This window comes from Neolamprologus multifasciatus, chromosome 13, assembly GCF_963576455.1.
Source record: "Neolamprologus multifasciatus chromosome 13, fNeoMul1.2, whole genome shotgun sequence".
Classification (NCBI taxonomy): domain Eukaryota; kingdom Metazoa; phylum Chordata; class Actinopteri; order Cichliformes; family Cichlidae; genus Neolamprologus; species Neolamprologus multifasciatus.
Genome location: NC_140451.1, coordinates 14,077,432 through 14,218,432, shown reverse-complemented (window position 1 = coordinate 14,218,432; position 141,001 = coordinate 14,077,432). Strand labels below are relative to the sequence as shown.

At 40.7% G+C, this 141,001-nt stretch overlaps 6 protein-coding genes across 9 annotated transcripts; 4 read left to right on the top strand and 2 right to left on the bottom strand.

The window, feature by feature from the left end:
- Positions 1 to 20,893: 20,893 nt before the first annotated feature.
- On the top strand, positions 20,894 to 43,727 carry golga4 (golgin A4). 2 transcript variants are annotated; one of them, XM_085181791.1, is made up of 25 exons: positions 20,894 to 21,128; positions 22,234 to 22,308; positions 23,749 to 23,850; positions 26,769 to 26,837; positions 26,949 to 27,275; positions 27,365 to 27,412; positions 27,520 to 27,576; positions 27,674 to 27,772; positions 28,297 to 28,447; positions 28,558 to 28,748; positions 30,110 to 30,193; positions 30,535 to 30,682; positions 30,773 to 30,951; positions 32,614 to 32,712; positions 32,816 to 32,971; positions 33,471 to 37,243; positions 37,345 to 37,466; positions 37,822 to 37,952; positions 38,232 to 38,318; positions 39,748 to 39,774; positions 39,895 to 39,963; positions 40,315 to 40,390; positions 42,093 to 42,190; positions 42,995 to 43,081; positions 43,171 to 43,727. In XM_085181791.1, the coding sequence occupies exons 1-25, from the start codon at positions 21,051 to 21,053 to the stop codon at positions 43,183 to 43,185; spliced, it is 6,348 nt and encodes a 2,115-aa protein (XP_085037917.1). In that variant the 5' UTR covers positions 20,894 to 21,050; the 3' UTR covers positions 43,186 to 43,727. The 2 variants fall into 2 exon arrangements, with proteins under 2 accessions (XP_085037917.1, XP_085037918.1); XM_085181792.1 differs by lacking the exon at positions 23,749 to 23,850.
- Positions 43,728 to 44,291: 564 nt separating this feature from the next.
- itga9 (integrin, alpha 9) lies at positions 44,292 to 94,328 on the top strand. The gene is made up of 28 exons (XM_085181801.1): positions 44,292 to 45,123; positions 45,400 to 45,527; positions 47,599 to 47,705; positions 49,860 to 49,983; positions 51,848 to 51,915; positions 54,805 to 54,934; positions 55,021 to 55,106; positions 55,189 to 55,251; positions 55,678 to 55,815; positions 56,137 to 56,242; positions 57,538 to 57,632; positions 58,013 to 58,103; positions 58,407 to 58,452; positions 58,587 to 58,741; positions 62,432 to 62,592; positions 78,226 to 78,378; positions 79,442 to 79,518; positions 79,927 to 80,074; positions 83,609 to 83,695; positions 83,882 to 83,961; positions 84,057 to 84,140; positions 84,594 to 84,702; positions 84,796 to 84,903; positions 85,960 to 86,085; positions 86,247 to 86,366; positions 86,453 to 86,548; positions 89,448 to 89,567; positions 91,651 to 94,328. The coding sequence occupies exons 1-28, from the start codon at positions 44,936 to 44,938 to the stop codon at positions 91,747 to 91,749; spliced, it is 3,093 nt and encodes a 1,030-aa protein (XP_085037927.1). The 5' UTR covers positions 44,292 to 44,935; the 3' UTR covers positions 91,750 to 94,328.
- A 151-nt stretch (positions 94,329 to 94,479) lies between these two features.
- LOC146505218 (uncharacterized) lies at positions 94,480 to 103,006 on the top strand. The gene is given in 7 exon segments (XM_085181815.1): positions 94,480 to 95,424; positions 97,342 to 97,540; positions 98,283 to 101,564; positions 101,649 to 101,857; positions 101,859 to 102,086; positions 102,171 to 102,288; positions 102,412 to 103,006. Coding segments are annotated over 7 exon segments (4,416 nt in total). The 5' UTR covers positions 94,480 to 95,230; the 3' UTR covers positions 102,598 to 103,006.
- zc3h6 (zinc finger CCCH-type containing 6) lies at positions 102,775 to 112,327 on the bottom strand. The gene is made up of 12 exons (XM_085181800.1): positions 112,199 to 112,327; positions 109,953 to 110,166; positions 109,691 to 109,813; positions 109,378 to 109,606; positions 109,123 to 109,265; positions 108,908 to 109,036; positions 108,669 to 108,783; positions 108,464 to 108,573; positions 108,160 to 108,383; positions 107,655 to 108,070; positions 107,358 to 107,546; positions 102,775 to 105,637 (listed from the first exon to the last, which is right to left on the bottom strand). Exons 1-12 carry the CDS (start codon positions 112,282 to 112,284, stop codon positions 104,142 to 104,144), a joined length of 3,474 nt encoding a protein of 1,157 aa, XP_085037926.1. The 5' UTR covers positions 112,285 to 112,327; the 3' UTR covers positions 102,775 to 104,141.
- A 242-nt stretch (positions 112,328 to 112,569) lies between these two features.
- fbln7 (fibulin 7) lies at positions 112,570 to 129,771 on the top strand. Of its 2 annotated transcripts, none has more exons than XM_085181810.1 (8): positions 112,570 to 112,749; positions 114,921 to 115,083; positions 117,955 to 118,131; positions 119,892 to 120,017; positions 120,132 to 120,269; positions 120,737 to 120,874; positions 121,274 to 121,412; positions 124,892 to 129,771. In XM_085181810.1, exons 1-8 carry the CDS (start codon positions 112,570 to 112,572, stop codon positions 125,262 to 125,264), a joined length of 1,434 nt encoding a protein of 477 aa, XP_085037936.1. In that variant the 3' UTR covers positions 125,265 to 129,771. The 2 variants fall into 2 exon arrangements, with proteins under 2 accessions (XP_085037936.1, XP_085037937.1); XM_085181811.1 differs by lacking the exon at positions 112,570 to 112,749 and adding an exon at positions 113,352 to 113,728.
- tmem87b (transmembrane protein 87B) lies at positions 129,028 to 140,182 on the bottom strand. 2 transcript variants are annotated; one of them, XM_085181809.1, is made up of 19 exons: positions 139,991 to 140,182; positions 139,086 to 139,146; positions 138,903 to 138,994; positions 137,976 to 138,110; positions 137,844 to 137,882; positions 137,582 to 137,753; positions 136,649 to 136,710; positions 136,129 to 136,312; positions 135,938 to 136,037; positions 135,731 to 135,824; positions 135,074 to 135,145; positions 133,440 to 133,548; positions 133,273 to 133,331; positions 133,064 to 133,167; positions 132,905 to 132,978; positions 132,720 to 132,790; positions 131,235 to 131,287; positions 131,116 to 131,146; positions 129,028 to 130,831 (listed from the first exon to the last, which is right to left on the bottom strand). In XM_085181809.1, exons 1-19 carry the CDS (start codon positions 140,138 to 140,140, stop codon positions 130,790 to 130,792), a joined length of 1,704 nt encoding a protein of 567 aa, XP_085037935.1. In that variant the 5' UTR covers positions 140,141 to 140,182; the 3' UTR covers positions 129,028 to 130,789. The 2 variants fall into 2 exon arrangements, with proteins under 2 accessions (XP_085037935.1, XP_085037934.1); XM_085181808.1 differs by lacking the exon at positions 135,074 to 135,145 and adding an exon at positions 135,406 to 135,488 and having other exon boundaries at positions 129,029 to 130,831; positions 133,440 to 133,537.
- Positions 140,183 to 141,001: the final 819 nt, after the last annotated feature.

Below are 141,001 nucleotides of genomic sequence, written 5' to 3'. Positions count from 1 at the left end.
AGACATCAGTGAAATATTGTGTCTTTGGCACTGGCAGGAGTCACATCCAATCATAACTCTTTGTGATATAAAAATATGTTGTCAGAAATACCAAGGTAAAAAAAACCAAACTAAAACACTGTGTAGTGGTGAGTAGCAACAACAGGAAAATACAGGAATATGGTGAGGGGAAAAAACAAGAAGCAGCATGCTTACTTTTGGATGTTATTCCTATTCTCCACCCACCAGTTTCTTTTTAGGGTCACAGGAGGGGCTGTAGACTATCCCTGCACTGACTGCTTAGAAGGCAAGGAAATCAATACAGGCATTCAGACATACAGTACAGAAGCTCATTCATACCTGCGGGTCATTTCGAGTCCCTGTCCCCCCCCCCCCCCCCCCCCCCCCCCCCCCCCCCCCCCACTGTGGGTGGAAAGAAGCACCTGGGTCACTTTGTAGGCAACAATAATATTAACTTTTGAGATACAATATGAATCATTTAGCTGATGATACTTTGTTTGAGCCCTGGCATTTAGAAGCAGTAAGCACAGGCTAAAAATATATTCACAAAAGGAGCATTCATGTAGTTCATCTCCATTTCAGATGGTGCAGTATTAAAAGTTAAAGACTAACTGACGGTTAGCAAACACACACACACACACACACACACACACACACACACACACACACACACACACACATATATATATATATATATATATATATATATATATATATATATATGATGGTGATAGTGACGGCTAACCCACCGGACATAGTAGTGGACAAGCAGAAGAAGATGGTCGTAGTGATAGGTGTAGCAATACCGAATGACAGCAATATCAGGAAGAAGGAACAGCAGTGGCTTGAGAAGTACCAAGGGCTCAGACTACAGCTCGAGAAGATGTGGAGCGTGAAGATAACAGTGGTCCCAGTGGTAATCGGAGCACTCGGTGCAGTGACACCCAAGCTAGGCGAGTGGCTCCAGCAGATTCCAGGAACAACATCCAAGATCTCTGTCCAGAAGAACACAGTCCTAGGAATATCTGGGATACTGCACAACTTGTGTAGATCATTCACAAGTGGCGTTTCCACGCGCCATGACCTCACTCTTCTCGTACATGTCCTGTACCACCCTCACATATTTCCTGGCCACTCCTGACTCTCTCATGCAGTACCACAATTCCTCTCTTGGCACCCTATTTTATGCTTCCTCTAGATCCACAAAGACACAGTGCAACTCCTGCTTTCTCTGTACTTCTCCATCAACACTCTCAAAGCAAATGTCGCGTGTGTAATGTTGTTTCTCAGCATAAAGCCATTCTGCTGCTCACTGAGCATCACCTCTTTTTTCAGACTTGTTTCAACAACTCTTTCCCATACCTTCATGACATGGCTCATCAGCTTTATCCCCTGTAGTCACTACAGCTTGTCACCCTTGTTCTTGAAAATCTGTAACAGTACATTTCTTCTCCATTTCTCAGGCATATCTTCCGTCCTTACTTGTGAGACTACAACTTCAATGCTGCAGCTATTTTACAAGGAAACCACACTGCAAAAAAGAATCCATCCAGCCAGCCAGTCAGCTGTTATTGATAAGCAATAACATCTGTAAATCATGTCTGACACTAATTCTTTATTGTAACTCTGGGAAGTTACCGGGGCAAAGAGTTGTATAGCAATGCTAAATAAGTGTTACCTACTTTCTTTTAGTGGTTTTTAGCTGTTAAATTTGACTACTCATTACCCAAAGCACAGGGCAGAATAAATATCTGAAAACGGAAACTCTTTTACATCAATTAACTGAGTCGATTCTTTAGGTTAGTGTTTTCACTGTGCGTGTGAAAAGGTAAATGTCCTCCAGCTCAGGCTCACATACCTTAAGTGGCCTATTAGAGGAATTACAGAGGGCATGTGGGGAAGACAGAGGAGAGACAATCCTTTAGAGTGCAGCAACGAGGGGCCCCGCAGTGAATAAAGATGAGGAGACAAGGGAGGACACACATCCCTTTACAGTAACAAATGAAATAGGGAGCGCAGCGACTGAGGGATTTCCTCTTACCCTGCCATGCAAGGTTTCCTCCTGAGAACTGAAAAAGTACAAAGAATTTGTCATTTAAAAAAATATTTCAAGTATTTTATTCAGTTTTTTAAACCCTTTCTTTAAAGTTTATACAGAATGCACGTGTGCATGTATTTGTCAGTTACCATGCGACTATCTGTTCTGTTTGTTTTTGCTATTTGCTTTGTTGTTTTTTGGTCATTATTTTATGCCATTACAGTGTGTTCGCTCTTTTGAACTTTAAAAGAATACAGCAGCACACAGAGGTCCCTTTAATGGGTAAATGTGGTTTGATGCATGCCACAGGTTCCAGCAAGTAATTTGACTGGAGAGAGGTAAAAATGTGTGCATGATAATAGTGCTGAAAGCAGAGTGGGTATATTGATTTAGATCTAGCTTGACAAATCCAATTTTCCCATGCACACCCCACTGAGATTTGAGACAAACCCTTCAGAAACCTCATTTATCACAGGGGCTTTAGAGAGATTTAATGTGATTACATGCTCCTTCAGTAGCACGTACAGTTACATTTTTGTCCATGGTCACTTTCTTTCACAGGAATAATCCAAAATAAGAGCAAACCCATTAAAAAAGCTGAGAAGATGAAAATCTAATTATTAGCCTGTACATATAGTGCTGCTCTCATGCACGTATGAGTCCAATCTGCATGCAAAATGTAGGATACATGTGGGCTTGATCATTCACATCATGAATCAGGGCTTGTTTTTTGACTACTATTGTCGTCTCTGACGAGTCAACCAGTCGGTTCCACAGCTTTAATCCACTTCTTTTTGTGCTTGTGTGTGTTTTTTGTGTCTGTACACGTTTGCGTGCATTCATTTTACATGAAAACCATTTCCCCACTTATCCCACTCAGGAGAATTTGCCATCAAGAATCCAATTAGATTCACAGTCTAGCAACAATAGTTCTCCAGGAAAATCCTGAAAAGGTAAATTATTTGGAGGGAAGGTACGGCAGATTTGTGGTGGCTCACTGGGTTGCGGATCCTGAATTTCATTTTCATAAGGAAACTCACCCGCTTGGCTTCTGGGGTTCTGAACGGCTGATTGCAGTGCATCCTGTCCGACAATGCATAATTTTCCACCCTGCAGGTTTCCTGCTGCCCACACACCTCTTTTTCTTTTTAAATGTAAAGCTGTTTTGGTGTTGATACAGCTGAGAATGACTCTACAGAATTAAGACAACAAAGAAAGTTCTGTTTGTACAAAGTTTGTACTTTGATGGAAAACAGTGAAGATTATAACTGATAGCCTCACGTTTTGCCACATCCATAATCTGGCATGTTTATCCATTTGTGTCCTTCTTCACTTTAGTGCTTTTATGCAACATATTCATTGTAATCACTTGGCAGAACATGACAGCCTCTTTGCATGTCCTCTTAAATACCTCCAAGAGGAGCTTTTCTAGCGTATTTCTCTTGGTGAGACACTCGTGACAACAGTCCAGTCAGAACCTGGAGGCGGTCTGTTGTAAGTGCTCTGGGCTGTTGTACTTTGCCGCAGTTCTGCATTGTTATACCTCTCAAATCCACTCACCTTCAGAACAGCGCAGAGAGCTCAAGGGCAGCCAAAGGAGTGAAATTACAAAAAAACATATTGTAACTTTTCAACAAGATAAATGGTACAGGAGGAAGAAAGTAGACTTTGGGGATTTTTAGCCAAACACGTTGCTTTTGTTTTTTTTCCAGAAAGTACTTACTAATAGAGAAAGTGACTATGCATCTCTCAGATGACGGACCTGCTTTGCAGGCTTATCTCTTTAAAACATAATCTTGTTTGCAGCCAGTCAGCTGCAGTCTCCACTTTTTATATTCAACATATGCGTGTTTAATTTTCCATTATTTGTTTATAAATCAAGCAAAATTAATTATATCCTTTGAATGCCTGAAGGAGAACCACGAGCCATTACAGAGTTTTTCTTCTCAAATTGACTTTATTCCTTAAAGACCACAAACAAATCAACAGCAGGAAGAGATGCTGCAGTGGTTTGTTAATTGCTGGGAAAAAGCTGATTTGACAGCTTCACATCCCGCGAGCTGCATCCCCATTAGCTGCAAATCCCTTGAAGCAGCAAATGTCACGGGCAAGTAGTTTTTCCCGTAAACCCAGGGCTCTGGGGTAAAATCCAGTATCTCAGAAAAATAGCCACAATCCAGATTTTTTACTGTAGTCTCAATATCTTCAATAAAAACGAGGAAGTTGGAAAGTAAGAATACACAATGCTGCGTTTATGATGAAGGATAAGCTACAGAAAAAAAATCTTCGGATGATATCAATTCCTGGTAAGGGTACACTTTTTCTCTAGACTTGACTCATTTAAGGGCCATTGAGAGTTTGAACAGGACAGTGAAAGAAATCTCTCCCCTCAACTCATTAATCACACAGACAGCTTCCTATAGGCTCTGAGTCTCACCGTATGTTCTCTTTTCTGTCCAATTACTCCATTTGAAGTAACGCTCTTCCTTTTGGTCTTAATCTGTTGAGGGTTTTTGTGTTTGTTTGTTTTTTATTGAGTAGTTTGTGAAATGTCTCATGGGGAATGGCCTCACAGCTCAAATGTATTCTCATCACAAACTGAATGCAACTACCAGTTAGGCACAGAAAGAGGAGCCAAAAACACAACTCGGGAGACCAGCTAACAATTTACAAACTTGTTCTTCACTGAAGAGTAGAGAGGCTTGGTACGCAGGTGATCGGTCCATTCAGGCCAACAAAACCAGAAGGAACAGGCAAAAGACAAAACAACCCACTAAGCAAGGCCAAACACACGGGAAGCCTGAAACGAAGGAAACGCTGCTGGAATGCTTGAGAGACAACTAGATTACCTGGATTAAGGTGTAGGGGAGGGAAGCGTTTATATAGAAGGGAAAGAAAATTAGATACAGGTGCAGAACACTAGGATAGAGGAAGGTAAGAGCAAATAATGCAAAAGGAAAAAACAGAGCTTATGGATACGGACGAGCTTTTACACCACATCAGCAGAAGTGCTGAGGGAACTTTATGTCCTGGTGGGTCGGAGGACTGCGAGGAAGAAAAGTGCTGCTGCAGTAGTCCATTCTGAACCCGATTTGATAAGGTGTATCAGCAGATTATTAAAAGTCAGTGCACCCTCGTGGTGCCGTTTATAGAAATAGCTGCAAAACCTTCTGAGAGTTTTTTTTTATTATTAAGCTGCGCGTCATGATCCTATAGGTCGTCGCCCAGCGATGTGTGACATCTCACGCCCACATGCATCAAAATAAATGTTGCTCGCACAGGTATATCCCTTTGAGACAGGAAATAAATACCTGCATTATGTTGCCACAATACACTTCATAACAGCATGAACCATCATTGTCAAACACACAAATAATTATGCTTTAGTTCTCACGCAGTACTGAGTTAAAATGGGCTATAAAACAAAAACGCCTGAAGAGTCATCAGAAAGTAAACAGAAATAATGGCAATATGAAAACTTTACTGTTATTTTCATCCCATTGTTCTCTCTGGTGATGTTAAAGCTCACATGGTAGTTGATATATACTACAAAGTAGTCCGATCTTATGGGAAAATGCAAAAAAAAAAAGAAAAAAAAAAGATCAGATCCTTCAAAAGTGCACGTACTGTAAAACGTCTAAACCAGAAGAGCTACAGAAACCTAAATCGACACACCTGAAATCTATTTAAAGCCTTTAGCACCCCGCTGTTGTAATATTTTTTTTTATCTAATTTGACTGAATTTACTGGTTTATTAAAAATTGATCTGTAAATAGTGTGCAGTTCTTCTACACTAAGTCAGATGTGCACTGGGGCATTGCAGCAAAACTGGCAACAATTTTAAACAGACTACACACGCTCTAAATTATTATCAATAATTGTAGGATCATCTTGGATCTCCTCATGCCCACATTTTAAAGGCCTGCAGTCAGAGAGCTAAACCATGTGTTCTTCTGCAGTCAGGTGAGTATCTTGTGTCTGCATCATGAAGATGACTAAAAACCGCATAGATATCATCTGGTGAACACAGAAAGAATGGGAAATTTATGTTCGCTCCGAGGCAGAAGCTTTAGATTATGGCACAGTTGACTGATGCAGCATTTGCCCCTATTGGACATGATCAAATTACTTTTTCTCTCTTCGGATCCCCTCCTCCGAAGAGGGAGGGGGCGGCGGGTGGGGTGAAACCATCGGAGTTAGCATATCATTGCCTTTATGCTCCACCACAAAGCAACATTTTATTACCACTGGCATCAGCAATGATACAGATAACTAATCTTTCATACAGGGAACAATTTTTTCCTGCTGCTGCTGCAAAGTGAGACAAAACTGCAACTTGGCTTTTGTCAAACCACGGTCAAGGTTTTGTGTCGACAGTGAGAACACGCTGGAGACAGTTTAATGGGCAAAACTGATGTCTAATCCCAGAGTCAGCCAATCAGCCATTGTCTGTGCTGACAGATGCCTTGTTGTACTCAAAAAACATAAAAGTGTATCTGATTTGACACACATGCAAATCAGTGGAAACACTAATTAGATCTGAGCTGATGGGATACATGGGCATAAGTGACAATTCTCAGCTCAGCTTTATGATACCGCCATGACATTATGCTGCGACACTTCCTCCAGGCTGATCTCCATACACAGCAGTTTCCCATTATGTCTGCATTATAAAGTTGTAAAACATTTCAGGCTGGAGTCTGATTTTAAAAACAATGAGGTTGTGTGTCTAGAAGCTTTTATTACCCCACAATCACCATCACCACCACCAGATAATCTTTAATATATTTTGATTGTTTAATTTTTTTTTAAATAAATTGACACGTGAACGCCATTTTATGTAATTTATGATTACTGAAGGTGCAGTCTTTGAGACCTCAGTTCTCAAAAAACTTTGAAAGTAAGAAACTTTGGTAAACACTTGTTGAGCAGCTGCTTTAAAAAAATGTCTGAAATGTGAAATATTGATGTTTTCAGATAAATCAAATTAATTCAATATTGTTTTAGTAAAGAAACCAGACTTTATCCTCCTTCTCATTCAGCTTCACCTTTGCAAGAATTCCAGTTATCCAATATCCACATGGATGGACTGGTTCCTATACAGCAGCTTTCTACTCTAATACAGCAAGCCTTAGTCATCCATTCACAAACATTCATGCAAGCATATGTAAGGGTACCTTTTAGTTCTTGTAGCATTTTTACTTAAAGAAATTAAAGTATTTGCAGTATCATCCCCAAGAAACTTTGGTATGCAGACTGTAGCAGCCAAGACAAACCGTCCAATTAGAAGATGACCTGGTCCTCCTCCTGAGCTACAGCCACATAAATGTTTGCAACATTTAGTTTATTGTAACACCTTTAATACAGAGTTATTAGAAACAGCAGATGTATTAGATTATGTTAGATTGAACTTCACTTAATAAAGTGGACACTACATAGGTGTACATATTATAGCAACTGCTGAAGTATAAAAACGGATTCTGAGTGACGAAAACATTCAGAATATAAACTAAGAGATAGAAATTCTCATAATGAGAAAATATCCAGCCTATTAATTTCTTTGATCTAACATTATTCAGTATATTTTTTTGTTTCACACCAAAAACAAAGAAACCAAATGCTGAAAATCCACAAAGTGATCCACTTCATTTTAGATACTAAGTATAGAGTCCACACTGGTTTTCAGCACCTCCTAGTTGCTAAAAAACTAAGCATGTAGTCTGAGTTAAATTAGAGCAGGATATAAAAATACAGCATGCGTGCTACAGGACATGATGTAGGCTGTACATTTCAAGATTTTTACACCTTCATGAACAAATACCTGGAAGTAAATACTAATGAACTTTACAGATGAGAGAAGGACACGATAAATATACTGCTTTATCCACCGGTGTATTCATACACAGTAGTTCTGATCAGACGTATGAAATATAACCACTTGAAAGATTAAATTACTGGGACCAGTGTTTCCATCTGTAAATATTGCCCTTGTTCCATAAACATGTTCATCCAGGTGGACTCTTCTCCCCTCAGGATTTCTGTAATAAATGTAACTAAACAACGAACCCCTGAGGTTGAAATAATTACCAGAACACATTTAAACAACCCCAGACATCCATCTGCCCCCCATTTTCACTGCAACCCACTGTTTAATGACGTCCAATGTTTGCTTTTCTTGTTTATTATTTCTGTGTTTCATCGAGGGAGTCAATGCACCCAAAGAGCAAGTTTCATTTTCCCGTTCTTCCCACAGAAATTACAGACAAAGCAGTGATGTACTAACTGATGAAACAAAAAATAATTATGTCCTCCGGGGAATGTGTAGCTTTGTGTGACTCCCTGACTGTGGGGAACATCTTCTAATGGCTTGTGTTTCGCAGGGAGACTGCAATTTAGCCTAACATTCGATATTTGGGACTGGTGTTCATCACAATGACACAAAAACAAAAATTTACTGGAATGGGGTCAAAAAAGCAAAAAACTTACCAACACAGTGAAACTTGCAGCAGATTCTGATTGTCACATGTTGCATTAAATAAACTGAACTGGTTAGTTGAAAGTAGTAATTATAACTGAAAAAAGGTATTATTATATTTTCTTGTCATTCTTATATTTAAACAACCAGTTATTTGACAGAGAGTTGTTTATTGTAAAGACTGTATGTAAAAGATGGACATGGCCACCATGACATCACACTCGGCTGGATTTAGATTGGCTGACGTTCACACCATAAACAAATGCCACTGCAGCTCATTAGAAATCAGACCGAGACCACCTCTTCCAAATCTCCTCCAACCACCTTGGTACAGTTTTGCTCTGCACCAGAGTACGATTATTGTGTTCACACTTGCACTAGTGAACGGCACTGAGCAAGAAAATGAGTTTGATTTAAAACGGCCTAAACATCGCATGTGTGAAAACACCCCAACAGTTCAAGAACCAAAGGTCTTGCACCCTCCTGTCCATTTGAAAGAATATAACCTTGAGTACTTAATTTTTCACACTTGGGAGTTCATTCACACCTGATTATGTGGTAGTTGCAAATGCCAATTTATACAATTTACAGATAAACTCTGGATTAAATGTAAAAGTTGTTAAAAAAACAACAACAACAGGGTAATCCTGCTCATGATATTGCAGCCAGTGTAGGGTGTTACTGAATGTGGCATCACCTCATTATTTGGTAGCACTATGGCGCACTTGGACAGCTTTTCTAGGAGTTATTTGTCTTTTTTAAATCTGTTGGGATTGCATATGACAACACTCACCAGATCAAAAGATTTGTGACACTTCGTCCTGAGTGGACAGACATGCACATGGACATCTGCCTACAACACAGAGGAGTCATTATTCTTATATTATTCTACAGGTTAAAGTGAGTCCACCTGGAGGACAAGACTAGTGCCCATTAGTAAAGGCAATGTAACATCTGCTTGGACAGATCCACACAGCCTCAACAAACTGAAGGGATTCAGAATTTCCACAGCCTTGTGCTTACCCTGAGTTGAACCTAAGTAGATGCTAGCATACTCACAAATAGCCGCACTCAATCTACAGCAGGCGGTGCTGGACCAAGGCCAGGAAGATCATGAAGGACCTCAGCCATCCCAACAACGGACTGTTCTCTCTGTTGAGGTCAGGAAAGCGATTCTGCTCCCTGAAGACCAACACAGAGAGACTGAGGAGGAGCTTCTTCCCGCAGGCGATACGGTCTCTCAATCACACCACCACACAGTACTGACCCACACATATGGTTCGTACACACACACTGGACTTTCTGGACATTGTTTTCACTTCATCACTTAAATCACTTTAAGCATATTTGCACTGCACAAGACACTTACAAATGTGGATTGCACAACACTGGACATTATATTCTTCATTTCCAGTTAATACTCGTACAGCTGCTGTTATTGTGTATATATATATATTTATATTTCTTCATACATTCTTATATATTTCTATACTGTGTATTGTGTATTTTGTTGTACAGTTATTTTATTTTCAACTTTAATTTATATATTTTATCTTATTCTTTCCCAGTTAAATTTACCCTTCATTCTAATTTGTGCTGTACAGTTATTTCATTTTTAACTTTAATTTTTATATTTTATTTTATTTTATTCCTTCCTAGTTAAATTTACCCCTTTTTAATTTTCATATTTATTTCCTATCTTATTCATAGCCTTTTCTTTTTTTTCTTTAGGTCACGAGCAGTTGTCTAAGCATTTCACTGCATATCGTACTGTGTATGGCTGTGTATGTGACAAATAAAATTTGAATTTGAATTTGAAATAGGTATTTGTAAAACTTGGATACGACTTTCAAATGAAGGATGATACATTTGTAGTCAGTTAGAAGTTGGAAGTTGACTTCCAAGGGAAATTATACAAGCAATTGATAAAATGCAGCTTTGAAAGATACATACATCACTGGAAGTGTTTCAATGACGCATTCCCAAGCATTTTGTAGTATGTGGACACGATACTGTAATGGTCTCCAGACAAGTTTGTGTATATAAAAAAACCCATATATATCATATTATATCATTTGTATGTATCATGATTTAAGCAGGTGGAACAAAGCACTGCTTTTAATTGAATTTACCAGATCACAAGTGTGGCTGGGTTTTAGCAAAATGCTAAAAAAGCACATTTTCAAAAACTACAGATTTTAACTTGGAAAGTTCTCTCAGACATGATTTTTGGACCTAGTGTACCAAATATACAAAAATCCATAGCAATATACTGTAAACCTAACCCTACCCAAAACCATAAATGGGTTAGGTGATCTGGTAAGTGTTAGCAGGTGATTCCTTTCCTTTTAAAAACTCCAGGTTTCATAAAAATGTAATTATTGCATGAATCACTGAATGCCCTGTGAATGCTCAAATATTACAAAATCATTTTTAACACACAAATGGCCCAACAGGCTGTTTGGTGGTCTCTGAGGGTCAACAAACTACCTTACATTTCTTGTTACATTTGGTGGCAAATGTTGCAACCCCCTCTACATTAACAAACTATTAGCACATTATAATCATTTACCAATTTCACCTTTAGTCCCATTATATGTAATTTAGGACATTATTATTTTGTAAAAGCTTCTACCAAATTTGACAGCACTTAAGGATTTAGGATACAGTCACTCAAAACTGGAAAGAGAAACTCTGTGATACAGAGTATGTATGTGCGACATCTCAAAAGGTATTAAAATACATGTCTGTTTGGGTTCTTAGTTAAAACATATATTTATAGGTAATTCAGAAAGTAATTAGCCTATAAAAATAGCTCAGAAATAAAAATATCACATATCTGATAGATTAAATAATAATAATAATTTTAATTCCTCACAAAATAACCTAATTTTTAAATGCTGAATCCAACATTTATGTAGTGAAATGTTAACCTTTCACATAAACGATTTCCGTTAGTTGATGGGTTTGACGGTGAAAAGCAAAAATTTTCCTGAGGAAACTTTTTCTCTGTTTTGTCGCTCAAACCTGAAAACTGAAACAGTTTCTCACAAAAATAATCTGAGTGCAAGTTATTGTGAATCCTGAGTCTGGCACATAAAAACGCATTCCTTTTCATATTTATGTTGACTGTACTGTAATAAAAACAGTTAATCAAAATATAATTGGTACTTTAAAATAAATTCAGAAAAACTGCAGAGTTCCAACTCTTAATGACCTCCCTTCAAACTGACTGCGAGTGGATGTTGTGGGTGTCAGACAGAGCTGGATAAATGTCATAAAGTTGTTTTTGTGACAGCTCTCTTCTTTGGAAAAATGAATCCAGATTGACAGAGCAAAAAGTTTGCTCAGTGGATTGTATCACAGCTTTAGTGTTTGCACAGTAGATCATGACCACAGCTCATGTGTCATAAAACCTAATCTTAACCTTTTTGGATCATTCATTTTCCCCAAAATTTCCAAGCATCCACAGAAACCCAAGGAAAATCAAGGATACTGTCATGGTGCTGGGTCGTTGACCCAGCGTTTTGTGTTTTATGATTATTTTCCTCTGTTCTAGTTATTCTGTGTCCTCCCCCCTTGTGTCCGGTTCGGGTTGTAGATTTCCTGTTTTGTTCTGAAGATCTGTGTCTGTTGTCATTGTGTTCAGCTTGTCTCCTCCGGTCCTCATGTGTATTGGGTTCAGCTGTTCTTCCCTCCTGTGTGTGATTACCTGATTACCTTGTGTGTGTGTATTTAGTGGGTGTCGGTCTGTGTTCGTTGTCGGCTCGTCTGCGTTCTATGGTGTTCCGTTCCTGTCTCTGCGTCTCTCTGCTCCACACCCCTTTTGTATGCTCTCAGGTTTGTCATTTAGTTTCTTTCAGTTTAGGTTTCCGTTAGTAACTTCTCACGCTTCATTGCCTGTTTCTGCCACTGCCACCTTGTAAATAAACTCTCACTCATATCATCAGTCGGCTGTATGCATTTTGGGTCCTTCTTTTCCTCCACACCACACGGCTCACCCCGCCAGCCATGACAGTTACAGTTCTCTCTGTGCTGTACTGCGTTTCTCCAAAGACACCCGTGTTAGATTAAATGTTAAATCTAACTTGCATGTCTTTGTGGTTAGAGTGCTATAAATGTGGTAGAGTGCTTTGAGTGGTCAGTAAGTGCTATAATACTTGATGTATAATGCATTGGTGGTATCACATCCAGTAACAGCCATCTCTTCACATTGATTGAGAAGGTAATTTTTGTAATCTAACATTTAAAAATCATAACTTGTGGTTTATTCGATTTATTCAGGTTTAGATGTAGCCTGCTCAGATTCTGTGCCACAGCCAGTTAATGACACAACAGCTTAAATCCCCTGTGCTGTAAATCTCATATCCTTCAGTGATTAACTTAAAAATACACCATGACAGGTACTGATATTTTATTTATAGCTATGTTGTCGGTGTTTTGACAATGGCGGGACTCCCTGATCTTTCGGTGTACCCTTGAAACTCTTGTGGACGTTTTGATCTCATATCATATCGCCGTGTTTGGTACTTTCTGATGTTTGGTGGCTTTTTAAGATGACTGTTTGACTGTTTGAACTGATGTATTATGAATAAAACTGGGCTGAATTTAATTCCACTGATAACTTTACCCCAAGTTTCACCATGGGGGTACCGCAGGCTCCAGCTCCCCATCGACTAATAATCAAACTGCTCAGTAATCGTTGGTGATCAAAGCCGTGGCTCTGAACTCAACTGTGAACCTCCACACAGTTCAGATGTGTTTAAATCAGAAAATGATGTTTGATATCTGTGCAAGTGCTGAAATCACACAGGGCCAGTGGGAAGAACAGGACTTTTGTGAAGCAGTCAAAAATAGCAGCCACAACAGTTCTGATATCTTGAAGATGATGTGGATGGGGAGATCAGCAAAACTGAAAGCATATTAAAAAAGGAAAGTTTCTTTTTTTTATTTTTATGGGCAAGCCAAAGGTCTCCAGATGTTTGAATTCGTGATAAGCATGCTCAAACTGAGATGGTCATCTGGGATTTTTAGAGGTGTAATAAACAAAATGGGCAGTCGGAAGCAAATTCATCCATATCTATTTTACTGGATCAATAGAAACTCATATACTAATAAATCACTGAGAATTGTTTTCCCAGCACACTCTTTTAGTATGCAGACTTGACTCTCTTGAATGTTACATTTGATGGAAAATGGTTATTTGTTTGTATTTGTAGGTGATTTCTGAAACTGGAGCCCTAAATTTTTACACCAACCACTTACTTTCCTGTCTTCCTTCTCTCACCCCAACCGGTCGCAGCAGATGGCCGCCCCTCCCTGAGCCTGGTTCTGCCGGAGGTTTCTTCCTGTTAAAAGGGAGTTTTTCCTTCCCACTGTTGCCAAAGTGCTTGCTCATAGGGGGTCATATGATTGTTGGGTTTTTCTCTGTATCTATGAAGCGCCTTGAGGCGACTTTTGTTGTGATTTGGCGCTATATAAATAAAATTGAATTGAATTGAATTACAAATATTGTGAATACCCTGGGGTTTAAAAGCTTGAGACTAGAAGCTAAACTTCTATCCCTGACCGCCTTTATATATAGCTGAACAGACCTACTGTTCTCATCTGAAGGGGGTTTCCAATGCTAGACACATTGCAGCCATTGTCTTGCCTATGCTGTGTTATGCAAGCTTTGATTAAAGGAAGGAAAACTGAGGATGGTGGCATGTATTGTAGCTTTTGAATCAATGTTTTCACACTTAAATTTAATCAAAGATTCAACTGATTTCCGGTCTAGTTGAAAATACACGTACTCATGTAAAAGACACAGAAGACCAAAACCAACAGCACAGAGAAGGCAGAGAGACCAAAATTCAAAACTCTTTTATCCAGGCAGAGCTCATGCATGAGGGAGCTGTCAATGAGAGCAAATAGTCAAAAAGGCAAAGTTCAAACTACAGCAAAAGGTCATACATGAGGAACAAACAACTGGAGAAAAGGGAAAAGAAATCAAATGAAAGATTCGAAGCTGATGAAGAACAAGTCTGCAGCCACACATACTTGCCTATTTCTTAAAATGGGGGTTTATCACTTTTCTCTTCACGGGCGTTCTGTTCTGTTTTGAAAAATATTTGCCACCACATGAATATACAAACTAAATATCGATGATCCCGTAAAGAGCATGCCAAGGCAACAGGTGTTGTTATAGCCTTAACTGTGTGGAAATGTGAGCCAACCAAGCCTGAGAATAACAATAACATACAATGTCAATGAAAAAAAAGAGAACGATGCATACCTTTGACAGTGCTACAGACAACCTTTGTTTTATTTGTTTACACATAAACACAAAAATGGAGTTTTTGAAACTCTTCAGCCTCAAAGTTTTTCAAAAGCTCAATTTTTTAGTGCCTCAAAATATCTTTCATGTGGGGATAAAGGGCCAAAGCACTGATTTTTCTGTGTTTTCTATTACCTTTCTAAGAAAACCCCACCAAAACAAACACACACATGTGTAGCACAATATATTTGACATTAATTATTAGCCATAAAGCATTTCTGTGGTCTTTGGGGGGATTACCTTAATTATTAACCACCTTGCAAAAAACCGAAAGCATTCATTTTGAAAACAATCTGAATTATTGAACACGTACAACCCATCAAACTGTTGAGAAGTATTGGCCTTTTTTAGCAGCAATTTTGAAGTGAAGAGTGTGTCAGCAGTATTGGTCAGACTGCGTGAGTCCTATATAAAAGAGTCAAGTCACATTGATTTTGATGGCACAACAAACGCTGACTGAAGTGCTTCACAACAATCAATAAAACAATTAGGAAAAATGAAATTACAAAACAGTGAGATAACAAAATGAGAAAAACATAAAGCATAATTAAAAGCAAAATGAAAACATAGTTATAAAAACAACCAATGCTGTTCAAAGAATAACACTAAACTGAAAAGGCTAAAGAGGAAATATGTTTTAAGACAGATTTGAGATTTGATAACTGTTATTAAAGCAGAAAACCTGATCTGCTATTCGATGTTATTCAAAGGGTTCAGAGCTGTGACTGCAAAGGACCAACTGGCAGTAGAGGACAGTCTGGTGCTTGGCACTATTAACAGCTGCTGATAAGCTGACCCAGCTATTCGACATGAAGTATGATGCTATAACATCTCTAACAGATACTTAAGGGCAAGCCCACGTAAATCTAAAACCGCACAGACGGGCAAACTTGTTCCTCATGAAACAGTCAAGACAGTTTCCTGCTGTTTAGCCACAGCAAGGCTCTAGTTTTAATGACACAACAAATTATTCAGTTCAATTTTATCTTATTTATATAGTGTCATTTTATTCATACAGTCGCCTCAAGGTGCTTTATTGTAAGGAAATAACACAAAAATACAGAGAAAATCCTACTCAGATGACTCCCTATAAGCAAGCAGTTGGCGACAGTGGGAAGGAAAAACTCCCTTTTTACAAGAAGAAACCTACAAAACACACACTGTGGGAGAAAACCAGAGAAAGGTGCGTGAATTACAATTATTCCAGCACAGTAGAGGAAAGCACATCTATCACCTGGGCTTTTTCTTTTTCACAATGTCTGCTGTGAAAACTGTTCAACTTATAGCAGTGACATCACTCTTCAGCTCGGTGGAACAGAGCTACATGGTATGATAAGTCACATTCAGCTTTTAGTGACTGCAAGGTGACATTAATTTATAAACAAATATGAACATCTGCTGTTTTAAGAGATGATGCAAATTAAAAATATCTGATTAACATAAATACCCACTCCCAACACAAATTTGCCAGCATTTACTTTACTAAAAGGGAACAGAAATGCACATCCTTAATTAGCTAATAATATGTTGTTAAGTGATCTGACTGCATTCCACTGAAATATATGAAATTTGGTTAAATAAATTGAATACCAGCCTCTTTCACTGAGCACACACTCAGACAGATGGGTGACAGCAGCTGGTAAGTCAGTAAGCATGCAAGAGTACAATAAATACTCTGTTTTAGGCTTTTTTAAATTGATGTGGTATAGTGTCACTTTTCTAAAAGTGAGGCTCTGTGTCATTTTAGCGCACTCTGTTATTGTTCGCTCCCAGGACAGTTAATAAGCCGTCTTTTCAGACTCCAGTTAATAATCATGGGCTGTCCAATAAGACTGACAGAGCTGCAGTGTCTCTCACTATTCTTCCCACACAAAACCTTGTTCTGCGCTAGGAAAGGTGGGTGTGTTGCCATGCAGGGGTAGCTCCATCTTGTGGATCCAACCTTCGCTAAAGCAAAACTAATACAATGAAGAAAACTGAGGGATCCCTTCTCAGAATTCCCATTCACATACTCACAATCAAGTCTATGCATGTGTATAAATGGGATCATTATTATAACGTGAATAAATATATGCACTATGTCCGTGTAGAATGTTTAAATGCATATAATTGTAGAACACTCACAAAATAAGAGCTTTTTAATATGTTTTAGGTTATTAGTGCTGATTTTGGTGCCTGCCTTTAACACACCTTTATTGGGTCAACATCTCATGAAAAGGTTTGCAGATTTTCATGCATTGTTGGTGAACTGGGCATGAAAACTGATGACTGTGTAATGCTTATCTTCATGCCAGTGACATGCACATGCCCAGAAACTGCTTTTGGAAAAGTCTCTCAAAGCTGGGACGCCTCCCTGCAACGTGAATCATGGACACTAAACAGTCAGGTGATGACACCACGGGAGATGGAGTTGGTTGGTTAGAGCTGCTTAGTGTAGCAACCCTCAATCATCAGTCAGTGCATAGAAAACAGTTTTAACTCAACCTTTAATGAAAGGACTGATTATTTTAAAGCTAGAATTAGAATATAAATAAACCATCTTCGCACTCAGTTACATATACACAAGTGATTCTATCATTGTTTGACTAAAACAGTCATCATTATCTACTTCTTCTTGTAAATTTGTTTGTTTCTGTAAACGGAAATTGTCAAACAACAGTTTTTACACACAAACTCTGAGAAACAAGTCATGTGGCACTGGATTTGATGTATTTTAACACACCCGTAGCCTGATTTTTACCCCTTGCAGAGCAAAGCAGTGGTTTTAATTTTCTACTTGGTGGATTTGTTTTGTTGTCGTTAAAAAAGAGAAGTGATGAGGAAAATATCAGAGTGGCATCAGAATCAGAGACGACATCAGCGTGTCAAAAAAAACCTTGTACTGCTGGGATTTGGTGTGAATTGTGAAGATGTATATTTGGGTGGGAGGTAGGAGGTGTTACAAGCATCAGAGGTGAACTGTATTAATTCTTAATCAGTGTTGATCCCTCCAGAGAAATAAATATGTCTATGTGTAAGTCTGAGGAAAGTTTGGGCCCATGTACATTTACATTTGAGCACAACTTTTTTACAGTCGTCTGCATTGTGAAAGCATGCCAGCTTCTAAAACTTTTAAACTTATGCCATGACAAAATATATTCTCATGCTATAACCTTGTACCTCTACCATCTCTTGGAAGTTTACATTAGAGTTATAAAGCTCATAATGCTACTCTTACAGATTTTCAAGCACTAAGTCTGCTCAGCGTTTCTGTAAAATCACGGTGATTCTCATTGTTCACCAGCGCTGCCTGAAGCTTACGTTTTTTATTGGATGCTGTAACTCCACAGGGGATTTTTAGTATTCCTCTACTCATAAATCTTTTTTCTAAGGCCACTGTGTCATCTGCAGTGAATCTAAGGCGTGCCCTCTTCCCCTACAGGCCTTGCATGGCTTTAGTTCCAGCTAAAAGGTGATATTCTTATAAAATGTGTCTGTAACCATTTCCATTTTATCACCTCCTCTTATTTTCAGATATAAATGTTTTTTATTGTTTTGGAAGATTTATATGATAAGAGCATGTTAAATGTCAGATCATCTCTGGAGCCCATCAAAAAGAAATTTCTCCCTTAAACATGACTTTATTTAAACAGCTTTTTAAAGTCAAAGGGGATAAAATTGTACATTAAATCAGCAGAGATCATCTTTTTCCCCTATAGCTTTCAGGTAAATGTTACACTGTTGCCCTACACTTATCAACAGTCATAGCACCGAGGAGCTGACATTTAACCAAAGGGTAAAATTTGTAGTTTTTTGTCACAGCCTTGTAGAAGAGTTTTCTTTTTCCCTTAAGCTATTCTAGAAATGCAAACATGTGGTCCAAATCAAAATTGCTAGCAGATCTGCAACAGCCAGTCTTCTTGTTTTGAGTTCATGTGCTCTCTGCCGCACGCCTCGGGGTAAAGCATTAACCACCACATGGAACAGAGGGGCTGCATCTCTGTCTTAACCACCCACCGTTCTACTCACTCGTCGTAGATCAAAAGCCCCGCCGAGTCGTAAGCATTAGAGTAAGAATGCAGAAAAAATGCAAATCACAGCCACATTTTCATTTGAAAGTCTTTTGGATCTTAAACAACATGAATTCCATTTTTTCTCCAGCAGACAGCAAAGTCTGACTCAGAAATGCTTTTTTTTTTCTTCAGGTATTTGCACAAGGCCGGTTCCCAACAGACGGAAAACGCCAGACATTTAAACCATGACTCACGCCTATGGTGAGACTTTTTTCTAGCAGGTTCAGTGTCTGTTACAGTTTACATTACCCAAGACATTATGACTCAGATTAAGAGCAAACATACAGTGTCTTTTTTAGATATGCATAGTTTTAAGATTAATACCAACCCCAGAAGAAGTGTGACCTAATCAGAGAATCATATAAATAATAAATTTGAGCTGTTGTTCATCTGTTTGTGTTGCTCACTGTATGCCTCTCGAGTGCCTTGTTCCAACTGGGAAGACAGATAGCCTGCAGGCTATTAGTTGTAAATCATGGTGATCTTAGAATGGGTTTATATAAAATAAATACTTTAAATTTTATAAATTTAAAACACTGGTAGCATTTTGAGGGTGTCATGTTTGTCTGTGTTATTGAAGGCATTTAATTTTGAAAAGACTGCTACAGAAAACTCATTTCAGCTCAGCGCCGCTGCCACACCGACAAAAGAACCGCTGTGTTAGAGGTCATCCTCTGGCAATTGTACGGACCTCTGTGCTCGGTTCAGCAGCACTGCACTGGTAAAACTGGCTCTGCTTCAGTGGCTGCAGCACAAAGACATTAATTACAACACAAGAAGCTGCTAAGTTGGCAACAGTGTGTAACGCTCCAGCTTTCCCCCGCTGTAACATTCACTTTTAGGTATGCTGCCAAAGATTAAAGGGAAAGTAATTAAACTTCTCCTAGCAGAGACAAAATACTACCAGCCGGAAAACCTGATAGAACATACAGGACAAAATCTTATGTAAGTCTTGTTAGTTGTGTTTTCAACTGGCCTGAAGGAAAATCACAGTAAAACACGCTTAAAGAGTGCCCTCTTGAGTCCAAACTGTGATTTTGTATTTATCTGCACCTTTTGACAGGTTACAGCTTTTTAGATAGTAATCTTAAAAATAGCCAGCGTGTCTCTGCCCTGAACCCAAACTGCTTCTGCTTTCACAGAAGAGGAGCCTGATAGCAGAAGACACTGTCTCCCATTGGAAATTTCAGGACCCACAACTAAACCTGCAAACTTGGAGTGAAGAGTAGGACATGCAATGAGGTCTATGAGATATTTAAACCAAGGACCATGCATGTGAGGAGAAGGTTTTTTAATTTAAGTCTAGATTTAACCTGGAGCTCAAGAAGAGACTTAGGAAAATAGATTTCACTTGCTACATTTTGTTAATACTTCATCCATCCGTCCTTTCTCTTGCGCTTGGTTGTGGGGTGGCTGAAGCCTATCCCTGCTGTCATAGAGTGAGAGGCAGGGTACACCCTGGACAAATCACCAGTCTATCATTAAAAAAAGAAATTCAGATAAAGATGTTTCCCATCTGTTTTCCTCACACAAAGATCTTTAAATTCTTTCATGCATATTTTTCATTCAGTGTTTTCAGGAAGTGATGCAAAATACCACATCCACAAATGCAAATTTGGTGTTCCTGAATTTTATTTTCTGTTTTTAAGAATGAGTTAGTAAATATATGAGTACTATAAAATACTTATTAGGCTTAAAGTTATTGTTCCTTTTTGACATTGCATTTGACATTGCAGGACTGAGTTTAGTGCATCTATCTTGGAATGTAATTTTTAAAATACGGCTTTATTTGTTTGTTTTTATCCCTCTTTGTGAGGATTCCTTGTGTTGTGTTTTTGTTGTTGTTGTTTGTGCTTCTGTATACCACATGTGTTAAACTGTCTTCTCATTTCAACTGTCTTAATAAATAGGCTGTAATATATCCCAAACACGCTGCTATCTAAGGGGGGCGCTGTAGCTAACTGAGCCCAGACTGGCCCTTTAAGTCTGACGTTTCAGCTTTCCTCCACGTTGGCCGCACATGCGCAGATAGGCCTACCACCTGCAGAAAATTAGAAGCGGACAAGGAAGTCTGCCCCTGAGTACTGGATGATAGGCTGAATAAAAACAAAAACCTCTCCGCCGGAAAGTCGATACTTGGTCACCAATTTATATCGGCTTGACAAGATGTTTAAAAAACTCAAGCAGAAGCTAAACGAGGAGCAGTCTCCGCAGAGGAATGCGCAGTCACCTCAGCAGGCCCAGGTTAGTTGTTGTGGTGCTCGGAGCTAACTAGCTAAGTTAACGTCTGTTTATACTGCAAAGACTTCACGGTTTGGAAGTGGTTGTCTAGTTATTTCTCATTAAGATAACTCAAGCTGACAGCCTAATGAGCTAACTTGAATTGTCAGTTCGTCCCTTTACTGTGTCGCAAACATTAGCACCGTGCTAAGTCCTTAAGTTAGCAGCTTAACTTAGCTGTCAGCGGTTGGAACAGCTGGAACTGGTAATTCCCGTTGTCCGAGTAGAAGAAAAGTCTCACTTCATACAGCTAATCATCAATTTGTTTGTAGCCAAAATGCCAGCCCGCATTTTTATACTCGCCAGTGACAACATGGGCGTGTCTGAGTTAATGCTTCTTGCATTGGCTGCCAGTGGATGTCAGCTGGAAGCTATATTTGACCCTTGCAAATCCTACTACTCCCAGGCGCCCCTATTAAAAACAATACAGAAGTAGCACACAGATTTCAAGTTGGAAGTTTGTCATTGGAAAAGTGCTAGAAACCTCATCAGATCCCTTGCTTTCCTCTTCTGTTAAAAAATGCGAATTGTTCTTTGAAATATGAAACTGCAAGTTTCTTTAAGCTCTCCTAAATATATGTGAAGGACTGAAGGTATGTGTCATAGTTTGGAGGTCCGTCATAGTTCAGTTCCAAGTTAATGTAGATATTTTCGCTGCATTTCTCTGTTTGCCTTACATGCAAAAGATCCCCAGTTCAGACCTGGGAGGAGATCCAAATCCAGCCTCGGGGGCTCACAAGCTAGGGCTTGTTCCCTTTCCAGATAAATGAGAGGGCTGCATCTGGCATACAATATGCAGATCCAGCAACCCTTTGGAAGATGGATAGATAAATTACCTTGTTTGAATTGGTTTGGTTCTTATGCAGATTGGCTGTTTTTGAGGGACAAATTTGAAGGCATACAAAAGGTGAAATCCAGTAACAAGAGAACTTACACCCAGCAAGCATCTGTATTAAAGTTTGATTTACTGCCAGGCAACAAAATCAATATTATTGTTATGACTGTTTTTTCAATTAATTTATTACTATTATTATTACTTCTTTTTCCTTATTACTTATTTGTTTTACAGATCAGCAGTGGAGACCGACGTAACAGCCAAACTCCCCCATTTAGTGATGGCACACCTTCTCCCAGTGACAGAGAGGTGAGCATGGTGTCAGCCTGTGATTCATATTTTTATTTATATATGTATACTTGTGTTCAGACCACAGCCTGCAGAGGTTTCCAAGTCCCTCCCCAGCTTACATTCTAATGATTGTTTCTCTTAGGCTTTAAAAATGTGCTTTGTATGCTTTGTTTATGCATAATGTCTGCTTTATAACATACAAGTCTCTTTTTGATTGCTGTGTTAATTGAAAGGGAACACTTAGTGATGTTGGTTTTCAGAGTTTTCTGGTTGTCACTAGCAAACTTCTTTGATCCAATTATTTAAAATAATCCAACAATCTAGACATATTGAACCCTGGACTCATGAACATATTGCAGTGCATACAATAGCCAACACCAGATGGGAACATATGAGCCAGACTTACACTGTGGTCATTAATGTTGCAAAGCAGTCAGCACTTGGATTCCATTCGTATGGTATTTTAAGTGTCTGAAGTCACTTATTATTATTGTTATTATCATTATTATTATTGTTACATTTTTAAAAGACCCTGTACCACCAAACGAGCAGCTCCTTCTTTAGAGACAATGGAAAGGGCGTTTTAGTGGTGTAGAGCAGACAGTGTTTCAGCATGTCTATGAATAATTGATGTATCCTCCTCAGTGTTTTTTGTGTCTCCTGTGACTAGTTGCCATATTTTGCCTCAATAGATACTGACAAGTCAATTCAATGCAGGACTATGCTCCATTAGAAAGAGGTAGATAAGCATAGGTTTAATGGCAGTGACTCTACAACTGATGATGCAACATGTTGTTATTACATCTGTTGAGATTAGATATGGATGTTTACAGTCTTCGTTGTTTTTCAGATTAAAAAAAAATATATATCTTAATCACTTTTTCCTTCATTTCAACACTGCAGAACGCTCACTGGAGTAGTGGCACCGTCCCTTTTGGTCAGGTTTCTATGCACTGCTCTCCCCACTTGTGCCTTTGGAAGCACACATGTGTTGCTGTTATGTGGCTCGGCAGCCTCAGCGTAGAAGCTTCGTGTAGCATCACAGCATCTTTTCTTCACCTCACGAATCATTAACACTTTGACATCTCTGAAAGCATTTGTTACATGACTGAAGGCAGATTTAGCCCTTGGTTAAAATTGTGAAGATTACATGAGGAGATGTGAAACTGTTACTCATAACATTACTGTTGATTGAGTGCTTGACTTTTCAGTTTTTCTGATTTTTTTTTTCTTTTTTTCCCAGCTTATGTAGTATCTCTCCCTATGTTTCACTGTCTGCTTTCTCTTTTTTATTCATCTCAGTCGTTCTCTCTCTCTCTCCGCCAGCCTCCTCTCATCAGGCTGGTCAGCCACTCCCTTCAGGGCTTTTTCACACTCATGCTGTTGTTTTTCTCATTGCTCTCTGTGTTCCTCTTCTTTCCCCACCTTTCATCCCGTTACTGCACTGATGGGGGTCAGGTGCTGGCCGGGATGATAGCAGAGCCCGCTTTTCTCTCTGAGTATACTATCTTTGCTCTGGACCATTCAAAACGACCCCAAACGGCCCAGGTAGCCAGTGTGGTGAGTTTGTCCTCACTTCCTGCCTCTTTCATCTTTCTTCTTCTCCTCCTCCTCTTGCCCCGTTCCTTCCTCCCGTCTTCCACGCCTTTGGGGAATCGGTAGAGGACTGTTGCCCAAGTAGGGACAGCTTGTTCCCTGCTCTCCGTCTCCTGTTTGCTTTGGATTTAGTAGCAAGAAGGCATCTCATATGTAGGTTAATTTTGCATCTACTAGGTTGTGGTTTACACTGTAGGATAGAAGCTTCTGTGCGTTCTGCCCCGTGTTTGTTTGTTGTCCCTTCTTTCAGTTTGTGAGCTGTCAAAGAAATGAACAGTGCCCATTTGTCTTTAGGTGATCTTTGCTGCTTGCTCTAGAGACCCTTGTAGACCCTTAAATCCTGTTATGTTGCCTGATCGCCTTTGTCCCGTCTCCCCTAAAGTCTGTGTATTTGGAGAGTTGAGATTTTTCTTTATGGGACAAGTTTTTAACAAATTAAAATTGAAAATTTTGTCTAACTCTCTAAGTAAACAAACACATCCAAATAGCTGTTTCTTTATTTAAGATATATTTGATGTGACAAATGAAAGTTGGTATTGCCTGTAACTGCTTATTAATTACTGTTATTAAAGTTAAGGTCTATTTTTTTGACATTGTCAGTAGATACTAAGCACCAATTGTGAGGAACATATGGGTCGTCCGTATTCAGATACATACATTTGTACACACAGCTCTTCAAAACATTTTCTAGACTGCACAAGTCTGCTTTGTAACTATGTTTGTAGCAGGTAAATGGAGCTCAGTATGAGGGTCATGTGTCAGTAAAATTGAGAGACATTGTTTAATTGTCTCTTAACTCTGCTTGCTCATTTTAAATGCCAACATAGCCCAATACGCACCCCAGCTGCTGTCATTAACCAGGATTTGTGTGGATATTGTGAGATAATGTAGTGATTATAAAACAAGGACTTTATTACTTCAGCACAGCTGCTTCAGAATAACTGCCAGTCAACTTGTAGTGTTATTGTGCCAGTTATCAGAGAACAAAATGAAAAATATGCAAATGAAAGCAACTGTTTGATGAATTCAACTGCAATAAAATACGAACCTCAAGAGACTGAACTGAGATGGTATCAGTCAGCAGTCTGGCTGTGTTTAAGTGGATCCATGAATATTTAGAATTTATTAACAATGTCTTGACCGTCTCATAATGATTTATTTGGTTGATCTGTCTGGTTCACCTCTTGCCAGATGCTGCTTATGATCTGTAGTTTGGAAAGAGGGGAAGCCTTAAATTCTGCTGCCTCTTCATTATGTGTATGGTTAATGACACTGATTAAGATGCAGTTACTCTTTGACCTTTTCATCGTTCTTTTATGTAACCGTTGCTTTGATATTTGCATGATATGTAATTTAAAAGTCTAAGTCTAAAGGGATCATTAGATTCCTGGTATAGAGTCGTAGGAGTGTTGATGTGCTAAAGCCACAGATACAAATGTCCATCACAGTCACTTTCACATGTTAGCAATGTGACATAATCTTGATTTTTGGATCTCATTATATTTACATTTACCCATGAAATCATTTCATAGATTTTTTTTTTTTTTATATTTGTTTTTTGTTGTTGTTGTTGTTTTTACTTGTTCTGCTAGCGATGTTTGTCTGTTGACTGGAGGCTTCTGTCTTAATTTTTCTTTATATTTTTAATGGTACTTTGTGGAGTTGGTGATAGTAACTCTTCTGAGTCACAACGTTTTGTGGTCTGTGATCTGTTTTGAATTTGGTTTCTGATTTGTGCCTGTGAGAATTATGTTTGATCTTGTGGTCCTGAAATAGAGGCACTAAAGTGCCCTGGTTTGGTAGGTTTACATTTGGTGTACCGTTCTGAAGTAATTATCCGTGAGTCATTGTCCATTTTTTTTAATATGACTGAAAATAAGCAGACATGAAGGGCATAATAGTGAAAGGCAATGCTATAAATACTCCATTTTAACCTCCAGCAAAACCAGTCGAGCGGCCATCTGGGGATGATGGGAAATAACAGAGAAATAAGAGCACAGGGACACAGGACGAAATATAAAGGCGCTAATGGAGTTGTCTTGCAAACAAACAAGTTCCTTTTTATTGCTAATCACTCAGACACCTTGCATGTCATTGAAGTCTTGACAGTAAAACTTTAGCAAAGGTCACATTTCTTAAAAGATTGAGGCCTGCTGTGTTTGTTCACATGCTGACATTCTTTTTTTTTTTTCACTACTTTTGCTGACTCTTTGCTTTATACCCAAATTCTTCTTGTTCTTCACACACATGTACAATAACTAAATAGATCCACTTTAAAAAAAATGTCTAGTGGTAGTGGTCACTGGGGTCTTGATCATAATCACGAAGCTCTTGACAGGCTTGGTTGAAAGCAAGCGTTCACATGACTAGCTGTGCAAACGAAGCGGAAACAAGTAATCCACAGGAAGGAGTAGCTTGGAGCTGGACAAGGGAGGAGAAGAGTTGCTCACTTTGATGCTGCTTCTAACAAATCAACTAAACCAACTAAGCTGCTAAATGTTCCCTCACATCAGTTGTGACGTTGTCCTCCTGTAATGCAGCTGCACACAGCACTGCCAAGCATCTTTAATTCAAACGCAGCTCTCCTACTTGACTTTTAACTATTTGTTCTGACCTCATGGCTGTTTGTAGTTTTGTCTTAACCCCTTTTTGTTTATTCTACAGTAGAGATGCCTTCTTTTGTGTATTTAACCCCTCTGTTTTTTCCAAGTTGCATGAGGGTACCCATTGCCCCTGCATTGCTCCCAGCAATACTAATATTGCTCCCTCCAGAGTAATCAGGGAGAGCCACGCTGGGTGTGGATGACTAACTGGCCCAGGACAAGTTTGCTGATACAGCTGCCCTTTTCCTCATAATCTCATCTTTATTTTTTGGTCTTTAGAGTGCCTCTAAAGGTGCATTGAGGTCTCCCAGAGGCAGCATCAATGGGGATGGAAGTACTTCTCCTCATGTAAGAGTATTACCAAGCCACCTCTTTAATCTCTTCAATGTGATATTACAGTGTTTTTGCGCATTCATTAATGAGTTTGAGATCTTTATTTTTTGTTTTGGTTTGTAACAGAAAGAGGAGCCACAGTCATTTGCCCAGAAACTACAGCTGAAAGTGCCCTCAATGGAGTCATTGATTCGTAGCGGAGCCAGTCGGGCGGAAAATCTGTTTCGCTCTCCATCTAAAGACAACCTGGTCCGAACTTCATCACGCGAATCCCTGACTCCTTTGGGAGAAAACGAGTCCCCCAGTGCCCCAGCATATGATCCACCCTCGGACATTGAGAGTGAGGCCGAGGAGCAACCAGGAAGTGTAGAGTCTCTGTCCAAAGAGCAGTTGTTACACCGAATGCTCAGAGTAGAGAGGAGCCTGGGGAAGTACAGGGGGAAGTATTCGGAGGTAAGAAACAGACAGGATGCTTGAAGAGTAAAGTGTAAAGTCTGTAGATGAATATAACTCCTGCTCATCTTTACATTTTTGTCATGCAGCTGGTTACTGCGTACCGTACCGTACAACGAGAAAAAGAAAAAACGCAGGTACATTTTACATCTTTTTTTTTTCTCAGTATTTTTCTCATGTGATGTTTTTTGGAAAAAGAGAATAACATCTGAACTGATCCAACGTACATTTTTGTTCTCCCCAGGCCATCCTCAGTCAGAGTCAAGATAAAGCACTGCGCAGGATAGGGGAACTACGAGAGGTATGACTATATGCTATGGATGTTTTTGTGTCTTTAGATTAAAATCATTTTTTAATTAATATAAACTGCACAAATGAATGAATAATTTACTGTATAGGAGCTTCAGATGGACCAACAGGCCAAGAAACACCTGCAAGATGAGTTTGATGCTGCGCTGGAGGAGAAAGACCAGATGATCACTGTGCTACAAACACAGGTGTGTGGATGGTGGTGGGAAAATTAGCCAAAGCTTTTCTGCTGTTTAGGATTACAACTTTATAAGTATGGCTTATTTTAAACACCGTACAAACCGTATAAACAGTGTTTAAATGTAACTTTAAAAAAGATTTTCTTTAAAAACTTCTTTAATGATAATTTCACATTAATCCTTTCAGTTTAAGCATGATAAGCACTGCAGGTATAAATGGTTCTTAAGTTTTGAATAAATGTGACGTTATTTAAAATCAGAGACAAATGAAGTGCAGAGGTTTTGAATTTAAAAGTTTCTCAGACCAAACAGGAATGCTTCACTTGTTTGAGACTGCATATCTACATCATGCAAATTTGTCCATACAATTTTAGTCGCCCTGCTAACGAACAGCCAAATGGAGAAAACCCCCATAGCAGGAGTAATGAATCTGTATAACTATAACTCTGAGTTCAGTTGCAGGGAACAATAACAGATCTATCTCAAGTTGCCAAAGGGACTGTGATTCATTTATTGAAATTTGTTCCTCTAAGGTTGCTCTGTTGAAGAAACGGCTCCAAGTGGGCCCCGATGGCTCGCTGCCCCCTGAAGGAGAGGTTCCTCAGTCTGAAGCTGCTGAAGTCTCTGCTTCTCCCACACAGAGTCCTTTGAAGGAGAACGAAGTAGAGCCTGAAGTCACTGAGGGTAAGTGTATTTATTAAAATATATGGTTATTTAGTTGCCTCTAGTAAGGAGTCACGCTGTGTGAGCACTTTTTTTTTTTTTCTAAGCAGTGAATTTTAATTTCTGGACAGGAGAGGGCAACAGTGATCCAACTAAACTCATGGAGGCTCTGCAGAAGAGAGTGAAGAGGCAAGAAAACTTGCTGCAGAAGTGCAAGGAAGTCATGCGTACACACAAGGAGCGAAGCGCCCAGCTTAGCAGTGAGAATGAAACTCTGCAGGAGCAGCTGCAGGAGCGACTGCATGAGTTGGAGAAGATGAAGGTGGTTACCCTGTGTTTTTCAGAAATGATAGAAGAGTTGGAGTGTAGTTATACTGTAATATTAGGATGCTTTCAGTCAAACAAAACTATAAATTTTGGATTAAATATACACAGAATTACAGCAACAATAAGTTAAAGTGCCCAGATATTTTAAACTGATTTCCCAGAGATGAGCGCTTGCTATAAACCAAGTAGTAAACTATAATTATAAAGAGGTTTGATTAAAGTGGGGATGGACGGTAAGGACTGAGCAGTGTGTTTAGAGGAATTAATATTGTGCCGCAAACTGTCTGCCAGAGTCTTTATGGTCCGCTGAGTATGTGACTCCATTATCTCGTGACACAGCAGATCGCTGTGGTTCTCAGAGTCCGAACATCCAAATACTCTGGCTGAGCTCCAGAGTGAGGGTTCATGTCATGTCAGCGTGACATGACTGAGCCATTGTTTTCATTGATTTCAAAACATTTTGCTGCAGTGGTATGATCGGCTCATGTAGCTTGTCCTTAGTCGCTATGATGTTTTGCAGCGCATGATAACAAGTGGTTGTTGTAACAAAGCCATTGAAATAATAGACAGCTTGTATGTGCCGTCACTTGATTGACTTGCTTTCATTTATTGCCATAATTTTTTTTTTTTTTTTTTTTTTTGGGGGGGGGGGGGTGTTGTTTTTTTGTATGAATCCACAGCTTGTTTGGGAATGGAGGCCTGTCCTTTGTCAGGGAAAGCAGAGGTTAACAGGCATTTAGCCCTCCTAAAACAGCATGAAGGGATCCTGGAACTGCTGGGCTGTCCTTCTCCTTTGCTTCAGACAAATATCCCATAAAGCAGAACATCTGTCTACTTTTCCAGACCCTAACATCAACTATTTTTGAATTCATGTTTTAACTGTGTGTTGCCGTCCTTGAGTGTTGTATGCTAGTTGGTCTTTCTTTGTCTCTTTGTTTATTCATATGATACGTTTTGACATTATAAAAACATTCTGTTAATCACCGTGCTGCATACATACTCATGCCGTTGGCACACTTGTGTCAAACAACAGAGAAACATAGCCCAGCATTTCCTGTTCAGTAACTGCTTGTTAAAGTGCGGTGCCACAGAGACATGGCTACTACATGCCACGGTTGCAAGAGTGAGCTGTAATTTGGGTTGACTTGTTGGTTTAGTTGGCCATGTATACACACTGGTTGTTTGGCTTGTGGGTGAGGCATCCTGGGTGGTACAGAAAGCATCTGATTGGGAAGTTATCAGAGCAAACACATATACAGGATGTAGGAAGCGGTGCATTGTGAAGTGGCATTCATGCCATTAGGACACGTGTGACTTTTTTTATTTTTAATTCTGTCGATTGTTTTGTCTTTAAAGGAACTACACACAACAGAGAAGACTAAGCTGATCACTCAGCTGCGTGATGCCAAGAATCTCATTGAACAGCTGGAGCAGGACAAGGTTAGTGAGGAGCTTTGAGATCTGGATTGAAGGTTCTTCCGTTTCAGTTATGTGTGTATGTGTGTGGCCGCGTGTGTGTTTTTATTCTGCTGTTGAGTAGCTTCAGACTCATATTGTTTAGCTTAAACTTTGACCCCAGCACTGCAGGATGGATAGCAGTTCTGCGAGGAATGCTAAAAGCTCTTAAAGCCGTAACACAATTAATAGCACAGGGCTGAGTTTTACAGCCCTCGTTCATGGAGAGCAGATCAACATAAGCTTTAGTGTTGATTCCTGTGCTCAGGGTGTACAGGTAAAGGGATGATTTTTCTTTCATGGGGTACTGGTTTTTTGTTTTTCAGGGAATGGTCATTGCTGAGACCAAACGGCAGATGCACGAGACGCTGGAAATGAAAGAAGAGGAGATTGCACAGCTGCGCTCCAGGCTCCAGCAAGCTATAGCCCAGAAAGAAGAAGTACAGGAACAGAAAGAAAAGGCTGAGAAATCGGGTACGTGCTGTCCATGTCAGGTAATGTACAGAAAAGTTCCCTTTTTTTTTAGATATGTTTGTGATTTTTTATTTTTTTCCCCTCCAATAGCTTTTGAGGAACTTGAACGAGCACTGGGTGTAGCTCAGAGGGCAGAGGAGGCTCGAAAACAGCTGCAGGTTCAGCTGGAGGAGCAAGTGAAAGAAATCGAAAGGGCCAGTGAGGAAGAGAGGAAGAGCCTGCAGCAGGAACTCACACGAGTCAAACAGGAGGTTGTCACCATCATGAAGGTCAGGAAAGGACTTCTCCTGAATATTTGTTTATTGATCGAATAAGAATGAAGTCGAGAGGTGACCGGGCCTTTGCATCCATGGCACCTAGACTCTGGAATAGGGATGGGTATCGTTTAGGTTTTATCCGATACCGGTGCCAAACCGGTACTTTTGAAACGGTGCCGGTGCTTAAACGGTGCTCAAACCGGTGCTTAAAGAATGGAGAACACAAAATTGGTCCAAAAACCTCTCATGTTCAGCTGGGTTTTTTTTTGTAAAAAGATAACAATGTTAGCCTTTTCTGCAGCTATATGGCATATATGGTATCACTCTTGGCGGGAAGCAGTGCTTAAACAATGGAAAAAACACAAACTTTGTCCAAAAACCTCTCATGTTTTCCACTTTTTCTTTGGTCATTTTAGCCTTTTTGGTCAGGGTGAAGGGAGTATCTGCCATCAAACAAGAAGACAGATGCATGTAACTATGACGGTGTTTGCTAGTTCACCTTACATGCATTAACGTAATAACGTGGTTAGCCTACTCAACGTAAATTACACACGAACAACATTAAGCTACTCACGCAGAGAAGAATGGCTGCTGCTGCCATCATCATCCGTCATCATTTCTGCTACACTGGCAGGGCTAGGGGCCAGGACTCTACTCTTCGGGTTTTTGGGGATGTTGCTAACTCCGGGTCCGATAACAGGCACCACACCTGCAGTAGATGTGCTCGGTGTGAGGTCTCGCAGCAAACTATCAAATACGGCACATTTTTCGGCTTTAAAAAAAACCTGCTATGCGTCGCCAGGTGTTTCATCGGATTTGAGGTGTTACCTCCTTTGACAGTATCACAGTATCAGCTTAAAGCACTTGCTGCAGGCTGCTGAGTTTGCATATTTTTCTGTGAAGTACAGCCAGACTTTTGACCGCTTCGCCTTGGGCATTTTTAATCTGTAGCTCTGCTCTAAAAGAACGTACGTACCTGGACCCGCCTACTATCCTCGGAAACGTAAAATGATTGGCTAGAATTCAAAGTGTGTGACATCTCAGGAAAAAAAAGCACCGAAATAAAGCACCGAAATGTGCGCTGCTTTTCGGTCTGGTTACTACCGTTTATGTCAGAACCGGTGCCATCACGGCACCGGATACCGGTACCCATCCCTACTCTGGAATAACCTCCCTGTTCATATTCGTATTGCCGAGTCTATCCAGTCTTTTAAATCACGTCTTAAAACTTATTTTTTGACTTTGGCTTTTGATTCTGTCTAGTTGGCTGGTCTAGCTTGTTGTGTTGTTACCTATTGTTTGTTGTCCTCTTTTATTGTTTGTTTTAACTGTCTCATGCTTTTACTGACTGTGAAGCACTATGGTCAACACTGTTGTTTTAATATGTGCTATATAAATAAATTTTGATTTGATTTGAATAAGTAATTAGCTGCAGTCATATTTCTAGATTTATCCAAAGAATTGGCTTCTTTGGTAGTTTCTTTGAAAATGATGTATAGTAGCCACAGAAGTACCAACATTGACTCAGTAGTGTAAGCATTTACATTAAAAAGAATTTAGTGTGTATAAAATGTTCCACTGCTGTCATGGAGAGCAGTAATATCACTTTGTTTCACGAGCTATGATCCTCTGTATTTATATTTACCAGTCATATTTTTTTTTAACCAATATTAGAAATCATCAGAGGAAACTGTGGCCAACATGGAAAAGCTCCACAGTGAAGCTTTGGCAGCTAAAGAAGAAGAGATGAAAGAGAAAATCAACAAAGCTGTGGTTGGTGCAAAATGTTTTCCCTTATTCAGTTTAGCAACAAAACCACTGTATCAAATAAGAAAAATATAACTTTAATATTTGTATTTTTTTAAATGCTGTTTAGGAGCAGTGCAAAGAGGAGTTTGCACAGCTGGCTAAGGAACGGGAACAGCAGGCCGCTCTGGCGCTGGAGGATGCAGAGTTACAGAAGACGGCTTTAAGGACAGAAGCTGATAATAAGGTTAAGGAGATCCAGCTGGAGCTCGAAGCTGCAAGGACTGTGAGTTTGTTTGTTTATTTGGTTTTTTGGTTTATTTTTAATATTGAGAAAAGCAACAGCTGGCACACTGCAGAGCTTCGTTTTTACCTGTTTATTACATCTTTGTGGATGTAACTTGTGCTTTCATATTGAATCTGCTAATCACTGACCGATTGCTTTGAGGTTCAGAACTTATTTTTATTTAATTAATTGGCAAAATAACTTGAGTATGCTTGTGTTCATTTGGTTCTGCAGTAACACGCCACACACACAGAAGTGAGCAATTTTCAATGTGTAAATATTTTCACAGTCTACATTTAATATGTAATGCTGTCAAGCATGAAATCCTTATGTACTTGAAGCTTTTACAAAGTTGGTAGTAATTGAACTGTGTCACAGCTTTATTGTTAAAATATCTTAATAACCGTCAATGTGTTTTTATAGCTGTGTCAGTTCTGTGAATGATTAACTGTAGCAGCTTAGCAGAAGAATCTAACCACCTCCATGTATGTGATTGCAGCGGATATTGGAACTGGAGAGCTCTGTGAACAAGATCTCACAAGAAGAAGCGGGTCTCTCCCATGAACTTTCCAGTCAGCTGGAGGAACTGAAGAATGAACACAAAGAGCAAATCTCTGCATTAGAGGAAAATCACCACGAGCAGCTGGAAAAGCACAAGGGCACCCTAACCCAGCAGCATAATGCTGCCCTTGAGGAGCTCAAGGAAAGACACAGGGCCGAAATGGAAACCCTTCTGAAAGACAAGGAGCTGCAGTTCCAAGCACATGTCGAAGAGATGAATCAGAAAACTCTAGAGAAGCTGGATGCAAAGCAGGCAGAGTTAGAGGCGCTGTCTGCTGAGCTTTCAGAGGTGCTGAAAAGTAAACAGCTTTTGGAGGAGAAGCTGTCGGCTGCTGAAGATGCTCATAGTTTAGTGCTACAGGAACACGAGACGAGGTTTCAAGATCAGGTGTCAAAGCACAGCGAAGAGCTTGAAAATGTCAAACGTGAGCATGATCAGTCGCTTGGCGGAATAGAGAAAACTCTGAAGGAGGAACTTAATGCATTGAAAATTGTTCTGAATGAAAAGGAGAAGGAAAGTGAACAATATGTGCTTAAAGAAAAAACACTACAGGAGGAATCACATTCCACTGCACAAGACCTAGAAAGCAAGATTAAAGAATTGGAAGCACTGCAGCAAACTTTATCAGAATCCCAGCTGGAAATTGAGAGTTTAAAGGAATCTAATGCACAGTTAAAGAAGATAACAGAAGATCTTGATAAGTGCAAGAAAGAACTGACAGATGTGGAGCATCAGTTGGAAGCTGCAAAGAATGAATGCCAACAAAAAGAGAAATCCCTTCAAGAAACTGAGCATCAGTTAGAAGAGAGCAGGAAGGAGCTCTTGGAGAAAGAAAAGTCATTTACATCAGAACTGAACACTAAGCTGGAAGAACAAACACGCCTCAAGAAACAGCTAGATGACGAAAAAGCTGCCAATGAAGCAAAGCTGAAAAACACTATAACTGATATGGAAGGTAAACTGAAATCACAGGAAACCAAAATGGAAAAATTCAAACAGAAGGCAAAAGAAATGCAAGAGAAATATAAGAAAAAGCTTCAGCAGAATGAAGAAAACATGAAGAAGGAGCTTGCAAAGAAGGAAGAGGAGCTTCAGCAGAAAGAACAACAAGTTCAGGAGAAAATCGTAGAGATGGCCCAGAAAAGTTCCCAAGGCCTCAGCAATGCAGTGACAGAGCTGCAGGATAACCATAAGGAGGAAGTGGAGAAACTACATGCCACTCATAAGCATGATATTATAGACCTGGAGCGCCGTTGGCAGGAGCGGTTAGGACAGCAGGAGGAAGAATCAATGGAGAAACATTCAGTCATACTGCAGGAGAAAGTCCAGGAGCTGGAAGAAGTGTCTCAGCAGCTTAGCAGAAGCAGAGCGGAGAATGAGCAAGTAATGGGTGAAATAAGGGGTTTAAAGGAGGACCTGGCGATCCGAGAAACCACTGTGCAGAAGCTGCAAGAAGAGCTTAACGAAGCAGCGCTTAAACTTGAAAGTTTGGCAAAGAGTGAAGCGTTGCTAAAAGAACAAATAGAGTCAGTGGAAAGGAACCTTAACCAGGCACTCGGTGAGAGAAACGCCCTCCAAGACAAGCTGAACGAGACAGAGGAAGAGGGCAGAGAGAAGCTGAAGGCTTGGTCAGATAAGTTGAATGAAGCGGAAAAACAGCTTGAAGCGCTGGAAGGTGCCAGATTTAAGGAAAGTGCAGACTTGCAGAGTAAATTTGAGGAAACTTCCATCCAACTGAATGCCAAGGAAGCAGAGTTACAGCAGCAAATGATTAAGATGAGCAACCAAATGAACCATTACTGTAAGGAGGTTCAGTTGAAAGTTGAGTGTGGATCTAATGAACTTCAGCAAAACGTGGAGAGTAGGTTGAAAGAGCTGGAAGATAAACTGCTCTCTGGTCAGAAAAAGGCGGGACATCTTAAAAACATTATCCTTACTAAAGCAGATCAAATTTGCACTTTAGAAGAGAGTGTTCGCCAGCACACCGAGGAGAATAAAAATCTATGCATTTCATTAGAACAGATGACTGCTCAGGTAAATGCTCATATGGAGCACATCAAAGCCTTAACACATGAGGGAGAGACTCATTCTCAGTCCATTAGTGAACATGTACAGAAGATTGAGGAGCTCAGCGAAGCAAACAAAGTCATATCAGAAACTTTGAAAGCAAATGAGCTGCATATCAGTAGCTTGGAAAGCGTCGTCGGTGACTTAAAACATCAGCTAGCAAGTAACATAAAAGAGAAGGAGGAAGCCATAAATCAGCTGACGCAGCAGTATGAAGAAGAGAGGCAAAAGGCCGCTGCTCAAATGGAGAGACTGGATCAGGAGAAACAGTCTGCTTTAGAGCAGGCGGATACAGTCAGGACCAGTCTGTCTGAGTTAGAGATGAAATTCACACAGAGCGACAACACTACTGGATCTCTGCAGGCCCGGCTTGAAGAGCTGGAGCGAGAGATCGCCGAAAAGAATGAAGCTTTGCAGCGGCTGACAGCAACAATTGACAATCAGTCCGTCAGCAAGTCTGAGATGGACCAACTGTTGAGTGAGAAGGAGCAAAAAGTCAGTGGGCTTACCGTAGAGCTTGAGAGCTCCATCAGTCGACTTAGTGAGCTTCAAGAGCAGTTAGACCTAAAGACAAAAGAGTGCGAACAGCTCACTTCTGACCTCAAACAGCAACACAGCATCATTGAGAATGAGAAGCGTGAGTTGCTGCAGCTGCAGATGCAGTGCACCCAGAAAGGTAATTTAGAGCAAGACATGGCCGAAAAACTTCAGGCCCTCAAGGAAAGCAACCAGCAGTATAAACAAAAGCTTGAAAGTCAAAGGGAGGAATTTGAAAGGTTGAAAAACGAGATTATCAAGAGCAAGGACGAGAGTCTGAAGGAAACTGAGGAGAGGTTGTCTGAGAGCACTCGGAAAACGTCTGAGCTGAAAAAGAAAGCTGAGCAGAGAATCAGCCAAGTTACAAAACAGTTAACGTCACAGCTTGAGGAAAAAGAGCAGACGATTACAACTCTTCAGACTAGCCTGGATGAACTTAAGAACAATGAAATTTCTGTGCAAAAACACACAGAAACATTAGAAGAGAAAACAAAATCGCTGGAGGATGCTCTCGTCAAGCTTAAGGAAGAGCAGGCCAAACACCTTGAACAAGTTCTGCATAACGAGAGGCTTGAGAAAGAAAAGTCTTTAGAGGAGTTGAAAGTCATGTATGAAGATAAGCTGACCTCACTTCAGAGTGACGCAGTGCAACAGGGGCAGCTCAAAGACACTGAATCAGCATTACACGAAATCGAGGCAAAGCTAAAAGAAGCAGAGGAACGGAACGGAAACCTTCTCGCAGAAATAAATCGCCTGAGAGGAGAAATTGGCGAGAAGGATGCCCAATTGGAGCAATATCAGGCGACTGCTAGGGAGGTCCAGAATCCATCAGAAACTGAGGTAAAGGTGGAATGCAGCAGCATGCAGCAAACCAAGAGTGTGATGGAAAACGAGCTGGAAAACCATGCTCCTGCTCAAGAGGTGCACGATGAGGACTCTTTACAGTCTCTGAAGAACAAACTGAGCCAGGTGAAGAACGAGAAGGAGAAAATCCACAAGGACTTCGTCAGGCTGCAGAAAGATATGCGGTCACTGAGGAAGGAGCATGAACACGACCTAGAATACATGAAGAAGGAGCTGTTGGAGGAGAATGAGAAAAAGCTAAAGTAAGGCTTAAAAATGATAGTGAAAAATCCCTTGTCTGTATAATATTAGATTTTTTGTTGATAGTTACTAATTACATTTACTTTGCTCTCTGTTCTAATAGGCTGGAATTAGAAGATTTGGAAATGAAGCACAACTCTGCAATGAAGCAGATAATGAGGGAGTTCAACGCACAGATGTCTTTGAAAGAGAAGGAGCTCAACACAGCAGTGAAGGAGGCCATCGGTGAGGCAAAGGAGAATAATGCTCAACCAAATTAAACCAACAAGATTTACAAGCAAAGGAAACGAGCGGTCGAAATTGTTCACTTTTGCTGTGGTCAGAATGTTTCAGTACTGCACTTTGATTATGTTTTAAACAAACGACTGGCTTAAACTAGACGATCAAAGTAAATATGACTCACGTTCTTGATCAACAGTAAGATGGGACGACTGTGTTGTGACATGGGAGCATTAAGGGATTACTGCTTGTGGAAGAAATGTTTCCTTCATGTTAAAATCCAGTCCAAAATTAGAGGCAAGTGAACATATAAGTTGTGTTTTTATGCACTTGGCTTCTTTTCTTTTTTTTCTTGATTCAGCAAAAGCTCAGAGTGTTGAAGAAGAGCTCATCAGTAGCCATCGTGATGAAGCGAGCCAGCTGAGGAAGGTGATTTCCCAGAAAGAGGATGACTTGCACAAAACTGTTCAGAAATATGAACAGGTTATACAGGTACTATTAAAAACTCATCCTATTTGTTTTAATGGGGTTATATTATAGGGTGCACTCCTTTGTAGACACCACCCATCGACTGTTACTGTTTGGATTTATATGTAATATCTCTCTGGCTGCCTTTAAAGCATAATTAAATTGCAAAGAGGATCTGAGGTCTGAAACAGCGCAGTGCCCTCACTGAGTGATTTGCAGCATACTTGAGTTGTGATGCTGAGATGATACATGGGAAATGACTCAGTCGTTGTTCCTTTTTATTTATTTGTTTGTTTTTTTCAGAGTCGAGAAGAGGAGATGGGAGACAGAGTGTGGCAAGTTCAGAAACAACTGGAGGAGTTGCAAGCAAGAACGCAGGACACTTCGGAGGTACAAATAATGTTGACCCACTGTTCTTCACTGGCCAAACATCTGTTATAGCTGTCACAACTGGCTGTACTTTGGATGTTTTTGCTTGTAGAAAATCATGCCTGTAACTGTATGTAGTCCATTTTGAAATGGAGGGAGGGGTGTGGAGTAAATTTATGTAGTGATTCTGTTGGAGTCATATGTCACTTCACTCTAGCTGTATGAAATCACAGCATTTCGGCTTCCTTCTGGGAAAAGTCTGGAGTTTAAGGGAAGCAGTTCTAGCTCTGAATGAGCCTAATCCAGATGCATTTTTGTGTCTGTATAAACATTTTCAAATGGTCTAGTACAAAGTTCACATCCAGGTTGACAGACTAGGCAGTTATCGTTCATCTTTTTCTTTGGGTTGCTTCATAATTGAAGATATCCGTCTAGGAGCTCAGGGACAGTTTTCCTACATAGTGTTCTCTGATCAGTCTCTCGCTCTGGTCGTGTGGCCTCTCTCCAAAGCGCGCCGGATGCTGCGAAGCTCGTTTGAATCACTCAGGAATGTTCTCCGGAGAAAATGGAGATTGTCAGGCAGCGGCCAGCGTCAGTCCCTGTTCTCAATTAATATCATGCGAGGTGATTGTAGACATTAGATTTATTCTGCAGCGATACTGTCATGCAACATGTGCATAGTGGAATGGAGCCAGATGAGACGAAAGCACTCCGGGGAGACATTTTAGCCAGGTGTTGAGGTGCCATGAGACCCCTGCAGTGATTCTTCTACCTTTTGCGCACATGTCTGCATGCACACAAAGACAAAGAATTATGCTGCTCTCTCTGCTGCATTTTTCCCAGGTGAGGTAATAACTTTATGGGTGGATTGTATGGCGTTCAGCTCACGGAGGCCTCACAGTGGGTCAGTGTGTCCCTCCACAGAGAGAGGAGACTAAATACAAGCACACTTTAGTTTGTAGACTACAGTGTGTTTAAACAATGCTCTTAGTCCATCTTTTAAAACCTTCTGACTTGTGTCTGTGGCTCTTAACTCCAAGCACATTTATTTCTAGTGGAGACATCAGTCTGTGAAACTGGTTGTCCATGAGTGCATTATATATACATGTAATTTCTCAGCGCTTTAGCTTTAGAAAATGTTATTCAAACAATTCTAAATTGTTCGGGAACTATTTTCAGCAGCGGATAAATACACATTTGAGTTATGTTGATGTCAGTAAATGCAATTCTGTGCTTTTAGAAGACGGTGGAGCTTCTCAGCACAGAGGTCTGAGATAATATGGATACAGGGGTGGCACTAAATGTGTCATTACTGTAGTTTTCACATCCTTTTTTTTAAATCAGGTTGAAATGTTGATTTAATTAAGGTTTGGTTCTAACACACAGTGTCTTCTTTCTCTCTTCCTCTCGTTTTTTTGTTTGTTTTTTTTGTTTTGCTTTTTCATTTTAGGAACAGATGACCCCAGAAGAACTAAAGGTATACTTGTTCATTATATGCTGGTTTTACTGTTCCTAGCGTACAATTAAATTTACTAACATGCCAAAAATATAACGTACACATTTCATATTTTCTGATTCCTGTCCCTCTCGATCTCAGGCTCAGCTCGCTGAAAAAACGACGTTGCTGAGCGAGGCTCGACTGAGAGAGCAGCAGTTTGTTGAAAGAGTGAGTATCGGACCCCCTTGGTGGCTCTTTCTGAGGACACCAAATCCATCGCAGTGTATTCCCAGGATTCTGTGGCCTCCAGCAAGAGCAGCTACTGCTCTCCTGCTGCATCAACTTAATTACACAGCACATCTGTTTACATTTGGTTTAACCCCATAAACAATCAGAACAACGCCTCCAACAGCTTTTCTCACACACACCATCGTTCTCACAAGCATCCTGCCCTCCTCTGAGGATGGCCACCAAAATGCTTATGTCCTATTTAGCAATTACTCTAATGCATAGAATTAACCCAGTGGGTTAAAGAGTTTTTAAATAATCTGTGCATGCTTGTTTGTTTCTCCACGCTAGATTCACTCGCTCGAGGACAAGATTAAATGTTTCCACCGAAACACTGTTGTAACCCATCTCGGGAGCACATTTAAAGGTAACACCATGAATCACTTAGTTCTGCTTCTTGATCCAATTTCCTTATAGATTTTCACAGCAGAGATGACATGCGTAACGCTTGAGCACAGCCCAGTCTCATGGGAAAGCGTAACGTATGCTGTGTGGTCTCTGTAGGGGCGGAAAAAGGGCCACCTAACCTTTTTTAGTGTAATAAAGGATTTTAAAGACAGACCATGTGATTATATTTTGTGTCAACACGTGAAAGTTACAGTAAAAGTGTAGCTGCTCTTTAAGATCTCAGTTGGTGTTTTGACACTGCCTAATCTGACAGTTAACACATTGCTCCAGAGATCAGGCAGGAGGTGCAGGTCCTCAGCGGTGTGTGCCGGACTGCTTTAGCTATGCTTTTGATTATGGTTTAGCTAGCAAAGCAGGATTTTTAGGCTTGCTGGTAAAGATAAGAGCTGGGGTTATAATTAAAGCTAGACTACGGGTTGAGGGTGTATATGTATACGTCGTGGTTTAGGCTGAGGGAAACCTCTGGAGGTTGACCGTAAGTCAGTGCAGTCTCCAAGTATACCACAACCCAACTGCGTTTCATCTGTGTGAGAGTATTTGGAGAGATTGAGTGAGTCCTCTCGGACCTTCTCTGGTGCTGTAATAAAGAGAATCTGCTGTCAGAAGCGGGGGGGGGGGGGGGGGGGTGAAGAAGCCATGCTTAGATTTAATGGATTTTGCAGATTGTGGCCTAAACGTTTCCAATGCGGGACACTGCAGCACGCAGATTTCTCGAACCTTTCTTATCCAGTACATATATATTGCTCATATTCATATTTAAAGCCGGTGATGACTCAGTTGAGCTTACGTAAACCACCTTGAGTTGTATTTTTAGGTAGGAAATTGATCAGAAAGCTGTTGAAATCTGCTTTCCTGTGTGGTTGATGTGAAAGTTGTCCTAGGTGGGGCAACACAGGGTCAGGGGGACAAAGGGCATGGGATTTATTGGTGACCCATTACTCCTCACCAGAGATCAAAGACTTGTTTGCACTGCTCTATCACCTTTTCCTGTACTCTAATCGCACAGTCCTTCTGGGCACATTCAGGCACATTTGAGGATGTTTGAGTGATTATTTCCAATAGGCACAAAGCGACTGGATGTTGTTCCATAATAAAGCTCTTTTCTTCAGTCATGAAAGTGTTAGCAGCCCTGTCCAAGTTGTAACTCAGTCATTTCCATTCATAGCTTTTAGTGGGATAATTGTGTTATAGCTTTGGGTGCAGACCTAAAAACTCGTGTGATATTAAAGTGCTCATGCTGAGTCTCACCATTCTTTCCTGTACTCAGCTTTAGTGCATAATTTAAACTGTGCAAAAGGTGGTTTTGAATTTGCTTGCCAACATAAACCTGATGCTGTTAGTTGGCGGGGTTTTGTGTGCATTTTCCAGGATTGTTGTACTTTAAAACTACATAAAAACGGCCTACATACACTAACATGCAGCTCTCACAGCTGTGTTTTAGTTTTTTTGTGGTAACTGTATTGAGGTTGGATTTTTCTCCTTCTCGAAGGAAATATAAGCAAAGTGGTAACCTAGAGTAGCTGATGTGTAGACATATTTAATACATTTGAGGTCATTACAGATGTTGAAGTAATGGGATTTGAAAGACATTAAGAAAGAGAAGTTTGACAGTTGTGGTCATCATTAAATATTTGATTTGTTGTTTTTGCTTGTTGTTACAGATCCTGGACTCAACATTTCCGACGCCTTCTCAGAACCCACAGAGATGGAGTACCTGAGGAAGGTGCTGTTTGAATATATGATGGGACGGGAAACAAAAGTATGTTCTGATTTTTATTTTTTATAAAAAGATTCTACAGGAAGAAAAAAACCAATAGTTTTTATAATTAATCTTTTTCTCATTTTTATGTCTCCATCTTAGTTGGCTGAGAAAACATTAGCAGCTGCTTTGATGGTCTATTAGATGAGATGTTTCAAAACCACCATATAAAAAAAAGTTGCTGATAATTTTTATTTTTAAAGCTGGTGACCTCCATCTGCTACTCATTTAGGAAGCTATATAAAACTCATGTTGTGTCCAGTCTTGTTGGATATAATTAACAGCGATCTCCCTAATTATCAGTGCTGTTGACATGGTCCTAAAGTCAGCGGGAGTTTCCCAGCTCCTCAACAAACACTCTTTATAACAACATGGCAGACCTCCCCTGTGCGGAGGATGTCCGGCAGGCTGCCCGCGAGCTCATACATCTTGCATGACGCAGATTTGCCATTTAAAGGCATGCTGGCCTTGTTTAGTGTTAGCTGAGTAGTTGGGTTTCCTACACAGCCCAGGAGCCCTGTTTCTGATTATCCTCTGTGTTTATAGGGAAATGCATGCTCCCTGGCAGATAGGCCTGGAGTTGATTATGCAGATAATTTTCATTCTTGTTCAGCCTTTTCTTGCGCTTCAGTTGTCTCAGAACAAGCTTGATTTTGATTGGATGATGGTGTCAAAGGCAGAGGTTAGCTGGGGGAAAAACAGAGATTATTCTAACACCACAGATGACTCCTGCCTTGAAAGTAAACTGACTTAAAAAGATGACGATCGGGGTGTCAGTCAGAAAAATTCCCCTTTTTTCCACAGACAATGGCCAAAGTGATTACCTCCATGCTCAAGTTTCCTCCTGACCAAGCTCAAAAGGTTTTGGACAAAGAAGACTCGAAACCAATTGTAAGAATCTTTTTACAACTTGGGGATATTTAAATGAGGTCAAATGTGTGTCAGGATTTGAACTAATTTTATATCCGTCTCTTCCACAGCCTTGGTTACGATGAGTGTTTGAATGATTCGAGTACTTCTGGATCTGCTGCTACTGCTGCTGAAGGGGGAAGACTGCCATTATCTGTTTGCATTTCTTGTCATTTTATTCATGTGTGTGTTTGAGAAAGAGAAAGCGTGTGTGTGTGTTATGTGTGAATGCTCAACAGGTATGAGGGAATAAGAGAATTTGACAGAAACACCTTTTTTTCCATAAACCATGTTTTTCTTTGAAGTTAAGTTTAATTTATAAGTTTTAGATGAGAGTAAATGGGTTTCCTTTTATTTTAGAATGTGTTTATAAAGATTGGCTTGTGCAATAAATTATATTATCATCACATGGATGCCGACGGTCAGTTGATTTATAGATCTCTGTGTTGTGCTGTTGTCTGAATCACTTCCTCTGTAAAACTGTAAACGACCCTTTAACTGTGCACTCGCACCACATTAAGATACAGGCCCCTGGACCTCTTTAACACAGCTTTTCTATGCTTTATATTTTGACACAGATAGAAACAAAACTGTAAATTGTATTATGATAATAAAAACTGTACTATAAGGCACTATATGACTTGCTATACAGTTTTCTTTTTCAGAGTAACATTAAATCCTATTTACAGAACAACTTTTGTCACTCCTTTATCCTCATCACAATACAGATTTTTGTTTTGTAGCTTATCTAATTACCTGTCTTTGCATTACTCCCAGTGTCTGACTGAGGACTGTTAACACCTGGTTAAAAAGACACACTGAATGAAGACAACAAATCTGGGTTTACAGATCGCCTGACCTTTATTCTTTTTCTCCACATTAGAAGTACAGACAACACACAAGTATATTAGACCGCTGACGCTTTCATTTAATGAGAATCGGAAAGAAATTTGCTGTTGATTCTGTATATGGACACATTTAAGGATCTGCCTGTTACTTATATGTATACATTTACAGACATTAAATTAAATGTGGCATGAGCAAATGTCCTAAATCACTTTTAGAAATGTGTTTAAAGATTCCTTACTTTTAACTTCAATTAAAAAACGGCATATCACCAACTCCAAATGTATGTTGCAAATTGAATTGGCTACTCATAAATGACATGCTGTATGTTTAAAGTCAGAATAAGATTGAAATGAAACCTGTAACTTTTAAAAATGATGAAGCTGTCACTGTTCATCGTGACTGGAAAACGTCAGGGGGCAGCAGTGCGCCCTCATCCCTCGGTTTTGGAGAATCCAAAGCCCCCCAGAGCCCACGGGTGAAATGTGATGCTTTCTAAACCCTTCTCTTTTCTCCGTGACCACGTTACCAGCGTCCCTGGACCACAGTAAGAAAAAAAAAACTCATTCCGGCTGCTCCTTTCACGCTAAAACCTAGACTTTTCTTCTAACGTCAGAACGGTGATTAAACCAAACAGCGATGCTCTTATTTTAAGTAGAACTTCCCTTACTTCCAGGAAATCTCTCGCTAACTTGACAGCTGACTGCATTTATCTCAGCGACAGCCAGCCTGCGAGCGAGAACCTCCTCAGATTGACACAGAATGGAGAGAAGCTGACGCACCGTTATTTACCGGAACGTTAACTTTTCCGTTGCGACTCTTTCCTCATGCCATCACAGTCTACATGCTCAGCAAGACCCGGAAAATACTTGAAAGATAGCTTATAACAGTTTGCCCACTGAAGAGCTCACTACTCCTTATTGGCTTTTTCTTTGCCTCACTTTTATTGTTATTTTTATTTTTGGGGAAACTACTGCGTTATTACGCACGATGCGCAAAGGGATGGCTCCTCCGCGGAGATACAGGACGGGAGTACGAAATGTTTTTTATGTTTATCTCTCCATTTCAATGGCTTATTCTTACAACATAGACTTAGAACATCCTTTGGTGTTCCGCGGACCAAATTCTAGTTTTTTCGGCTATTCTGTGCTGGAGCATTATCACGACAACACACGCTGGTGAGTCCCATTTTGCATTTTCCGACAACGACGCAATGAATTTGTGTTTTTGTCGTCAAAGTTTAAATGTCTCTTGAGCCCAACTTGCATCCACACCCAGATACCTAAAAGTACTTGTAACAGCCCGCACTATTTGCATTCCAAATTCACTGCATGCAATAGGATTTCCCATTTTTAGGTGTCAGAAATGTATTAAAGAGATGTATGTTGAAGTGTTTTTGGGGTTTAAAAAAAGCATAACTCTGTCCTTCCTCTCATTTCTTGTTGTGGATGCAGGGTAATAGTCGGGGCACCAAAGGCAAACTCTTCCTACAGTAGCTCTGTGCAATCTCCCGGAGCTCTATATAAGTGTCGAGTTCACAGCAACCCTGATCGCCGCTGCACAGAGATGGATCTGGGAAGAGGTCAGTCACACAAACCCACAGCATCCATACAAACACCACACATTAATGCTGAAGCAGGCAATGCATTCGGTCATACACACGTACAGGTTATAACAGAATCGTTTATTTTATTTTATTGTTTTTAAACCCACTACCTGGTGCTGTCCTCCTGCTACTTCTTCATCATTTATTGCATAAACTCCCCCAAGTCTCTGTTTTGTTTAACCAGAATAACGAAATCGTATATTGCTGCTAACACTGTGCGCTGTTATGCTTTTAGCCCATAACTTACTATATCGAGACATGAAAAAAAAAGACAAGTGGGTTCTGTGTGCAGAGGTGTATAAATATTTTTGATAAATATGATTTATGCCTTTGCTAATATTTTCCAAGCAAGTGAGCCAAAAGCTGGGGCTTCGACCCCCACCCCCCATCCCCCCTCCTGCTCTGTTCCTGCGGTTAAGAAAGACGGGGTGCATGCATGGCTTCAGTATGAACCCCATTCTTGGTCACTGTGTAACCAAAAGATATCTACATATGACTGAAACACAGTGACACAGAGAAACTCTTCTGTGTTCCCAATTTACTGGATTCATTGTTGAAATGAAGAATGATGCTTACAACTGATATGCAACATAGATATTTATCTTTTTGTAACTTTATTCTCCTGCTGATCTTAATTTGCTTACCCTGGATCCATGATCCTTACAATGTGCTTGTTCAGGATTTCAAACCTCTAATACCAATAAAGCATTCAGATTACTGCTTTTTTTATTTATTTATTTTTATCATAACTCATTTGCTTTTATATTACGCTGCATGTCCTCTTGATTTTTCCATTCAAAGTTTGATTTCCTATTTCTGTGCTGATGGTTCCTGAACCTGCTAACTGCTAACTGCTGACTGACCAAATTGTCAATGAATTTTGCAAACATGTTATAATTAATAAATGAAAGCAAGCAGTACTGGTTGTGATCAGTCTTTAACTTTAAAGCAAAACACCAGCTCTCCTCAATAAACTTGAGGTAAAAGGCTTTCTCAAGTTATTTTACCAACAGTGGCTGCTTTTGACTCAGTTCTTGCACCTGACTGTGTTTTTGTTTTTTTTACTTGTTGAACCACTTTACACTGAGCTATGAATCACTCAAGCATAAAAAGGCAAGATGAATCAGTGCTGTGTCTGTACACACATGCAGCTTATCAAAGAATCCATTTTAAAGTGTATCTTTTAATAACTTGTTTCAATGTTTCAATAAATGTTGAACCTATTTCTCATTTTCCTCATAAAAATGTAAAAAAAAAAAAAAAAAAAAGGACGACTTGAGACTTTTGCGTTTTTGAGTAGTGAGGGTCGTTCCGAACATCTTAGAGGACTCGCCAAAGCTCTTCTGTGGATTTAGGCTTTCTCGTCATGACAGCCTAAATCCATGTAATCCCAAGCTGACTTGGGATGTTGAGATCAGAGGCGTGTGGAGGCCATACCATGTGCTGGTAGATGTTGCTGGTGAAGACAGATCTTTGTGACTCTGAGTGCACGCCTGCGGTTGCCATGCTGTAGAATGAATTTGGGACCAATCTGACGCCTCACCAGTGATAGCCAAGGATAAGAATCTAAATACAACCTTTGCACATGACTGGTTCTTGGTTAGAAAGCTCGTTCAGAGATCTGGAGCTGCGGCAGTCAATGGATCAGATAGTCACTTCAAAGGAAATTGAACTGCAACAGTTGATAAATTAATCATTTGATTGTTCAAGCACTGCAAATTTGAGGATTTGTTTACCGTCTGTGTTTCCACATCATAATGACCTTGAGTATTGTAACATTACTGGTCGATTAAGAAAATAATGAAAATAGTCAATGGTATTGAGTGTACCATCTGTAGAGGAATCATTGTTAAATATGCTAGACTTAGACTTTTTTTCCATCTCCAGTTTTTGAAACGGTCAGCTGTGTGATAATCACTTGCAGAATCTGCAGAAAGTGAAGAGTAAATACCGGATCTCTAAAAGCTGACACTTGACAAGTCGCCCACTCCAAAAGGTCCTCCCTCCTGTGACTCAATGTCTGCAAACTGCTCTCATTGTCTTTCAGGAAACAGGCAGAGAGAGTCGTGTGGGAAGACTTGCCAAGGAGACAGAGATGATGAGTGGATGGGGGTCAGCCTGGCCCGCCAGGACAGCGCCAACGGCAAAATCCTGGTGAGCAGAGCGACAGAACACAACAGTCGTTTCTGCAAATTGTTTAATTCAAGCCATGTTGTAAAAACAGCCCCGATTATGCCAGCATCATTGTAACAAATGTCTCACCATTAATCACACTGTTACACCACAGCTGCTCTCACCACTGCGGTCTTTCTTAAGAGAAGACAACTCCTTCTTTCTGTGTGCTTGTTACATTCTTACTAACTTTGAGTGCCATAAATAAAAAAAATTTAAAAAACGAAGAATTTAAATAATGAATCGGAATGATTTTCTATTCAAAAGTGGAGTAACATCAGCTGGAATCGACTGTGTGGTTACATAATTCTGTGAAACATTCACCTCGTGTGTGGAGCTGGAAGAGTCACTGGAACAGGGTTTTTTTTTAAATAAAAAAAGCAGACTGTTAGATAAAACAAAAGAAAGCAGAACCTGGTTTAGAGGATTCAAATGGTGCTAATCCCAGGGGCGCTTTGCTAAGTGTTTGCACAGAGATCATAGGGCAGCTGGCAAAGTTTGTTTAGGCTTCAGCCCCTCTGCAGCGGTCCCATCCAAGAGCGGCTTTTCATTAAATATTAACCCCCCGCCTCCTGCGGTGGGCAGCGCGGAAACTAGTGGCAATGCAGGAGAGTTTGAAGCTGTCAGGTGGGTGGGCAGCTCTCTCATGTTTGAATACCTGTTGCTCAAAGACATCCCGATGACTTTTCATCCATCCAAACCTCTCTGGTCCATTTCTTTAATACCTCACTGGAATGTACTGGCACAATTTTCAAACCAATACCTTTGGCTTTACCCATCAGTGAAAATGTGAAGACTTCTTGGAGCTGTCAGCGTTGGGAATTTGAGCTTAGCGTTGTATAACAACACACCGAGTAGCTGCACACTCTCTGGCCATTAGGTCGAGGCTTATGATAAAATAAAGGTGGTGGCTTTCCAGAGCCACGTGTTGCTGGGCCTCTTTTTTTTTCCTTTTTTCTTCTTTTTAAAAAATGTCATCTGAATGAACTCATGAAGGGAAACGGCTGTTTGGCAGATGTGTACAGTGGTGATTTCATCTGTGCTTTCAGTGGAGGCCTTTTTGTTTGTGACCAGCGAGGTCTTTTAAAACTGAACAGGAACATGACAACAGCACAGATTCCATACTCCAACCATGAAATTCTCAGTTGCTGCGGAGCGTGTCAGCTGCCTTTTTGCTATGTTTATATCAGCTGATGGATCTTAAAAAAGAAAAAAAAAATCTGCTTCTACTCAAGAGGGAGAGTTTATACTGATATTGTTACTTCTGTTGGCCAAGTTTTCCTTTGAAACACAAGGGTTTTTCAACATAGCATCTTGCTTCCAGACAGTCATCTGATGCGTTTTGTATGCCCACAATCTGCCAAGCTCTTGTTTTCACTGAGACTGGCTATGTGTGTTTTTGGAGTTAGGGCGGGTGGGTTCTTTTGGGGAGGGAAATGAAGTGGACTCTGTGTGCACAGAGGCATCCAAAGCTGTCCCCAGAGCCACAGGGGCTCCACCACCATTCCCCCCAGGGTCCTAAATCATTGCCACATTTACACATTTATGTGGCCTCTTTTGTGCAAAATTTGTAAAATCTGCTCTGTATTCCTTTTGCTTACTAAACACTTGGCTGTTATATTTTTGAAAAACACAGTGGAAAGTATTGTTTGGAGAATTACCCCCTGTACCGTTCATGCACTCCACATTTCCACTGCAGTTTAATGCAGGAGAAGTTTGCTTCTTTGTCTTTTGATCCACTTTATTTTTTCGCTGCGTGTGCTTTTCTGAACTTTTGGCCTCTCTGTCTCTCTCACTCGCAAAAACCTGGAGGGGCCGTCCTGAAATTAAAACTTTTAAAACGCACGGTCATTGATGTGAACATTTTGTCGCTTGAGCGTTCAAATGCTGCATGGGAAAGACAGATCTCGAGATATTCACACCACAGACCATGGCTGTTATGGTCAGGGTTATGGATGGGCTTTAATTCCCCCTCTCATTGACGATCATTTGACAGCCACAGAGACGCGCTGACTCCAGGCCGGCGAGAAAAAAGGGGCTTCAGTCGTCACTGCTGATCAACGCCTGCCTGGAGTTTGAGCTGTTTGTGTTTACGGAAATGCGTATGTGTTGTTCACTCATGCTTTTCTCTCACAGGCTTGTGCTCACCGCTGGAAAAACGTCTTCTACGAGTCAGAGCATATCCTTCCGCATGGATACTGCTCCATCATTCCCCCAACGCTCCAGCGTGGGACAAAAGCACTTATCCCCTGTTATGAAGGTACAGTACAAGCAAAATCACAGCACTCATGTTGTTGGGGCTTTTCTTTATTTTAAATCATTCTGAATTGGGGCGAGAGAGCTTGTCACTGAATTCCAGAAGCTTAATCAACTAAATCTATCTGAAATCAAAGTGTAAACTTTGGTTATGACCTTAGCGTGTTCCATCATTTTTTTGTGTCTGGAAAGTACCAGAAAAACAACCCTGAAAGCCACTCAGAAAGTCCAGACCTTTGCCAATCTGCTGCCAAAACTGCATAAGTGTCTTGATATTTTTGCAACACAGTCTGGATCTGCACCAGCAATCAACCCGTTTCTCCTCAGCTAATGCTTTATTCCAAGTTTCATGAAAATCAGATTGGTAGCTTTTCATAATCCTGCTGAATAAATGACTAACCAACCAATGGCGGAGGCACATGACCTTCTTGGTTGAGTTTATAAAATGTAGGTTTAATAATGAAGTCCAAGTATGGTTTTAGACTGCTCTTTACTTTTACTCTTGGCTCTTTATGATGACAAAAAGAGGAGGGAGGAATCCTATATCAGGGGCTTGTGAGGGGCAGCCAATCAAAGGAAAGGTGGCTCACAGGGAAAGAGAAGCTTGTTTCAAAGAGAGGCTGCACCGAGGCTTACTATAAGTTAAATACGGAATATTCTGAGCTGTCGATCATGTAAAGGTACGCTTATACACTTATAGTTAAAATGAAAATCAAGGTCTATATAAAAAACTGGTGAGGTCTGACCCATAGAGTGCCAGGGGACACTGAGACGGCAGAACTCAGTGGTGCCACAGCTAGTGAGATACTCTCTAGTTTTTATTTCAGATCCCTTTAATAATTTAACATCCCTTTAGATAATCCACACAGACTGTAGAACCCTGTAAGAGGCCCAGGCTCCCAGGTTTGGAATAACCGGTTTGTTTTGTTCGTCCTTTCCCTTTTACATATTTTCACGGCACATTATTTCTGTAGCCAGGAACGTCACTGTAAAAGCCCCACGTCTGCCTCTGATTTCTGATTGGTGTCCTGGCACCAGGGAACAGTAGTGGGCGAGCCCTAAAGTGTGATTTCTCTCCCTCAAGTTCAACTTTGGCAAGAGCCAGCTGCGGCTACAAAAGGACACCCAATTTGCGAAGCCAAATATACGAGCATTTGACCTGTGGAAGTGCAGAGTTTGTCTTCCGTTTTGCACCACTTAGCCAAAGAAAATTATTTTCACAAAGGTATAGTGCTGGCAAATTTATTGAAGCGGTCTTACGATGCAGATTTTGGCTTAACTTTGCCGAAATCAGGTGCTTTTAAGCAAAGATTTGCTCAAGTTAGAGAAATTCAATTTTGTTATGATTGCAGAAAATCAAATCCATTTGTCCTGCAGGTTGTTTCAGTTCGGGCGCCCGCTACAACACTAAAAATGAAGTTCCATTTGAAAAATAATGTGCTGTAAAGCATTTAATGGCCACTCTTGTAAATGTGTTCTTCACATGTTTTGTTATGTGACTCAGAGCTACTTATGAAAGCCTGGTTTACACCTTAATCATGCTCCCAGGTCAGGATTTCACTTCCTTTGGTGACTCATGTTGCCAGCAGTTGCGGGGAGAGAGGCCAGACACACTTTGCATGGGACCATATTTGCAGTGCATTTTGTGCCGATCCAAGCTCAATATTTTCGTAACCTGAGAGCGCATGTGAGAGGTCGTTTCATTGAATGTGGTGTTGCACCCCTTCTTTCAGTCTGCTTTCTGCCCCCAGACTCTTCTTGGATGGGACCGGGACTTTGACTAGCTCCATATGGAATGCAGGAAAAACTCCAGTAAACGCTGGCTCAGGCACACAGTGAAATAATTTGTGGTTTGTTTTCTCTTACAGACTATAAGCAGAAGTATGGGGAAGAGCATGGCTCGTGCCAAGCTGGGATAGCGGGAGTTTTTACGGAGGTCAGTAACAGTGCTTGTTCATCTTTGTGAAGTCCCCCGGTTTCTGTCAGGTTGACACAGAGATAGTGTTTCTTCTCACTGTTTGGTAAATTTCTATATTTCATCGTATCGCCACATGTTTACAAGGCTCTTTGAAATAGTCTTGCTTGAAATTATGATCTTTTTCCCTTTGCTCGCCTCTTTGTCACTTTGATGCCTTGTTTTGTATTGACACGGGATGTCATCCATGATCGCGTATAACCTTCTCAGCAGTAGCATCACATCCTCCTTTATAGAAGACTTGGGTGTGGTCCAAATTCTACACTCAGATAAATATATTTGTATCAAAACCACCAGTGCTCTGCTGACAATTGTAAGCTAATGTTTTCAGAGATAGCAGATAGGTAGGGAAGGATGTGGCGGCCTCACGTGACCTCTGGTGTGATTCCACGAGATAAAACGTTAAAGAAAATACGAGTTTCCTTTTCTCTGTGGCTTTGATGCTCTTGTCTTGCCTTGCTTTGTATTGACACGATATCATTCATGATCGTGTATTACCTTTGTGTATCTTACAAATACCTATTGTTCTCCCAAACATATCTTTTCTATTCTAAATGAGCTCTCAAAGTGCTTAGTTTCCTACATTTTTTTTTTTTACCTATTTCACCCAATCACACTCACATTCATACAAGCGCTCCTTTGTCACATTTGCACACACGCTCCAATTCATCAGAAACAACTTGGGGTTAAGTATTTTGCCCAAGGATACTTCAAGATGCAGACTGGTATAGCTGGGGAATCAATCCACCGGTCTTCCAACTGGTGGATGCTGCACTTTCACACAGCTGCCCCATTGAACTCAGTCAGTGAAGCGCCTGAGTGGAGTTGGTGAGAGGAAGTGCAAATAGATTAACTCTTAATGCATCTTAGCAGAACTGTAGTGTGACAGGGGAAAAGATGCATTTGAGGGGTTCATCAAAAAATTGAAAAATGTATTTTGTAAACAGTTTAGGACTCTTGTTTTCAATGCATGTGCAGGATAAGTCTTTCCTGTGAGCCACGTGTTCCTCAAAGGTTCTTTTCATGTCTCAGATTACACTTAAGCTTAATTTGGAAGATACAGTAATGTACAGTAGACCGTAAATGGCTTAAAATGTGTCCTCAGAGCACAGCTGTGGCCCTAGGCTAACAAACATTTTCACTGGCAAGAAATTCATTTCATATCATTTTTGCACTTCTCCTTTATTTTAGCTATGCTAAATATTATTTTAGCATATGCGTAGCCTGTTACTATTATTAAACTCCAGTCGTTTTCAGGTTTGCCAGTGTGAGGATTTTCCCATTTACTCCTGTTAGGAAAGGCAAAATAAATTACCTAGAGACCTTTGGATTATGGAAAAAATGTGATGGACATTTTCCACTATTTGCTGCCATCTAACAGGCTTAAATGAATAAATAAACATGAACTCTAAATTTGCGCACTAGCTTTTATATATACACACAAATGACTCAAACAGTCAAACCACATGCAGAACACATGGCTTTGTTTTTTTTAAAAAAGGTTGTTCTTTCATTTATACTGCACATTAGGGGTCTTGTAATATTTTGGATAACTATGAAAAGTGAAATGTTTATATTACTACATGATAAATATGTGAGTGTTGGTAATTTAAAACTTTAGAAAGACACAGAAGAAGGCGTAGAATGTACCTGATTATCGATTTTAAATTGAATTCATTTGCACACACACACACACACACACACACAAATACACAATAACAAGCAATATCTGTATTGTCAGTTCTCAAAAACATCACATGCTTCAGATTCTTAGATGTGTGTTCCAGAGCCACGTTGCAGAGCCTCAGATTCACAGATGGTTTCGGGGATCTTTCCGTTGTTCAAGTAAACCCCAATGTAAAATCGCCATAGATAAACTTCAAAGACCCCTACAGGTGGCCAGCCTTCAGTGGAACTAAAGATTTTACTGTATGTGACATGCTTTTGTCCAACTCATGGGCATGGAGAGGAGGATGCGATTAACTGCTTCTGTTTGCGCACTTTGTGTTTAAGAGTTATTGCAACAAGAGTGACTCCTTGGTTAAATCATTTGGATAAAAGGCAGCTATCTGCACCTCACGGGAGAGCTGGATAAATATACCATGCTGAATGATACCACGTTAAATAATTTGGATAAAAAGCAGCTATCTGCTGCTCATAGGAGAGCTCTAAGTGACACCATGTTGGTTTCCACAATGAACCTAGTATTTCCAAACCAAAGAGACTTCATCATCAAACCCTTTTTTTTCACGAATGACCGACCTGAGTGTGGATCTGTTAAAGTGTTTGAACCCCCTACAAAGAATGTGAAGAATTTAAAGAAACGGTGTCCAACCGTTAAACCTTTATCCTTGTTTGAACCTTGGTCGGTACGCCTTGTGGTGCCCAGATGTTTGACACCACAGCACAGAGTGCATACCGCTGAGTAAGGTCCTGACGGTGTTTTTAATGTTGTTTGCACAAAAGGAGCGCGCTCGGTGCTAACTTTACATCCTCCTTTGCAACCGACTCAGGCGTAGTCCAAACAGAGCATCTTTATTGCCGTTCCATTGTTAGCTTAAATATCCGTGAACCGTTACAAGAAAAATCTTTGAGCAACTTCATTTCACAGCTTTTAGATTTCCTTCAGCTCCGAAGTCTCCATTGTAGCAAGGAAACCTGATACTGCTGCATGTGTGTTTAAGAACAGATAGTGAAAACCATTCTGTGGTTGTTGGTTAACCAGATGTTCACCCGACAGCGTTTTCCTTTTTTTTCCTCCCCCTCTCTGCAGCAGGCTATTGCAGTGCACACAGGGGGTGAATCCCTGCCACTTTTATCTGCATGAATATGCGGCTGTCTCATTTTCAGGAGCTGGTGGTAATGGGGGCACCGGGGTCATACTACTGGACTGGGACGGTCAAGGTGTACAACCTGACTTCGGACTCCTTCTATAGCCTGAACAAAGACAACATTGACTCCCACAGATACAGCTACCTTGGTGAGAGCCGGTTAATAAGAATATAATGTTGAATGACATACATCAGGACAGAGGCGGCTGCAACAAATTATTGCCTCTGTCTCCAGGCTATGCTGTGACTGCTGGACACTTCTCCTCTCCTAATGTAATAGACATCGCTGCAGGGGCTCCTCAGCACAGCGGCAGTGGAAAAGTAGTGCTTTCATCTTCATTTTCAGCCATTCGAAGTCCTTTTGTGTCGGTTGCTGAAGTGATTCTGTTTTTTGTTTTTTCAGGTTTATATTTTTAAAATTGATGGTGCATCTTTGGTGAAGATTTTTCAAGCCTCAGGGAAAATGGTATGAGCATGAATGTGTGGTCCCGGTGTGCCTGAGGAATCATTGACTCTTTCAGACACACTGCTCTAACTGTTTTGTTGCCAGAAATACACTGTTTTAAAAAAAAGGAGCACGCTTGCCACAAACTACAGCCAGGGGGGGGGGGGGGGGGGGGGGGGGGGGGGGGGGGGGGGGGGGGGGGGGGGGGGGGGGGGGGGGGGGGGGGGGGGGGGGGGGGGGGGGGGGGGGGGGGGGAGGCGGCTAATGTTTTTCATTCAGAGTAACTAAAAGAAATTCACGGTAGCTTGAAGCTGTGTTGATATTCCCTTAATATTGGTCCATAAAAGCAGAAATAATCCAGTTTAGATGTGAGCTGTGTGTGAAATGAATGAACCGTTCGTGTTTCTGTGATCTGACCCATTGCTTTGTGGCTCACCTTGGTTCCAGATGGGCTCTTACTTTGGCTCCTCATTGTGTGCAGTTGATCTGAACCAGGACGGCCTGTCGGACCTGCTGGTGGGGGCACCAATGCACAGCCAGCTCAGGGATGAGGGCCAGGTGTCTGTGTACCTCAGCAGAGGCAACGTGAGTGGAAACTGGAGTCAGCAGGAACATGAGAGCATAGCTTGCAGACTTGTTTTATTATATTTCCATTATTATTTCCTGACTGTGGTTATCATATAACAGTGGAGTGGGGTGAGATTCAGCAGTGGCGTTATTTAACCGCTCCTGTTTGTACACTGTATGTGTAAAAGTTATTGCAACAAGAGCGAACAAAGGCTGCTATCTGCAGAGGTGGCCAAGGAATTTAATCAAATAAAAGCTGAAAATATGTAACTGCAGCTTTCTGTTTTTCCTCTGCTGGATCTGGATATAAATGATTCTCTTGCCTGATTTTCTTTTTAGGGGGTCATGGAAGAGGATGGCGTGTTGACTGGCGATAGCGCTTTCAATGCACACTTTGGAGAATGCATTGCCGCAATCGGAGACATAGATGACGACGGCTATCAAGGTCGGTACAAAGCAATATTTTTAAAGCTTTCTGCTTTGCAAATGAAAGATTTAATTATATGAAGCTTTTAGGTGAGCTTCACCGGCATGTGAAGCTGTAAACGAAAGAGAAACTTCACATCTGGGGTTTGTTTTGTTTTGTTTTTATAAAAATCTTTCATGGTCTTTTTAATGCTTAAACAATAGCTCAGAGGCTCAACCAAAGAAGACATATCTGACCTCTCATCTGTCACTGCTGACAGATCAGAGCAAAGCTGTGGCCTTACAAAATTCTCCAGTGGACCATTAATCTGCAGTTTGAAGAATGACAAACACATAGTGGCAGCGGTGCAGTTACACTGACATTGCCCTGATGTCATGAAACAAAGTCTTTTCCTCTGTCATGTAAAGGATAATGAAGTCACACCGTTTATACTCTTCCCTTCAGCTCACAAGCGAGCGATGGTCGCCCAGTAGGTGCGACAAAACCCCTCATCTCCACACACTTTTTTTAAAATTATTATGCTGTGGCAAGTAGACATTACTGCCCTCTCTCACCCTTTTGGGCACGGAGTCCCAAACCAAATCACCTACACGCACGCAGACACATACATTTATTCTGTCTGCTCTTCCCTCGCTTGGCTCCGCTCTGAAGGGCTCCACTTGGCTTCTATCTCCAACTCCAAGCTGGAAGCTTCTGCCTGCCTGGTTTCATCTCCGTGTGAGATATGCCCGGAGGCTTGCAGCCTGGCACAGCATGTGTGAGTCTGCCGAGAAAGATGGCAGCTGGGAAGCATAACTCATCTTGTAACTCGTCACTCACTCGCCACAGACACACTCGCTGCCTGGCGGGCGATTATTTACAACCTAACTGCTGCCATTTAATTAGCAAGAACTACTGTAGACTCACACTGACGACTTCAAGACTTGAATTCAATCTCTGTAATGCTTCCTTAAAAATTCTTTTACCATTTCTACATCGCTGTGCTGCACCACATGGCGTAGAGGTGTTTTGGTTTGTAAAACCAAGTTTATATCTGATTTTCTGCTGAAAAGGGCTAATGGGAGGGTGTTTCAGTGCTTGCCAGCACTTTATAGCCTTGTTTCCACTTTCTCAGAGGTCGCACAAGTTTTATGGCCACTAACAACACTTAATTGTCTATCATGAGTCTTACAGTTAAAGCTTGTTTCCCAGGCACTGGCTAGCAGAAAGTAAACAGATGATTAATGAAAGCTTTTGTGCACTCATTCAGTTATTTATGTCTTCATTCATTTATTTTCACAGAAACACTTCTTGTGCATTCTTTGTCTCTTCAGATGTAGCCATAGGAGCACCCAAAGAGGATGAGTATGGAGGAGCGGTTTATATCTACCATGGGGACGCCACAGGAATAACCAAAAAATACTCAATGGTAAGGACTCGCAAATATAATTTGCTCTGATGTGAAGCAGCATCGTTGTGTGACCTGCTTTCTCCTCATCTCCAGATTAATTAGCTTCTTTACAGCCTGATCAATGCATGGTAATGAAAACACATACTGAATGTGTGCATGTGTGCAATATGTGTAGGTTTCACAATACATTTAGACCCAGAAATAAGACACAGTCGTTTCCTCATGGGCTTGACGGTGGCGTATTTACCCAACCCTCGTGAATCACAGCTATAGACTTGTTAGGAAAGGTTCCTTTAAGTATAACAAAAAGAAAAACAAAAGCAAAAAACAGGAGAAGTGCTCATTTGTTCCTTGTTGGCTCACGTGTGTTATTTAAAGGCTGGTATCATGTGTTCCAGAAACTGTCTGGGCGCAGCGTAAACCCTGGTCTGCAGATGTTTGGCCAGTCCATCTCTGGCAATGTGGACATGGACGGTAATGGATACGCAGGTATGGTCATAACAGAGCTTCCCAGCAACACGAGAACATCAAAGCATAATGAGAAACATAAAGTGAAAAAGGATGACATTTTTAAATATTTATCGTGGCTTTATCCTGTCATTGTCACGCAGTAACAGTTTCAGACTTGTGACTGAGGCATCTTGTTTACTGCATTCCACAGCTGACATGCAGACTGAGACAGCGTGACAATTAAAGAGCTCTGTGCATTGTTGTGGATTTGCAGGTGTCAAAAGTGCTGTCAGCATATGTTGCATTAATGCCATATCTTCTTTATGTTTTATTGCCTTGCAGATGTTACTATCGGAGCTTTCATGGCGGATAGTGTGGTGCTCCTGAGGTGAGTAATGGGATAATTCTCTCTGACACGGCAATATTTGTGAGAAGCAGAGTGCCACTTTATCCTACTTCAGAGTCATTTTAATGGTCAGTCTATCCCACACTGTGTTCCTGTGCTGGAATCTGTGGTCGTAGGTCACGGCCTGTGATTACAGTGGATGTCTCCATCTTCCTGCCTGTCTCTATCAACATAACTGTGCCACAGTGCCACGAGGGCCAGCAGAACATGAACTGCTTCAACGTCACAGTCTGCATGCGTTTCAGAGGAAGACAGCTACCTGGACAAATAGGTAATGATGTGATGAAGCATGCGCAGCTGCCGCTCCTTCCCGTAAATGATTTAACCTGGACAGTAAGATAGATAAAGAAAGAGATCCATCAAAGACATTCATGTGAAGGTTAATAGTCTCCTTACGTCTGTACACAAAGAATGAGAGGTGCTCAGCTTAGCCTAAAGATTGTGAGCACTACTGTAGTCAGTGTAAAAAACAAAAAAGTCTGCAAAGCCAAATGTCAGAAAAATATAAAATTGTGGTTTTAAGGGAGTTATGTGCCAAAGTAATGTCAGTATTTTGTTGTTGCTTAGTGACAACCGTTTCACATCCCTGCAGATATGTTCTTATCACTGCAAAAGTGAAATTCACATTCGTCAATGCAAATATGGAATGCTGATTAAAATGACGATGCTGATCACCACTAGGGGTGGGTTTTAATAATCGATTCATCGATTAAAATCGATTCTGGCTTGGATAACGTGATATCGATTCATTAAAATCCTGAATCAATTTTTTTATATAAATGTATTTTGCCCAAAATTCCAGAATCTCAGGTGAAACGTCACAAAATTTTGACAAATTTAAAACAGTAAATGAGAGCAGGTACACGGCTTCTGCACAAAGACGTAAACACAAAGCGCGGACCCACGGATCAGAATCAGTGAGATGTCGTCTTTCTCACCCGACAGCACGGACACGGTCGGGGCTGAAAGCCGACAACTTGCTGATTCTGATGTTTCGGCGGGTCCGCGCTTTGTGTTTACGCCCTTTTTGCACTACTTCTAAAGCTGTTAGCTTGATCTCTCTCCAAACGATATTGACCAAACCAGCAGCAAAAGAAGATCCAAACTAAGCTTCACATAAACATCGTCATGGACTCCCTCTTACTTTTGCTGTTTTGCTTCCACCACAATAAAATCACACTTCATGCACAGCTCTCTCTCTCTCTCTCTTTCTCAGTGTACTTCAAGAACAGTTTCCCGTCTATCCCCGAAATCTGTTTTCTGCATTATTCGCTTGCTTGTTAAGCACAAAACCACCGTTATTTACAGCGCTGTCGGCCACTGTTTTTTTCCGTTTACATACTTCCAAAAAGAAAGACTTATTTCTGCCGTTCAATACTGAACAAATTTAAACTTTTTAAAATTATGCAAAATGCAAAACGCTGTGTCTGTAACAAAACCGCTGTAACTTCAGAGGTAATGTTCATAAGATGATTAATGGCTTTCTTTCGTTTTTGATGTACTGCAGAATATTTTTATAAAATCCCAGAACAGGAAAATCACCTTCATGTTTTTCTGTGTTTTATCTTCAGCTACTTTGACACAAAGGCATCTGCTGTGATGCTCACACCTTTGATAAAGTCTTGCGAGTGTCAGCTTCCTTTTTATAGATACAAAAATATGTAAATGTACTGATCTGAATTATAATATTTCTGACTGTCTGAGGCAAAATTTCCCAGATTCAAATCGAATTGAATCGAATCGTGGATCGAATCGATTCAGGACCTTGTGAATCGGAATCGAATCGATTCTAGAAATCAGTGACGATACCCAGCCCTAATCACCACACAGCAAAAGATCGTTCTGTGTTTTGGTCACATCGATTTTGCCCCAGCTTCACCTGTTTAGGAGGCTTTTTTATTTCCATCCAGAGGTCACAATTTTGTGGTATTATCTCAACATTTTCAGTCAGTAAGTTGAAATTTCGAGTTATCGTCTCCAAACTTTGAGTTATTATCTCAAATTTTAAAGTTTTGTATCTCAAAATTTTGATTTGCTCAGTTTAAGTCAGTAAGTCAAAACTTTTAGATACCTAACCTGAAATCTTGAGATAAATTGAAATGTTAACATAATAATTTGAAATGTTATGATTGTAACTCAAAACTTTCAGATACCTAACTAGAGATTTTGATATACGAACTCAAAGTTTTGGGATAATAACCTGACATTTAGACTTTTGAATGGCAAAGGAAAACGTTCAGCAGCAAAAACAAGCTTTCAAATTTTCCAGGAGAGCAAATCTGGAAAAAATTAACTTTGTTGGAGGCAAGTATTTACTTAGAAGCACAGACTTTGGCATGGTACAAGTATGTTTCTGAACATAACCCAGAACCTCTGCCAGCCTCATTCCCGGCTGGCTGACGTTCTGGGTTATCAATTGAATCCAATCGAATGCCATTCGCGGCAGTAACACACGCTTCAAGCAGAGGCTCCAGCTCTCCATTCCAGAGGTAACCATAACCTTAACCCTATCACGTAATGTTTTCCAAAGCAATTCATGATCAGAGCGTAAAAGATATTTACATGTATAGATTCACTCCATCCAGCTCTCATGCCTCCGAACACGTAACATACCTACGATTTGTCACATGCTATTCATCCCACATGTTACGCATTGGGATGAGAACGTGTTGGCCAGTAGCATCACATGACGCACAACAATATCAACTTTGTCAGTTGATCTCTGCAGAGAGGGGATAACATCACACAAATTTCCAAACCACACCTTCTCCTAAGACAGGAAGTGTTTACCACTTTATACCACACATTACATACCATCATGTAATGTGTTATCTTTTTGAGTTAGAGCATCACATCCATTGGCCGAGGCTGAGTGTCGCTATGGCTTATGACTTACCCTTCAACATTTGCTAACTGGCTGTTGGGTGGGGTGAGTGTTGACGGCTGAGGTGCAGTCCTGTTCCAGTGTTTGGGTGTAGTCATTTAAAGCCCCCCCCCCCCCCCCCCCCCCCCCAGGAACCCTGTCGTTACATAATGAATATGTCCTGGCTCGCAGGAATAAAGCCTCTCTGTTTATTCGTCTGGCGAAACACCATGGAAAGTGCAGCACCGTGTGTTTGGTGACTCCTATAACGAAACTTTCATTCGCCTCCTCTGGAGTGAGGTCATGGCGTCCCCTCTGTTGGACGATGGAAACAGTAGGCTTTGGTCCGACTTGGGTGTGCTTGCCACCCCGCCCACTCTTTTACCAGTATGACACCCTCTTCACGAAACTACTAGAGAATGAAGTTGATTCATTGAGAGGAAGGGATTTAAAAGGGCAAAGAAACAGAAACACTGGTGATGTCAGGTTACGATTTCAAAACAGATTTGACGTTGTTCTGTGTCTCAAAGCCAGGTGTGAAATCAGCAGGAAAACTATCACTAGGTTTTCTTTCATAATAAGATTAGTACTGTCCCACCAGCTGGAAAATTCAACATTTTTTCATTAATTCTTATGTCAGTTGACTGTCAACTCTTGAAATATCATCACAAAAGCCTGTTAACATGAGTCGACACTAATAAAAGACCTTCTGCCCGGCTCCAATTAATATCTTCCGGCTTGTGGATGAAAAATTGAACGTTCAAAATCTAAATCGTCACTGATGAGATTCCCGATTTCTTCAGTGGCAGTGCTTAGTCAGGCTCTATCACAGGAGCAAGCCATTTTTCCAAATCACATTAAATCTACTGAAACAACATTGAACAAAGTGCTGTTGTTAAGCTAAAGCACCATCATATAATTTGACCAAAAAATGTTCCCATCTTCCCTCTTACTTGTCTTAATTTCACTGCAATAAACATTTTTTTTCTTTCTCATGTCTTAATGGCAGTTACCAGAAAACCAAACCCTGCATACTTCTGGTTTTTCTATTTATCGTCAGCTGATGCTCTGTTTACAGTGTTTTCTGCCTCATCTTAGAGTTCCTGTATAACTTGACGGCTGATGTGGAAAAGCGCCTGAAAGGCCAGCTTTCCAGGGTCTACTTTGCTCAGAGTGGATCTCAGATCAGCCAGATGAGCCACCAGCTCAGCCTGGACATCAACCGAGAGGAGTGCCAGCGCTACACCGCCTACGTTAAGGTAAGTTTGGGTTGTATGTGTGGTCCTGCTGCTGGTTGTGTTTGGATTGGGCAGTCCACTTGCTCTTTGTGTCCTCGGCTGATCTCTGTTACGTTCCCATGACCCTGAGCACTCCCACCATGTAATGTTGATTTGTGATATGAGTGATTTGCTTTTGTGGCCTATTTTTCCTCTGTCTTTATTTATTTATGTAGTTTTCGGTTAGGCCATCAATGTCCACACATTTCCAGCTAAAATGTTTGCACAGACCGAACAAAAAAAAAAGAAAAAGAAATAATAAAGTGTCAAGATAAAGTAATAAAGTGAGGGTCATCACATGCCTCTTCTTAGTGAGAGAATTTACTGCTGTAGCTTAAGGCCACGGATCAACGGGCATCTGCGGGGAAGCTATTTGTGTCACCCTGCTGGGTTAGGTTAAAGGTAACAGTCAGTCGCTTGATGGTTCCTGAAACCATGCGGCTCAAGTGTGTATCTGCAGAAACTGACAGAAACAGGAAAACAGAGTCTCCTTTGTCATCGCATAGTCCCGTTATTGTGTTCCCGGGTGATTTAGTCTCACATCCACAAAGAGGGTCCTCATCCTGAGGGCACCATCCATGTTTCACCTCCGCTAATACGGAGGCCCACTGCAGGCCTGTAAATTTCACTGGCGCTCTTAATGGTGCTCTCCAGGCATTTTCTCTGTGGGAGGCCGAGCTGCCAGCTGAGGGAGGTTGTCATTACCATGCTTTCCTCTCATTCTTGACTGTAATGAGCGTACAGCACACCGAAGAGTTGTAGCAGCAAGACTCTCGTCTTTTTTCCAAAGAAATCACAGTTATCACAGTTATCAGGGTTTACTCAGTGAAGTGAGCCCAGTGTTTATCCAAGCTCTTCAGAAAGCCTGTATAGTTTAGCAAACAGGAGAATCTTAACATTTCAAACTAAAATTTCACTTGTCCTCAACCAAGGTTCAGCACATATAACATTAACAGGAGTCATAAAATAGTGTTTCTGCCCAGACTGAGTCTGACATTTACCTTCTTGTGGGTGGGCAACTGCATCATCACTCAGTTCTAACCTAAGGCCGTCACTTATCTCTGCCATCTCTCTAGCTGTTACACAAACACACTTGTAGTGTAAGTGCCATCAATCAGGCCAGATGTTGCTTCAAGGACGGCGTCTATATTGCAGCTTTCAGCGAATTAAAGGCGCTGTATAAAAACTGCACTTTGATGTTGGTCTGATCACAGCATTAGCAGTCTTTCCGTTGACCAGACTAGCTGCTTCCACCTGTTTCCACCTGTTTAAATGTCTTCTGGCTCTAGCCTTGCACAAAGAGTGGTATTGTTCTGCCCTTCTAACTCCTGCCCAGAGGACAAATCATTTTCATGCTTTAATACCTTAATGTTTGGCAAATATTTAACTTTGTAGATGGAAAGTGTATTTTGGGGTAACATATGGTGCATTTGGATTGGCTTGACTGAGGTGTAAAAGGACTTCCACTCTTTGGTTTGTTTATTTATTTATAGATTTGATGAATATGGCCTCAGATTCCACCTGCCTGGTTGAAAAACACACAAGAGAAACCCCCGAAGTTATCCAAAGGTGAAAAGCCACACAGGACTATGAAGGTGTGGTGCGCAAATTGCAACCTAGCTAGGCTGTTTACAGGCTAAATGACCTTAAATATGTATAAAAAGTAAAGGGGCCCAAAGATTAGAACTTAGCGTGGTAACTATCTGTCATGAGGTTTTGTCATCATACATTATATGTTTGGGAGAAGAGCTAAAGAATCACCATAATCAGAGGTGATCTGGCTCCGCTCTCACAGAGGGTCTAGTGTGCTTGACCAATCGCATCGTTTATCTTACTCATGTGTCTGCCCACATGAGCCAATCCTCCCATTCCCTAGAAGAGGTATGCTAATGGAAACCAGCTGGTTCCTTGACTGTATCCTCGGGGGTGGAGGGTTTGCACGCCCCCACCCTTCTCTCAGCTTAAACGTACAGTAAAAACACAAGAGTGAGACTAGCGTCACAGCAGGGTGCTGGGCTGCTGTTGTGTCAACTGGAACTGCACGCTGGTGCTCCTGATGGAAAACCCTCAGGTTGGGGTTGGCTGCTCAAGCCCTGATGCATGAGAGCCGATGGAAGCAGGACCAGAGTTATTCCGAGATACACTCACGTTTAGAGCTGCTGACCATGTGCTGAAGCCATTTATTGACTTTATACATCAAATTCTTTTAAATGAGCTCAGAAACTGAATAATACACTGTTAAAGTTGTCTTAGTTCCACATAATGTGCATGAAGCACACACATTCAGCTTTGACCATCTGAAGTCAAGTAAAGTTTAAAAAAACAAAGCTGGACATAGTGTGTTCAATAAATCATGATGTGCTGAGAACACAGGAGCATAACAAGAGTTCTTCAGAGGGTACAGAGTACAGAAGCAAATAGTTCAGTGTCTAACTTGTTCAAGCAAAATTCCTCTTACTTTCAATTTGATCATTTTAAACATGTTTTCATTGGCATCACTAACAACATACCAGCCCTCCAGATGGCCTTTGTTTGGTTATTTTTAGCTAAATAAACTCTATGCTGGCTTTTGCTGGAGTTGTACCTCACTCGCAGTACAGGAAAAACAGAACTAAACAGTGTAAAAACAGAGTTTGCACAATTCTAATGAGCTTGAAAGTCAATGTTTGGTATGACCACCTTTATTCTTTAACTCAGCCTGAACTTATGAAGACCAAAAACTAAAAAAGATTTGAAAAGTAGTCTTCAAGAAAAGTTCTTCGGGCTTCTTGAAGCCATTCAAAGCTCTTGTTTGGATGTTAGGTGTTTCTTTTGTTCTGTTCTCCCACATTGCTTCAATAATGTTGAGGTCCAGTCACTGGGGAGGCCAATCAATGGCTGACAATCCCCGACTGTGTATTGTTCTATCAAAAGCAGTAAAGGTATACCTTTACTGCTTTTGGCAGTGTGATGTGTTGCCACTGATTTCCGGTCCAGCTCTTTTGTAGTTTGGAATTGACATAGCCATTTTTCTCTGCTTCCCTTTCTGAAGAATGGCTTGTTGACAGTCAATTTTCCACTAAGACCATTTCTGATAAACCTTCAGGGAACAGTAGATCAATCAACTGAAGGATCAGATGACATCCTGTGTCAGGTCCTCTGTTAATGTTTTTAAACAACATGACTTTTGGATACTATTCATGTGCTGTAGTTAGTCTTTTGTTTTTGTTTTTTACACCATGCCAAGATATGCTAAGTTTTTGGCTAATAGCTCTTTGGGAATCACATTGTTGGTGGAATTATGCGATTTTATTCCTGTTATCTTTCATAGAATCAACTAAGGAGATGGAAGCAAGTTGTGTTTTTTCAACAGGCTGCTAACCCCTAAAGATACAATTTAAAATTGTTTGTTTGCTAAATTGTCTGTTTTGTATTCATCCCTTGATTTGGGTGCTTCTTTTATGCTTGAATGATTCACAAATCAGCGTTAAGTGGTTCAACAAACAAACAGAAAAGAAAAAATATTCTTCTCAAAAAGGTCAGCTACAATGGATGACCAAAACGATTGTTGGGTTTCCAGCCACCCTGCTTAGGATGAAAAGAATGGGTGGATGAATAGATGGATGATTTTATCACCAACATCATTAAGATATGACATTTGTAAACCACAAATATCTGTACAAAATGTCAGGACATGCATATTTTTGTAAAACATGGTGGGTTAATCAATTCCTATTATCATTTAAGAAAGTACTAAACTCTGAATGGAGGTCATCGGTGCCCATCAGTTGTGTTAAATAGTGTTTGGCTATACATAAGTGGCTTTGATTCACTGGTTGTTTTAATATATGAGTTTGATTATTCCATTGTTATATTTTGTGCAGTTCTTCACTGTTTACATCGTTGGCTGTATAACCATCATCATGCATGCTTTTACTCCAGCAGTCCCATTACTGTTGAGCACACGTGAGCCTTGAAATCATGCCAAAAGTCAGCTCCATTTGTGGTCATGAGTGGTTTTGTGTAGCACTGGAGATGCATCACAGGCTCCAAGGAGGAGTTAAAATAGGCAACTAAAGCCCTGCCTGTAACAGTTGTCTGTTTAATTTAGCTTGTAAAGTATCCTGCCTGGCCCCCTCTCCTCTGGCCTATATACACCATGTCCTACATCTCATGTCCTGCAGTAACATTTGCTCGGCACCACTGCAATATTTAAACGTCGGCCAAACTACATTCTGGTGACTGCTTCTATTATTGGGGTATCTAAAGCACGGCCATCTCTCTGTCAAAGCTAAATGCTCCAACGCCCTTTCCAGTCGACTGAATGATAATCATGACTACGGTCGTGTTGTGCGCAGTGACTGTTTAAGGGCAAGTAGATGGACTGATGGTGGTCAGTGAAGTCACAGAATTGAATTAAAAGTCCATTTACCTGCTCGTTAGTGCTGCATTATACGTCATTCATATCTCATTTGGCTAAATTCCAAAGGCCTGTCATTTCAGCAAACAGCCTTTAGGACAACATCGAACGTGAACAGCAGCCAACAAGAATATCAATGAGACTGTATGAAAAGCAGTGAAATGTATCAGGGGTTCATTAGTGATCCTGAGTGCAGACTTTGCCTTGATGTATTACTTGATGTGCGTGTTTAGTTACTTGGTTTACTTTACTGTATCTGGTTCCAGACACACACTGAAGTGTGGTTTACTAGACATGAGTCTGCATCCTAGAAGACCTGGAAAGTAACAGTACTTGTATACTACACCTTTGGGTGAATGACATCTTACTTAATTCTATTTAATGATAGCAATAAAGTCAATGTAAGTCAAAACAATTGTGAAGTCATCTGAAACTACTGTTTGACCCAAGTCTGCTCTTCACAGACAAACAGAGTAAGACAAACCAGGAGCTCCTGTGGCTGCATCTCAAAGAGTGTCCAGAAGGACAAAGTCAAAGTTTGGCACGTGGAAACTCAGAGCTGCAGCCACACTGCCTGCTTTGTTTGCCCCTTTAAAGTTCAACAGAAATGTGCAATTCCCTTGACACTGGTCTCCTCGTTTCATTTACCTCAGGCCAAGAGAGCTGATACAATGGAAGCATATATCAGGAAAGTAATCAAATCCAGCTGTTCCGCTACACTTGGCAGCAAGTCAAGCACCTATTTATTAAGTATATAATGGAAAAAAAATCAAAAACCACTGAAGCTGTGTGCAGTAACAATAAATCAAGTAGAAATTGTCATAGGCAGCATCATATAAATGATTTCAGCTGAATGATAATAGCATTTACTGAATGCTATAGAAGAGCTGTTCAGGATAATTTTAGCTCAGGGAAATGTTTTCCTCAGGATTTCCCTACATGGCTGTGCCAGTATGAACATTACAGGTCTTCTGCAGGGCTGTTTTGTGAGAGCACAGCCGGCAGACGTTTGTTACCATAAAACAAGTCAGAGTTCTTGTTAATTTCCTTTCATATGTGTGTATGCGAGCTTCAAGCGAGGTATTATTTTTGGGATGGCTGCTTGTTACACTTACTCTGTGTTGTTGCCATAGTAAATCTATCGTTGTTACTCATATCAAGGCGACCAGAGGTTGGGCAGATTTGATGATTTGTTGATTTTGGCAGCTAAGCACGCCGGGCAAAATGCTTCTGCAGTCTTTTGGCCGGGTTACTGCCACATGATGCCACAGCAAGGCTACATAATGGGTGGCCAAGTCTGACCACAATGAAAGAGTTTCTCCTGCCATGTTTCCGACTTCACCGCAGAGGAAACATAGAGTATGTATTTCGTAAGAGCAGCCTGTGATGCTGTGCTACGTCTTAATGACGTTTTTTTTGTTGTTGTTTTTTTTAATAACCCAGCAGGTTTGCCATTATTATTTCTCCCTGCTGTTTGCTAATAGTGTCTGTTTACATCTGGTGGCGACAACATTAAATTCCCCTTCCTGTGTAAACAGACAGGATCTGCCACAAAGGAAATGGAACAAATATATACTCAAGACGGTTGTTTATATGCAGCGCAGACTGTAATGTACGTTCATCAGGTGGATTTGATAAACTTGTGTGTGTGTGCTGCGGTCTTATCGCGGCTTTGTCAGAAAACAATGGTTCCAACAATAACAGTGAAGTAAAAATGCCCCAGATTTGAACACAGTGATGAAATCAGCTGCAGGAAACATCTGGAGATGTCCTCTATCACCAGGATGGGATAGAGTCAAACGCACTCTCAAACACACTGCTGTTTTAAAAACAGCACATTTTAAGTTGCTCCACCCTGCTGGTATCTCATCCATCAGAGCAATGTTTTCTCCTGGGACTGAAACAGCCCTTTTCAATAAATACCCATTATTACAGGGTGGTGTCTTTTAGGCTGTCATAACATGATGCCCAAATTAGCAAAACGAATCCTCAGCCTTTTAGCAGTTGTGCTCTTTATTTAATTAAATGCGTAGGAATACAGATAACACGTTTCCTGTTTGTCCGCAAAGGAGATTAATCACGATCTCGAACGATGTTAATCTCTCTGTACGTTACCTAATTGTTTTAATTTTTTTTTTGTTTGGGGTTTTTTTTTCCCATTTTGTTCTTTAGCCGTCAGAATTGTTGTCTGAAGACCAACAGGATACCCAATGGATTTACTTTGCCAAATGGATCATCACGGCCTTGCCGTATTGGTCCATTTGATCAACCTTTGTTGTTATTATTTATTTTATTTTATTTTCAGTTGTTACAGATGGGACAGACATGACTGAGGGACAGGAAAGGGAGAAAGAAAGATGAAGGAAAAGAAAAACAGAAGGGAAGAGGGACAGTGAGAAAGGGTACTTAAAAAGAGAAAGACGAAAAAAAATCTCCTGGATCACCTGTTGAGAGAAAAATAAGAGAAAACAAGCAAAAAAAACAGAGCAACGTACTAAACGCAACACCATCACATTAATCTAGCTAGGTGTAAACAGCAGTAAATACTAAATATTGAATGTTGTTGTGTAGCAAGCAGGACCGACAGCGCACAATGTGCTTGGAAATAGCAGCCAATAAAGGTGTAGTTTATGTCTATGAACAATGAACACCCATGTGCACACCTGTGTGGATCAGCGTGCTTGTATTCAAAAGGTTTCCCCATGTAACGATCTGCTAGAAGATGTAGAGAGCCATAGCCCTGTCCCCCAGGGCATGAAGCAGGCATGGAGGAGATCCAGGCTCCAGACATCCAGAGGCCCCAGAGTGCGAGAGCCCAAGGAGGACCACCGGAGGGGCATCCGTGCCACCCTCCTGGGAAGAGCTGAGGAGAGCCCCAGATGAGGGGTCACCCCGTAGCCACGGAGCAGAAGCCAGAGGGGGCTGCAGTGGCATGCCCGTCGGCTCTGCTGGCAGCCAGCTGTGCCAGAGTGAACCGAGCCGCAGGCCCAGAGGCCGGAGGCCCGAGGGCCCCCTTCGCCCCGGAAGAGGCCTGACCGAGCAACAGGCACCAGGCCCCGCCAAGTAGTCACCGGGAGTGAGCTGGTACATACCTGAGCGCCCAGCCCCGGACGCCAAGAACCACCAACCCCTGAGGGCATCAGTTACCGTCAGGGACAGGACCCGGGGCAACCCACCCGACCCCACCAGCGAGAACTGTACCCACCCTAACATTCAATCATCTCCCAGACTGCACAAGACAGTAGACATTACTAACCTCGCCGAGATCAGTCATGGCAGTCTTTATGTTTGCAACCCTGATTGATCGCATATACATCTGTGTGAGTGTTGTGCCAAAGTCTGGATATTATCCAGCTCTAAACACGTCCATAAAGTAGAAACACTTTGTGCACTCTTTTAGGGGAAGGGGGCTAACATCTAACAGCAACAATCGAAATATAAACAATAGTTTTTCAAGAATTGTGTACGAGCCTGCAAATTTTGTAGTTCTCATTGTGACTATCACCTGTATCTGATAGGTTTGTCAGTTTGTCAGCAGCCTTATTTTTGGATGAAATAGCAGTTTGAACAATAAAGCATCCAAACTTTTACTTGAACAGTAATACTTGGACTTTTTGTCCATGCTTCTCTCTGTTGTACGTTTAGTGTCATCCCAGAAAGTTGATTCTGTTCATGTGGATGTTGCGCTTTCAGTGCGAGAAATGTTTTGTCAGTCATCCAAGTGAGTTCTTCAGTCTCAATTTTAAAGAGACTGGAGAAGTCACATGGGATTTCCTTACTTTGGTGATGTTGCACGCAAACTGAGTTGCTTTTTGAGTTCAGTATCAAACTCCAAAGCATCGAAATGACTGGCTTGGTTGTGCAACACAACCTTCTATACAGTTCTGGCATATAGTGTACAGCTTTCAAATTATTTAATCAATTGTAACAAAAAAAACCCAAAAACATGTTAATGTTAATTACAGCTATTTAACACCGTACCAGCATCACCAGCTCACAAAATCCTCTCTTGCCTCTCAATATCTCTCCTCCTGACTCTAATTATCACCCACTCTATTATCGCTCTGTTATCTGCCTCCAGATAATATATCAGATATATAAATACAAGTAGCCACATTTTAAAACAGTATTTCTTTGTATTATCTCATTTGGATAGAGATAAACTCATATTTATCTTGCTCTCTTTTTCCATATTGTGACTAGCATCACTAATATTCTCCAGTACAGACTTAAAAGCTGCCTAAGGACACACCGTTTGTGTTTCCTTAAAAGGATCTCCTTGGGATTTTTCTTTCCTCTTTTCAGCTAGGTTTGTTTTGCTTCTCAGGACGTGTCCTTGTGGTAACTCTGCACATGTCACTCAGGTTACAATAGACATCAGCCAAGGGATTAAAGATAATCGGACATGATGGTGACAGGAGCTCTGTGCAGAGAAATGAAGAAGTTATACACCAGTACACGTTATTCCATTTTTATTTACTCAGTCAGCTGCTGACTTTCCACTACATCGCCTTCCAGCTTCCAACATTTCAAGAATGTTGCGAAGTGCTTAAATGAGATGTAGTAGTGATGCTGAAAATAGACCAGAAACAAAAAAAAAATGTGTTAAGAGTGTCACAGTGTGGGAGCCGAGTAAGGACGAACCGAGATATGAGGGAAAACATCTGTGTATTTATAAGTGGCTGGCAAGATTTCAAATCCAGATATTACTCTAATGCAGCTATAGTTAGCGCTGGCATTAAATCAAGTTGCTGTTGATGGAATGTAGTAAAAATAACACGCTGATGAATTTGGTATGTTTGAGCAGTAAACCAATTCCATCTGCGAATTTCCACAGGGGAAGCGAGGTACCTTTCTCTCCTCCTTTATAAATCCCAGCTGTGGCTTTAACTGTCTGAGGGTCAAATGCTGAATGCCTTCTTCATGATGCATACGAGAGCATAAAAGTTTTCTGTAATTTGTATTTAGGTGAACGTTGCTTTAAAAAGCAATAAATTCTCGAATTCTTTATTTAGGAGGGAGTTGAATTACTGGAAGGCTGAAGCAAAGAGGTGAGTGTTTCAGGGCAAGTTTTTTTTTACTTAGTGAGAGAAGGATTCTGATCAGCATTTTCAAAGCAAATGAATGTTTCCTGTCTCCACGCTGTCATGAAAGCATCACAAGTATGTCTTGATGCTGTTCGTGATGTGGTTTCACGCATGACAGGACAGATGGTATACGTTTCCTGCCAGTTATGCTATTTATCTGTTTTAGCCTGGAGGAAATACGTGTTTGCTCATGGGAGACGTTACAATGCACCACAGCGTCACTCAGCCTTGGCTAAAGGATAGGATTTGGATCATTTATGTTTTCACAGAAACAGCAGCGGACCAAATTTGCGCTCAGGATTTGGTGTTCTGTTTGTTAAAACTGTGAGGGTGAAAGCAGGGTTGAAATGAAAGATGATCTAATCTCAGGGCAAATTTGTCAGGCGTTTGAAATGAGTTTGACAAACTCGACAATGAACATAAGATGGAAACATGAAATCAAACAAGTGGAGAGTGAGAGTGAACACTTCATGAGTCTAGGACCTTAACAGTACCACAGATTCTGATGGGAAATTTCACTTCTGTCATAATTTTTCCATGTTGTCCAAGTGGCACAGTGACCAGTAGAAGTTTATTTGCTCAAAGGTTCACAGTAGGCCACTCCTGTTTACTGAAAGCACAATTTACTCCTAATTACCAGAACTACACAATCCACACATTAGTTTGTATCATGGACTTAAAAAGCAGAACTATCTCTGTCTCGTTACATAGTTGCTTTTTGTTCTAGAAGATAAGTACGATGAACTGCTCTTGTGTCATCAGTCTGACGCAAGTCTGGATTTTCTTTCTTTTTGGTGTCAAACAGCTTGTGGACTTGCAGTGTGCGATAAATCATGTTGTGCCTGACGCTGGACTCGCATCTGAGAATCGCTGCCTCTACAACTAACATCAGACAGAGTGAAATATTTTCCATTGGTTGGCGTAAACATGGCTCATTTTGAATGGGAACTGTTTTCAAAGGCCTGCTGCATACATTTTGAATGACTGGTAGTCTGGCATTTTCAGATTAGTCTGAATCATTTGGTTTTGGACAGACTGACGGTATTACAACCCAAGAGCATTTTCTGTTTTGTAAACCAGACAGGCCACAAAGAACATGTTTAGTTTCACAGATTCATATTGTCATTTCAGACGACACGTTTCTGCTCAAAGCTGCCATGCCGACAGTTTTTTTTAAATCCGATATATCAATGGAAGAATGTAAAAAACAATGCGAAGGGTTCACTTGCAACAAAACTTTATCACCTCAACCTGCAGTTCCCCTCAGCTTTATAGAGCTGTTTCGCTTCAGTTCATTGTTTCGCAGGTAGGACAATGATTTTATTGCTTTGGTTTATTCTCACTGAGACTCATAGTGTTGCTTTTGGCCAGAGTGGGCAGCTTCTTTCTGCTTAAAAACTCGAAAACCCACCAGTACTCTACCAGTTCCAGCAGACAGAAGTGGCTCATTAAACAGCTACGTTTACAGAGATTTCCCGCAAGAATTACTGAAGAACAACACAGAGCTGAGACTAAGTGAATATTGGTCTGAATTCAATCAAGTGGGCGCAAACGCAACTACACTATGTGATAAAAATGCGCTGCAACTGTTGCATGGATTAGCTTTTAGGTCTGCCATCTAAAAGGTGACATTTTATTATATTATTATATTTTGTATTGTCGGCCATATGTAGTGATGTCTTTGAAGAAAATGATGTCACTGACTCAGTATCTGACCAAATGTCAAACACTATAATCACTGTCCTAGCGGACCACAATAGTTAATGGAAAAAGGCACATTTGATTTTCTAGACACCGTGTGATCAGAAACACAACTCAACATCACTCCTACTAGGTCAGGTCTACTAGATGAGCATTCAACCACCATGTACATCTTCACAGTATCAACTTTTCAGTTTCTTTGGCCTACTCTAAAAATCAATTCTTTCTCAAAATAATACATACAAATTTCCTTTAAAGGAAAATAGAAACTGTGTGACGAGACAATGAGAGAACAATGGTGCCCTCAGGCACAGTTAAAGTAACAAAATTAGAGGAAAACCACAATAAAAGCTTAATGGTGAGAAACCTCACAGGTCTGCTGTTACTCACACTATAAAGTCCTTCACAATGTCCTTGGAGGAAGTTATTTAGATTTTTAAAGAATATCCTGCCTCTGGGAATGACAATCTGAAGAGTTTGGGGGATTTTAGCAAGATGTAAAGGTTGGTTTTTGTGGATGTGAGTGAGGTTCATTGCAGATAAATCAAGTAAGACTGTCAAATTTGTTATACAGTAAGAGATGTGTGATTTTAATCTCTTCCGGTTTAAGAGTGAAGACTGCTGGTCTGCCTTTTTAAGGAATTACGATGATTCCACAGGTCCAGTCTCTAATCTTTCTGCCATGACACATGAGGATGATTTTCACAGATAGATTGAAGCTGCTCCTATTTGACTCCTTCAAAGGTTTCTAGCAGAAACAACCAGACAACGCTCTTCCCTACTCCCACTCAGTTTGTCATTCCAGGCCTTTCAACATCTGCTAACCTATTCTGAGCAGAGCAGCTGCTGTACCTTGTGACCTTCTGTCACTAAAACTTTCTGTAATTGTCTTATTTCTAGACTTTTTTAAAGGACACGCTTGGATAAGCTGTGTAAGTGCATGCCTGCCATATGCTGCAGACATTACTATAAATACTTTCAATTTCACATTGTCTCCTAGTGTCTCAGCATACACCCTTACTCCTAACCTTTAACAGGTTGGATCCATTCATCACATATGGAGAAAAAAAAGGTTTTTCCATTAAAAAAAAAGAGTTCCCTGGCATTTAGCCCTCAAATAAAACGGCCTCAACCTGTAAGTCATCCAAACATCTATTGTCCTTAAAAGGAGTGCTGTATTCACATTTCCCTCCCAAGTTAATAAAGACTTCCCATGACCAGGCTTAAGCTATATGCTTCTGAGGGAATGGTTTGGCTAAGAATGGAGCTCTTCATCTCAGCCAAGCATGAGGCGTTTAAAGTGCAGATCAGAGCCTTTTGCAGTCTGACGTCATCCTCCCCGCACCCACCATGATGGAGCTGCTCCGTGAGCATGAATGGGGCAGCTTGGTGCACTGCCATCTTGTTGATCAGATTAACATGTGAAAGTCTAGCTCTAGCACTAGAGTTTAAGGCTAAGATTAATTCATACGGTAGCCATGTTCATTAAAATCATGCAAGCTTTGTACTTTATGCTTATGTTATGGGTGTGTGGGGGAAATCCATTCAGGGAGCAGGAATGAATGTCAAGGGAAAAGAGTGGTTGGTAAAGGTGTGAGTTATGCTCTGTTGTGCCAAATAAATGGGTCCTGAGTGTGAACCGGAGCACAGAAATAGTATTTTGGCAGAAGTCTTGTTCCAGAGCGAGGGAGTGTTCAGCTTAACTTGTTTTCTTTCAAAACATGTGGCGTAGCAAGCTGATCTGTGTCCTGTGAATTAAATACATATGAATAGTAAACCGGGAAGCACTTGTATCGAGCCTGTTGTAAAAGAAGCAAACTGCTTTAACGTGCCGATTTTTCATCCTACAGCCAATAATTTACAGCTAAGGTGGGTACTGCTGGAAAACAGCTGCCTCCTGCTGAGTTTTGGCATCTCCACAGTATTGACTGGAACCTTTAATGAGTAATTTTGCCCCAGAGATGATCAAAAGTTTCAGACTTCTGTTCAGTGACGGTGCAGAATATTTAGCCTTTTTATTGGCAGTTCTCATGTTTTTTTCACATGGTTTAAATCTGTATGGGAAATTTTAAAAAATCACTACAGCATCCACAGACCGAGACCAGGAGATAGAAAGGGACAAAAATATTTTTAATCCAACAGAAACAGATATTGCATATAATGAGCCATATAACGAGGATTTGTGTGGTAGCCATTGATGATTACAATGCTAGACCCTGTTTCTGAGCAACTAGTGTTAGGGCTAATTCAGAGCTATATGTTTAACTCGAATTACTGGCCTCCAAATATCAGAAATTCCACTCATGTCATTGCCCTATCTGATCTGAGACCCGTGGCGCTCCCTGTGACTTCTGTGTTTAAATGAGGCTTAACACAGTGCAAGCCTGTTGTGTGGCAGAATGGCCTCTCACAAGTCTGCTTCTGAACTTCACCAGCATGTAAGGAGCAGTTATTGCTTCAATTTCCATAATAATATAGGTAGCAAGCGGTAAACACTAGCCACTGTCTTTTTCAGCTGGACCTCAGGAGCTACTCTGTTCCATAAATACAGGAACTAAAAGAAGGATCAGGTGGGAGTAAATGGCCCAGTGAGGGGTGCGGATCCGGGTGGGGCAATTGGCGGCATTGATCCAGGGATAATAAAAGCTTAGGCCAAGTGTTACCAAACAGAGTCTGGTTCTTCTAATGTGAGTGCGCTGTTAGTCTTGGGAGTTCACGAGTCAATTAGCAGTCTTTGGTCTGGTGCGTCAAGGATTAAGTGATCCTACATCTCTACAAAAACAGATGCTCTGTTATGATTGACAACAGCAAGCTCATTGGGATGTTTCTTAATATTTACATGCACACAGAGGTCACTTTTAGGAAGGACATTGGGCAAAAATACCCCACTTTTATTTCTAGCCATTACGTCCTCCAGTTCCCTTGTGGCTTGTGAAAATGCGAGATAAGCAGTGGGAATTTGGGACTGGAGACCCAAGCAGTTATCTCCCAGGGGGTCAGTTCACTCAGAGGCCAGCGGAAAGGGGCCATTTCATGCATTCGGCTTTAATTGCCGCTAACACTGAGGACTTTGCCAGTGCTTCATACATATCCTGCAATAACTAATTGTGTCACAAATTTGTTACCTCCCAGCTTAGGTGACCTGCCAGTAGAAAAACACTGAGAGGAATGAACTGAACGGTGGATTTGAGATGAAAATGTGAAAATCTTGTTTCTGAATGAAGATTTTAAAGACGCCATCTTGCTTTGCTACCTGAGTAACTTATTATTATTAAAAAAATTATCGTTTTTTTTTAATCCGGAAAATAAAATCGAAGTCAGATTTATTTATTTTTTGGGCAGGAGATCCAAGCACACGATGGCACAAATGAATTAAAAACGCTCCGATATTATCTGTCTTTATCTGTGATGAGCACCGTTTCCCAAATGAGCCTTAAATCATCTGTTTTTGTCATGCGCTGCACTAACGTTTGCTCTTTCCTGCTATAACTCTCTCATTGCTGATGATTTGGGTGGGTTTGGCACTGGTGATGCCTGATGTCAAAGCCCAGACTGGCCCTGTGCCTGCCTGAGGAAAGAGGATGGGTGGGTGGACAAAAAGAGAAAGTGCAAAAGAACGAGTGGCCACCGGAAGACACCGGGAAGCCCTTTGTGTTGACATTGTGGGCTTGGCTGCGTGTTAGCTTGACATCAGTCAAGGACTGGGACACCGGTTGCAGTTGGAGCTCATGTGTGTGTGTGTGTGTGTTTTTCTGCTGCAGCTTTTAGATAGCGAGACCAAAGCCAGACCCGGCAAGCTGCTTTCAAAGAGCTGAGTAGACAAAGAGATGAAAAACCAACATCAGTATCAGCTTTTCCCATGTATGTCTTTCAGTGCTGTCATCTAATGAAGATGCAAGATTTGATCACATTTAGCTCTGTTTTCTTTCTGTCTGTGTTTCCAAACCCGATGCCAAATCAAACACTTCTTTTATGGTCTCAGATGGAGTCGCCAGGAATGCCAATATATCTCTCAGAGGCAGTGCCAGCAGGTTTTTTTTTTTAAAGAAAAAAAAGTGCCTTGCTTAGAATCTGCACTGGTGGTCGTGCTTTTGCCATATTTAACGATGGTTAAAAGATGAATTGATGTTGATGAGATGTGTCGGCCATCCATACAAACCAATTCACGTAATTTTATCAGTGTACTCGTGTCTGCGTACAGCCCTGGCAGACTGATCACTACGATATGACATTTTTAGACTGTGTGATCTTCCGGTAATCTGCAGTGTAATGTGTCTTTGCGCCAGGCGTTAATCGGAGAAAGATGTTAAATTACTGCAATCACCCAGACAGCTGCATGACAGTTATATATCTGACGTTACATTTAGTTTTAGTGTGTCTGTGGTTGGACAGATTCCCCTGCCTTAGCCTTGTTTTTGCTCTCCACAGAAGGACGTTAAGGACGTGTTCACAGCCATCACATTCGAGGTGGCTTACAGCCTGGGGACCCACGTGCTGACAGGACCCCAGGAGCGAGACCTGCCCGCGCTCACTCCAGTGCTGCGATGGAGGAAAGGGAACAAGATTGCAGCGAGGAATGAAGTACGCAGAGCTTTTTAAGTGTGACGTGAAGGGGAATGCTTTAAAAACGAATCCTGAAGAGTAAAATTCATGTTTTTCACAGCAGTATCTGCAACATCTAATAAAGTTTGATGCTGACTCTTTATGGAGAAATATTATCAGCCGTTGGATTTAAAGTAGCCTGCCTTTGAGGATCATGAACATCCCAGCTATTTCACTGTGTGTTTTTCAAATATTTGCAGGATTAAAGCAGGATCTTGAGGGAAAACCGATAACTGACTGAGTTACTTCTTTGAAAAAAAGAAAGCCGATCCCATCCTTAAAGTAAATTGCAGGAATCAGAGGATTTGTCATTCTTAAAATGAAATCTTGTGTAACAGTACGATAAATATGTTCAGACTAAATCCACATTCACTGTAATTTTCATTCTATTTTCACAAATTACACAAATACAGTGAAATGTTACTTATAAGATGTTTTTCTGTCTATTTAAGTGTGCCTTGCTCTTATTGTAAAAGGTTGACAGTTAATTCCTACCAGCTCAATTTATGATAAATTTCATTTCCTGACTAAAAGTGACCCCCGCCAAACCTGATATTAAAAGACAGAAGTGTCTTCCTGCAAACCACAGTAGGAATGAAGGAAATGGCTCCAATGTGGGGTTGTAATGATTTGGTGTTGGTTACCAGCTTATTATTGCCTGTGTTAGCTTTTCTTGAGTGGAGTCCAAAAAGACTGATTCATTTATTTTCTTTGCGAGCACCTCTAACCTGGACCACATGTGTTTCCCCCGGTGTATGCACTTCTTGAAAGAGCGAGGCAGTTGCATTTCAGCATCTACAGAATCCGTTTTATCTGAAACTCATCAACTTTGCATCAGACTTTAACACTCGACTTAAATTTCCCTTCATGATTTAAACCAAAGCCCATCCTCTGACTAATTAAGGGAAAGATAGCTTTGTGGATGCAAAACTACAGGACAGCTCACACAGCAAAGCAACACCGCCCCCTAGTCTGAATGGGGAGTCAGTGTGTTCAGGGCATGAGATCATCTGAACTGTGTACTGTACTGTTTCCTTTTCAGACTTGGTTTGAGAAGAACTGCCTGTCAGACGACTGTGCCGCGGACCTGAGGCTTCATGGGAAACTGTTGCTTTCTGGGTAAAAACATTTTACTTCGTAGCTCAGATTCATTCTTTTCTTTCAGTACTAAGGAAGCAAGCTGACCTCATAGGCCATGAGGGTGTGGGTAGTGGAACTCTGACGCATGCTTGGAGAGGATCCATAGGTTTTCTTTTCCATAGTTAGGGAGTTCCCTTTCCATTATTATCTATCTCCTGTTCTCTACTCAACAGTTTATGTCTGTCATCCTAACAACTCATTTGTCTGCATATATTCTTTGTTGTGCTCCAAAAACAAACACCTATTCTCCTGCAGGTGCACTTCTCTTTGTACACTAAAAATTTCAAAGAAAAATGAAAGGCTACTTAATATAAAGCTGTACTTACTGCTCTTCAAGTGATTGTTTTTAATTGCTGAAGTACACTGTTTACTCTGTGCATCCACCAGCTTGCATAGCAAACCCCATCTGGCCCTTGGAGGAGTGAAGAATGTCTCTCTGAACCTGACCATCTCCAACGCTGGCGATGACGCCTATGACACCAACATCTACTTGAACTTCTCCAGGGAAGTTTTCTACATCAACTTCTGGCAGAAGGTCTGTGATTCTTGAAGTATCTGCTATTTATTTACTGTGGTTCACACATTTATATCTAAAATCTGACAGTTTGTTTTTTCACTTTAGTAACGTACAAGCGAAGCTGAGGCCGTAACGATTTACAAAATCATATTTTGCACACACGTATTAGATGGATGGCCTTGGTGTCCTGCTGTGATGTACATTTTCCCGAGGACTGTTTATTTAAAAAGACTGTATGATTATATGTCAGGAACACAGTCTAAACAGTGGGAAAGCCAGATCTGCGTGACGACGGGGGAGCTTAAAGCTTTGCCTGAGCTGTGTAGGTAGAAGTGAAGATGAAAGCATAAAAACCCGGAGAGCCCCAGCAGGAGGAGCAGCAGCAGCTGTCCCGTGTCAGAGGGCAGCTCCTCTGGCTGAGCTGTCAAACGCTCCTCTGACTCATTTAAGACAGACACACCATGTCATCAACAAATGAGCTGTATGCATGGGAACAAGGCACAACACACATTTGTATTTCCACAAGCTTGACTTATTCTTACTCTCGCAGGGCCACATTTAATTAGATAAATGTCCACATAAAGTGAGGATTATTCCTGACCTTCATGGGGATGGGGAATAATCAGACCTGCTCCTCATATAGTTTGACTTCTAATGATTTTAGCATTCTTTCGCTGTTAAAGAAATATCTACCCACTGCCATCCCACATTAAACCTGAGAGATTTTCCTTGCCGATCGATTTCACAGTGTCCACCTCTGCCTCTGCTCACATCTTTTTCCTCACTTGTTGTCAAAAAGGCTGCTTGTAGCTGAGCGTGACGCCACATAAGATGGTGCACTTTGACAGCATTCATCAAGAGGGAGTTTCTGTGCCCCCCCAAAAAAGGGACCTTGTGCTTATCTTCAGTTGGATGGTTTGTCGGGACAGGGGGGGTTTCGTCCCTGTGATGGATGAGGCCATCGCGGTAAAAGATACAACCTGTGGCAGGATTTTAAACCCCCAACAATGGCAAAATTGAATTTAAACAGAATATACGCTGCAGGCAAATATTAGAAAAACACTGAGTGTGTTTCGGTTTCAAAGTTAATCTAATGAAAGCGACTGACTTTAAGTGTCAGATTACCAGCAGCCCCAGAGCCTCATTTTGTTCAGGAACCTGATAAGTCAAAGTTCTCTGCTGCACAAAGGGAGCAGGAAGCGAACAGTATGTGCAGATGACAACGAGGCCGGTGAGAAGATTTACCACTGTATGCGCTTTCACACACTTCTAATTACTACTGGAGAAGTCTGAGGTGATGATGTGACCCCTTTCTGGTGAAGTAAAGGTCAGCTCCTAACCCTCCCTTTAGGCTTTTCCTCCAGTGAGCAAAGCGTGAACTTGTACTCCCCTCGTATTTAAGAGCGGAGTGGGTTATGGCTCTGTTGTTCTTGCAACACAAGCTGTCAGAAAACTGTGGTGCTGAATTGGTTTCAGGAGCTCTGCTGGCTTCTGTTTAGTTTAGTTTTTCTTTTTTTATTGAAATATTTTAAGGAGTCAGTTTTAGCTGGACCTGTGACAAATGTCTCGTGTCTTTGTATTTTTCAGAGCACTCGGCTACATTTTTAACTTACTAATTTTTTACTTACTTTACAAAAAGCCTTGCACACAAAGCAGAATTATTTGTTAGATTAAACTACTACACTGAGATTAGACTGGGTGCCAATTATGGGTTTGTGTAGAATAAGATTTGTATACGGTACATTGTAATATAACCAAAGAATGATCAAAGCTGTCCACATGTGTAAATGAAAAACTGCAGTTTAAACATGATGGGTTAATTAAAATGTAATCAAAATCATTGTTTCATGTAAGCAGTAATATGGGAATACACCAAGAGTTTGCTGTATTAATATAAACCACTCTACATAATTACTGCTTTTACCTTTAACACTTCAAGTTCAGTTCGTTCATTTATTTTGAATGCACACATTTGTCATTCTGAGAGTTATGACCGCTTTCATTAAAGGAAAGGATCTGAATGCTTCTGCCATGGTGGGTTTCGGCTTATTTAACAGTTGGACCAAGTCAGCTTTGTGGTGAAAAGCCCAGAAGTTCCAGCAAAGAAATGTGTGAATTTCAGTGGACCCTCAGACCCAAGAATATATGAATCACCGATTTTCTTGGCAGTGAAGTGACACTTTACACATGCAGAGGTACTGTAGCTCTTCATCTTCGTACCTGAGTAGAAAGCAAAAAGTAGGTGATGACACTGGTGTGGAAAAAGTAAACCAATATAAATCCAGTTGTCTAAATACCAAAGAAGACATGGAGAGACACGCAGAACATGCAGGACACAGGCCTCCTGTGTATTGTCATCCACATTGATGAACTGCACCAGTAGATGCTTCAGCTGACACTAAAGCAGGGTAAACAGTCCTGGTGATGTTTAATGACCCTACCATTTGCAAGAACTCCAGCATGTATGTGTTGCTGACAGAGAAAGAGAAGAGAATTGAAAATATGTCCGAATGCTCTGTTCTCTCTCAAGGGCTGCCAGGTGGGTGATGGGTAAACAGGCTGACTTTCCCAATCCTGCCCAGCCCCACGGGACAGGCAGTGTTTGCACAGCAGCACAGAGGAATACAGGAAGTAGAGGAAATTCCATCATTGGCAGTTATGCTGGGGTCCTCGTCCCCAGTTCCCCGGGGTCACCGTAGTCTCAATCGCAGAGCACAGCGCTGCTTATTTAAGCTGACTTAATGAAGATGTAGGGCACGACCACACCCTGTGTGCTGCTACTAAGAACTGCTGAATAAGGGGTAATGGGATGATACCGTGGATGGATTTCTACACTTTAATATGTCAGCACAGACAACCCTCACACTTCTTTCCTTTGTCATATTTGGAAAAGTGTTATAAACACAGGCTCTAACTGGACAACAGCCCGTGCATGCAGATGCTTTGTATGACTTACCCAAAGCCTCTTTTCCAGGAGCGCTAGGCTGTCTCTTTTTTTAGATTTGTAATTGTGAAGCATCTCTGCCCTCTTTCATTCTCCCAGCACATGAGCTCAGCTGACAGCCTCTCGGTGAACTCTCGCTAAAGGAATTCTTACTCCTCGTAAGGGTCAAGGCCTGAGTGTTTATACAGCGCAGCCGGTGAAGCTCTATATTGTTTAGACAAGCTTCCAAACACGCAGCCTGGACGTTTTCCAATTACCCGCCCGCTAAGATGTGTGTGCCATCACTGCTTTGTGCATTCTTTGTTTAACCTAATCTACAGCTTCAGTAAGACACTTGAGTCGGTTTGTTTAGATTTTTTAATAATAATCTTTGACTACACCCCAAATGCTGGCAGGTATGTCCACCAGTCGCCATTGTTTTAACATCAAAAGCTACTACCGATTTTTTTCCACTATCAGAACCAGTTGCTCTGCGTCACAGTCTGCGTCTTGCCTAGTGTTCCTTCCTCGCTGTGTCTTTGGTCACCGTGAGTGTCACCCCCTCTGTCTCCAGTCAGTCTGTCTTTATCGCATTCACTGACTCTCTCTGTCTATCTTTCTTTTTGCAGGAAGAGAAGGGTATTTCCTGTGAGCTTGTCGAGTTGGACTTCCTTCAGTGCCGAGTGGGATTTCCTTTCATGAGAGCGCAGATTAAGGTAGCTCAAACTAAGGTAGAATTAACTGCATGCAGTACTCGTGCTTTAACCTCCTCTGTAACCAGCCTCCTGCTGGGAATAGTTCAGTGTCTTACAGACAGACATACTTTATCGCATTAAAAACCTTTTCATAGTTGAGAATATGACACCCCATATTATTCTGGGGGGTTTTTTTTGTCTTTGCAGTATCATTTTGGAGTGATTTTTGACACGACTCGGCTCTCTGGAGAAGATGACACGTTGCAGTTCTTAGTTCAAGCAAAAAGGTGAGAAGCTCAAATATAACTGCAAATATAAATATTTATCTACACAAATAATTGTAAGCGAAATATTCATTTTCACTGATCTTTGTTTCTTTTAGCGCCAATCCCGAGCACAATCTCTCCGACAACTTTTTGGATATCTCCATCCCTCTGATTCACGAGACCGACACCACTATCACTGGGTAAGAACGAGACAAATATGAATTCCACAACAGTGTAGTCACTGTTTTGCAAAATGTAAAGCTATCTCAGCGACTTGAGCTGGTTGCCCATCAGTTGTCTCACAGGAAGTGAGGGAGTGTTTGTCAGTATGGAGGATATCAACTTGAAAAGCCTTATCTGCGAATGCTTCATCACAGCTCTGCTTCACAGAGGGGGGAGAGAGAGATGTAAAACAGCCCAAATCTGCCAGAACGCTGACATCTGATAAGGCTGCTGTCTTTAATGTGAAGGGAGGCTTAGAACAAAGCTGGACAAATATGTCTGCTGATAAAGGAAAAGCTTCTGTCGAGCCGAGCACGACTCAAACTGAAAAATTTTATGGAACTTTTTAGAACATAATTGTGTCTCTTGTCATTTAAATAATTTTGTTTCCATGTTAATAAATTATCTTTCGTCACTTTCCTGAACTGCAGTGTGATTACACCAACCTCCTTTGTGTATGGAAACTCCATTGAAGACTCACGCTTTGTCCAATTAGAAGACATGGACTGCAACTTTCAACCTCTCAATCTCACTTTTCAGGTACTATAGGAAGAGAATAGATACCAAAATATGTATGAAAAATGTTTCTTTGTATATTTATCCGTCTTTTCTTTCTGTGTGATGTCTTTCCAGGCTATAAACAAGGGCCCCAGCAGGTTGCCTGGCTCCAGAGTGGACATCAGGATTCCCAACCGGCTGACTGGCAACGGAGCTGAGATGTTCCACATCATTGAAACACAGGTGGATGCCAGCAGCAGTCCATCTACATTATTCATCCAGACCAAATTGTTATTTATTAGTTTATTCACTTGCTTAGTGTGGGGCACCACAGGACCAGTGAAAGTTGAAGCAAAAATGTTGACATTGCTACTGAAGCTGGCCGCCCATTTTGTTTCACAACATTTTGCATGTTGACAAAGAAACACAATACTCCTACCAGGTTGAAATATTTTCTTAACCCTTGCATTAAGCTTTTCATACAGGTAGATCATGGGGGTGCTCAAACTATTAATTGTATTGACTGTGAATGGGCAGACAGAGTTGACTGTATCCCTCCTACAGCCATCTGGAATCACTTTAGGGGGCTCAGACGGCTTGCACGAAATGGGAGTGGGACACCTGAAGGGGCTGGCTACTACACCGTACCATCCCTAGCCTGGAACCACATATCATAAAGCTGTTAACAAAGCATGCAGCCTGTGGCACATCGGACAGTAGCGCAGTTATGTTTTATAGTCAGGTATTCTTACATTTTACACACATTTCCATTTGTTCGTGATATATAAAAGCTTCAGGCTTTTGCAGTTTTTCTGCACAAAATCTCCCATCCTGCCAAACTTAGTGCAGCTGCTGGTGGAGCCTGTGGCTCTTCATGCCAGCAAATGCAGCAGAAACACAGGACACTGGAAAATTCTGCAATAAAAGCTCAGACATGCTGGGTGGTACTCTAGCAGAACAGACAATGTGGAGATCTCCGCCTCTAGAGCTTCAGGTCCAGCTGAGAAGAGAGGAAAGGGGAAATGCTCTCTTGGGGCTGGGCAGTAAACCAGACACCTCTAAATCACTCCATATGGGGAAAACAGTCTGGGAGGGGTTCCAACTTGTTCTTGGAGAGAACTTCCTGTGAGCCCTGGAGACTCCTAACAATAGCGAGATAGGTCCAGTTTAGGTGACAAAAGTACATGCGTCAACATTTTCGATGTCACGCCCAAACCTGTCTGCAGCATAAACTTGGCAAAAATGCTTTCTTTCTTCTGCACCCATGTCACACATGCCTGTTAAATAACTGTGCTTCAGGTGGCCAACGGTCGAGGGAACTGCACTCCTCATAGGAACCCAACACCATGCACCATCCCCCAGGACAAAGAGAGCATCTTTCACTCCATCTTTGCCTTCTTCACCAAATCAGGACGGAAAGTCTTGGTAAATATACAGCCCTCATGTTGCACTTTGACTTTTCAGAGGTCACTGAGAGTCACCCCCTATGAGGATTCTTGTTTTTATTTTCTTTTAGTCAGTGTAACATCTGTTTATCACACGTCCTTCTTTTTTCTCACTGCTTTTCAAATATCTTTTTTTAACAGGATTGTGATCGGCCTGGAAGAGCCTGTATGACGATCTCCTGCAGCCTGGGTCCACAGTTAAAAGAAGAAGCTTTGAGCATAGATATAAAAGTTTTACTCAACACTGAAATCTTAAAGACGGTGAGGCTCAAGCAGGGTAATAAATTCATTCACAGGTTGCTGTGATTATTAAAGCAGTACATAATTTACAATCTGTCCGCCGATAGGATTCTTCCTCTGTGATCCAGTTCGTCACACGGGGCAATGTGCAAGTAAATGACAGGACAGTGGAGGTGCCGAATGGCCTGCCAGAGGACATTTCTGTGAGTATGCCATGAATTTACCATCACTGTGTGACCATGTCAGTGAAGAATATCTAAAAACCTCTATATTAATCCAAAATTTGGCAAAAATGGGACATCTTTAGGTCAGAAGGGAAAGCAGGTCATCTACCAATCAGAAGGTTGGTGGCTACTCAAAGTCGAAGTATCCTCGAGCAAGATACTGAAACCAGAGTTGCCCCGATGCAGCTATTGATGTGTGTGCACAGGAATCTTAGATAAAGACCTTAGGTATAGAAAAATGTGAATGTTTGAATAAGACTTGTTTAAAAATGTAAAAAGAAAGCATTTTGAGCCATCAGAATAGAAACATTTTTTACAAGTTCCAGTCCATTTACCATCTATAAAATTTAGCAAATTTCAGTGAACTGTTTGTGTCTTCGTCGATGTTGTTTCACTTTGGATTAATAGCCATCACACATTTCATCTTGCCAAAAGCGGCAGGCAGAACAGAACTGCTGCTGCTGACCTATGTGCTCGAAAGGAGTCACATAGGTCAGATGCTTATTGGAGATTCTACCCATCCAGAGGTTACAGGTGAAGGATTGTGTCCTTTCCCTGCAAAAATATATCAAAAAGCATACATATGTTCATCTTTAGAAGCTCGGTCACAATTCCCTTGAATTGCTGATGTGCTCCAGATCTGTCACAAATGGCATGAGTGCAGGGAACAGCTGGTCATTGTGGGTTTACTGTGTAGTGGTATTTCTATTAGCTGCTTTTGGGGGTCCCTTAGATGTGCACAAGGACAGACCCTCCCCCCATTCTTGTACGCTGAGTGATCAAATGGCCTAGCAGATCAGATTTGCTGATTGCGTTTAGCAACCAGCATGCTTGCAGTGGGATCCTGGAAAAGATTACAGCACTGATTGGGTTGCAGGCCTGCTGACCCTGAGCTCCAGTTGTGCTCGGAAAATTCAGACCTGGTATGAATGTCTCCAAGCCATGCTGCTCTTTCAGCACTTTGCAAGTGTGCTCATTGCAGTGAAACGTACTCCGGTGAATTTTAGTGAACATTTTTACCTTTTCCCTCAGGATCCCAGCTAGCTAGAGAACACAGTGCAAATATAATTTGTGGTCCCAGGCTGTGCTGTTCACAGCAAGCCTTCTGGCTGTCAGCGAGACAACAAGCTTGACTTTTTTATCACCCATGAAATAAAAACAAATCCACATAAATCCACATGTTGGGGTTTTTTTTATACTAAGAATGCACACATAAGGCTGTTAAAGCAATAAAGTGTGCAACTTACAAATTTAGAAATTGAGGACAGAGGTAAATGAACTTCATATTAAGGGACTGCCAAAGTTAAATTGAGAAACTCAGCGTCAGAGAGCAATGACCAGTAGAGGTTTAATCTTTTTTGTACACGCAAACGCCTTGGCATGCATAACAACAGTTACATTCCAGAGCTTGGGGTAACGGGAACGTGTTAATGTGAGAAACTATTCAACAGAGAGATTGTTCTTCACATGTCCACTTAGTTTTTTGGCTGGCTCACAGTTGGTGTTTCATGCCACATTTGTGTTTAAATCCCGTGCAACACTGGACATTAAAGCCACAGCGTCCCTCGGTCGGCCCACTGTATGTGAACACACAGTATTTGTCTTTGTTTGCAACATTAGTAAGTAAATAAACCCATCGATTTTGCAATTGGGCAGTCTGCTGTTTTCCATTTAAAGCCTGAATGTTAATATTACAGCAGGCTTTGCTGTGATGCACAGTAATGGAATATTTCACTCAGTCAAAACACTGTTAATACAGTGTAAATTTAACCAGTCAAGCTCATTTTGTTGGACAAGGCTCCTGTACAGAGATATCTAATAGCTTCAAATCAACTTTTGTCCAAAGTAGAAATATGGCCTTTTAAATGTAATGGTAATTGTTACAAATTCAAATAAACATTAGCACTGCTGCTAGAAATGGAATCAAAAGAAGTGCAGTGTGTTTACTTAATTACAGTATATACAAAATTTGTCACTTACGACCACTTCAAATGTTTTGTACTTAAGCCAGAGTGCACTGGTATAAATAAGCATAAATTTGTTGTCTGTGACAGATTATCCAGCTGGTCAGCATTCCTCCATGTCATGGGAAAGAGCTCAGATACCTCTAAATCACACCAGAACCAAGCTAAGAGTTGCCAAGGCTCCCTGAATAGCAATAACTCAGAATTAGCCAGTCTAAAAGCATGACACAAAATTCAAAAAGGGAGTAGATGATGCATTGTTTTTATCTGCTCTGATTAATAAGACAAATACTTGCTGATGTTTAACGTTACCATCATATATCAAAGTCATTATCTTAGTTTAGCTCGTTAGCATGGAAATGTTCCTTACAGGCTGATGTGAATCTTATCAGTTGTTTATGTTTGTTTGTTTGGGTTTTTAGGTTAGGTTCATCACATCCTCAATAAATGTCATGGTTCTCCATCGTATGGCTATCAAAATAATTTAGTCTGGACCAAAGAGGGCTGACTAACTGAGATATCCAAAAATGCTCACTTATGACTGCAGATATGTTTGAAAGCATCAGCTGTTACAAATTAATAAACCTGCTCATAATGTTTGTTCCATGTGGACCAAAGGTCACTCCATGAACCTAGAATCTAATTTAAGTCTGACTTGTGCTTCCTGTTTGTATAACCAATATCTATGTCCTGAAAAATGCCTTCGTACCAGTTTCCTGTTATTTGAAAGCATTTTTTTTTTTTTGCTTTAAACATTGGTCCTTTGAATCAAACCATGGAACCAAAGCACTCTGAAATCAGATGTGTCTCTCTTGCTGTTTTGCACTGGATTGCATCATTAGCAGCACATGACTTAATGTGCATTGTGTGTGTTGCATTTTAGTGTGACTCACTGTGATGTTGTTGTGTTTTAGCTGGTGTTTGAGGCTCTCCACAGTCAGGAGCCAAGGGGTTACGTAGTCGGCTGGATCATCGCCATCAGTTTGCTGGTGGGAATCCTCATCTTTTTGCTGTTAGCTGTGCTGCTCTGGAAGGTAAGCCAACTCATAAACACAGATCGAGACTTTTCAGCTTACAGCACTGGTCACAACACTCCACTTAAATGCCAGCGCAGTATCTGGTTGTACAGAAACAGCCAGAGATTAGGGGGAAGAAGTAAGAAAGAAAGCTTGTTTTGTCCACTCTGTGACAGTGGACAATAATTAACACCACACCACTCACATGTAAGAAAAAATTTAAAGAGGGGGGAATGGCAATTACACTGCTGTCCAGAGGCCCCTTTAGCAGAAAACTCCATTCCTTTTTCACTGCTTCATCTTTCACTGGGAATACCACAACTAAGCCTTGAAATGTTGAACCTTCCCCCCCCCCCCCACCCCCCCCCCCCCCCCCGATCCCCAGTTCCTCGGATCCTGCCAAAATAAACCCCACTTACAAGAGCGGCACATGTCCTGTATTGCTCTCTTCAGGAAATGCCTGAGGAGAGCACAGGTCTGTATCAATAAACTTCAGCAGCCAAATACAGATAAATGAATGGAGTCGTAGGGAGAGAGGCAGCAAGCCAGTGTGGCTGCTTTGATTAGATATACACCAAGAATCTACTGGTGTTACCACATTGTCATATCTCATACATACTACACTTGGTAAATGAATCTTATACTTTCATGAAATTTAAATGGGTAGTCAGTATTACATTCCTAAAGAAATGTTTCAGCAAGGTAAATGCTTGAGTTTTGTCAAACCTTGGTGGTGGTTTCATGTGGTTTTACTTACATTGCTGTTGGCCATATTTCAATCCTTTATATTTGAAATAAATTGCCCACCTCATAGATCCATTATTTTCCATCTGTTTCACTGTGGGAGAAAATATTAACTTGCACATTTCTTTAACTTAGATATATAATCCATCACAGTGAACTCAAGGTCTGAGTTGTTAGCTTAACAAAAATTATGTAATTTTTTAATTACATTTTTTACAATTAAAATTACAATTAATTTTTTAAGTGCTGCTGAAAGAAAGAGCCGTTCTAAATAAATTGTCCAATTGGCCGCCCATCCAATGACACTCCTGAGAGTTAGCCGGTGAATTGCATTGCTATTACGTATTATGTCAAACCAAATCCAGCAGACAAGCAAGACAATGGTGTTGCGCAAATCCTAATTTTCTAGCATTAAAAAAAGGCTGCTGCAGTTTGTCTCAGTGTCATGCGTCAATACTCACAAACCTCTCCTGCAACAGCCAAAATACTTTTTTTTAGGGTGATGCTAAAAAACAGCTGCAAAATAACTAGCTAGTGTTTAACAAAAAAGATTCCTGAAATGTATTCATAACAAAGATATAACTGTTACTACCTTTTTAAAAAAAAAAAAAAAAAAAAAGAGCAACACTGAGCAACACTTTGCGCTAAGCTAACAAATCAGCAGCGTGAGCTTAACGCAAAAACTAAAAACAAGAGGAAAAAGCTAACCTGACACTCGTCATGTGTTGGGGATGGCAAGCTACATTGTAGCCACAGCTGCCCTGGGGCGCACTGACAGAGGCGAGGCTGCCGGACACAGGCGCCACCGGGCCCTCTGACCACCACCAGTAGGCAAATATGGGGTTAGTATCTTGCCCAAGGATATTTGCCATGCAGCCAGGAGGCAGCCTGGGATCGAACCACCAACCTTCTGATTAGTGGCTGACCTGCTCTGCCACCTGAGCTACAGCCAAACGTATTTACAGTACAAAAATTAGTGTTATCTTCACACCTCTCTGCTCAGAGAGGAAGCAAGGGTATCAGATATGACAAAAATGTTATATTTGAGACATATTTGCCTGTACCAAAATATATGTACGTGATAAGCTAATATGGAACGATAAAATCAGCAAGTGGTTTAACTCTAGGTCACAGCTATGAATTACCTATGTTATGTTTTGCTTGAAAAATGACAATCTCTGGAGAGAAAAGGTATATGCTAAAAAATTCTGGTATGTTTCTGAAAATGTTATGCAGCAATGTAAAGTGAATGTGATCTGTAATTGCTGACTGAAATGAATATTTTATTTTGCAAGTCAGACACGACCACAGATGCAGCTTATTAACTTAAATTCTTACTCCTCTCACTCTTTGACAGATGGGATTCTTCCGTCGACGCTACAGAGAGATCATTGAGGCTGAAAAGAACAGAAAGGACAGTGATGAAAGCTGGGACTGGATGGATAAGGACCACTGAGACTTACAACGGGAGTCCCAGAGGAGCCAGTGAGATTAGGGATTCGGTTGCGAAAGATCCAATAGCACAGGGTCTCTCAGCCCAGCCGCCCCCTGTGGCATTGGGCCCTTCAGTCTTCCATATGTGGAAGAGAAGAATATTCTCCATATTTTTTGGAGACTTAATATTTTTGGAGGGAGGAGGGAGGGAGTCCAGGAAACAGGCTTCTGAGGTGACAAGGTGGCTTGCCAGCGGACACTTGCTGTGGAATTCAGCTAATCTCAAAGGAGGTATCACCCAGCCAGCAGAGCAGAGCTGTTGATGGAGGCTCACATCCGTACAGGGATGTGGAGACGGCATGAATACTGGTGGACAAGAAAACCCTCAGGGCTGTGTTACATAGCAAATTTATTTTTATACATATACTTTAAGCCATATTGTGTAAAAGTGAGCTTTGAAAAGAGTTGGGGTTTTGAATGCCATTATAAACATACTATATCTACGGTATGTTTTCTTAAAAGCACTGATGTTTGATAAGAATGAATGCCTTGGCCCCTTAGCTTTATTTTTTGTGCCAAAGATATGTCCAGTAGAGTATATGATTGGAATCATTTGTATATTCAGTTCATCCCAGATGCTGGGAGTGAAAGATTGTATCTTTTCTGTACTATTGCTGGCTGATGAAAATCTGTTTTACACATCTGATTGCCCATCCCCTCACATTTCTAATCAGCCAGAGCTAATTCTATGCTACAGTACCCGCACACTGTCCCCATGCAATGCACTAGTGTTTCCATTTGTGACACACTGTGAGGGCTCTCTCTGTCTTCATGATGACCGCTTTTTTCATGTTTCCATTGTTAACCATGCCTAAAATGCAAAAGATGGTTAAAAGATCATTCCTTTTGTTCTGGTCTGGCTTTCAGCTGATTCGCTGGTAGATGATAATATACAAAAGCTATTATTTCATAGATTAAACTTAAATCTTTATTCTTTAAAATGTTTCAAAATACCATGAGTTTTGAAAGTGGAATGTATAGTCAAGCAAATCTGACGTAAAGCTGCTTTTGGTAGGAGCAAAAACTGCTCAGGTATGCAAGGAGACTTTTATAATGGACGGCCAAACCTCCCAGGCTCAAGTGAACATAGTTTAGCTGAATGTCTTGTAAATTCTCACTGAAATACAGCAGAAAAGGATTTACTATTGTTCTTGAAATACCTGATAACGATTTATTTCCAAAACCTTCTCAGACTTTACCGGAGCATACCATTTTTAAATTTACTGTTATGTTATCAGGCATTGGATTATAGTGTGAAATATGAGATACTGTTGCTCTCCACAGCCAGATGAAAGACTGCAATAGGCGTCTACCTACAGTCATTTATAAGGGCTCGTGGTATGAGTAATGCCCTAAAAATAGGTGAGAATATGCTAGACTCAATCACTACACATACTGTATACAAGCTCTTTGGGGCTCCTGGGAGAAGTTACTTTTAAGCCAGGGTTGAGGGATGTCAGTGCCCTGAAAAATCCGCCACCATACGAACCCACAGCTCCTCTCTGCTAAACCTTTTTCCCCCCTACAGGCTTGTCGGTTCTTTTAAATGCTAATTTAATTGTGATTGAAATAAGACATTAGCAAATTCTGTATTAAAGCTCCCCACAAATATATAAACAGTGAGAAAATTAAAATGTGGTAATATGGGAATCGCTGGTGCCTTGGTCCCCCTGCTTCTGGCACCTGTTGCTCATTACTCATAGGTCATACCCTACCCATTTTTGAACTTTGTTTTGATGTTAACTGCAAAGTTTTGTGTGTCTGTACTTTGCACATTTGCAACCCTATCTAGTTGAACAAACAGATAAATTCATGTTATCTTAAAAAAAAACCAAAAACTTTAATTATGCTCCAAAAAAGATTCAGTTTAAGAGTCAAAAGCTTTAACAATCAGCATTGGGTGATAAGATTTACATTAAAATAGATATGCAGTATATAAGTATAAAGTACCTTTTGGTAATTTCTTTAGTAGACCAGTCAGATTTAAACGTGCAATGCCAAAGAACTAAAACTTTATCGTCACTTTATTGATCACTATGATTGCTTCGCTCTAAAATGTGCTGTATAGATCTTCTGACACCATTTACTTCCACTGGTAATACAGCGTATACTGTACACATCCACGCCTTCCCTCTGCGTCTGTTAAACCGTTGCTATGTATTAATGCAGAGAAAACAACACTTGACTTTTTTATTTTTTTGGTAAAGTTTAACTGTGATGATTATACTTTGTTTTTATGTTTGTCACCTTTAATCGCATTGTTATTTGGGGTTTTGTTCTGAGTATACTACTGTCACTGAATATCATTTCCATTATAGTGTGCTGTATGTTTGATGTTTAAAATCATGTTCCAGCTGTATATTTATCTGTTGATGAATTTTAGAATGAAGTCTCTTGTTATCAACATGGCTCCAGTGTTTGCTGCTTATTTGTGGTGAATGGTGCTCTCTGCTGGCAGCTTTTCTTCAGTCGCACCAAACAAAATTCAACAATGGGGAAAAACACAAAACTGCTTGTTCAGGTTTTTAGAAAATGCAATTTGGGGGGAAATACTGTTAAAAAAATATTTTAATAAACTTTTCACTGATCATTTACACTAAGTACATGTGTAAGTAGATGTTCTTAGATAGAGCTGAAATAACAACCAGTCCACAGAAAATGACCATTCTGATCAGCTAGAAATCCCCAAAATGGCAAATATAAATTTATATTTTGATCTTGTGTCATTGTGAATTAAATATCATTGATTTTTTTTTCTTTTGGGCTACAAAACTTTATCTTTATTTTAAAGGGCAAGGGTGGATTCGTTGGGTGCTGATGACTTTTTATACAAATGTATTGATACAGTATGATGGTGTAATATCATGAGTTTTAGAAAAGACTACCATTTAACCTGAAAGTATAAAAAAATCCAAATTAGCTCATATCTTAAGCACTGAAAATAACGTGAATGCATTTTAAAGGAACCCTGGTCAGAAACAACATGTTATGTACAATATCCAGTGTTTTAATGTCCTCTTTCTATTTTGCTAAGAGTTTTCCCATATCTTCTTGAAGATCCTAATAATTTGCTACTATACTTTCACTGACCATGTGCCAGAAAACTGTAAAACTGTCTTTAAAAGTTCAACCACACCTGTGATGAAGAGTCACATAAACAATACTGGCTCTTCAATACCATCTAGTATATTTCAGACACTGTAGGTTTGCTAACAAAGCATTATCTCAAAGAATATGGCAACTAATCAGTCAATACATTAAAGCTTGATGAAGCTGCGTGCTGTTGATCAGGTGACACCAGTTGCTATGAAACACTGAAGTCAACAAGCTGCTGTGGTGAGCAAATCAATTATTGAAAAAGCTACCACGCTAAATACAGCAGGAATACAACAACATTTATGGTACTCGCTTTCTTTTGACCAGAGAGAATCAGTCTCTTAACTATGTCCTCATTGTTCGATCATGGGTTGATCAGGACTGTAGCAGTTGAGCAGGTGGTTGCACCAATTGCAATTCATATATGCCGCCTGGTGTTGCTGTGTGACAGCGCAGAGGAACCTGAACAATTCAGCCAGCTGGAGAGGGCAGCTCAGACTGTGGCTAAAGCTACTGAGAACATGGCAGCAGTGGCTTCCAGGTATGTACTATTATGAAAATCATAATGTATAATACTTAAAATGAAGCAATAGCCTGCAGAAAGGGAAAAAATTTCTTTCAGTTTAACCTTTTCTTGTAATTTCCTGGTTCTTTGGAGCTAAAAGAGGCCACCCAAACACATAAGATATCAAAGAAAAGGCCAGGATGTCCTCTATTGGGGACATCAGGACTTAGAAGGGTATCTCAAATAAGTCACAAGATATAGACAAATGTCCATTACACAGGATCTAAATGAATAAGCTGGCTCTCAGGATTTAATCTGTATGAAACTGAAATGTGTAATACAACCCAAATTCTGGAAAAGTGAGGACACTTATGTTTATGTAAGAGAATGCAGAGATTTGCAAATCTCAGGCATTATTCACAATAGAACATAGAACACAAATTAAATGTTTGAACTGAGAAAAAGGACGATTTTTGAAAACTGTTAGCTCATTTTGAATTTTATGGATGCAACATGTCTCCGAAAACTGGGATGAAGGCAACAAAACAGTGGAAAAATAAGTGGTACTCAAGGGACATTTTACAGTTAATTAGATAAACTGGCAACAGGCTGGTGGCATATAGGCATATGTTTTGTTCATTTAAAAGGGAAAATGTATTTTAATTAATGTGAGCACTTAAATTCATCTTGTAAAAATGCCAGATTTAGAGTGGCTGGGTTTCCCAACTTTGGATAAAAATAAGAGGCAGGAACATATAGACTAATCATGTGGACAAATCAACCCCAACAAACACGGTGCTATGTGATTTAAACACTTTCATAATTAAAGAAGAAACCATTTAACAACAAAGTAATGTCTTTTGTGTTAACTCGTTTTTTAAAAACGTGATTACAAAACAATTAAAATGAAAATAAATATGTTGGTCTGCTGGTAGTGAAACACAGGCTCCTCTGGTGACTCTTAAGGGTGGAGGGGACCTCAGAAAATAGCAGCTGTTAATGGCTTTTTGAACTGGGTGGAGGTGTTAACAATCCACATGAGGACTTCAAAGATCTGCTCCAGTCTAATCTTCATGCATTCTACAAACACAGCACTGCAACTTTAGACTTTAGACACAAGGTTGGACAACTTGAGTCATTTTTGTTTTGCTTTTGCTTTATTTATTTGTTTTTATTTTGTTATGGTCTTTTAATGAAGGCAACAGATTTTTTTTAGCATTAAAGTGTGGGGCAGTGATGCTAGTGTTAGCGTTGTTAGCATATTACCTTCAAGAGGCTAGCGAAGGATTAGGGCTTCATTTTAGTGCAAGGTCCCGTCATATTCTTCTTATACCTGATTTAATCATCTAAGACATTTTAAGGAAGTGAAGATCAAGTTAAAATGTCCTTCTGTACCACCAACATTTCCTTTAAAGCTCTCCTTAGCAGTAGCAGTACTACTGGGCCAAATCCAGGTGGCTAGCCCTTCTCTCTAACCAATCAGATGGCTCATTTCCACTGTTCCTTTTAATTAAATTCTTTTTCCATTTCAAGTATTTATTGATGGCTTAATAATTCATTTAGAATTATTAGCTTACCTTTTGTTGTCTACTAAATCATTTAGTAAGGTGTAATTATTAGTGAAGACTTAACAATTATTTCATAAATACTTTGATAAATGAATATTTTATTTCATTATTAATTAATAATTCATGAACAGCTCTAATTTGATGTGCATCACTCTCCTTTATGATCCTCCATCATTTTTCTCCCAAAAATAAAGAGAAACTTCTATCAAACGATGATGGGCAAACGTGTCTCAGCTTAAACATTTTATTTTTCTATGTCTTCTATTATGAATAAATGTGAGTTTGTGAGCTCTGTAAATAATTGCCTTTTGTTTTTATTTACTGTTTATACAGCATCCCAGCTTGGTTGGAATTGTGTTTGTATATATTATCTGATGAACAGCAGACTCTTTACTTCTAGGCAAATACGTGAGACGGAGGATGAAGTTTTTCACATGGAGATGTCCTCCCTCCTAGAGTCATTCGCTGTGTGTGGGCAGCATGTCCTGCTGGCAGCTCAGAAACTGAGTATCCAGCCAAGTTTAACTGAGCACAGAGAGGAGCTCGTCACTGCTACACAAAACGTTTTCCTTGGAATAGTCAAGGTAAAGTAAAAAAAGAAAAAAAAACTGTCCTAAAAATTATACCCAAATTAAAGCAGAGAGAAAACAAATAAGGTTAAAGCACTTAAAGGTTTCATTAGATTCATCTTAGGCAGCTACATCTGCTTTTACTTTCTCAGAGGTTTCTTAAATGTTGACATTATTTAAAAACAACAGAAGACTCCCACACCGTCTGTTTTTAATTCACATGTGGAGAATCTCAGCAACTCAGCCATCATCTTAAGCCTTCTGGTGCTGTTGTGTAAAGAACATTTTTTTCCATCGTTAATTTTTAAGAACAGTAATTCTTTCCTGTTAGCTACTCACTGACTGTAATTTCATGACAATGTAGAAACTTTCTCCTCTGTTTCACTTTCAAAGTCTGAGCTGGCATAGCAACATATAATTCTGAGCATTATAACGATTTTAGCATTGAATCTGAATCACAGTTTGGAAGCTCAGAAACCAAATTTCATGGCGATCCAAAGGGCAGCTGTTCATACAGTTCACTGAAGGTTTTCAGCCAAATGCAGCATAAAACCAAAGAGGCTCACCAAAGCCTATAGATGGATCTGTTTACATTTTGTCGTATTCTGTCAAAGCTGTTGAAATATTTCAATCATGGCCAAAATCTTTTAACTTATTGGTTTAGTGACAGTCTGACACCGTATTTTCATACTTCTTAAACAGGTACAGTAAGCTGTAGAGCAGCAGTAACACAGTGACTTGTGCCTTCTGCTCCTAGGTTCTGTTGGTGGATGATGATGCTGCTGTAAGGAAAGTTATAGCTGCTGCTGATCAGGTTTTGGAGGGTCTCTCTGAAGTTGGCTCCTCCTCAGATATCAAGTCTCTTCTTGAATCTTTCCAAATGTTTTCTGAGGCTCTTCTCCTCTTTAACAGACTGACAATAGAGAGAGCAAATTCCTTACGGGATCCCAGACAAACCAAACAACTCCACGATTCCTTGGACACCCTGAGGAGGTGCATCTCCATGCTGCACACAGCCATGTGTACAACCCTCAAACACCCTACCAATGAGCAAGCCCGAGAAGCCAAGAGGTACATTCTGGACAAAGTTCAGAATACTGTTGGTGACATCACAGCAACTCTCCAGAGTGACTGCCACGGAGGACCACTGGGGCCTTGTGGGTATTATACCTGGAAAAGTAAAAGTCTATTACAACTGCTCACTAGTCCCTCCACCTCCTCAATCCGAGACAGCAGCTTTGACTGCTTGGTCAGAGATCTTGTGTTTCATTGCATGGTCGTGGCAAACATGTCTCGCAGAGACTTTCAGCAAAGAGTGGTTTTCCACTGTCGTCACATCCTGCAGTTCTGGTCTGACATAAAAAGGCTTTTAAAGTCTTCTGAGGATTCTACACAGAGCTTTGAGAAGACCTGCACTTTCCTGCTCCAGCAAATAATAATGCTTGACAAAACTTTGATGACTACAGTTCTGTATCAAGTCATGGACACACTTCTTGCGGCTTCCTCCACAGCTGAGCAACTTTTAGGACACATCTTGGTTTTAGATTCCTCTACAAAGCTGGATCTGAACTTTATTCAGTCGGAAGTTGAGGATTTAATTTTCTGCACTGACAGACTAATCCAGGTCGCCAGTTTTACCTCAGCTATGGCTCTCGATGCTAAGAGTTTAGAGAATGTAGAAAATTCCCGAGCATGCCTTTCGAGACTTAGGGCTCGAATCGCTCCCCTTTCGCTGGACCTGGCAGATAATTCAATGCAAACTGCTCAGAAGCTTCATGAAGTGTGTCAGAAATGGGAAGAGGAGACTGAGCAGCTTCAGGATGCTTTCAGTGATGTGATGGACATTAGGGAGTTCACCAGTATAGCTGTTAATGAGATGGTGAGTGATCGCCATGGATGTGACACAGCATACAGAGAACAAAGCTATGAACAGTTTAATGAACATACAGCAAACCTGATTGGTCACATGAAGCTGGCGATTCACTCAGTGAGGAGGCATTTGGATAGAAGTGATGAACCCATCTACAGGAACGGCCTTTTGGTCCTCCTGAAGCAGGTTCAGTCATCTCAAGCCAAAGTAGCTGAGTCAGTCAGAAGCATGCTTAATGGATCCACGCTGAACGTGGAGGCATATTCTACATTTAGTGACAGCGTTTCCACCGTCATTGAGCATTTTAAGGTGCTTAGATCAGGATTGGATGGCCAACAGCATCCGCATCTCCTGAGCCCGCTGCGAGAGGGGGCTCGTCAGCTCGAAATCACACAGCCATGTCTGCCAGTCAAAGACAGCTGTGAACTGAATGTGGACGATATGTTAAGAGGCTCGGATATTCCTTTTTTTGAAGTTTTGGAAAGAGAAACCAAACTTGAGGAGAAGCACACAGATCAGGGACCCATAAAAGCCGAACCAGACCATAAAGTTGACAGCGATGATTTAACGTTCCCAGCTGTCTCAGATGAGCCTAAACTGATTCTCAAGCCTCTCAAATTTGACCTTTTACCCCTCTTGTATGAAGTTGTAACTGTGACTAAAGGGAAAGACGTGACACTGCTCAACCAGGCCTGCACCAGTGTTCTTGAGCTGTCAAACTGTTATGCCCAAGCTACAAAGGAAGCCTTGGTCATTGTCGATGCAGTTGACTGTCAGACTTTGGAAATCTTTAGGGCCGAGCTGGTGTCCCTGACTCCACTGCTCGTCCAGACAGCTCAAGAGACGGCGATGAGCTCAGCGATGAGCACGGAGAACATCTTTAAGCACAGCACACAGTTTTCTGACCTTATTAATAACATTCGAAAGGTTTTGCTGCCAGCAGCTGGGACCTGGTATCACACTGTTTATAATGAGCTGCAAGGGAATCTACCAAATATGCCAGCCAGTTCTGCACAGCAACTCAATGAAGCAATGACTTTATGTGCTGACGTGGTCCAACTCTTGACATCGTCAGATTTAACCACACAAAGTGATGGTCAAGAAACATTGAGGGTTTTACACAGCAAGCTTACCAAAGCACAGAACAACACAAGGCAACTGATAGAGTTTTCCTCTGCATATGAAGGACAGTCAGATCAGCTAGAGGCACTTTGTATCCTCTGGAGTCTCTCCATTCAGATTTTGCTCAATTCTCTGGATAAGATTTTGGGAACATCGACTGCACTGAACCATTTGAACCCTCAGAAACAGCTCTCGGTGTTGTCTGAGAACTCGCTCCGAATCCAAGAGGCAACCAGGCTCACAAGCATAAACTGCAGAAGTGCTTATAAATCAAAGGAGTTAACTGGATACCAGGATGAACTGAAAAATCTGACTGAGGACTACCTTAAAACTGCAGAAGAATTTGATTTAATGCCAGGCGTGGTGCACCTTGCAAAATCTGAATTCTTCCAGAGAAAACTTTTGATTAAAATTCGAGTGCTTTTTGGTCATTTAAGCAAAGTGAATAAGGACTACGATACTACATTTCAAAATCTTCTCACAATTGCTCATTTCGCTGCTGAACACTTCAGAGAGAACAACACAGAAGATGCGGAGAAAAAGTTTGAACATGCGACACAAACGCTTATTGAAAATGTAAAATCTGCTACAAGAAGAGTGGCGGACAGCTTAAATTACATCCATGACCCACGCGCTCGCTCCAATCTGAGGTCCATTAATGACCACCTGTCTTTTCAGATCTCAGATATAATCTGCAGGGCGAGGCTCATGCTAGAGACTCACTACATTTGTGACACACTCAGTCTGGATGTGCAGATACGCTGTTGGTCAGCAAAAGCTCATTACGTGGTGGAAGAGATCAGGAAGCAAGAAGGGATTCACCAAGAGGTTAAAGAGTACATAAAGGCTGGACTACAGGGGAGAGCACCTGAGGATATTAGCAAAGTTTTGGCTAAAATCCCAACTAAAGTCAAAGAAGTGGAATTTACCTCTGACGCAACAATAAATTCAAACCAGAAAGGCATTAAAGAAAATGTAGATGCTGCAAAAAGTAACATAAATATGGCATCTGGGGCCAAATATGGACCTGGAAATACTAAAAAAGATGTAAGTATCGCATAATTGATCAGATTTTATTGTGTAATAAATCCATTATGTCGCAATAAACCATGTCCTAATTCTTCTCTGCAGGATAGTGCTGCATCTGGCTTGTGCCAAGAAGTCTCTTCCCTGACCTACACCTCCCTTTTTCTAAAGCAAGAAAGCAACAGCTGGGATCCCAAGGACAACAGAATAGTCCAGGTGACCAGGAAGATGGCCGACACAGTATGTTACATGACTCAGTATCTGAAGAAGAAAGGCCCAATAGCGGTAATGCCCACTAAAGGTCCCTCCACAACCGTCAACTAGATTTGCAGGCACACTAATCTACAATCTTTGTTTCTTTTTTCTTTAGAATAAAGAGGCTTTTGTTTCTGCAGCCAAAGATGTGATCTCAAACTGCCAGTCAGTTACCCAGTTTATCAGAGTTATTGCCAACCACAGCCTCGACAAGCAGTGTGCAGTTGAACTCTCGCTAATTGTTGAGCAGATTCTCACCATCACAAATCAGCTCAGCATCATTTCCAGGTCAGGAAATTTCAAGCAGAAATCACACACGGAAAACTAAAAAAAAAAGAAAGGTAATATGAGTATTTTCTTCTGCCTGCAAAGTGTCAATGCTGTGACTCCTGGGTGCAAATCTTCTGATGAGATCCTGGTAAAGAATGCACAAAATCTGCTCCAGACAGTCTTACGTGGGGTTCGAGCTGCAGAAACAGCATGCATTAAAGTAAATCCAACACCACAACCGCAAGCAGCAACTCTGGACTACAAATATATGATTCAGTGGCATCTTTTTATTATGCCCTATGAATTGCTTCCTTAAAACTGAACACTTGCACTCTGATTTCAGGGTCTGAAGCAGCCTGAGCCAAATTCGGATGGTGCAGAGGCTACAGCTTTGTGTTTCCAGTGGAAGAGAAACCTGGAGATCCATCGAGCCCAGCAGACCTCTAACCCAGATACAGATGAGCTGGGACTGAGGAAGACGTCAGCGCACCCTTTAGCCCCAAGTCTTGCCCCACAGGTTAATGTATAAGACAGCTACAACTGTATTTTGAAAAGGAAGAAAATAATGCATAAAAATAATGTTTCGTGCATAAGCTGTGTGTCCTGCTCCAAGAAATCAGCTGCATGAATTGTATTAGAGCTGGTGGTTAAAAAAAATGCACAGCACGCACACTAAAATGACACATTGCAACACTGGCGTGTGGTTCTGAAATAAAACTGGTGCTGTTTCCTGTCTTTATTCCAGATATTTGTAACAAACTCACTGAAACGACTGCCATGTGTTGTAAAAATATCAGACAATATTATGACAACCATAACCACCATACCGACCCACGCTGACATAAAAAAACACCCCAAAACACACTGTACACATGATACAAAATAAGCATTTACAATGTGAATCATGAAAAGAACTTTTTAAAAAAAAAAAAAGGAAATAGCTTAGTTTGAGTCAAACAGGAATACCTCAAATTACAGACGGAGAACTATGATCTAAACAAACCAATATTACCAAACAATATTCCATCTTACTTCTACAACTTTCACTCTTTGTAGCACATGTATATTTATAGCCTCTTTTAGGTTCATATTTGACAAAATTCAACAGTAAAAATAGTCATTAAGGTCACATTTGTAACATATATACATACAACTGCAGTGTTATCAAGATAGTACTACTTTTCTGTATAATACACTGGAAAACTTTATCGATTTCTTATGCTGACTGACAGCGTGTTGGAAAACACGTAACATTTTCCCTGCTACTTACAAGCTTCTTCGAGAGATGTGAGGAGCAGCGATGTTTGTTAGAAAAGGTTAAAACATCCTCAAAAGATTCAGACCGCCTGAAACAAAAAACAATGTAGTCACTAAAGACGGAAGTTGTCTATTTTAGTGCAAAGACTTCTGCAAGCTAGTTTAGGTGTAGAGTTTCAAAAGTGTGAAAAGGGAAAATTAGACTAATCTAATCGAAAACTCACATTGAAAATATTCAATTTTGATTATAACGCATCAGCAACTGAAAAATGACAAATGTAAATGGTTTAAAAAAAATCCCTTATCATAAAGACAGGCATCAACATATAAAGTCGATCTCAATATATGAAAGTGTCCGTGAATAAATATGTAAATACAAAAATCCCCCCCCACCCACCCAGGAAATTATTGTGTTTTTGATTACTTAGTATAATCTCTCTGCGTGGAAAGTGAAATAAACTATCAGGTCGTTCAATGGAACGAGCCCCAAGCTGACTTAACAACACCTGGGTCAGGCTTTAGTAAAACTTTCACATCTTTTTATTTCCTCTGATTGTTTAGAACGTGTGTAAAAATGACACAATAGAAACCTTACCATACACACATTCAAAACACGGCTCTGAGCTTTAATATGACATAGTTACAGGGAACTCTACTCTGTGTCTATATCCAGTATCATCTCCTTACTGATAAATGTGTGGCGTAGTGTTTGGTTTTCTACAGCATCATATAAAGAAATAAATAGATTTATGTAAAGCTAAATACAGATTAATGTGTCATCAATAAACATATCTGTTGCAATCAACAGTTGAGTGTTTACTGACAGAAAGGGGAAGCAGTGGGGTCAAAAGTCTTGAACACATCTTTAAGTGTCCTGTCATCTGCCTCCTCCTCTTCCTCCTCCTCTGGATCTTCTTGTTTCGGTTCTTTCTCTGGAGCCGCCTCCTCTTCCTGCTCCTTCTTGTCCTCTGCCTCTTCCTGTGCTCCTGTACAGCCCTGTCCTCCCTGTTTAGCTTGCCTCGGGTCAGTGTACTGGGGTCGGATTAGCCCAGCCAGAGCCTGGATGGGGAGATTATGTACAGCAGGGGGTTTGACAGGCGAGGCAGGAGGCAGTGTGGGAGAAGTGGAAGCTGGAGTGTGATCTGCAGCATCTGTGCTTTTAGCCTCTTCGAACGAGCCGCTTCGTTGGGTTGGTGATAGCGACGGTGCTGGAGTGCTGTCTTTCTTAGCAGCCTGTTTAAGAATCCCCGCCTTTTTAGGAGGCTCAAACTGCTCCTTCTGAACTTGCTCGGTTTGGGAACGAGGATCATACAGGCTGATGCCTCCCAGGATCGTAGTGGGACTCTCCAACCCTCCACCAGAGGATGCCAGTCGAGGAGCATAAGGTGGAAGTTTCTCTGGCTCTGGCTTGGCTCGGGCAGCGTGAGGAGAGGGACTGGCACTGGCCTTCTGTAACCTGGGGTCCAAAAGTCCTGCCCCAGAGGACTGCTCTTTCGGAACCAGCAGCTTGGAGTCCAGACTGGCTGTACGTTTGAGTCTGGGGTCCAAAGACTTTTGCTGGCGTGGGTCCACAGGTCTCTCTGTAGAAGATCGTGACTCTAGAGAACCGGTGGGCAGTCGGCTCATACGTTCCTTCAAACGTGCAGCTGCAAGTCTGGGATCAGATAGCGGAGGGCTGGAGACTGGGGGGTGGTCAGGCAGGCTTGTTCGGTTCATCTGAGCATCAGCAATTAGAGGTGGAAGAGGCAGGTTGATGGAGTGTTCCTGTTTGGGCACTAAGGAGGGGATGAGATCCTCAGGGGCCCACACAACTGTCTGAGCAAAGGCAGGCCGCTGGAGCAGAATGTCAACACGAATATGACTAAACTGCTTTAACTGGCATCGAGGGTCTCTCAGGACCACACCTGGGCTGGCATCTAAAGGAATGAGAACAGCCCTGTCCCTGAGTTCCCTCTCTCCTTCGTCATCCTCCTCTCCTGTAAGAGGCTTTTGATGAACAGGATGGCTCTGCTGCCGATATGAGCTCGGTTCCACTGGTCTCATTTTCCTGGGGTCTCTGGAAAGCCGCGGATCCGAAGCGCCATCTGGCTCCTTTTTCATATCTGGGGGTCGCTGTCTAGGGTCAGCCTTGACACGTGGGTCACTGGGTGGAGCCCTTTCCTTAACGAGGCGGGGGTCACCCAGTGCTGGAGCCACCGGGGCGGTCTTGGGCTGAGACTGCTGCATCTCATTCTGTCTCTTCAGAGATTTAAGAATGGAGGAAACACAGCTCCCATCCTCATCATCGCTCGAGTACCAGTTTGTAGTTTCATCTGCAAAAAAACATGAATAAACAAATAAATCAGATTTAAAGGAGTCTTTTTTTTCCTGTTTCAAATATCTTTTATTAGAAGCAAGTATCACAGTTGTTACTAGAACGTATGCCCCCTTTTTCTCTAAACAAAACAAGACAAAACAAAAAGAAAATAATTTAAAAAAAAAAATAGATAAATAAATAAACAGACGAACAAAAAAAAAAAAAAACCCACTCTGGGCCCCGATCCCCCGACTGCCAAAAACGTATATTTTCCTAAGATATGCAAGTAAAGGACGCCAAATTAGTTCAAAATCTTTCACATTGCCATTCATGGTATATCTTATTTTTTCAAGGTGAAGTGTATTTCTAAGCTCTGCAAGCCATATCTTTAACACAGGCCTTTCCAAAGCTGCAGGATCAGTTTCTTTGCAATGATCAGCGCATATGACATAAACCTTTTTTGAGCATGTTGTAAGCTTTGTGTTTCTTTCTCCCAAAGATAATTACTGTTGGATTTGGATCAATCTTGTTTTTAAGAATATTAGATAGATAAGTAAAAACGTCACACCAAAAACCCTGAAGCCTTGTACAAAGTGCAAAACTATGTGACAGATTTCCATAATGTGTCATACATTTTTCACAGAGGGGAGAGCAGTCTGGATAAATTTTGTGAAGTCTTTCCCTTGAGTAATGTAACCTGTGTACAATTTTATACTGAATTAAGCAATGATGGGAATTAATAAAAAGCGTATTTATGTTGTGTAAGACCTGCCAAAAATCTTCCGATAGGGAGATCCCAAATTCCTTTTCCCACTCCTCTTTAATTGACTGAGTTGAAGGTACACTCATCTCCTGTAGTGAGTTATAGAATAATGAGATTCTTTGTTCGAACCCCCGGCTATCACTAAGGCATCTATCCAAGGTGTCAGACGGCATGCTTTCAAACTACGGCAAATGTGTGTGGATATAATTTCGTAGTTGAAGATATCTAAAAAATGGCTGCGCGGTAGTCCAAATCTATCTATTAATTGTTGAAATGACATGAAGGTATCGTTTGAATGGTACATGATGGAAGGAAAGAGGGGTTAGCTGTAACAGGCATACTCATTGATAATGGTTTCAGTTTAAAGTGCTTAATTATTTGTTTCCAAATTCGCAAAATGGTATGGATCACTGGGTTATAATTATAGTATGCACTTGCCAAGGGAGTAGGAGAAAGTAATATTCCACCAACATAGTAAGGAAGGCAGTCCTCACGCTGTATCATCCAGTAAGAAGGAAATTATTCTTAAATTTGATGCCCAGTAATAATACATAAAGTTAGGTAGTGCAAGTCCTCCAAGGGATCCGTGTTTGCAAAGATGTTCTTTTTTTTATTCTATGTGTTTTGTAGTTCCATATAAACGGCATAATAATGGCATCCAGCTTTTTGAACAAAGCTATGGGCAGGGAAATTGGGATATTTTGGACCAAATACAGATATTGCAGGAGAAAGACCATCCTTATTGAGTTCACTCGTCCTATCAATGAGATAGGGAGTGTCCTCCAAAACTGGATGTTGTTTTTTAGCTTCTCCAGTAGAGGTAGAAAGTTTAAAGAAGAGTCTTTTTGGTGTTATCTGTGTATAAGCACTTATTTAGATAATTCTGAGTTGTATAGGTCACTTTGTTCCAATCTTGCTCCCTGGGTTTCATTTAATCTTAATTAACTCAATAAAACTGTCCATGGACACTTGCCTCTGCTTGCATTTTCATCCTGGCCATCTGCTCTCTGTGCTTCACTCCCTTGTGGATTTGACTCTTGTTGTTGCTGCTGCTGTGTCAGGTGTAAAAGGATAGCTTTCTGTACTGCTGGTGGTAAAGACTGCAACTGTGACTCTGCACCAATCTGTTGCTGGAGGTTCTGTATGAAAGCCAGATTAGGGTCTACCAAATTGAAAAAAACAAAGACACAAAGTTTTGCAAAGTCAGTAACAAGTAAACGGCAGTTAACTTATAAGAACAGCTTATTAATTATAAGCTTATATGACTCACCTCCTTGTTGACCAATGGTCTGGTTTCGGAGGAAGCTGCTAAGGAAGTCTACTGGGTTCTGACCCGCAGATGGAAAGGGGAAGAGATTTGGTGCCATCTGTAGATCTGGTATAGGGGGAAATGGAGGCCTCTGTATATTCATCTGCGGGTTGACATTAGGTCGGTTTCCATGGAAGGGTGGCGGCTGACTGGATGGGATCGGCGGCTGCATTGGAAATCCATGCGGCAGGTGCTGCCCTGGTGGGCTTTGTGGCATCGGTGGCGCAGCGGTGTGACCCACGGGAACGGGTGATCCGGGGGGAGGAACAGGAGGAGCAGAAGAGCCTGAAGGCACCATGCTGCCGCTCTGTGTGTCCTCTGAACCTCCAGTAAACTCACCTGTGCATTCTCCTTGATTCTGAGGGTAGTTGGATCCACTGAAAAACAGAGTGCACTCAGGCTTAGGAGAAAATCAAAATTATTTTTCAAGTCTGATCTGGTTTTGATTACAGATTACTCCAGTTACCTCAGACCGATTTTTTGTGCCAAGTCTACAGTTGGTTGAACCTTGATTTCAAAAAGAGAGGGGATCTTCTTCCCTGCTTGGCTATCTGTAGGACTGCTCTGACCAGGAGTGGGCAGCAGCCCAACCCCAGGAGGAGGCTTTGGGAGTGGGGAAATACCCTGTTTTCTCAGATCCTCCAGCTCCAACTCATCCTCACGGGCATTCTCCTCTTCAGTATTAATTATCTGAATAAAGACACGGGAAAGAAGAAATAAGATAACACATGACAGAACTAATGATGAGCTTCAACTATATTTCATTTTACCTTATCGAGCAGCTCCTTGGTCACGTCGGTCAAAGCTTCATGGGAGAATTTGCAGTTGTCTCCTTGATAGCATTTGGCTCCCGTATGAAAGAACTTGCACGGGTATTCATGTGCAATCACAGGTTAAGGAACAGAAATAATTAAAGAGTGCAATTTATGCAATCCAATTACACAAATATAATTAAGAACTATTAGTGAAGGATATTGTGCATGTAAATGCAGTTATCTCCTTTACTGCAGTATCCTTGAAGATAAAACTTACAAAGCTCCTTTTTCTTATCTGGTACAACAAGCTCGTGTTCAAATTTGCACTGCTCGCCCTGTATGAAGACATCACAACATGTTTTTTTCTTTAATCTTTTAAGTTAGTTAGGACAGTTATTACCTTACTAAAATCAGGTTTACGTTATAAAAACAAATTAAAGGGCATTAACGCTGCCGTACCTTGATGCACCGACCCTCCAGGAAATACTTGCAGATGTACCTCCCGTTATGTTCAACGGTGTGCTGATTGATAAACTCCTTGCTCATTATTGGCCGCTTCTTCTGGAAACCGGACAAATTTTTTCCTTCCTGTGACACAAAATTAGCAATAGCTAATTCACAGTGCAATTTAAACCAGCGGTGGCAGAGTACAGTGAAATATTCAGCTCACATACCTGCGCCATGTCTTCCATCCCCTGTTCTCCACCTCGACCTCGTCCACGTCCTCCCCAGGGTTTACCCTTCAGCTTCTTGTTCTTGTTCAGCATCCCACGTCCTCTCCCCGGTCCACTCCCTCTGCCTCTTCCCCTCTGCCCGTCTGGAAATTACATTTTAACAAAAATGAGCAAACTCTCTTCACCCTTAAAGATGTTTGCGATACATCTCTGCCTATCGCATTGTTGTGTTTATAATTTAAAAAGCATTCGTACACTGTTGTTGCTTCATCCCCCTCATGTTTCCTCTGTTCATCTGGTCTTTAGCGTGCCGCCCCCTTCCCTGACTTGACGAATCTTTTGACTGCTGATACTCGGACATGTCGTCTTCATAATCATCCTCCTCGTCATCGTAGTCGTACTTGTCGTCGCTGTAGTCGCTGTATTTGTCAAAATCGCTGCTCTTGTACGGTGGGGACCTGTGTGAGTTGCCTCCCTTTGAATGCTAGTGGTCAAACCAGAGGGAGTGAATTATGTCAGACAATAATGTTTGCATGAATATAAACACTGCGAGCTGTTCTGAACTCACCTGAGAGGACTGGCCATCAGACTCGCGATTAGATCCCAGGCCCTTTCTGCCTTTGGACCTTTCCGGTCGATCGTAGTCAGAGTCGTAGCTGTCGGAGCTGGAGCTGCTTGAGGGCGAGTGATGCTGAGGTGAGGGTAAACAGAATTAAAGAAAAATGAAACATAACATTAATTTTAAACGGGTTAGTTCACATTTATGCTCTAATTGCAAGAGCAGGGGGAGATATTTTAATGTAACAACAAGCTGTACAGTAGCATCTTACTTTCGGTCTGTCACGTCTCCTTCTTTTAGACCTCCTCTTCTCTCGCGTCTTTCTGTATCTTTTCCTGGAGTGTCTGTGAGCCTTTTCCTCTTTCTCTCTAATCTTCTCCTTTTCCTTCTCCTTCTCTTCATTCACCTCCGCGGCCTCCTTGTTGTCCTCTTCAATTCCAATCCCTTCATCATCTATTTCTCCATCTTCCAGTTCACCATCCTCTCTGGGAAGATAAAAGCAATATAAATACTCACTATTGACACTATTTTGGACATACTTTAAATGTTTACAAATAATACACCAATTGTAGCTATAGTTAATCAAACCAAAATAATAATGATTTGGAATAATCGGCTGTTTTTTCTGTTACAAATTTCCAAAAGATCTCAGGTTTGATCCCAGGAGGAGCCACAACTCCCCTGCGGGTCTTGTTATGTAGGGCACCTGATGTAAAAATCTACCAAAACATGCGACGCTATCTGCCAAGAAAACCCCTTGTGAATGCTTTCTATGCCGATAAATGAGGAGTGATTTGTCCCCCTGTAATTTTGTGACAAAGGATAACTATTACAAAGTCCAAGTAAAGTAAGTGCAGGTAAAAAGCAATATGCTGAACACTGTTGGCTGAAACGCTCGAACACTCCTGCAAGAATTCTCCAAAAGAATATTTACTCTGACATGCTGATTAAAATAGCCGGGAAAAGCTTGTGTGAGTATCCAGTGCTCGGCACAGGAATGCATTAAATGTTATGTTGGAACAGATGATTATCATTACAATCAGAGGATCACTTATTAGTTTGCAGAGCATTACTTATAACTCAGCGTGACCAGGCTATACTTCATACACATGTGGCTATACTTCATCCAAATGTAAAAATTTGATGTTTATCTGCTGTAATTCACATATTTACAACTAAAATGAAACATACTAATACAGACTAAGCATTCTAATCAATTTTTAATATGAAACAAAATCTTGGCAAATGTTTCAGTGTTGGCAATCTTTTCATTGTAAATAATTCCAGGTGATTTAAAAATACAGTGCTGGTGGGAGGGTGGAACAAAAACATTATCAAACAGATCCAATAAAGCAATCTAGGTCAGTTTTTACAGATACTAGCTACCTCTTCCTCAGTCTGAATTAATCCAAAGCTAACATTGTGTATGTAAAGTTGGCTTTTGAGTTAATTGAAGCACAACAGGCCTCAGGTTTAACAAGAAACATCCATCTAACCACCCATTTTCTTAACGGTTTATCCAGCTTAGGGCCACGGGGCTGTTGGATCCTGTCTCAGCTGTCGCAGAGCAAAAGGTGGGGGACAATCTTTACAGGTCAGTCAGCCTCAATGAAAAACATCTGCCAGGTTAAATATTTTATTTCAAATCACCTTTTTCTATTGTTGTAACTGCCTGTACAGCACATCTAACTGAGGACCAAAAGCAAATGATGAAAAATAGTAGCATCAGTGTTAGAAGGCAGTTTATAAGGACCTAATACAACTATGTAAATGTTAAATATTTACATTAAAGTGCATTTTCCAGTGATAAACAACACTAGGTGCTTCAATCATACCCGAAGCCCACACTGGAAATTATGTTTTTGCCCATTTTAAGAATTAAAAACTTAGAGGTAACAGATGCTCAAAGTCCAGGCTAGAAGTTGAGCCATCAAGTTTTTTTCCAACTTAACACATGAGCAACTGGTTCACTTGGTTTTCTACAGTGAAAAGATCTGTGAAATTACTTGCTCAAAGATTTTTAACAGAAAACCAAATTGTTTGTCTTGTTTTTGAACATAATGCAAAGCAAATCACAAGGACATCATCTCAACTCTGCGTGAACCCTGCTTCAGCAATACCGGTGGTTGCCCAGTAGGGGGAGTACAGTATGAGAATGGGCGTGGCATTTACATCATAGTCATTTGCATAGTCTCCTGCAGATGGCAACAATGAAGCCATGAATCCCTGAGCTACAACAACAGAATGATGAGGTCTCTATGTTGCATGGAAATGATCATGAATGAGTCTCATCGACACGGTGATGTGTAATCGAGGCTGTGTGAACAGCGCCATTCAACTGCACCAAAGAGGCATGCAAAAAAAATGTTAAGAGAGGGGGAAAAGAAGTGAAATGTCTCTATATCCCGCAATTCGTGGTTAAAAGAGAAAACAGTAACACAAGCATGTAGACCCACAGCACTGAAATTGAAACGCACAGATGAGCGTATTAATAATTGCACAAGAATATTACTCGACCTTTCATCCCCTGCAAGCTCAGAGTCTGTCATGTTTTTGTCAAGAACAGGGGCTGGGGGACTGGAAACAAGGCTCACAGAAGCCATTGGAGAACGGATCTGCCTCCCTTTTCCCCGGTACAAGAGTGAATTAATTCAGTCACTCAAGGAGACGTTGGTTTGTGAGAGATGCTGGAAGATTTCAGACTGGAAAAGACTCACGGTGTTACATGTCTCGACAGAGACAGTAAACAGACACTCTCCTCTTTCATATCAATGACGTTTTAACTCTGTGAGCGCAGCTTGATACCCCGCTTTGCTAATGTCCCGTCGGTTGACAGCTGCCATGGTGAAATAGAGGAGACGGAGGGAGAAACAGACAGAAATGTAACCATGTTCGTTGATTTCAGCATCTTCATAGGCTTTCTCAACAGGGACATCATCTCAAAATGGCTTCTGAGTTCTGCAGCACATTCCTCGATTATGTATTCTCGGTGTTTTTATACTTCTGTCGGGATCTATCTAACATGGACACAGCAAACTCTGCCCGGCAATTGGTCAAAGCCAGCACGGGTAAGCAGAGCTGCCGTTCTTATTGGTTGAACGCAGTGTCGGTCACTTTCAACATCTGCAACAATGAAATGCATATCGCACTTCGCTTTCCCCTTTGTTTTCACTGCTGTCGCGTGTGTTATGCACTTATAACCATCATACCTTACGCTGATTAACAAAATTAAAACATCTGAAGATAAATATCTTTCGATTTATAAGCACAAACGCATTTCTTGTGTCGTTTAATATATTTTTTTTACGCGAACGGGCTCGCGTAGTGGGACTTCACGCACGTGTGCAGTCCCGTCATCAACCGGCAGATGTCACTTTAACTCTACAAATCGACCAGTAAAGACTAAAGAGTTTGCTCGTAGAGATGCGAGCCAGTAAACATACTGTGCGTCCGGTTATTATCGCCAGCAAACTCACAGAAGACTGGAAAAGTCACACGTTAAGTAAAAATATTAACCTAATAATGCTGATATTTGACAAACCCATTAGAAATATTCTGTTAATGGAATTATTATTCTGAAAAGGCTATTCATTATTAGGTTGTAGGAAAAATAATCTCTACGACGCTATAACTAACAATAAAACTATAATCGTGCAATTTGCCAATGCATAGATAATGTTGTATGATGGGATGAGAGAGGTAAAGAAAGAAAAGTGTTTGGCTGTGTCTCGGTGGGAGGGATTCCTGCTGCAGGAAGCCTAGGTGGCGTGCAGAGCTCAGAGGCGAAACTTTCCGAGACCCCAGATATAGAGACGCGGGCGCATCTCTGTCTCAGGCACCTGATGAGCATCTTCCACACGCTTCAAACGAGTAGACGGAACTTCTCCACTATTCTGGGGGTATCCGATCGACTAAAAGGAGAACAGCAATAGGAAACGGTAGCCTGTTAACTTGGCTGCAGTTTCTGAGATGGCACTGTCTTTCCGATGCAGGTGTTTGCTTTTGCTGTGTTTGACAGCCATCCACAGTGGTCATGGCACCGTTCAGGTAGGAGCAATTTACTTTACGCGCGTCCAGAAGTTTGCTGAGAATTTTATGCCTGAGAAAACTGGGTCAATAATCCCATCGCAAAATCTCATTGAATGCTGTAAAAATGTTCATACATCTTTCAGAAACAAAATGATTAGAATCTAATTTAACTATCCATACAATGACACCAAAATGTTGTTGTTTTCTTTTTTCCCCTTATTAGTTTGTGAGTGAGAAACGTGGGTTAGAAGGTTTTCGACCACCGTGTATTTTAGTGTAATATTAAATCTACTTCGTGTTTTTTAATTGGGGAAAAAAATCAGTTGAATCTTCTCATGTCTTGTCAGCTGGTGGCATTTCCCCTGTTTTCTGCCCGAGGCACATAACGGAGCAGGGGCCAGTCTTAATGCTGCACAGGTCCGAGCTCTGTACACCATGCATTTCAATGTATTGAACCTTGTTGTTATTGTACGAAGCCCTGTGAATTCCAGTGCAGGAATTTAAGGTATGCTGCCCAGAGGTGTTCCAATGTAAGCATGTGATTAATAAACCCTCCTGAAAGGATTAGCGGCACTTTCTGTGGGGAACTTTGTAATGGCTTGACAAGTGTTCCCTCCAAAGTAACAGCCTGTGGCACCCATGCTATTTTGAGTCTGCCCATTCGGGATTATCCAATGAGCATGTGCCTTCCTACCGCCATGCAAAATATACAGAGGAACAGCATTTTGGACTTAGGTCCCACTGACATCTGCCACACAGCTTTAGCCCAGCTGTGTCTTTCTCTAGAGTTGTGTTATAAGAGTGAAAAGGGGTGAGGGAGAGTGCTGTGAGGTATAAGTGAATATATTCTAGTAGAAAGCAATAGTTTTGGGTGAAATAAAATGTAGTTTGGCGCTTATCATCAGGTATAGTAAAAATATCTCAAATAAATGTTTTCATAGTGTTGCATAACATATTTTAGTATCAGTGAAAATGTGACTATAATAACTGTTTGTCCACCAATAACATGGGTTTAATCTAAATTACTTCATTCTCCACAGCTGCACAATAATGTTTATTCATCACTCAGGTATTACGTTTTATAACCTTACGTTTTATAACTGAAGTAACCTTTCATCCTGCCCTCAGTTTTTGCTGGCAAGTCATTGGATTTCGAAATGTTTTTCCAGGAGTCTTTATTCTGCTCACAGTCTTCATTCGTTATTAACAGACATGCATGGATAAGCACCAGGTGGTTGGGGTGCTTCGTCAGATGGAGAAGTTTCTGAAAGGCCAGGAGATGCGGTTTAACGAGGGGCTCAGGATCATGAAGTCAAAACTGGCAGCGCTTCAGAACTCTGTCTCCAAGTTACCTCAAGCAGACCAGTCGTCTGGTGAGTGATAAACAGGAACCGTGCTATCAGAATTAGCAGAATCATCATCATAACATTTAGACATAGAAGAAAAAAAGCACCATAAATCATAACGTTAACAATGGCTCAGCCAAAGTCAAGTGATTCAGCTGGACATGGCAATGCAGGGACCTCTTATTGGAGTAGTTAAGTGGAATTTAACCAACGAATATTCGTAATTACAAATGTGTTTTTTGTTCTATCATAGACAAAAATTAAATATAAATAAAAAATATGTATAAATACATACCTACTAATATTTTTTTTAACTGTCCCTTAGCGAATTGCACTACAACCAGATGCTTTTGACCAGCAGTAAGCTTCTGGAATTATTCCGGCTGGATATTTGACCACTCTTCTTGGCAGAAGTGGTACAGCTAATTTAAATTGGTTGGTTTCCTGGCATGGACCCGATTTTTAAACACAGTCCACAAATTTTCAATAAGGTTGAGGTCAGAACTTGAAAAGGACATTGCAGAGGCTCACTGTTAGCCTGCTATCCATTTCAAACCCAGTTTTGATGTGTTTAGGATCATGGGTTTGGGAATACCTAATTCTGTCCAAGTTTCTGCTGGGTAGCTGTTAATTTGAGGTGAAGTTGAAGAATTTGGAGGTATTCCTCCTTCTCCGTTAACATGTACCAGTGCCACTAGCACCAAAACAGGCCCAAAGCATGATGCTACCACCACCATGCTTGACAGTTGTTACAGTGTTCTCAGTTTTGAAAGGCTCAACATTACTCCTTCAAACACACTTATTGTCATTGTGGCCAAATAGTTCAATCTTTCTCTCGTTGGACCATAAAGCGTTTCTCCAGAAGGCATTTGTTTTGTCCATGTGGCCAGCTACCAATTTCACTTGAGTTTGAATGTGTCAATTGTGGAGCAGGGGTTTCTTTGTTGGGCGGAACATCTCATTCCGCAGCAGTGTAAACTGGCTTCACTGAGGACACTGATGCTGGTGTTCTAGTTGTTTTCAGTTCATGGCAGGGCCTTGGTGGGTTGTTCCTAAACATCCTAACCAATTTCTGAGTTGTAGCGCTTGGGTTTTCTGCAGTTTCTCTCAGCATTACACAGTCTGACCTAAGGGTTTGTTGACATGTTCAATCTTGGTAAGATTGTGGAATTGTATTAACACATAGCTGAATGGTCCAAACCAGCGAACTGCCAAAACCTCTGCTTTTATAGAGGTGGTCACACATGGTGTTGATCAGTTAATCAGTACATCTGATTGGCTGATCAAATATCCTCTTAAATCCCATGGTAGCAGTAATGGTGTACATAGTTTTTCATAGGGCTTCACAGTCCTGTGAAACCTTTCTTTTTCACCTGACGGCCTCCTCTGGATATGCTGCATGCAGTGCCATCTGTACATGGATTGCAATTGTTTATATCTCTTGTTGAGGAATTGCTTGTAAATGAAGTAGACTGAACCAAATCTGAGACATATACATTTGTGTTCAGTAAACAAATTACCAGTCTCAACACTGACTAAAATCAGGAGCCAGATATTAAAATTATGGACTTAGAAATTGATTAAAATCAGACTCAAAACAGATTTAATAAAACTTGCGTTTCTTTCTTCTTCTTTTTTTCTTTTCTTTTCTTTCTTTCTTTCTTTTTTTTTTTTTTTTACCAACTATTGCACATCTATTATGCTTCAAAATTAACATACCTGATAAATGACTGTTTAAACCACAGGAAAGATGTCCAAATGCCCCACCAGCCACTTAAACACAGAGTACGGTATGTGGTTGGTTACTATAAGTAGGGCAGCATTTATCCCGTAATGCCACTAAAGTCCTTTAATTTGCATGTCATGCTGTATAAAGTTTCATATGCATGCATGATATGACTGCTGTTGTTATGTTTTTTGTTTTGTTTATAATTCAGCGGCGCACTTTTATGTTAAAGTCAGGAGAAAATTCCAGAGTATCAAATTTCAAACATTTTAGAAAGTTTGTTTTCTTTAACTTGATTTTCCTCTTGAGTGAGTGACAGTGGGGAGCCAGACATACTTTCTTGTATTATGGAATTATACTTTTCCTCTAGCACTTCAAGGCCATCTCAGTTACAGCACTGGGTACTTGACAGGGGAAGTGGATTTGTGGAATTGTGTTATTTGGCAACAGACACTGACACCAATTTGCTAGTGATGGACCAGCGCAGTTCATAGCTCTGTGAAGAATACTTGGCAGGACAGAAAGAAGCTGTTTTGCATTTACAGCAGTAAAGGTTCAGCAAAATAAAAAAGGAAGGAAGGAATATCACAACACCAGCTTTAAATGCTTAGACTGAGATAAAAACCAAAAAATGTCAAATTTTGGATTGAGTTAACATCACCACTGAGTTATGCCTATGTGCTATATCACACAGAAACTGATCAGATAACAGCACAATGGGGGGAAAACTAGCTGTTGTAATAATACAATCATTATCTGTACACAACTCAGTCTGACCAAGTGTGACTTAGAAACTGAAATGTTTTCAGTTTAGGAACAAAAAGAAAATGAAACAGTTTTCCAACAATTCCTCAAGTTTTAAGAAGAACATAAATCTCATTAAAAGTTAAAAATGTAATCCATTCCTACGATTATGTAATGTAATTATATACTATTAGGGTATTATACATCATAGGATAACATCTGAGTGCTGGTACACTTCTGACTCATAAAAATGGCTGTTCCTTCGCCCGATGACTGTAAATGAGGCATTGAACAATCTTTTCCCATGAAGTTTCTGCACTGCCCAGAGACACGTGTATATCCTCAGGCAGAGAATGCCAGAAGATGTTGGAAGGCTTACTCCACATGTGACCAGCCTTCCTCTTGTTCCCTTTCTCTTCCTCCCACAGCACCCACCACCTGCCCCTCCCTGGAAGCCCCTGCTCATGGAACCAAGTTCGGGTCAAAGTATTTTGTTGACCACGAGGTCCATTTCACTTGTTCCCCGGGCTACCGCCTTGTGGGTTCTGCGACACGAGTTTGCCGGGAAAATGGCACCTGGACCGGCGCCGACGTAACCTGTAAAGGTGAGCTTCGCTTTCACTATAGACTTTTAAGATTAGAAGATATTTATTACCCACAAATTCCCAGTTAGACCAGTTTCAGGTGCAGAATGCCATCGCGGTTCAGCTAAAGGATGTTTTTATCTTTCTTCCATATAAAAACATCAGTTCCCATTTGTGTTTTATTTGCTTTATTATTCACTGTTGAGCAAAAATGTCCATAAAAATCTATTTAGGGTGACCCTGTTTTAGCATTGTTTGAATGACTGGCTGAAAAGGACATCAGCTCAGAAAGCAAACAGCACAATGGAGTTCCTCGTACACATAGATAACAGGCAAAGAAAAGAGCCATTCTTCAGAGTGTGTGGAGCTCCTCGGCATGCTGAATGAAGCGCTCGTTAAAATGGCATTAAATGTCTCTGAACACAGAAAAACACCTGTACTACATTCCACTGTGGGTCCATTTCCCCGCAGGCTTCTACCCATCATTGCCAGACAGCACTGGTGTGGCTACTGTAAGTTGACACCCCCACCCCTCGCTCATGTTTCCTCGGTTCTTCAACAGTAGCCCCACTGCACCGGGTTAAGTCCAGTCATTATACTCACACTATGGTCTGATTGCGCAGAAGTATGCCAAGCATGCTCTTGATAGCCCTTTCAGCCTGCACCGGTTGCTCTCCTCCAGAAATTCCAAGTGGCACATTTGAACATGTGCGTACGTTTATTGACAGTCATGGTTAAAATAACACAAGAGTGCCCGACTCTGCACAGTATTATCCCAGTTCGTGCTATTCAGTCCAGCGTATTTGATGGCTAAAAATACTCATACCAAAAAATTGATCTTGATAGAGTTTGAAAGTCTTTAAAGTTAAGAAGAGTTTAAAAATATCTAGCACGGTGCATTGGGCCTTTTCATGTTACGGTCCTGTGGTTGCTCCTGGGCAAGCCAAATAAAAATTAGAGGAACTGGTTGTTATCCTGTATACTGTGGCCTCAGTGCTGAGGTTCAAAGAGCACAGTCTGCTTCAAAATGTGTACATCTGTAAAACTCTCGGAGCCAACTAGACTTCATAAGGCACTACATGCCAATCTTCCACTTGTGTCCTAATTTTAAGAGACAGAGCAAATTGTGGTGCTGTCACAACGCCACAATCAATGCCATCCTGCTAACTCTGTCAAACATATGCACAATATCCTTTAGTATTTATTACTTTATTGACATCACACCGAGTCAGAGTAACACATCCACTTGTTTTGACATCATACAGGTTCAAGACTACATTTAAACTGCTGGGACGTTTTTGAAGCATCCTCAGCTTTTAGCTCAGCATGCACAGTGGTGCAGGGGTTAGCACCATCTCCTACTCTGGGTTTCATCCACCAGAGTTTGTAGTTTGGATCCCTGGCTACTCCAACTTCTGTGCAGAGACAAGCATGTTAGGTTCAAAATTAGCCAATCTTAATTGATGTTTCTCTATGTAAGCCTTGTAAGAGAATGATTTCCTGTCCAGGGTGTACAGTACCTGATCTCATGTTTATTGACAACTGGGACAGGCTCCAATCACACCCCTTGATTTTCATATAATTGGCCATTTCTGACACTGATATAGTCTTACTCACAATCAGAGGCATTCGCAGCAGTACCAGTTTGAGCATGTTTCGATGAAGCCACGGAAACATTTGTAAAGGATTTTCTCCATGAAAATGATCAGAGGCTAGTGAAGATGTTGCACATTTCTCAACACGTTGACTGTAGTTAATTTAATACTCTCCTATATCCGCAGATGTAAGCGAATGTGCAAGTAATCCCTGCCAGAATGGAGGTACCTGTGTGGAAGGGGTCAACCAGTACAAATGCACTTGCCCCCAAAACTGGAGTGGCTCCCACTGCCAGCACCAAACGCAGACAGGTCAGTACCACGGAAGGAATGTCTGAGTCCCTTGGTTTGTTTGTGTTAGCATGTCACTCGGGACTTTACCCTAGGTGGCATTACGATTTCATAATTTATTTTTTTCTTTCGCAGCGCCCCCCGAGTGGAGTGTCATGAACGATCCAGCGTTCAGCCGGAGACCTCGCTGTGCCCAAGTGAACCAAGCCCAGCACTGCAGCTGCGATGCGGGCTTTCACATGAGTGGCACCTCTGACAATAGTATCTGTCAGGGTGAGCTGTAATTATGTGCTATCTTAATTGATCCCTGTTGGGAAATTCTCTTTTTCTCCACCTCATAGGGAGGTAAGGTCAGCCGCAGAGCCGTTCCCTTGAGCTGCTGACCTGCTCTACGATATCTCCGTGGGGCATAAAGAGATGTTGTATGGAATTTACTGATGAAAATACCACAAAGTACCTGAATCCTTCACTCCTCTGGTGATTAATACAGTTGCAAATGAGAGTAATCTGTAGAGCCAGTCTGTGACAAACAAAATAATCCTCTTGAGAGGTCACGAGCTGATTAGCATCTCTTTAGGTCTTAGTTACCCTCATCGAGCCATATCAAATATACTGTTACCTATGTTCCAAATAGGTCCTCCCATCTGAGTTACTTTTGCAGGCACATTTCTTTGACCTTGTTATATGATGCATGTTTTAAAGTCAGTGTGTACATGCATTTATTTTCTGTTTATTGACAGATGTAAATGAGTGTGAAGTGTACCGGCTGGACCAAGGAGGGAAACTGTGCATCCACGAGTGTGTAAATGTCCCAGGCTCGTACCACTGCGCTTGCCCCAGCGGTTACAAGTTGCTTCTAGATGGGCGGAGCTGTGAGGGTGAGTGACAAGGGGGAACGCAGGACAAAGGCTTATTCACAGGGCCCTGGCTGCAGATCTCACTGGATAAGTAGCTCAGATAGGAATACCTGTGATTTAGAAGGATACGGAGCAGCAGAGATTTTAGTTTTTCTGTAGAATTGTTTGTCAGCGTCGCTACTTTTATTGTTACCCCTGAAGGTAACCGTGCTTTCCAAAGGAATGAATGACCTCACCCCTTCCCAGTAGAAGGGATATTTAGGACATTTCTGGTAGTCAAACTTTAAAAAAACAAAAAACCCCAATAAATAGTAGAGCACCCCCTGCTCACACCGTGGTAACCAGGAAGCAGGGTGTCAGCCTGGCAAGCTTCTCTCCCTGCTTCTCATTCTTACATGCCTTTGCTGTTTTGGCCTCCAGATGTGGATGAATGTTTAAGCCAACAGCACAACTGTAGCCGAGGGACAACTTGTATCAACATGGGAGGAGGCTTTCAGTGCGTCAATCCAGAGTGTCCCCACTCTCACGGCGACATCAGCTACGTCAAGACATCTGCCTTGTAAGTAGATGTATCCTAATGTGAACCACTAGTCTTCTTTGTTTTTTCAGTGACTAGTTAAAAAAAAAAAAACATCTGTCACATCTTAGCGAGAACAGCCATCTTTCAAATGACTCCTTGGGAACTAAATCAGACCCAACTGTTGAACACTATGGGCTTTTGAACAGGAAGAATACCAAAAGTAAACTTTCGTGTAGCTTTGTTTAGGTGTGTCAGTAGCCGTGCATGCACAGCAGGATGTCAAAATACACAAAAAGAAGGTCTGTTATTGACAACTACACTTGAGAAATGCCTTACAGCCTCTGAGTTTAATACAGTCCAGGACCTGTTTGCCATTGGTAGAAATAACATTACATTTCTATGGTAACTGCTGAGGTCTGGCAACACAGACACATCACTAACAGCCAAGTTAAAAAACAGTTTGGGAACATGAATTAAAGGCTGCCCGTGAGACGGATACGAAGCCTGTTCACAGTTTACCAGCCAACCTCCTGGTCCAACTTTGACTTTCTGTACTTGCTGTAGTCCCAGTGAGCGAAACATCTGGATGCATTCACTCAGATTTACCCATAGACTGTATAGAGAAGAAGCACATAGCCACTGTGATGTCAGTCTGTGGAATATGGGCTTTTAGAGACAGATTTACTAAACACAAACTGATTTTCTAACTTTTGTGAGGCATAATCTACTCCTAATTGGGCCGATATTTAACACAAAGAAGTGTGTCTTATTTCTTGCACTTATTTTTCAATATTGAAATGTACTGTCTATGTTTAGAGAACAGGGCAACTTTTGTAGATCACCCCTAAAACTAACCACGCCTATGAGCGCTATTTGGGGATTGCGTCAGATGCTATTTTGCCCCATTTAGTAAAGCCGATCTTAAGGGCTTTAAATTCTAAGGGTGGGTCTGGCTGAGTACTGAAGGATACTGTACACTCATATGGAAGGGTTGTGTCCATTACATTTTACTTATTTTACTCTAAATGAGACCAAAGTTTCCCAAATAACCAGAAGACTGGGTTAAATAAGATGTGAAAATAGTAATGGAGACCATCAGGAAAAATGGTTACTGAGTTAATAAATGAAAAGAGTATTATATTCTTTTAATTTGAAACCATGCGATCCTACTTACTTTTGCAACCAAATGAGTCATCGCCCTGGTGGCCATTAAAAAGAAGCACGTTTAATGCACTTCCACACACTGGATTTCACTTTTCAGACCTGGAAACATCCATCTTTTATGTCTTGTCTCTGGTTTCAATAATCTGGTGAAAGGATTTACTGCTGTAATAATGCACTTGTTTTCCCACGTACTACTTTTTGCGAGTGATGAATTCCCTTGTGACATAGAAAATGCACACTCAGCAGAACTGCACCATTTTTTTCCCTTTTTCTTTGGAGCCACGTAGGATGTCAATATGTTTTATTTGCCAGCCATCAGCAAGCTGCTTCATTTAAGTGCATGAAACAAAGCTCTGTTTGCTTCTACTGAACCATCAGTGTGGTGAAATAGTGCTCTGGTGCCAGCAAACCTGAAGGAGAAATGTTTGAGGAAAATACTTGTAACAAGAGAGAAAAGAAAAGATTCGAGTGAATGGGTAGTTGTGACCCAGTTCCTTTCTACGTGCTCATGTTCACCACATTTTAGGTTCGTGAAAGATTGAATTCAGTGTAAGTGCAGATGTTAGCGTGCATATTAAATCCACGTTATTGTTGCTAGGTCCCACAGCGCAATGAATAGCGGAAATAGACACTCATAGCTCCAACAACTGATAAGACAGCTTCTGCAAATTTTTAGATAATATAACAAAATGTTGGAAAATACAGTGCAAAAATATTGAGCCACCCTTCATTTCTTTATATTTTGGTAGGAAAATGGGAAAATAGGTGGAGGGACTTCTGGGGACATGTGCAAGCAAACATGGAAATACAGCTTGAATAAGCTTGAAAGTCAATATTTGGTATGAGCAGCTTTATTCTTCAACACAATCTGAACTCTCTTAGATAAGCTTTCTTGTCATTTCTTTAAGTAGTCTTCAGCCATAGTTCTCCAGACTTCTTGAACAACTTTCAAATTTCCTGTCACGATGATTCCACACTGCTTCAGTAATATTAAGGTCCAGGCTCTGGGGAGGCCAATCTAAGACTCTATGCTTCACTTTTTTTCTATCCAGGTTTGCTTTTGCCGCATTGGCAGTGTGTTTGGTGTTATCCGGTCGTTAAGTCTGACGTCACTAGCCGTGTCTGGGCCTAAACTCCGCTGCAGGAGTTTAGTCCCATATATCAAACGATCACTATGGCATTACTGAGAGTTGAAAAACTATCTAAAGTCTTTCATCTTTAATAAAATGATCAGTGTTCTGCTCTACCAGGTGTAACAATTGAGTTTAACATCCAGGCATCCATTAAAACTGAATTTATGACATTTAACGGAGTTAGAAGTTAGCAGGAAGTTAGCTCGTTAGCTTCTATCTAAATACAATATAGCATATCCTGACTGCTGGGTTTTGGAAACAAATTAAAACGTACAGCTCTGTTATCACTTCCAACATAAATGAAGACAGAAAACTAAACAGCAGTGACGTTTGTAGGGTTACTGAAGTTTGCATGCTGAAAAATTAAGCTGTTACATGATGTACAGATGGTATGGCATGGTGGATCAAAATCTGACCTTCATTTTTTTCTCCAACAAGATCTCCAACAGCACTGGCTGAAATGCTGATGATTTGGGCTAAATCATTGTCAAATTTGGATTCATCACTCCAAAAGACCTGTTTCCACAGATTTGTAACACAGTTTTTGTGTAATTAAGCATGAGTTTGCCTTTTCCCCCCTTTCCCTTCCTTAAGAATGGCTTCTTGTCAGCCATCCTTACACTGATACCAATGACTGTATATTTTCTACAGTCATTGACTAATCTCAATAAACTGAAAATCCAGGTACATTTCTCAGATCTCGTGTCAGGTCTTTGTTGGATTTTTTCCCATTTCTTAAGGAACCAGCTTTCATATACTGTAAATCTAGGTTTTTAAGGTCTGTCCCTTCTTGTCCATTTTCCTCAGATTTTTTAAGAACTCTACAAACACCACACTGGGATATGCCAAAACTTCAGCTCTTTGGGAATCACCTAGCTGGTGCAAAAATACTATGTTATGCCTGCCAGACTGCGTTATCTTTGGCATAATTTGGAGATGCAGCTAAAGAAATGGTTTGTGACAGGCTGCTAGGGTGACAGGGCAGCTAAAGATTTAAAATGGTCTCTTTGCTAAGTTGCCTGTTATGTGTAGACACAACACTTAGTTGGGAGTTAGGAGCCTTTTTATGCTTGGTCAGGTACAAGGACTGGACTGAAATGGAGTAAACATGCAGCCAATGTCTAGAGAAAAACATTGAAATGAGTATATGTATGTGTGTTTCACTTCTCCACAGCACTTTGCCCAGTAATTCTTAATATTTACTGTATTTCCTTCCTGCAGTCAGTGTGAGAGAAACCCCTGCCCCATGGACAGCCGTTCCTGCCACCTGGCCCCGAAGACTGTGTCCTTTCACTACCTGTCTCTGCCCTCCAACCTGAAGACTCCCGCCACGCTTTTCCGCATGGCGACCGCTGCCGCCCCCGGCCGCGCCGGCCCGGACAGCCTGCGTTTCGGCATAGTGGGCGGAAACTCACGCAGTATCTTTGTTATGCAGCGCTCAGACAGACAGACTGGTGAGCTGATACTGGTCCAGCAGCTGCGCGGGCCACAGGAGATCAGCGTTGACGTGGACATGTCCGAGTACAGCGACCGCACCTTTCAGGCCAAGCATGTGGCCCGGGTCCACATTCTGGTTTCACCTTACAATTTCTGAGCAAAGGAGGAAGATAAAGAGACTGAAAACTGTAAGAAGTTTCCTTCAACCTATTTCAAAAATCAGTTTGTCTGAATTAGCAGTCACAGCCCAAATTACCAAAAGAGTGAGAAGGCGACAAAGCTCCAAAGATTAATGGAGAATTATAATGTAGCTGCATCTTTAGATAGTATCAGTATGCCTATGATTGACAATACTTGGCTCAGTGCATTTACATTTATAAGATCTTGCTAAATAACAGCATAATGAATGCAGAATGAGGGATCCATTGCTTTCTGTATGGCCACTATAGTTAATGTTTGTGTAGCTCAGGCCGCAGATTTAATGCACTGCCTTTGCTTAACTGATGATAAATCCCTTTTTGACATTAGTGCTCCTATGGCTCTAATTTATTGGCGATAATTGTTGCTGTTTTTTGAGTTTTTTACAATATAGGAAACAGTATGCCACATGTTTATCTTCAATCATATACTGTATATTGGGTTTTTTTTACTAGCTTGCTTTGTTTACCTTTTGTAAGGGAGATTTTTAAGCAGTAGCTGCAGTGCTGTACCTGGTCTGTTTCCCCTGTTTCTCATAACCTGTATGTTACCCAGAGGTATTCTCATTATACTCCAAATCAATGATGATTTGTCAACCTTGCCAATGTAATACATAGTTTATCTGGAATTTTAATTGCCTCGGCATAACTGCAATAAAATCAGTCCAACGTTTCAGTATTTGTTAGGACTACCTCGCTTGATCCTGAGCAGAGTGCTTTTAAATGGCCTTGCAAATGTCCTTGTTTTCATTCAACAACCATTGTGGGGGGATTTTAATCACTGAAAGGCAAACCCATACATAGCTGAAAAATGAAGCTTGGATGGCTATAAAACGCTTTCTGAATGAAGAGATGAAAGATTCGAGAAGAAGAATGTGTGTTCAATAACATAACCCCTGCAGCAGAAGTTCACAGGCAGTACACATCATACAAGTATTTCCAACATGTCTTAGAAACAAAGGAAGTCTCATAGTGTTTTTATTTGACTTTAGTAGAAGCAACAGCAACTGTCACATCTTCAAAATGCATCTCAGTGTGTCTATTTGATAAAGGAAAAGCAAAACAAAAAAGATTAATGCTTACCACATGTGTTCTCTTAACTTCTCCTGTCCTCCTCTTATGTCTGCATCCAGGGGGTTTACATCGCAATAAAAGGGGCCAAAAAGAGCTAGGCTACATGCTTCGAGGCAGGAGTGGATAGTGAGACTCAAAACACATGCCTCAATGATACGCACTGCTCTGAAAATGACAATGCGCCTTAATAGCTGGCGTAATTTCCTTTGGTAATGTACCAGGAGCTCTTACATTGCAGCCTTTGTTTCAGTGTGGAGCTCAGGCTGTTTGATGTTTATACGTTTCATCCATTCTCCGGCAGAGGGATATTGCCAGAGACAGCTGGAGAGCACTGAGCTACAAGCCATTTTCAGGAGAGTAATATCAAAAATGTACAGAAGGGGACGGTCCCCGGGGCAGACAGAATGGAGAGTTCATTCATATAGTCACAGAAAAAAAAGGTTGACTTTAGTTCTCTGTGGTTCTTCCTCCCATCACCCCTAACTTGTCACAGCAGATGGCAGACACTCCCTGAGCCTCGTTCTGCTGCAGGTTTCTTCCTGATAAAAGGACGTTTTTCCTTCTCACTGTCACCAAAGCACTTGGGTCATCTGATTGTTAGGGTTTTCTCTGCATTACTGTAGGGTCTTTAACTTACAATACAAAGTGCCTTGAAGCAACTGTTGCTGTGAATTGGCACTATATAAACAAAATTAATTCTCGCAATGACCACTTTACTAGCAGTCATCTCTGTAAATGATGGATGGCTTAATGGACATTAAACATTAAATGTTAATAGTGGATCAGTCCATAGAGGTGTTTTGCTCTACTTTTTTTTTTTTAACAGGTTAGCTGAAATGTCACTTGTGTCACCTGCACCATCTTTCATTTGGGGAGTAAATCTATAACTTACAATCACGGTAAAAAGGAAATATACCCTCTTTCAATTCTAAGGTTTTACGTATGAGGGTATAATGAAAATAAACTGGTCCTTAGCAGGTACATTCTCAGATGAACAACCTCAGATGAACTACAGAAAAATATGACATATTACACTTTCATTATTTATTTAACAAAAAATAAACTGGAACACAGATCCGTGTATGAAAAACTAAACAAAGTCTTACTGTTCAAATATGAATTAAGAAGGTAAGAAAGAAGCAGGTGCTGGAAATCAACTAGACTCGATTAACTGATCATCAGCAAGTGTGAGCACCTCCATTAAAATGTCAGCTTTGGCAGTTTGCAGGTCTGGAGCATTCAGGCGTTTGTTAACGTGATGCCAAGGATGAAAGACATCACCTAGATCTTAAACAAACAATTGTAGGTGCCCATCAATCATGGAAGGGTTATAAGGCAATTTCCAAACAAAGCCTTTCATTATACAGTGAGAAACATCACTCACAAGTAGAACACATTCAGCTGTGCCAAGACAGCAGCCAAACTTCACAGGAGAGGTGATCCCAGGATATTTACCCTAAGTTCAGACTGTGCACTGATCAGAGACATTTGAGAAACTCCAAGCCCTGAGCTACATCTCAGATTCTACAGTCCTCGGTTAGCATGCTAAATCTTTAATTTCATGACAGTACAATTAGAAAAAGACTGAACAAAATATATAAATTTTGCAAGAATTACCAGGAGAAAGTCTCTTCTTTCTAAATGGAACATGTCAACAGAGTTAAGGTTTGCAAAGTCGGATCAAAAACAGCTTATCAGGACAAACATTTCACACCAATTGTTATGCACTGTGGGGAAGGAGTGATGATTTTTTAAGCCACAGGACCAGGGCACCTTGCAGTCATTGACTCAACTATGAACTCACTTGTATACCAGAGTATTCTGGAGTCAAACGCGAACCTTTCTGTCCGACAGCTAAAACGCAGCTCTAACTAGGTTGTGCAACAGCACAATGATTCCAAGCACAGAAGCAAATCTCCACCAGGACGGCTGAAAAAGAATCAAAATGCTGCAAACCTCATGAACTGAAGTTAGCAGGCATTCATAAGCAATGTTGTAAAAAAGAATGAAACTTCCAGTTATTGCTGCTATAGTGGTTCTACAAGCTACTGAATCATGGGCTATAGTTTTTTTTATACACCCTGCTTCTACATTTTATCTTAATTTTTGCTAAATCAACAGTGACAGAGTATTTCATGTTTTGTAGTTCATCTGATGGTGTATTTAAAATGTATTTATATTTCAGACCATTTTAACTACATGAAACCTTAGAACTGAAAAAGTGTGCACTTTCTATCACGTCTGTCTGTATGTGTATGTGCAAACTGAAGATCCCTGTGCTTTTTCTGACTTGAACATAGAGAACAGTGTTAAAATAATTTAGACAGAAAACATAACAGGGTTATAGAAGTGATGTAATGCTGTCAGTGACAGTTATTTTGGCTGTTCCCTTGCACCTGGCTGTTAATATGATGAGGACATGCTCTATTTGTCCCTGGTTTTACTCGCTGGAGTTGAGGTGCATGTTGTTTGAAACCCAAACAATCTACCAAAGAAGCAGTAGCACCTACAGCAGACTTATCGCTTTCCTTTTTAAGACCTGTTAAAAGAGAAATGTATCTATTTAAACACGTACTCACTGTTCCTCTTTAATAACACACTTTCAAAACAGCCTAGAAAAAACATTTTATATGATGCAACAAATTCACAGAAATTGTAAAATTGAATCCTTTAATTGCCAAACACTGAAAGTCATAGATCAGAAAACAATATCCCAAATTTAAATCTGATTTGATCCAAGTGTATGTACTTCTTGAAAAGTAAGTGAGAAGAAAACCCCTGGTTTGAAGAGTTCAAGTTCAGTTATACTTAATACCCATTAAAAGAAAAAAAAAAAAAAAAGAAAAAAAAGAAGAAAAAAGCGAGGCATATTATCCAGACATCTCCCCACCTGTGGAATTATGAAATAACAGGAATAAGCCAAAAGCCATCTGTACAAATAATCAAAGGTCCACTGCAGGTGTCTGCAGGTTTATATAACCGAAGGCTCGCTTGCCCTCATAAGCACAATTATTCCAGGTTTACAGGCAATACAAAAGGGACAAAAAAGGAACGGTGACAATATAAATCCAATGAGGTGGTCAGTGTGTGCATAATTCAGCTGCTGTGTTATAATGGGGATGGCCTAGAAAGACAAAAATACAAATCCTGCTGTTACATCTACTCGACACAGCACGCACACACTAAGACGACAGTGCTCCAACTTCAAAATGACGCTGCCAAAATCAGGCCAGGCATTTTCAAAAAATATATATAGTACACCAATATATTAAGACCAGAACATAAAAGAACACAAATGTTATTAAGGTGTCTGTGAAGCCAATAAGATGATTTTACCGGCAAAGAAGGCAAACGTTAAGATAGTGCAAATCCAAATAACCAAACAAAGAAAAAGGGTGGGAAAAAATGGAAGCACACATTGTAAACATGAAGGATTTCAGGACAAACACTTTAACAACATATAAGTCCACTTGAAACACAAATAAATAATGAAATCACTTAGTTTCATAGAAGCATATACGCAGCATACTGCTTCCCATTCAAAAGATAGAACCTGCCCACCCACACCTGTACAGTAGAATCAAAATATGACACTAAACCCTAATTTTCCACTATTGTCATAACTCACAACTAACTCAAATTATTCAAAGGACTTGCTTGTGCGTCATCTCTCACACTCATTCATAAGGACTTCGTATGTCTGCTAGTTTCAGTTTAAGACATCAACAGTTTTCATACATACTGTTCTCAATTAATGGAAGCTACTAGGGCCTCATACAAGAACCACATGTAGGCACGGTATTGATCTTAAAAAGTGCATATGAACAAATTTATTTAATCTTTATCTTTATCTTTAACTTTAAATAATCCACTTACCCAATATATTTTCTTGCTTCTGGCTTATAATAGCTCACGTATTTCCTTCTCAGTTAATTGTTGAAAAAAGCTTTGTGTCTTTTCTTTAAAATATAATTATCTGACTTCTTAAACCTCACTAATAATACACTAGATGTTCTCAGGAAGACTTAACATATATTTGCGTGTATGTTAATGTATGAGGCCCATTGTAAAACAAATGTGTTTAAACATTGCAAAAATAAATACAGCTCTGGAGGAAAAACATGAAACTGTTCTCTTTGGAAAAAGTGATTATATGAGGGAAATGGTGAGCCAGGTGTTCAGTCAAAAAAACGTAGGTTTTCCTCTGGTAGAGTCCTTAAGAAGCTGACAGGAATCAGCCAAGGTCCCCCTAAAACTGTGGCTTGCACCACCTTGTGAGGTAGCGGCCATTCAGGAGGATCCCATGAAAATGGCACTCCACCACCATCCAAACGTTGTAAAACCCTGTTACACAGTCAGGTACAGCTGCCGTTTTCCTTCCTTGTCAGCAGATGGTTGGAAACACTGTGCTTCATTCCAGCTTTGACATTTCATACTTGGTTGTCATGATTTCCTGAGAAACAATAGGCACTCGATATAAACTAGACATTTTCAGACAGTAATCCCCTGAAAAAAAACATGCTTTTGTACATTATCATTTTGCTGAGCCTCACCTTTCTTACCAACCGCTCCTATGCCTGTCAAGCACCTCATTCAACTATATTTCTCCAAATTCATAGCACATTTCAAACAGTGGGCCCTTTATTTCAACTACAGGGTCTATATATCTGGACTAACACATCTCTGGTTAAAAAAAAAAAGTAAATCATTTTTTGTACAAATCCATGTTGTTCATACCTCATCTGAGTCGAGCAGCATTGGTAGAGCTCTATTGTGATATAAAAGGATAAAAAGAACCTCTTAGAACACACACTGTGAGTGAAAAGACCTTTGAAAAGGTTTCACTGGATACTTACACATCAGTTAGAGAGGTAGGAATATTATCCTCGACCCATTTCAAGTCTTCATCCTGCACAAAGTTAAACAAAGTAAATGTAAAGTGAATCTGACGCTACTGACCTGCAAGAAAGTAACTGTTTTTGGTCAGTTTCGCCTGTTTAGCATATCAGCCAGCTCCCATCTAAACCACTTTAACTCACTAACCCGGATCCCTCCACTATCAGACCACAGGGAAATAAAGGGGTTCTTTAGACTCTCAGATTAAATGGGTGACAAGTAAAGGGAGCCCAGTAAGCTGTATAAATTAAATCCCCCATACAGAAGCAACCCAAACAGTGGAGACCAATTCATCAAGCCGAACCTCATCTCATAAATGCCATATCAATGTATGACCAAAATCACTATGGTATTTTGATCAGACAGTATATGTACAGCCACTGATGATATCAATACAATATTTTCATAAGGCAGCTGTTAAAGCTGACCTTTTAAAGCAAAAACAGAAGCCTAATAAAGCACCAAATTATCACCAAAAAGACAAAAATATTATATGAAAAGCATTGCCAACCAAACAAGCCAGCCTTATGGCTCAAGTATAATCAGATTTTAAATAAACATGAAAGAAAATTTAGGAGAAAAAAATTACACCAAATGAAACTACAAGATATTGAGCATGCCATTAACCAAAATTAGTTCTGGGACAGGTGGGACATTTAGGACTGTGCTATTTTTATGTCTGAAATCATGAATGTAAACTGGTTTTCTACTGCTAAATTCACATATGTTTATTTACTAAGATTCTGAACAGTTGTTTCTTTATAACATGTATACAGATATGTTTTTCTTGTATTCTTACATGCATATATCTTGGATTTTTTTCCTTTTATATTTTATACCTTTACATTTAGATTTACCAATTTACAGTGTGACAGTACGATTTTATAATCTTCAAATTCCTATTAAGATCTGAACAGAACATTTGATCCCTGACAGGTGAGGCTGAAGCCGAGATGAACTTCCTGCAAATCTTTCAATAAGGTAAGGAACACCGATTTTACCTAGTTCAGTTCTATAAATTCCAAATTTCATTAAATTAAACAATATCTTAAAAATACAACTCTCCTAGGAGACGGAGCATAAAAACATCCCACAAACAGTGGATGACCTGGACACACACATATACATAACGTACGCTAATTTATTGAGAATACTCAGTGATTTTGTGTTATTTTATTCTTCTTTCTATTTTTGTTTCTTTAGTTTATTAAAAATTGGATTTTAATGCTCTGGGAGTATTGTTTTAAGATACCATGGCGCCAATAACAAAGCACTTTTAAATGGAGATGAATTGAAATAAAATACTGCCCTCTGCAGGCCCTCTGCAAATGTGACATTTGGCCAGCTGCATTTCCTCAGAGGTAGGTATTCTTATTAAATGTGCTTAAAGTTGAATGAAACATAGTTATTTAACCAATTACCAAAAACTTGTCTGTGTTACTTACTGGGTTTGTTTCTGCAGGCTTCACTGTACCATTTGTCTCATTTTTAGTCGCTCTCAACTTTATACCATCAGCTGCCAATAAGAAAAGAAAAAAAATACTAAGGAGAAAACATTTTTAAAAAGTAAAAATAGACTGAGATTTGCAGTTTTCTGGTTACAAGTAATGCCCTCATGATCTAACTGTACCAAGGTTTGTAGATGCGATAAACTCCTCAATCTCCTCATCATCAGAGTCATCTATGAGAGGTGTGAAAGCGTACCTGTGGATATTGAAATTAAAAGTTTTAAATGCATGCCCAGTTTAGTTTATGTTGATGAATTGAAGTGTCTTAATAAATTACTTGCCTTTGGTTGTTTGCAGATGGTCTCCATAAGAACATTATGACAAGCAGAATGACAGAGAACAGGAACCTCCAGAAAGCATCTTCTACCCACAACTCAATCCAATCCTTCACACAAAAAACATGCTGTTTTCAATAAAATGTCAACATTAAACATTCATTAAAAAAAAAAGAAAAATGCTATTATTGCTCAGTAATCCAAACCACACTCACAGACTGGCATTCTACTAATCGCAATTTTTTTGCCGTCCAACCCATGAAAATGATGGAAGCTGAGGGTGTAGAGGGCAAGGTGTGAAACTCTTTGGCATGTCGATGAAAATACAAATAACTGGAAATCATCCACGCTGGTGCAGTGAAAATGTAGCTGCAGGACTTACCAATGACAGCAAATATTAATGTGTTTGTAAAGTGCCTGTAGAGTGACAGCTTGACAGGGTTTCTCCTCAGTTTCAGAGTCTTGATGGTTTGTGCCAAGCTGACAAAAATGTTAGTGGCAGTCAAGGTAAACACATGGCAGCCATTACACAGAAACTGTACAAATACACCCCGCATTAGATAATATTGATTACATGCTGCAATCACATGCAGTTCCGCCAGTGGAGTACACCTGGATGCTAATATGACGTAAGCACAGGAAAGGTTGTGATAACGTGTGAGATTTTGCCTCTGCTTAAAAAAGCCTATTAATCATCATTGTTGTAAAAGATCTTTAAGCACAAAGACGTGGAAGAGGATGTTAACAGTTTTAATGTGCCTGGATTTTAGCAGCCAGTTTACAAAGAGTCAAGTTGTTTATTTATTTATGAAGGTGTCTAATGTTTTGACAGATCTGCAATTTTGGTGGGCTTTTTCTCTTTCCCCATTTACAGTTTATCAGTTGTTTCACATAAAAACAAAAATGTAACACCATACTATACCATTAATTTTCCAAAAACCTTTATAGACCCATATAAAAATAATCTCTATAACTCATAACTCCCGTTCATTGAGAAATTTGTATTTCTTGGCTGCAATGTTTGAGCAGTGGGTATATATGTTCCACTCAATAACAATGTTCAGGGTGACAGGGTGGGACTCTAAAACTTGTTCAGCCCCAACAAAACAACACAAAAGTTTAATGCACTTTAGTTCAAAAATCATTAAAAATAGCTGATCTATATCACCTGTTTAAATACTGCAAGACTTATATGCATGCTACTGCTGACCATGTAACATATCCAATAACCACCAAAGGAGAGAAAACATGCCACAGGTTATGTCATGGATGTTTTTTAGGATCTGTGAACTGCCCTGGAAAAGATCAAGTGTGCAACGTAGCACCGATGTCGTGTCTTATGATAGAGGCAATCCTAAACTAACTTCTTTCTCTGACTGCTTTGTTCTCACTAAAGCTTAAATTATGGTCCAGCAGTGGTAACATGTTGACAGTCTGCTGGTAGTCCGTGGTCAGCCTTTCTAATTGCAGCGAGTGTCTCTTGTCAACAAAGGCAGTGCACAAAGGACACTCCACGACTGGTCTGTGGGCTACTCTTGTGTTTACAAAGAGCACTCAAGGAGTTATGACAAATGATTTTATTCTATCCCCCACACTAGTTGCACCCATGCTGATATAATCTTTAAACAGGACAATCTGGAAAGTCTGGTGGACGGGCATGCAGAAATCAATCATTTCTACCAATGTAGACTGAGACTGTTGAAAAATGTAAATAATACAAACTGTCATTAATTATGCAAGGAAAGCAGCAGTAAAGATTTAGAAGAAGTTAAATCATCGACCAGAAAACAATGCATTGCTACAAATCTCACCACAGAATGAATGATTCAAGCAGGGCTGTTTCAACTGAGACCCAAGATGTCTTTGTGTGAAGCTGTATTTCAGCTGCTAATGATCTGGTGAAGGAACAGGATAGAGGGAGACCACAATTTCCTGATCTAATATTGGTTCATGTGTAGGAAGTGAGGAGCAGAGGAGAACCACACGAGGAAAGGCTGTAGGTGCACAAAAGGATATCCACCAGCATAAAGAAGAGTCAAGCAGAGCCAGGGGAATGTTGGCCAGCAGAGCCAAGTCAGAGTCTTTTGCCTAGAAGGGATAACAGAGCAGGAGCAGAGGACACAAGGAAGAGGAGAAAGATGTGAAGGGGGGGAAAAAAATCACAGATAGGAAAGCAGCACTGCAACTGAAACATAAAACCATCCACCCAAGTGCAAAGGGGAAAATAAATAATCCAACCAACAAGCCAAGAACATTCAAAATCACTCAAATACACCAACAAACGTGTCCATTTTCTTATGTTAGGACACTCCAGTTACTATTGATATTTGTGCTGGTGAGGAATACACTGGAAGGATATGAACCAGATGGCGCAGGAGTCAAACATAGCCAGAACAATTGCTGTGATGAGAGCGCGGCCATTGTCTCGACCCTTGATATTTGGTGCGCAACAAGAAAATACAGAAATTGTGACGACAAGTTTACTTCATTAAAAAATACAGCATGAAACAAATTACAATGTTAACTGTACGAGTTCAGCTCATATCTTTGGTAAAATAAACAATTTAAATGTATGACTTTAAACCTTTTAAATTTCTAATTGCTAAATGTTATTATTGACGTTTGCAAAGGCTATTCTGACTTAAATCAAAGTAATCAAAGATCACAACTCACCCCTGTAATCCTCAGGACACCCTCAATGCTAGCAAAGGCCAAGTAGAGGATGCCAAGCCCAACTACTCTGTGCATCACTGTCCCCAATCGAGGTCTAAAAGAAAAACAACCCCCCCAAAAATGGTGGGGTTTTTTCCCCATTTTGTTTAACTTAAGGAGGGGTTTCAATTATTCTACAAGTTGCTGTGTGTATAGATTTTAACATACTTCACGATGCCATAGCCAAGGCTGACGATAATGACGAGCAAACGAGCCAGAGTCCTCTTGAGGGCAGAGACCAACTCAGCAAAGATCAGCAAACCTGGAGCTAAAGTAAAGTAAATATGTTGAAATAAATACAACTTACTGTCTGACATGAGAGAAGAAGAGAACCCTTGTGACCGTCTATAAACACTCACAGGCGGAGCCGACAGTATTGGTGTTTTCGTATTCGGCGCAGAAGACGGCCTTCTCCACCATGCCGAGGAATATGACCCCTGCTATCCAAAACTGGATCCTTAGGAGATCTTTCCAGTAGCAGGCCGCCCAGAGAAACCACAACAGGGCGTACAGGATGTACACGACGCACATCACCATGTAGAACTGCAAACAGACACTCAGGGATTAGCCTTTAAAGCCTGTCAATCTTAAAAACAAATGATTGAAAATCACATTTAATAAAATGGTTGTAGGAGTTTAACAGCTAAAGCTGCATGTTTTCTTGCAGTTTGCCTAAACTGTCATCTTAATATAAGACTACATCTAATAACTGAGTATATAATGAGTTAATTTAAAACACACACAAGCACAAAAGAGTCTTATCATTCCAGTGGAGACAGCAAATAATTAAGGGAACATATTATTAATGGGAGTATAGTTAGCAAGTGGCCAATAAATCACAGAAACTGCAATCACTTATTTCTAAAGTCATCTACTTACAATCATGAGAGGCCATTCTGTGACAGAAATGTAGCCGTGGCTGCCCTTCATTACCACATTAACTGCAAAAACAAAATCCAGACATTAGACTAATGATGCAAGACACTTTTCCCAAGCATATTAAACAGACAAAAGGCAAGTTTTCATTATGATCTAAATTCTGATTGCACAATGTAGCGGCTCAGTCTTCAGCCTGGTTGCTTTAAAGCTTCACTTTCCCTGTGCACTTATGTTTGCCAATGGGAATAACATTTCCCAGGAAAATTATGTCAGTGCAGTCAAAACAGGACAAGTGCCTTCGTCTCACTCTGTGGCTATCTGCAGTTTTCTCCAGGTAGCACAAATGACACAAAGAAAAACAAGAAGAGAGACTGTAGAAACTCTAGCAAACAAAAGAAAGAGCCCTGCTGCATGAAAAAGGAAAAAAAGACGGAGCGCGATAGAAAGTAAAACTAAAACACATATGAACCTCTCCATAGAAAAGGCTCCAGGATATGAGATCAAAATCCGGCATTCACCTGGGATTACGTCAACTGCCACTTTAAGAATTTGTTTGATCCTGAAATCTGACACTTCAGTGTCGGCTAAAAAGCTCTGCGTGTATGAGATAGGAGGGCGACTGAATTAATGCAGTTTAAAAAAGCAAAGGTAAAAAAAATGTAAATGCTTTTTACTATAAGCTGCATTCACACAGTCACACACATTCATACAAGCACTATATTCTGTACCTAAGCACTTTCTAAAATTCACACACTCCAATGGATGTATCGGGGGCAACTCGGCCTTCACTGTCTTGCCCAAAGATACTATGACATGTAGGCTTGAGCAGCCAGAGAACTGATCCACCGGCCCTCTGACAGGTAGATGACCCACTCTACCCAAGCTGCCCACAATTACAAGCTGCTCATATTTAGTATTTTTAAAAAGTCTCACCTGTTAAACTCCAGTTGGCTTCTGGTTTACTAGACTCAATCTTAACGACTAGCAGGTAAGGGCCATCCTTCCAAGTGGTGGCTATGACGTGGTCTCTGATTTTCACACTGCTGTTCTTTGTAGCACTGCTGGTGTCATACTCCTCGGCAATCCATTTTATGTCATTTTTATCCTGCAGGATTAAAGGAACCCAGCATTTATTACTTATGAAAACATATGTAATAATTAACCTTAAAATCAAAGATCATTTGCGGGTTCTTACTTCAAACACAGAGGACACATGTGGATCTGCCTTTGCTTTCTGAAAAGAAACACAGTTGCAGGATGTTGAAGAATTAAAAACAACAACATTGTTAAGAATACGGCTGTGGTGACACCAACATAGCAAACCCACTTTGAGCATCGGGAAGGAGTGCGGCCCATTGCTACATACAATGGGACCGTGTTTGTGTTCGATGTGCTCCCCTGGTACCATTGGGTTTGGATCCAGATTCTTCCTAGGTATCAGGCCTGGCCTCTTATACATCTCCTACAGACAAAGACGGTCACAATTCACCAATCAGAAACAAGCAAGGCACCAGACAGACCAGTGCACCACTCAAATAATGGTGAGGATTTAATCACTTTCATGCATCCTGAAGCTGTCCCATCCTTAAACTGTTCTGGGACACTGTTCACAGTACACTGGGGGAGATTCTGTGCCACAATATTGATTTCACAGATTTAAAATTACCCAAATGTTATAGATATTTACTAAAAAAAAAAAAAAAAGCTTATGGGGGCAAATTAGACTATAACAATGCATTGGCTTTGCAAAGAATCTCCCATTATGGGGCTATGGATGGCTATAAGTAAAGATATTGAGTGTACAGGATTGACCGACAGTTTAAGAAACTATAATTAATTCATATAGTGCTTTACACAGAGCGCTATACAACAATTAAAATATAACTAATATCAACAGAGAAACATGTTTATACAGATTAAAGACTATGAAAATGTAAAATGTAGTGCATTCTGGGAAAAATCGAAAACATACATTGCACTGCAGTGTTGACCCATTTTGTTTTCCGTTGATGTTTTGACTATGACAGCCCATACCCCCATTTTTGGGGGGGTTTGTTTAGTGTACTTTGTTTTCTGTATCACATGGAATTTTTTAAGTAAATATTTAGTGCTGCATGTCTTGAAAATTTGAAGGAGTCCCCTTTTATTCTGCATGTATACAAATACGTTTTAAAAAAAGATAATTAAAATAAAGTTAAAAAAAGAAACTATCAACTCAACGCAGATGGTATGACAGGAAGCATTTTTTGCTTACTTCAATATTGTTGTATTCGTTGTGACAGGGGTAGTATTTCAAAAGCCAGTGAATAGTGATGTTCACCTCCTCAGGACAGTCAAATGGCCAGACTGAAACATGAAGACGTGATGACGTAACACAAAAAACAGGAAGCACTTTGCGTAACAGGTTATGAGTCATTTTTTTAAAATCATGACTTACCTTTTAGTTCAACATCAGTGTCTTTATACATTGATTTCCTTAACAGCAATGCTCTTGAGGTCTACGGAGTAATACATTTATTTATTATTATTTTTCATACTGATCGATTTAGTTAGGCAAACTAACTGATCATTGGTACTCTTTTGATCTCTCGGATCCAAACAAGCTGGACTCTGTGTCTTTGTAAAGTGGAAAAAGAACCAAAAACGTATATTATAATATAAAAATATTATTAATATAAGAAATATTAACCATAAGTGTGTTTTTCTAGCTGTCTGACCTGTCACCAGTTCAGAATGAACCTGCAAATGCAGGTTTTACTGCTACTGGATAGAGGATAACAAAGTGGAAACTGAAACGTCTTAGCGTGTAAATTATTGATTATTGAGCTGTACACGTCTCTGTGGGCTAACTGTAGGAGCTGTGCCTTATCATCAATAAACAAAAAGAGGGAGTGAACTGTACAAGCACCTGACTGAATATCGACTTTAAGAATGTTTTTATGATATGTTACAATGTGTGACATAACCTGAACACACACAACCTAAACTCGCAGGTTTTAGTCTAGAGACAGTGGCAGACAAAAAGAAAATAAGCTTTTGGGATTTTCACTTTAGTCTGTTAAACTATAACCAGTCAGCTAGTTGACTGCTACCCTTGAAGTACCTAATTATTATTAACCGTTCTCGGCATGGCTAACGGCCAATTAAACAAAACATTTCTCTGCTCTTTCGTTTATAAAGAGTGGCTAAGAAAGGCTAAAGAGATACCATTAGTGTGAGTTACAAGCTTGTCACCACATTCACAGCTGTCAGCGAGTTACCATAACAAGGATAATGTAGCTAACGCTAGCTAAGGGTCCTGCAGTTATCCAGAGTATTCAGCGTTTTTAGGAAGATACTCACATTAACAACAGTTATTGTCCAGAGCCCTGACTCTGGCGCTGCAACAGCTCCATTGATAATGTTCAGTATAATTACAGAAAACACCATCCACGGACAGTTAAGTCCTCTAGTCGGACAGCTCCACGTCCTCATCCCGACTGCAGCAGCCATATTCGTTACGTGTAGATTTTGCCACTTGCGCCGTGAACGCAACTGCTCAGAGGATGGGAGGGGCCCAAGAGGTCTGCAACGTTTGTTACCTGTGCGTCGCCTGCTGTCCCAGCGTCATTACCGCTATCCTGCTGGCACCCAGAATAAATGTTTTTGATATTTAATTTTTTTTAGATAATTTGAGCACTGTGCACATCATATGTGCGTTGCTTTATTTGTTTTGTACCTAGTGTATCAGGTCTTGTTTGTTCACAGAATAATATGATGTTTTCGAATGATATTGTCACAGGTCCATGATACAGGAATCACCTTTCCATGGCAGACGGAGACAGCCTTTTGTATTCAGTTTAAGAGAGTTCTCGTTGTCTAGAGGGTTTTGCTCTTCTCCTTATCAAAGATATCAAGGTCATTTTTACTTTGATGGATTCTCTAATATTGAAGAAAATGTCTATTGAACTCGCTTTAACTAAGAATGAGTACATTCGGATTGTAGGTTGTCTGAGTCATGCTGTGAACACAAATATGCTAAAGGAAGATTTGGATCCAGAGTGTTTTCAGTTTTAATGATACTTTCAGAAATGAGACCCTCTCTCTGGTTTGTGTGCTCTAATTTTTTGTTTTGTTTTTGAAACCAAGTTGCCTGTTTTCTGTGTGATATAATCAGAGGACCATCTGTTTCGTGGTTGTGGGTACCACTGTCCTGTTTTCATGTGTCATACTTAACAAAGAAAAAAGAAAAAAAAAACTCAACCCAGTTTCAGCATGGTTGAAACTGGGTTGAGTAGCGAAATTGCTAAAGACAGTTTTAGCAATAGAATCATAATAGCTGCAAAAATATGGACATAATATGTGGAAGCTGCA

Excerpts from the sequence above, each read along its gene's own strand:
- golga4 (XM_085181791.1), top strand. The coding sequence starts at position 21,051 with ATGTTTAAAAAACTCAAGCAGAAGCTAAACGAGGAGCAGTCTCCGCAG. Across the intron at positions 28,749-30,109 it reads ATGAGTTGGAGAAGATGAAG|GAACTACACACAACAGAGAA; the intron begins GTGGTTACCCTG and ends TTGTCTTTAAAG. Across the intron at positions 37,244-37,344 it reads GAGAATGAGAAAAAGCTAAA|GCTGGAATTAGAAGATTTGG; the intron begins GTAAGGCTTAAA and ends CTGTTCTAATAG.
- zc3h6 (XM_085181800.1), bottom strand. The coding sequence starts at position 112,284 with ATGGCTTCTGTGAGCCTTGTTTCCAGTCCCCCAGCCCCTGTTCTTGAC. Across the intron at positions 109,607-109,690 it reads CTGATGGCCAGTCCTCTCAG|CATTCAAAGGGAGGCAACTC; the intron begins GTGAGTTCAGAA and ends TTTGACCACTAG. Across the intron at positions 108,574-108,668 it reads TAACTGCATTTACATGCACA|ATGAATACCCGTGCAAGTTC; the intron begins ATATCCTTCACT and ends CTGTGATTGCAC.
- itga9 (XM_085181801.1), top strand. The coding sequence starts at position 44,936 with ATGCGCAAAGGGATGGCTCCTCCGCGGAGATACAGGACGGGAGTACGA. Across the intron at positions 47,706-49,859 it reads GCGCCAACGGCAAAATCCTG|GCTTGTGCTCACCGCTGGAA; the intron begins GTGAGCAGAGCG and ends TTTCTCTCACAG. Across the intron at positions 55,816-56,136 it reads TGTACCTCAGCAGAGGCAAC|GGGGTCATGGAAGAGGATGG; the intron begins GTGAGTGGAAAC and ends TTTTCTTTTTAG.
- tmem87b (XM_085181809.1), bottom strand. The coding sequence starts at position 140,140 with ATGGCTGCTGCAGTCGGGATGAGGACGTGGAGCTGTCCGACTAGAGGA. Across the intron at positions 137,883-137,975 it reads ACTCCTTCCCGATGCTCAAA|AAAGCAAAGGCAGATCCACA; the intron begins GTGGGTTTGCTA and ends GTTTCTTTTCAG. Across the intron at positions 132,791-132,904 it reads TATCGCATCTACAAACCTTG|CTGATGGTATAAAGTTGAGA; the intron begins GTACAGTTAGAT and ends TCTTATTGGCAG.
- fbln7 (XM_085181810.1), top strand. The coding sequence starts at position 112,570 with ATGTTCGTTGATTTCAGCATCTTCATAGGCTTTCTCAACAGGGACATC. Across the intron at positions 118,132-119,891 it reads CGCCGACGTAACCTGTAAAG|ATGTAAGCGAATGTGCAAGT; the intron begins GTGAGCTTCGCT and ends CTATATCCGCAG. Across the intron at positions 120,018-120,131 it reads CCAGCACCAAACGCAGACAG|CGCCCCCCGAGTGGAGTGTC; the intron begins GTCAGTACCACG and ends TTTCTTTCGCAG.